The sequence below is a fragment of the Chaetodon trifascialis genome, chromosome 2 (genome assembly GCF_039877785.1).
Source record: "Chaetodon trifascialis isolate fChaTrf1 chromosome 2, fChaTrf1.hap1, whole genome shotgun sequence".
Lineage (NCBI taxonomy): Eukaryota > Metazoa > Chordata > Actinopteri > Chaetodontiformes > Chaetodontidae > Chaetodon > Chaetodon trifascialis.
In genome coordinates, this window is record NC_092057.1 from 31,948,511 (window position 1) to 32,092,689 (window position 144,179).

General features: G+C 41.8%; 4 protein-coding genes and 1 long non-coding RNA gene across 10 annotated transcripts; 2 read left to right on the plus strand and 3 right to left on the minus strand.

Annotated features, from left to right (window-relative positions):
- The first annotated feature begins 26,761 nt into the window (after window positions 1–26,761).
- Window positions 26,762–36,970, plus strand: spcs3 (signal peptidase complex subunit 3). The gene is made up of 5 exons (XM_070987500.1): window positions 26,762–26,996; window positions 29,265–29,338; window positions 29,634–29,710; window positions 30,679–30,794; window positions 35,173–36,970. The coding sequence occupies exons 1-5, from the start codon at window positions 26,854–26,856 to the stop codon at window positions 35,303–35,305; spliced, it is 543 nt and encodes a 180-aa protein (XP_070843601.1). The 5' UTR covers window positions 26,762–26,853; the 3' UTR covers window positions 35,306–36,970.
- Window positions 36,971–39,669: 2,699 nt separating this feature from the next.
- kdm2aa (lysine (K)-specific demethylase 2Aa) lies at window positions 39,670–87,321 on the minus strand. Of its 6 annotated transcripts, none has more exons than XM_070987381.1 (26): window positions 87,181–87,321; window positions 84,071–84,209; window positions 83,697–83,775; window positions 83,451–83,497; window positions 82,659–82,837; window positions 80,380–80,486; window positions 80,103–80,196; window positions 79,743–79,896; window positions 78,295–78,410; window positions 78,082–78,208; window positions 77,752–77,993; window positions 77,535–77,612; window positions 77,075–77,202; window positions 76,707–76,830; window positions 73,701–73,829; window positions 64,424–64,507; window positions 63,805–64,062; window positions 60,255–60,290; window positions 60,014–60,119; window positions 58,090–58,677; window positions 57,777–57,942; window positions 46,963–47,214; window positions 46,621–46,784; window positions 43,796–43,942; window positions 40,954–41,172; window positions 39,670–40,110 (listed from the first exon to the last, which is right to left on the minus strand). In XM_070987381.1, exons 1-26 carry the CDS (start codon window positions 87,184–87,186, stop codon window positions 39,929–39,931), a joined length of 3,951 nt encoding a protein of 1,316 aa, XP_070843482.1. In that variant the 5' UTR covers window positions 87,187–87,321; the 3' UTR covers window positions 39,670–39,928. The 6 variants fall into 6 exon arrangements, with proteins under 6 accessions (XP_070843482.1, XP_070843473.1, XP_070843465.1 ...); XM_070987372.1 differs by having other exon boundaries at window positions 80,082–80,196; window positions 87,181–87,307; XM_070987364.1 differs by lacking the exon at window positions 87,181–87,321 and adding an exon at window positions 86,131–86,780.
- A 2,025-nt stretch (window positions 87,322–89,346) lies between these two features.
- stx3a (syntaxin 3a) lies at window positions 89,347–102,591 on the minus strand. The gene is made up of 10 exons (XM_070987487.1): window positions 102,295–102,591; window positions 101,466–101,540; window positions 101,226–101,325; window positions 101,052–101,126; window positions 100,681–100,751; window positions 99,855–99,963; window positions 97,560–97,633; window positions 94,065–94,199; window positions 89,854–89,964; window positions 89,347–89,578 (listed from the first exon to the last, which is right to left on the minus strand). Exons 1-10 carry the CDS (start codon window positions 102,322–102,324, stop codon window positions 89,501–89,503), a joined length of 858 nt encoding a protein of 285 aa, XP_070843588.1. The 5' UTR covers window positions 102,325–102,591; the 3' UTR covers window positions 89,347–89,500.
- A 27,309-nt stretch (window positions 102,592–129,900) lies between these two features.
- On the minus strand, window positions 129,901–130,352 carry LOC139337973 (uncharacterized). Its single transcript, XR_011602554.1, has 3 exons — window positions 130,318–130,352; window positions 130,130–130,223; window positions 129,901–129,987 (listed from the first exon to the last, which is right to left on the minus strand). It is a non-coding gene; the product is annotated as an uncharacterized lncRNA (long non-coding RNA).
- Window positions 130,353–137,797: 7,445 nt separating this feature from the next.
- Window positions 137,798–139,964, plus strand: LOC139339214 (E3 SUMO-protein ligase ZBED1-like). Its single transcript, XM_070974723.1, has 3 exons — window positions 137,798–138,638; window positions 138,943–139,020; window positions 139,177–139,964. The coding sequence occupies exons 1-3, from the start codon at window positions 137,798–137,800 to the stop codon at window positions 139,962–139,964; spliced, it is 1,707 nt and encodes a 568-aa protein (XP_070830824.1).
- The last annotated feature ends 4,215 nt before the right edge of the window (window positions 139,965–144,179 follow it).

Genomic DNA, 144,179 nt, shown 5'->3' on the forward strand with positions numbered 1-144,179 from the left:
GCATTTAATAAACTGTCTGTATTTGGGGAGTTCGTGAGTGAGGTTACCTTTGTTAAAGTTGCCAAGGACAATAACTAAAGAGTCCGGATTGGTCCGCTCCGCACACAGTATCTGGTCTGCGAGCGCGCGCTATGCGTCCTGCACGTTGGCCTGTGGCGGGATGTAAACGCCGACCAGAATGAATGAGGCGAACTCACGGGGTGAATAAAAGGGCTTACAGTTTATGAGAAAAGATTCCAGGTCAGGAGAACGGTGCTGCTGGATCACTGTCACGTCGTTGCACCAACCACTGTTGATGTAGAAACAGATTCCTCCACCTTTAGTTTTGCTGGAAAGTTCCGAGTCTCTGTCCGCGCGGAAGAGTTGGAAGCCAGCCAGCTGCAGCGCAGAGTCCGGGATTAGTCCGTAGGTCCACGTTTCGATGAAGCACAAAACCGCAGATGAGGAAAAGTCTCTGTTTTTACCCGACAGCAGTTGTAATTCCTCCATTTTGTTGGGCAGTGAACGCACGTTAGAAAGAAATATTCCAGGTAACGCTGTGCGTAGTCCACGCTGGCGGAGACGTACGAGCGCGCCGGCACATTTACCTCTCTTCCGGCGTTTCACTGTGTGAGCAAAGGTGAGCGCACCTTTGACCAGAATGTCCAAAATTTCCACTGCTGGGAGCAGAAAATTAGGAAATAGATCCATTGGTGTTGTAGCCCTGATGTTCATGAGCTCATCTCTGGTGAAAGAGCTCCGGGTACTGTCGCAAAAAACAGAATTAACACACAAAACAAAACAAAACAGCGCGCACCAACACACCGCAGCAGCCGTCCGTGGCGCCATCTTGTGTTTATATGTTGTGTCACTGTTGGTATTATGATGGCTGGCTCATGCAATATTGTTACATGGAATGTTAAAGGTATGAATCATCCTGTTAAGAGGAAGAGGGCCCTTGCACACTTAAAGACTTTAGGTGCTGGGATAGCATTTATTCAAGAAACACACCTTAAGAACTCCAACAGTGCCTGGCTGAGGATGGGTGGGACAGCTTTTTCATTCGACCTTTCAGGGTAAGGCTAGAGGCGTAGCAATATTGATCAACAAATGCATCTCCTTTACACCTTCTACAATTATAGCTGACCGAACGGACAATATATTATAGTTACTGGTAAACTCTATGACTTTAATGTTGCGATGGTGAATATTTACACACCCAACTGTGACGACCCCCATTTCTTTTCTCGCGTTTTCAGTCTGCTCCCTTGTCTGAATTCACACCTACTAATTATGGGCGGGGACTTTAATTTATGTCTAGATCTAAGTCGGCCTCTGATGTACAAACATTTCTTTCAACTTAAGGTATTTCAGATGTCTGGTGGTTTTTACACCCGATGGACAGAGAATATTCCTTTTTTTCACACCCCCACCAAACATATAGCAGAATTGATTATTTCTTCATTGATAATAAATTGATATCTGAGGTTCAGTCAAGTGAGTATCATCCTATAGTGGTTTCAGACCATGCCCCACTTCTTCTCAAACTGAACATGCCTAACTCTAGGGCTCCCAGGTGACTGTGGAGATTTAATTCTCTTCTTTTATCAGATGAAAATTTCTTTCATGTCGGACCAAATTTCTATGTTTCTGGACCTCAATATGACAACAGATGTCTCTATCTCAACAGTTTGGGAAGCCCTTAAGGCATATTTGAGAGGGCAGGTGATATCTTTTATGGCTAAAAAAAAAAGAGACTCTAAGGCGAGGCAGGCAGAACTGGAAAGCCGGATAGCTGATCTGGACAATAGGAATGCGCGAACCCCCTCTGCTGATCTATGCAAAGAACGGTTGAAGCTCACAGCAGAATATGATATGCATACATCTCATCTAGCTTAAAGGTGCCAGAGCTAAGCAAGTAATAGAAGGCTTGACGGCTCAGGATGGTAAGACGGTCACTGACCAGCTTGAAATAAATTATACTTTTCAACATTATTACAAAGATCTCTATAGCTCTGGTGGTCCTCTTAACCCCTCCCTTATCTATGACTTTTTTGGGGATTTGCCTATTCCAACTCTGTCCTCAGGTCAAGCTTCTGCACTGGATGCGCCAATACAGCAGCAAGAGATTATTGCAGCAATTAAATCATTGCAACCCCGGAAGTCACCTGGCCCAGATGGCTTGCCGAGTGAGTTCTACGCTGCATTTTCTCAACAGCTGGCACCCATTCTTGCGCCAGTATGCGCAGACTCTTTTACCAGGGGGTCTCTTCCTGATACATTGAATCAGGCTTGCATAACTCGACTACTCAAAAAGAAAGTTAAGAACCCTCTAAAGTGTTCATCTTACAGGCCAATCTCACTTTTAAATTGCGACTACAAGATTCTGGCCAAAGTATTGGCATGCCGTCTAGAACAGGTTTTGCCTCATATTATATCCCTAGACCAGACAGGTTTTGTAAAGGACAGGCGCTCTTTTTCTGGTATTCAATTCAATTCAATTCAATTCAATTCAATTCAATTCAATTCAATTCAATTTATTTGTATAGCGCCAAATCACAACAGAAGTTGTCTCAGGACACTTTCCATATAGAGCTGGTACAGACCAAGCTCTTTTATCTACAGAGACCCAACAATCCCCCCATGAGCAAGCACTTGGCGACAGTGGCGAGGAAAAGCAATTTAACAGGCAGAAACCTCGGGCGGAACCAGACTCTGGGTGGGCGGCCATCTGCCTCGACCGGTTGGGTGAGAGAGGGAGAGCAAGAGTGACACAGACACAGACAAACAGACAGACAGACAGACAGAGACAGACAGACAGAAATGTAGTCAGAGAGAGAGAGAGAGACAGAGAGACAGACATGCAGTCACAGTAACAGTGACAGTGGATGTAATAACAGCAGTAGCAGTTGCGGTGGATGTCAGGCAGGGCCAAGGCAGGAGATGCAGCTGAAATCCACAATCCAGATTCAGCCACTGTCCATGGGAACCTGCAAGACGACAAAGCACAGAGACTCCGGGGAAGGAGCTAAGTTAGTAACATGCCGTGGTAGGACATGAGAGCGTGCGGATGGAGAGGGACAGAAGGACAGAGGAGCTCGGTGTATCTTTGGATGTCCCCCGACAGTCTAATCCTATAGCAGCATAACTAGGGGCTGGTCCAGGACAAGCCTGAGCCAGCCCTAACTATAAGCTTTATCAAAAAGGAAAGTTTTAAGCCTACTCTTAAATGTAGAGACAGTGTCTGCCTCCCGGACAAAGACTGGAAGATGGTTCCACAGGAGAGGAGCTTGATAGCTAAATGCTCTGACTCCTGTTCTGCTTTTTGAGACTTTAGGAACCATAAGTAGACCTGCATTCTGGGAACGCAGTGTTCGAGTAGGGCAATAAGGTACTATGAGCTCTTTAAGATAGGAAGGTGCCTGGCCATTTATGGCTTTGTAAGTAAGGAGGAGAATTTTAAACTCTATTCTAAACTTTACAGGGAGCCAGTGCAAAGTGGCGAGTATTGGAGAAATATGATCTCGCTTCCTGGTTTTTGTCAGAACACGTGCTGCAGCGTGCTGGAGCAACTGGAGAATATTCAGCAACGAATTTGGGCAGCCTGATAGTAAAGAATTGCAATAATCCAGCCTGGAAGTTACAAATGCATGGACTAGTTTTTCTGCATCATTTTGAGACAAAATATGCCTGATTTTTGCGATATTACATAGGTGAAAAAAGGCAGTCCTTGAAATTTGTTTTACATGGGAGTGAAAGGACATGTCTTGGTCAAAGATGACTCCCAGATTCTTTACAGTGGCGCTGGAGGCCAGCGCAATGCCATCCATAGCTGCTATGTCATCAGAAAGTGACTTTCTAAGATGTTTAGGTCCTACTACTATAACTTCAGTTTTGTCCGAGTTTAGCATCAGAAAATTGCAGGTCATCCAGGTCTTTATGTCATGACGACATGCTTGTAGTCTAGTTAACTGACTGGTTTCTTCCGGTTTCATTGATAAATATAGCTGGGTATCATCTGCATAGCAATGAAAATTTATTGAGTGCTTCCTGATAATCTTACCTAAAGGAAGCATATATAAGGTGAATAGAATTGGTCCAAGCACAGAACCCTGCGGAACTCCATAGCTGACTTTAGTGAGCACAGAGGAGTCGTCATTAACGCGTACAAACTGAGAGCGATCTGACAGGTAGGATTTAAACCAGTTTAGCGCAGTTCCCTTAATGCCAATGAAATGTTCCAGTGTCTGCAATAGGATGCCATGGTCAATGGTGTCAAATGCAGCACTAAGATCCAATAAGACTAGTACAGAGACAAGTCCTTTATCAGATGCAATTAGAAGGTCATTAGTAACTTTAACCAGTGCTGTCTCTGTGCTATGATGCACTCTAAATCCTGACTGGAAATCCTCGAATAAACTATTATTGTTTAGAAAGTCGCACAGCTGATTGGCAACTGCTTTCTCAAGAGTTTTTGAGAGAAAGGGAAGGTTGGATATCGGTCTATAGTTGGCTAAAACCCCTGGATCAAGAGTAGGCTTTTTCAGTAGTGGTTTTATCACAGCTACTTTAAAGGACTGTGGTACGTAGCCTGTTGATAAAGAGAGATTGATCATGTCTAATACTGAAGAGTCAATTAGAGGTAATACTTCTTTAAACAGCTTAGTCGGGATAGGATCTAAAATACAGGTAGATGATTTTGATGATGAAATTATTGAAATTAGTTGGTGAAGGTCAACAGGAGTAAAACAGTCTAAAACTGTGACAGACTGAGTAACAGTTTCTACGATTTCTGCGTTTGAAGACAAAACAGTACCTGTTAACGGCAGGAGTCGATGAATTCTGTCTCTAATAGTTAGAATTTTATCATTAAAGAAGCTCATGAAGTCATTACTGTTCAGAGCTAAAGGAATACATGGTTCAATAGAATTATGGCTCTCAGTCAGCCTGGCTACAGTGCTGAAGAGAAACCTGGGATTGTTCTTATTTTCCTCTATTAGTGCAGAGTAATAGGCTGCCCTGGCACTGCGGAGGGCTTTCCTGTATATTTTAAGACTGTCTTGCCAGGCGGACCGAAATTCTTCCAAATTGGTAGAACGCAATTTCCTTTCTATTTTCCGTGAAGTTTGCTTTAATTTGCGGGTTTGAGGAGTATACCATAGAGCTAACCTCCTCTGTTTAATTTTCTTCTTTTTTAGGGGAGCAACAGAGTCAAGTGTCATATGCAACGATCCTGCAGCACTATCAACCAGGAAGTCAATCTGGGAGGGACTAACGTTAGCATAAGACTCCTCTGTTGTATTGAGACATGGCATTGAATTAAATACTGATGGGATCATATCCTTAAATTTAGCTACAGCACTATCAGACAGGAGTCTGGTATAAGAATTTTTGCCTACTGGCTGGTAGTCTGGTAAAATGAATTCGAAAGTTATTAAATGATGGTCTGATAAAAGAGGATTCTGTGAGGAGACCATTAAGTCTTCGATTTCAATGCCATATGTCAGAACAAGGTCGAGGGTGTGGTTAAAACAGTGAGTCGTTTCATGTACATTCTGGCGGAAGCCAACTGAGTCTAATACTGAGATAAACGCAGTGCTAAGGCTGTCATTATCAACGTCGACATGTACATTAAAGTCACCTACAATAATTACTTTATCTGCTTCAAGAACTAAACTTGATAGAAACTCCGAGAACTCAGCTATAAATTCGGAGTAAGGACCAGGAGAGCGGCATACTACAACAAATAAAAGTGGCTGCACTGTTTTCCATTTCTCATGAGAAAGAGTGAGAACAAGGCTTTCAAATGAGTTATAGTCGAGTTTAGGTTTAGGGTTGATCAAAAGGCTTGAGTCAAAAATGGCTGCAACTCCACCTCCTCTGCCGCTGCCTCAAGGAATGTGGGTATTAATATGGCTCGGAGGAGTAGCTTCATTTAGGCTCACATACTCTTCAGGACACAGCCAGGTTTCAGTCAGACAAAATAAATCAACATTATGGTCTGATATTAACTCATTTACTAGAACAGCTTTAGAGGACAGAGATCTGATGTTAAGGAGTCCACATTTAATTCTCCTATCTTGTTGTACTATTGTAGAGGTTGTTCTAATTTTAATTAGATTCTTATGTTTAACTCCTCTTCTCTGTACTTTTGGTTTACTTAGTTTACGTGGTCGGGGGGCAGACACAGTCTCTATGGAGTGTTGGGTGGGTAACTGCTCTAATGGAGGCGCAGAGAAGCGTGTAGGACTGCAGCTCTGCCTCCTGGTCTCAACTCTGAGTTGTCAGGGGTTAGGTTCATAAATAAAATCGGTCAGATTTCTAGAGATGAGAGCTGCTCCCTCCAAAGTGGGATGGATGCCGTCTCTCCTAATCAGACCAGGTCTTCCCCAGAAAGTCTGCCAATTATCAATGAAGCCCACACCGTTTGCTGGACACCACCTCGACAGCCAGCGATTGAACGATGACATGCGGCTAAACATATCATCACTGGTCAGATTTGGCAGGGGTCCAGAGAAAACTACGGAGTCTGACATCGTTTTAGCATATGTACACACCGATTCCACATTAATTTTAGTGACCTCCGATTGGTGTAACCGGGTGTCATTACCGCCGACGTGAATAACAATCTTACGGTATTTACGCTTATCCTTAGCCAGCAGTTTCAAATTTGATTCGACGTCGCCCGCTCTGGCCCCCGGCAGGCATTTGACTATGGTCGCTGGTGTCGCTAACTTCACATTTCTCAAAATGGAGCTGCCAATAATCAGAGTTGGTTTCTCAGCGGGTGTGTCGCCGAGTGGGGAGAACCTGTTAGAAACATGAAGCGGTTGGTGGTGACCTGTGGGCTTCAGCTTGGGACTATGCTTCCTTCGAACAGTCACCCAGCCTCCCTGGTTTCCCGGCTGCTCGGGAGCTGTCGAGGGACGGCTAGCCGGAGCTGCACTTGGTCGGTCCGCACCGACTACGGGGGCCTGGCTAACTATAGCTAATGGTTTTGTTTCCATGGTGCGGAGCCGAGCTTCCAATTCACTAAGCCTCGCCTCCAACTCACCAAATAAACTACATTTATTACACGTACCAGTATCACTAAAGGAGGCAGAGGAGTAGCTAAACATGTGACACACCAAGCAGGAGAGAGCTGGAGAGGGACAGAGAGAAGCCATCGCTAGCTGCTAGGCTAAGTTGGTATAGCTAGCAGAGCAGACAAGCGCGTAGACAAATAAAATTGACGGTCGCTAAATAAACAGACTTATGGGTGCTTGAGCAGAACTAATGTTACTCTAGAGCGCGGATAAAAGGCTGCTGTAACAAAACACAGAGCAAATTACACTCAGAGGAACAAGAGCGACAAACGCACACTACTCGTAAGGCAGCAACCAGGAACAGGAAGTGAGACGATACGCTTACCTCAGCACCTTAGTCATGTGCAACCACGCCTAGCAATTACTGTTGATGAGATTTACTGGAGCACTACTTACTCGGCACTGCCATCTCCTCATGGTGTTCTGGCTGATTCACTGAGGATCTGCGCGTCAATATTTATGTCTTACTGATTTTTCTTTTTGTGACAGTGGGGAAGGGGGTGTTCAATTGTTTGAGGGGTCGGGGGGTTTGATATGTGAGTTTTTGCTTGTGTTGTTTTTTCTTTTCACCTCTACTTTCTCTCATGGTGTATATTGTTGTGTATATACTTTGTACTGTTTAAAACTCAAATAAACATATTAAACACAAAAAGGACTCCTCTGTCCACACCATCCATGTCTGGACTCCCAGTTAAAGTGGCCATCAGATGTGATGTCTTCGTTGTGGGACAAGTTCAGTCTGTAAAACACAAAAAGTACAAACAGGTCATGCAATGTTTACATTTACTTACATTCTGTAGAATATATCCTGTGTATTTCTGTGTATTTTATTAACTTAACCCTGCTCAGGTTCATATTGCCTGTCGTTTCTGTCACTATTCCGTCACTTTCTGGATATGGTTGCTCCACAGCCAGGCCGACCACTCGCTGCAGATGAGCGGCTTCTGGGGTGAACTGAAGACGATGTCCAGCCATTGTATGAACAGAGTTAAAGTTTAGCAGGACCCTAACCTAACTTTTCTGATCCAAACTCCATTGATAAAATAGCGTTTTCTATGCTCATCATAATGCATCTTAGAGAGTTCCTGGTCACAATGTTCACAGACTCGCCAAGGTCGTCTTCTGCCAACGTCATTGCGTCAGGTGAGGTGTCCAGTAAGATAAGATAAGATATACCTTTATTAGTCCCACAGTGGGGAAATTTCAGTATCATCTGTCAATCTATCAATCTATCTATCTATCAATCATCTATCAATCATATGCGAGGTTGTGCTCTCAGAATTTCTCATGAGACAATTTTTGTTGCATATAAAGAAAAACATGCTGTGATTTTGCTAGGTATTTGATTTTCTAGTTTTGTGCCTGCATATTTTATAAAACATGTAAACTTCTTTAAACTGACCTCATTGAAAATTTAAAAAAAAGTTACTTTGGTGTGTTCCGTTTATTCCTACTTAAAGAATCATCAGTGGACTTACTTTGCTGGAATTTTGCAAGCTAATCACGCAACCATTTTTCATCTGGTGTTGTGGGGGCAAAATGCGAAAAATTGTGACGTGTCCAAGAACTATTGATGCTTTAATTTTCACAATTTGATTTAGCAATTTAAGTGGAAAATGAAAGGCTTTTGAGAGTCAGGACACTTACCCTGTATGTAACCTATAAAATTATTTAAACACACTTTTAAATCCTCATGAAAAAAAAAATCTTTGTCTGTATTCTGTAGGCACAGAACACACACACACACACACACACACACACACACACACACACACACACAATTCTAATTTGCATTTGTATAGCTTGCACCATTTCCATTTGCATTTTAACACCTCACGGCCGCAGGGGCTGAGAACTTCCATGGCAATATACAGTGACGATAATTGATGGAAATGCTCCTTTTCATGCAGTGTTGCAGTCCTCCCATGGCATCCCCACCAAGTCATCTTGGTTGTTCTGCGGGAAGTCTGTCTTAAAGTCTTTTCCAGAGCTCATCAAGTGTGATAGCTGAAATTCTGTTGATAGAAACCGTTGACTGACATCACATCCGCCAAGTGGTCCATTTACTGTCCAACCCAGCACTGTCTTGACAGCATGCGGCCCTCCATCCATGCTCCTAATAAGATCCTGAGGCTCCAAAGCACTAGGAACATTTGTGCCTATCAGAATATCCATATTTGCATCAATTTCTGGTTTTTCTTGTACAAAGAGCTTTGTCCAGCAACTTCCAAATGAGATGTGACAAAGCTGTCAACAACTTTCTCTTGTCCCATGGTGTGCAAAAGAATTCTGGTTTTCCTCCCAGGGAGATCTAGCTTGTCCATCAGACCCACTGTGCAGAAAGATGCAGTACTCCCTGGATCCAAAAAGGCATACCGTTCCACTGCCAATGCCCCTTACTTGATTTGACTCTGACTGGTACGATGGCAAGTTCTCAATCTTGATCACCGTCCCCAGTGAGACCACTAGTTTGCACTTCAACCATACCACTGTGTGCTGGATTTTCTGAAATGCTCCTGTCCTTCTCCATTTCCACTTTATTTTCCTTTTGATGTATGTACAGCATGCTGGGGTGTCGTGAGCCACATATTTTACAAGAAAGACGCTTCCTGCACTCTTTGCTGATGTGCCTAGTACACAAGTAGCCAAAGCAAACTCAGGAAATTCATCTTTTCACTGTGGGCTTTCCTCTCCAATAGAGTACACGACTCCATCCTGTGTCCATAGTTTTTACAGTACAGGTAAGACTTCTCAGATTCATCCCTTTTGTTGTCTAGTTGAGTCCTTCTTTTAAATGTTGTAACATTGTGGCGAAACTGCTCCCCCCCAGCCTTTGCAGGAGGTATGGATTTTGTTCGGCCCCTTTCCTTAATTGCTGCCAGTGTTGGAGCGTCTTGTATCTCTCCAAATACAGGGTCCATTGCAATTTTTACTTGCCGTTCAATGAAGTTTACATTATCAAGAAACATAGCTCTGCGCCCACACCTTTTCCGTCTCAAGCTGCTTTACACCACTTGTTCCTTAGCTTATATGGTAATTTTTTGATCACATTAAGCATGTTTGCTGATATATTCAGATCACATAGATTATTTACATCCTTCATGGCATTACAACATCCACGTAAGAACAAACTGTATGCTTGTAAAGCCTTTGCGTCTTCTGATTTAATTGATGGCCAAGAAGATATTTTATGCATGTAACTCCCATGGATGTGTTGGGAACTCTATGGGCTGTAGTGTTTCTCTGTGGTGTGGCTTCTTTTTAGCACACGTGTCACAGACTGCTTTGCTCTCTCCCTGGACTTTGCGATACCCTGGTGACCTGTGTGCAGGTGGCCCAAAATGTCCTTTTGCAGTGACTTGGGAATGACTATACATGTCCCCTTTAACAGTACACTGTAAACCTGAATAAGTTCAGAAAACTCAAAACTTTTGTGGAAACTGATTACCTCAAAGTTTTTGAGCAAATGATTTAATAATTTTAAGTTTTTAACTACTTAAAATTTTAAAATTATTACACTCAAACATTACTTGTATTTTTTTTTTAGTCTACTGTACTTAAAACATTTGTTTTAATTTTTATATATTTTTAAATTTCACAGTACTTACTTATTCTGATGCAACAGGCACTTAATTGTTCAACATCTTTAAACTCAGAAAATATACTAGTTAGTAACCAAAAAGATAATTTTACATAATTCATAAACTACTGGTTTTTTTTTAAGTTCAGAATACTCAAATAAACTTCTTCACACAAACTAATGTAGAATATTTCAGTGTCTTTATTAAGATGGGGGTTTTTTGTTTTTGTTTTTGATTTTGTTTTTTTCTCCAAACCACTGAGGACACTGCAGCTGAACTGTAAGTATGCCAACAGCATATACATACATTTGTATTGGTAGGCAATGGTAGGTCTTTGCAAACATGTGTGAATATTTATATATACATATTATGGATAAGAACAAGAGCACCAAGAACTGAAGTGCTCAATATCAAAAAGTATGGCATCTTAAAATCTTGGGCCATCCATAGCCATTCAACTTCCAAATGACACTAAAAGATTTGGATTTTTGATTAAACACAATAAGGACACCAAAAAATTAAGACTTCAAGTCCCATTTGTAAAGACAGGCCAACAAATAGACAACCTAAAAATGTGATCAACTAATTAACCTGTTTGGTTGGAGGAAACCTTGCATATCACAAAAAAGAACTGTAAACATACACACATCCATAGTAAAAACCAGGTTTATATGATTATGTTGGTACAAGAACAAGAGCATTGGGAACTTGTGCTCAGTTTAAAGGACTGGCATCTCAAAATGGCATCTAAAATTTCTTTTTACATCTATGACCAGCCTACTTCAAAAACATAATAACTTCAGGAAATAATTTTAAATTAATAACAAAAACCCAAAAAGGAAGTCTAAATATCAAAATAAGCAATTTTAAATAAAAATAAATAAATAACCAAAAAGGAAATCTAAAGATATCAAAATAAGTAATTTTAAATAAAAAAAATAAATAAATAATAAACAAAAAGGCAATCTATAGATATTAAATCTTGCGCACACACACACACACACACACACACACACACACACACACACACACACACACACACACACACACATGCACACCCCCATTCTTCTAAAACAGAAAAACCCTTATGGGAGCACGGTGGCTTGGTGGTAACACTGTTGCCTCACAGCTAGAAGGTCCCCGGTTCAAATCCTGCTGTGGGCGCTGGGTGTGTCCTCCACCTCCACACATTAGGCGTGTCCTCCTTTGGTGCCTGCTGCTTGAGGGAGTTCTGTGTGGAGTTTGCATGTTCTCCCTATGTTCACCTGAGGTATCCTCCATAAAAATACCCCCAAAAATACCCCCACTAAAAACATGCAAGAAGATCACATGTGTACAGTTTCCCCCTCAACTCTGTGTGTAAAAATGTGATGTATAAAGGAATTATTCTTCTTCTTACAAAGAACAATCAAATAAACAACAGAATACAATACAACTGTTCATACAACAATCCAGCTGTTTCTGGACAAATTCACAACTTCTACGTTGTCATTAGCAGGTCATTTAGCAGGTCATTTTTCAGACAGAGCAAGGTTTGAGTGGTGCACCATCACCAACCCCATGAGTTCCTTCTGAATGAAGGTTAATGCTTGACAAGCTTTTTTGGGCAGTTTAGATGCAAAGCATAAACCAAGCCAAACAGTAACACATATGCTTCGGCAAAAATGCCGATGTCTGTCATAACTAACTCATCTTCCACCACAATCGCTGTGCTTGCAGGACTGAAGTGAACTGGAGATGTACTTCTCTCTGTGACCACTGTGAGAACACCAAAAGGAGTGTTACTGATTTCTGGTTCCTTTGATTCCTCCCTCTGGAAAATGCAAATGGAGATTCAAATATGGTTAACTTGAATGAAGGTATTTCACAATCATAATCACAGTCATAGTCATAATGCAAAAGTACACTGGTAAGTATCTAAGAAAACATCTCTACAGCTGCCTACTCACCAATCAAGTATATTGCTAAGTGTTATACAAGAAAATACTACAAAGATAAGTAACCTCCTTCACTACTCCACTACCCCTCTCTCCCTCCAATTTAGGTCAAGCGGCTACTGAGGTCAACTATAAAATTTCCTCTCAGAAAAATGAGAAATCCCCAGGACCACTGCCAGGGATGCCATCTTAACGTGTGTGTCTGTGTCTGGGAGAGACTGAGAGAGACAGAGTGGAGGAGTGTGTATGTGATGGTGAGTGAAAGAAGCCTTAGGGGCATTAATTACATTACCAAGGCACTCCTAAATAGCTTCAAAGGTAAAAGGTGATTACTGATGCTGTCTTTTATATAAATATATCAAGACTTACATCCCAAGTCTTGAAAAACTGTGTGTCCTCCTCCCGCTGGTATAGAGCGCGAAGGGCTAGAGTGCGTTTGATGTTGACATCATGCACATCCTGGATGGATAAACAAAAATACATTAGGAAAAAAAACGGGGCCCTTTGCTGCCAACATGTAATGACTTAAGGTGCTAAATATGTACATTTTACAGGATAACTAATTGACAGTGTAGTTAAAAGTGAAGGACTGCCCCTTGTGTTACAGTTATGACAGTATGTGACCTAAATAATGCTGTCTTTTACAAAAAAGAGGAATAATAGTGGTAGTAAATGCTGACAAACCTGGGAGCAAGCTGTCCTATATGGACAAAGTACATTTTAGCTTTTTTTCAACTTACCTCAATCTCATAATACTGTAGAATGTCTTGCAGTGCTCCTGCCACCCTTCCAGAATGAGACGCTTTTTGTCTGTACAGTGCTATGAGCTGTGGAATGTGCCGATCCAGTTCTGTATAAAACTGCTTTCGTAAATTTACGTTGGTGATCCTGTGGAATTCAGCACAGACCTACAAAATAACAGCGACATAAAAGAAAGTATGTGAAACACTATGACTAAAACACAGGAGGGAAATACCTCACAGGTCAAATTTGAAGACTCCATTACATCAAAAGGGATTTAAAATGAATAGACAGTACAATAAAGATAGTTTAAGACATGCAGAAAACAAACACTTTGAGACTTTTTTTTGTTTTTTTACCTGTGACTGAACCTGAAGGGCTGACCATCTCTCCAGAAAGTCCTTCACCAATGGTTCTCCCTGGACAATTTCATGACGACGAACGGCAAAGGTCATCTGCATTAGTTTTTCGATCGACTATCAGCTCTCTCGACTTCATCTATAATCCGTATTCTCATTTCCTCCAGTCTGGCCTCATTTTGTCCTGTAGGAAAGTCTGATAAGTCAGACAAATATATTGTGACCTCCCTAAAATAATCACTCAACTCTTTTTTTTCCCAGGTTTTTAGGAAACACAAAAAACTACCTTCACCTCTTCTTTGCTGGACACACACATAATCTTTATTAGATCATGTAATGTAGAAGAAATTATATTGTGGCTGAAATAGTGATCGAAAAGACATCTGTGGTTATTTTAACCACAGATTGTGAATCCTTTCCAATCTTTGTTAAATGCTGTGGACTTAGCTATTTTACTGACTAAAAGGACTCATTACAAAGACTTAACAACTGTGCAACATATGTAACTTAGCCTTTATTATAGTAAATGTCATCTCTTACCAAATGACATGACATGGAGATGTCATTTGCCCTCATACTAGTGGTAAGATCACATGATCTGATTAACTGAGGATGTTGGTGATTTTACCAGAGGTGGCCAACATCATGAGGAGATGATTTATGGGGGAAAGAGATTATTTTAGGAAGGTGGCCATGTGCAGTCTACACACAACCAGAAACAATCAGTACAACATTTATTGTTGATGAAAATATTAATACCAACTGATGTTATTGGTTAAGTTAATTGCAAGATCTCGACAGACACCAAATTGTTCTTGGATTCTATTGGGGCAATTTCTACCAGCTGCTGGGTTGGCGTTTTGAGAAAATACAGTTAACCCTAACCAACCTAACCCTAACACAAAATTCCTCCAAAACACATTCCAAACACAAATGTAAACCTATACAAATAGTTCAAGAAAGAAGAAAGTAATAATAAACACTACTGCCAAAACGTTAGATTTAATGAATACATCTTACATTAAAAATGAACATAAACATCACCTCTTTTGCCAGGGATGCCTTGTGCCGGGTACCCACTTAGGTCTAAAGCGAAAGACAATTCATTAGTACGGAGGTCGAAGAAGTGTTCAAAAGTCATTAATTAACTTAGTATCATCTACAACTTGGATAGATTAACTTTAAAATCAGTTTGTCTTGAGAAACGGCCAGCGGGGCAAGTGCCCCTGGAAAAAGAGAGTGAGATGTCCAGGCAAGGCTCCGGCCAGCATCAACAAAAACACAACAGAGACAGTTCAGACGCCGTTCGGAGCTAATTGAAAACAATGGTGAACATACAAACTGGTGTTTCTTGCGGGCGCTCTGAATGTGGTCACTAGCAAACAGTAGCCCCCTCCCCCACCACCACCACCACCACCTTCCTATGACTTTGGGCTTTTCAATCTAATCTTAACATTACTAGCAAAAAGCATTCATAAATAATAATACTGACTGAAAGGAATTATCATCACTATGACTGTTGCTCTCCATTGACGCGACAGGTCCTCACCAAAGACAGGCCGCATGTTATGCTGAATGTGTAAAAAGCACAGACACACTAAAAATGTGATTTCCTTGTGGCATTAATGTAATTAAACATGCAAGTGAGTTTTGAAGAAAAGTTTCTTAACTTCGGAGACCGACGCGTTCCCCTCGCTTCACGCCCGCCATGTTGGTTGGATTTTTCTGGCTTCCTTCGGTCCCTCCAACATAGCGACGCGCTTACATCATTACATTGCATGCCTCCGCACATTCAAAGGTTTTGAGTAAGAGAGATGATCACTCAGATAATTTAAGTAACATTAAATTAAAACTACACTACTCGTTCGGAACACTTAGCAACTTAAAGTTGGGTTGACTTGATAGCCGATTTTGATTGCTGTTCTCACAATACTTTTGAGTTCATAGTACTGTTTGGGTTTACAGTATAGGCCATTTTCAACTGTGAGGTCTCCGGCGTGTTGCTGGTAGGGAAGGCATGGCCCTGGTATTTTGTGTTTGTCCAGCCAGCCATTCCAGCAGTATTGTTCCACTTGTTTTAGTATGTCATCCCTGTCTTGGTGTTCTCGGATTTGTTGTAATCTTTTCTCTGTTGCAAGAAGATTAGTGACAACCTGATGTACGTACATGTCCATTTCTTCTCCTAATGTTTTGTCATGCACTGCCTTTTCTGGTGCTCTGGACAACACATCTGTGGTTGCTATGCATTTGCCAGGCACATGTGAGATGGAGAAAGAGTACTTTGTTAATCTCATTCTCAGTCTCTGTACTCGTGGTGGTAGCTCGTCAAGGTTCTTTGAGCCTGAAAGTGGCACCAAAGGTTTGTAATCTGTCTCGACATGGAACTCAATGCCTATGAGAAAATCTGAGAGCGGCTTGCATGCCCAGGTTATGGCCAGTGCCTCTTTCTCAATCTGAGCGTACCTTTGTTCTGTAGGGCTGAGTGCTCTTGATACAAATGTGACTGGTTTGACTGTGCCATCTTCTTGCTTTTGAAGCATCACTGCTCAGAGTCCAAAGGAAGATGTGTCTGCTGACACTGTTGTCTGTGCTTTTGGGTTGTAGTACCAAGTTTGGTGGCCTGCTCGGTTCTGACTTGATCATGTCAAATGCTTTTTGTTGCGCTTCACCCCAGCACCACATGTTTTTAGCACTCAGCAAGTCCCTCAGTGGCTGTGTTTTCTCTGCGAGGTGAGGAACGTATTTTTCCAAATGATTAACCATCCCCAGGAACCACCTCACGCCACTGACCTCTGTGGGTGCTTTGATGTTGATGTTGGAAAAGTGACTGCTTTCTTTTTTTCTGGGTCACACTGGGTCTCACTTTTCAGCGTCAATCCAGCCTTTTCTAGCCGCTTCAGAACTGTCTCCAGTTGTGTGTCGTGTTGGGCCTGCGTTTCAGGGTACACCAGTATGTCACTCATCTGGCAGACCACACCATCCAGCCCCTCCAAGAGCTGGGACATCCTTTTCTGAAAATGAGATGCCAAGTCAGCATCTATTTAACAGAGTCTGTTAAAACAAAGTCTTCCAAATGGTGTGGTGAATGTGATTAAGAGTGCTGAATCCCTGGACGGATTTGAAGCGGATTTGCCAGAATCCTGAGTTTGCATCAAGTTTTGAGAAGATCTTTGCATCTTCAAGTTGTCCCAGAGTGTGTTCGACTGATGGTAGCATGTGTCCTTCTCGTTTGACAGAGTCATTCTGTTTTTTTAGGTCGACACATACACATACCTCCTCTTCTGTTCACTTTGGAATCGGGACCATCCTGGCACACCAGTCAGTGGGCTGCTCCACTCTCGAAATGACCCCCAGCTCCTCCATGCAAGCTAGTACCTTTTTGACTTTGGGTAACAGGGGTAGTGGGACGCGTCGGAGAGTTGTCAGAGCAAATGGTTTGGCATATTCTTTGAGCTCGATTTTGTATTCCCCCTCCATTTTGCCTAAGCCACTGAACAGTTTTGGGAAACGCTGCTTCACTGCCTCTACTGATGTGAGTGACACTTCCTCCACTCTAGCCACCAACCCGAGAGCTACACTTGCTGGCCGACTGAGTAATCCCTGTATCAGATCTGCTACCACATACACTGCCTGTACAGTCAAGCTATTGGCTGTGCTTAGGTTAGCTGTAAACTTCCCTTTAACTGCGAGAGGTGACATGCCCGCCCCATACAATTTCAGTTTAGTTGGCTGTAGCTGTGGTCTCTGTGCTAGAGTATTGTACACCTTTTCAGGGAGGACAGTTACATCTGCTCCTATGTCAATCTTGAGCACACAGTTGAGGTTGTTTATTTTAACAGTAGTCGCCCATGCATCATTTGACTTATCTGAAGCCACTGAGCCTAAAAATGTGACTTCACTCTCACTGTCATCGTCATTACTTGCAGCCTGGATTTCTCTTACTGCTCCTGACCTGCACCCTTGTGCATAGTGCCCTTTTTTCTTGATTGAACTTGACTTGACTGATTGCAAAATACATCTCTGGCTGGGCAAATGTGTTTGCTGTGATAGGGTGTTTTACCACATCTGTTGATTTTTTGAGTGTCACGAGTAGTGTTTCTCTCTTGGGCTTGTTTCATTGTCTTCACTAGTTTGTTGAATGTTTTAGTGTTTGGGTAACTTTGACACTGTCCACGTTGCAGGGGTTTTCTTGCTTGAAGTTAACTTTCAGAAGATCCTGCTGTTTCTTCACAAGCTTGCTTTGGTGAATTTTCATGACTGCTTTGTCCAGCATAAGCTCAGCATCCATCTGTAATGACCCCAAGAGCCACTTGTCAAGTATCCCTAACACGAGTCTGTCGCTGATCATTTCGCTGTGCAGTGCACCATAGCCACAGTGCTCTGCCAGGGCATACAGTGATGTAATAAAACTGTCTGTAGTCTCTCCTATTTCTTGTTGTCTTTGGTTAAACTTTGCACATTCAAAAATGCCATTTCTTCTCACAACAAAATGTGCCACCAACCTGGCCACCAACGTGTTGTAATCACCCGCCTCCTCAACTGTCAGGTTCAATGAAGTAAGCACATCCTATTCTTCTTCTCCCATTGTATAGATCAACATGTTCACCTGGTTTTCTTCTGGCTGTAGCTCGAGTCCAGAAGCTATCCTGAATCGTTTGAACCATGTTATCTATTTTGGCCACTCTTCTGGCTTTTTGAAGTCAAACTTTGGTGGCAGTAAGATCTGAAATGCCGTTGGGGCTGCTGCGACTGCTGCCATTCTTTTCGCAGTCAAAGCTAACTGGCGCCGCTATCTTGTTAGCTCTGGTTAGGTCGGCATTTACTGCACAGACACACTCTCTCAAGTGCTCTGAGATAGATGCAGTATATATGCTCTGTAGGATGCCACAGCTGTTTCTGGTTGGCACCGCGACGTTAATTGATTAGTTTGCATCCCTGTTTCACCTGTGTACATTTGGTCAGGGTGAGTGGCCGAACGCGCTTGCGATGTGGTCAGATGAGATACTGATCAAAATATATAAATTTAGGTCTGATTGTATGTGCTGACTCAGATAGTTGCATTGAATCGTGGCTGTTGCTAATTATTGATCGCACTGTGCGTACGATGACTGACCAAGCACTGCTGAAAACACCATTAAAACCATGCTGCCGTCTTGTTGACAGTGTGATATATGGCGTCATCAACCACATTTTCAGTGGATAGCCGTTATCACCTAGCAGCCACCCATCCAGAGGGGTGTCCCCCTGAAAGACTGTAGGGATGCCAGAATTTTCCAGGATGAACGAGTCATGTGCCGACCCGGGGAAAATGGCATACACGTTTGTCACCAGGCAATTTGAGTCACAGATCACCAAACATCCTGTGTACATTCAGTCAGGGTGAGTGACCATTACGCGTGCCGAACACGCTTGCGATGTGGTCAGATGAGATACTGATCAAAATATATAAATTTTGGTCTGACTGTATGTGCTGACTCAGATAGTTGCATTGAATCGTGGCTGTTACTAATTGTTACTAATTGCAGTGAAATGCCAGACACTGTGGTAACCTGCCTGTGAGGTATTGGTGACGTGAGCGCACAACTCCTCCAGTTTACGAAAATCCACTTGCCCGGTGGTGCGCCACTGGTGCACAGAGTTGAGCAGATCTGGGGTGGCAAGCTTTCAGCGCACTTTTCAACCGCCGGCATGGACTGAAATGGAATGAAAATCCAAATCCGCCGGCTGATTATGCCGACACCTCCCCCTACTGCAACACCCATCCTGGCGCACCTCTGTACACCTTGGTTTACCAAAATACCAAGTGCACCATGCGCCTGCCTGCACTGCACGAAAATACCACTGCACGGGGTGTACAGCCTGCGCCACGCTGGCGGCGGAATCAAAAATAGAGTCCCATGTTTTGATAGTTGTAAGCACCGGTTATTTCCAATCAATGAGACTGAGACGGCTCCATGTGGAAGTGCTGGCAGCCATTTATTTTTCAGCCATAACATCCACCAAACCACAAGGCAGGGGCGCTCGAGGATAGCGCATGAACTAAACCACTGCCATAACAGATGACACATTAGACTTTGTGCCATATTTAACACTGCCTTGATTTGAAATGAAATACTGTCAAATGGTGCTATTTTATCCTGATCATCCATCCATCCATTTTCTATGCCGCTTATCCCTTTTCGGGGTCTCGGCTGTCAACAGGCGAGAGGCAGGGTACACCCTGGACCGGTCGCCAGCCGATCGCAGGGCACATATACACAACCATTCACACTCACACTCACACTCACACTCACACCTAGGGGCAATTTAAAGTCGCCAATCAACCTAATGAGCATGTTTTTGGTCTGTGGGAGGAAGCCGGAGTGCCCGGAGAGAACCCACGCATGCACGGGAAGAACATGCAAACTTCACACAGAAAGGCCCGACCTGGGAATTGAACCTGCAACCTTCTTGCTGTGAGGCACGCGCACTACCTGCTGCGCCACCGTGCAGCATCCCGATCATCATTTTGATGATTTTGGTGAAATTGAGGCTCTTTTCCTTTTCCCACATCCTCCTGTGTTTCCTTTTTCACATCCTCCTGCTGGGGCCTTCCAGGCAGGTGAGTTTCCAATACAGGTATGTTGGTTATTTTAAACACGGACATAGCGCATGTCCACTTTAGCGCGTCTGCTGATTTCACCACGTCACTCAAACCACACAAGCCTGGTATCATATGAAAGCAGAGAGTCCGGAGGTCCTGGTTGTTTACATAAAGAGGAGGGGTTTCTGGCAATCACTGGGTTGCTGAGACATTGACCAGTCTAACTGCACTGTTAATCTCAGTGCCCCTTGTCATTTACCGTCATGAACTTAAAGCACAGAACAGGTGGACACAAATGCACAACTCGGAGGGGTTCAATGCAAGAGAATTGAAATGCACTGAACTCAAATGCAAGAGGTAATCAGGGGAGATGGGAAACAGGTGGGGAGAACAATCAGGGAGCAGGTGTGACGAGACATGGGAAAAGGCGTGCAGGGAGTGAACCTAAAACAGAAACACAAAGTTAGTGATATCAAAATAAAACACGAAAGACAAGACATGAAATGTGCACAAAACAATACAGAGAGTAGACAGACATGACAATTACACATTGAATGGGCAGAGCACACAGACACACTGCTGAGCAGCACTACTGACCATTCACCTCAGGCTGAGGAAAAGTGGCTAGCTAGAGCACACACATGCAAATGTAAAAAAGGGGTGCTGTTATTGGTTGAAAATGCTGGTATGCAACGTTTCTTATTTCTTTAACCTTATACATGCATGAGTTGTCAAATTTTTTATTTGATTGTATCAGTGCAGATGTGGAAATTGTGCAACAATGTAGTCAGAGCATGACAACAAATGCTGCCAGGAGGTGCCACAGGTCACAGTATCTTTACCTACACTTACAGTATGATTGCAGTGTATGATTGCAGATAACATGCCACTGCAGATACTCACTTTATGTTATGCATAACAGGTTAGAAGACGGCCGCAGCAGCTGGATGAAAGGCCTCCATGCATGATCGACCATCCAGGTTTAGAACCTGTTTGCCTAAATGTGCATACAACACTTCACTACGGGTTCACTACGGTCACTACGGTCCTTTACAGCTATGGGGGACAGAGCAGTGAGTTTCATCCATAATAACCAACTTCACTGTTCATACGCCATAATAAACAAAATAAAGTCAGTCATATTTTTTCTTGAACATATAGCCAAGTTTTTCTTTAGCAAATACTGTATATTACACATTTATTAACATGAAACATTTTACAGATATACAATAAATATTTATTGACCGCAGTAATGAATATTTGTACATGGAAATACAGTACAAGTGAAGGATTCACTGAATCCATATTAGAAAAATCTTCACGCGGGCCTCCAGAGGGATATTGCCTTCGCCGATGGCCTCCAGAGGGATATCACCTTCGCCACTGTTCTCCAGAGGGATATCGACTTCGCTGATGGCCTCCAGAGGGATTTCGCCTTTGCCACTGTTCTCCGGAGGGGTATCGCCTTCACCTTTGCCACAGGCCTCCAGAGGGATATCGCCGCTGTTCTCCGGAGGGGTATCGCCTTCATCTTCGCCACTGGCCTCCAGAGGGATATTGCCTTCGCCGACATCCTCCAGAGGGGTACCACCTTCACTGATGGCCACCAGAGGGGCTTCACCTTCGCCGCCATCCTCTGGATGGGTTCCTCCTTCACCGACGTCCTTTGGAGGGGTACTGCCTTTGCCGATGTCTCCTGGAGGGGTATCGCCTTCGCTGCCGGCCGCTGGAGGGATATCGCCTTTACCTTTGCCGCTAGCCTCCAGAGGGATATCGCCTTCGCTGATGGCCTCCAGAGGGATATCGCCTTCGCTGACAGCCTCCAGAGGGATTTTGTCAACTGTGTTATGGACAAAAGTTGTGTTGTAGAAGACCTGAATGAAGTACTATGCATTTGATAAAACAATTGTTTGCAACCTCTTGGGTCTATTCATCCAGGGTTTTGTTGTTGTTTGTCTAACTGATAACTGCTGCACGGTGTAGCAGCAGGTAGTGCGCGTGCCTCACAGCAAGAAGGTCGCAGGTTCGATTCCCGGGTCGGGCCTTTCTGTGTGAAGTTTGCATGTTCTTCCCGTGCATGCGTGGGTTCTCTCCAGGCACTCTGGCTTCCTCCCACAGACCAAAAACATGCTCATTAGGTTAATTAGTGACTCTAAATTGCCCCTAGGTGTGAGTGTGTGTGTGAATGGTATGTGCCCTGCGATCGGCTGGCGACCGGTCCAGGGTGTACCCCGCCTCTCGTCCGATGACAGCTGAGATAGGCTCCGGCCCCCCCGCGACCCCGAAAGGGATAAGCGGCATAGAAAATGGATGGATGGATGGATGGATGTCTGATGATATTCTGTGGGACATTATCATTAAGAATGACTATTTTTTCAACACAAATCCATATTACACTGAATTTAAAAGTTACTCAACATTATTATGTAAGTCACTCTCTAGAAATGTCCCTCATCATTTATATTACAGTTTAGCCAACATTTAAAATAATTATGGCACAAAAATCACATGTAACACAGTTGACAACAGAATAACACACTTGACAGGAGTAACACAGTTGACGACACATTAGGAAAAGAAGAGAGAAACCTTTCTTTGCAACAAAAACTTTATTTTGATTGATTGATTTTCAATTGAATAGTTTTTTAACATTGCAACATTTTTTAACATTGCCCCCATCCCCTCCCATCAGTCCCTTCTGTCCATTCTTTCTTTGATCAGTCCTTCCTTCCTCCCAATTAGGGTTCTCAAGAAGGAATTTCTTATGCAAGTTTCTCATAGTGTCATTCAGGAACTTTTCTGTTTTGTTGAACTTCCCTCTTGTAATTGTTTGAGATTTCCCAGCAGTTAGGCGACTGTTCTCATCCCTTGTCAAGAAGGGCAGAACTTTATTGCACAGTTTGTAGCACAGGGATTTGTACTTCACCTTGTTGATGATGGAAGACTCACTGTGTTTTTGTTGTTTTCTAGAAATTGCAAGGTTCTCCTGAATTCTTCTCTTGAACTTATATTTTTTCAAAATCTTTCCTGAAACTGCAGTTGCAATTACCTATGTTTTTTGTTTTTGGTCAAGGTGAACTTTGTGCGTATGTTGTCCAGCAGCATGGTGGAAAACTAACGTTTTGTGCACTTCTCTAGGCACAGGCAACCTTCCTAACAAGTGCTGGGTTTTTGATCTGGGTGATTCTGAATCTTGCTGAGTCTTTTTCTGAATTTGTCAGTTTTTCTTTTCTTGTTTGAGTTTTGCTGTCAGATCCTGAATTTCCCTATACAGTTTGGAATCCCTCCTCTTGATTTTCTTCCTTCTAGCACTACGATGTCTGAAATGATACGCCAACAAAGAAATCGTCTTTCACTTGATATCACAAAACCATGTCTCCACCCCTGACTACCCCATTCCCCACCTTCCACCTTCCTTGCCATGAAAGGCCTTATGTCTGTAAAGGCAATGCACATGCTAATGTTAACTTTACACACTACACTACTTTACTCTTTTCATCATGATTGTATGATCAAATCTATTTTCTAAAACTTTTTTGTTAAATAAATTTCTACCTTGACATCTGAGGCTCAACTTCTTCAGGATTCTGTGAGATGGAGTAACCTGGTTCTCTATCACTTTCTTTCTTTCTTTCTTTGGCCTGGCGTTGGGCTCTTCTCCAATGGCATCTCTTGTGTCTCTTCTCCCTCTCATTCAAGTCTTGAACTGTCTTCATCTTCCCGAGTCATCTGTCCTCATGCCACTTTTCTCTGTGTTTCTTTAAATATGCATTCCTTTTCTCAGGAACGGCATCACGCTGAGCCCTGTACTGGTAGTAGTAGATAACCTCATCTCCCTAGCACAGGAATGACCATTTAGTAATAGTATGTAACATTATTGTAACGTTGTCATTGATTTAAAAGAGCACTTCATAGTTTTTCAACCTAAATTGATAGGGCTAAAATTACATATGTCAACAGGGAACTGTCATGTCAAACCACTGAAACATGTCAAAATGATCCATGAAATTAATGTTTTAGGCTATGAAATGGAATATGTCACAGGAATGCTCTTTAATCATGTAGCGAAGTCTAATTAGAGTGTAATGATGTATTCAGTGTATAGATGATATCCCTGTATCATTCAAATCATGGTTTATGTAGTCTAATTGCTATTATGGCCCCCGATTGTGGAACAGCCTGCCGGAGAGCCTCAGGGCTGCAGAGAATGTTGATGTTTTTAAAAAGAGGCTCAAGACCCATCTTTTTAATCAGGCTTTTAACTGACTCATTTAGCTGTTTATAATTTCTTAAGCTGACCTTTATTCTTACATTTTCTAATATTATATATATTTTTTATTTTTTATTGGGTTACCTCAATGTTTTATTTCAGTTGTTTTAGTCATTATTTATGGTCTATTTTATACATTCTATTGTTTTATTCTCAGTTTTAGCTTCTATACCTTTTATCTTATTTTACTGTTCTAGCCCCTCATTTTCCAGTGTTTCCTCCTGGGGGCCTACCACACCGGGATTTGATTCTGGTTCACCGATGGGGGTGCTGTTCTGTGGATTGCCCTGGCCCAGGTAGCTAGAGAGCTTTACACCTTGGTGTGGAGCCTCCTGCCTGCCTGGCTGGGGTGGTCCCTGTGTCAGCGCCCCCGCAGTCATGGACCATGATTCCTCTCGGTGTGCGTGGCCCCCAAATGGTAGCTTCTTCCACACCTCGGTTCTCGGTGCCCAGCCATGTCTCCTCAGCGACAGTTAGTGTATGTATGTGGGTGTGTGTAAGTTTGTGTGTGTGGGTATGTATGTCTGTCCATGTATGTGCATGACTGTATGTAATTGTGTATCTCTGTGTATATTTGGGGGGGGTGGGAGGTTTGGGGTCACACTGCTTTTTAATGTTGTTGTTTTTAACCCCTGTGAGGCACTTTGTATTACTATAAAGTATGAAAAGTGCCATATAAATAAAGTTGATTTGATTTGATTTGAAGTAATTACACCTACAAAGGTGCATTCATCATGTCATTTCTATGTAATAGCAATAGTTTCAATTAATAGTTTCAGGTCAGTTGAGTTATTCCCTTATATGTATCATTCAAATCATACATTTATGTAATTACTACCTTATTACACTTGTATATATTTCATCATGCAATTTATGTGTAATAACAATTTAATCAAGTTAATGTGTTTAAACCAACTATGCTCAATAAGCATGAACTATGAAAATAAACCCTGCCAAAATTGTCAACCGTGTCATTCCCTGTGTTACACTTGATGGGTAACAGTTGACATGTAACACAGTTGACATTTTCCTCCATTTTTGGCCTTTGTGCTAGCTACAGACGTTGAAGATGTCACCACATGACTATTATCAACTCATATTTCTTTGTGCTTTCTTTACATTTTTGTCATTAAAACATCTTACGTAAGTAGACAAGAAAATGTTGATAACACAGTTGACAAACAATTAATCCACTCCATGTGTAGACAATCATTTTGATGAAATATTAACGAGGAGGAGTTGAAACTTACCACACTGTCTTCAAGGTTCCTGCCAAAAAGTATGTGCCCTCCAGCAATGTGAGTCATGTGACTTTGGAGCAAACCATTGGGGGTTATAGTGGGTAACACAGTTGACAATGATTTCTTGGACACACATAAAGTGAATAATTTCATGTACATTAATGTTTTAAATAGATTTAACAGCTCTATCATGTATTAATGATTACTGAACAATTTGATTTTTGAACAATTAATGCTGAAATAATATATAAAAACATGTATTCTATTGTTAAGTTTTAAGAGCAAACTTGACATTTAAGAAATTGGACGGCACAAAACTGCAAATTCCAATATATAATTTGCTTTTTTTTTTTTTTTTTTTTTTTTCAAATTATGTAAACTGTTAACTTTTTGCATTAAATAAAACAGAAATATCATCCAATATAAAATTGGTCATTGTTTGAAATAATGACCAATAACATTTGGTAAAATTGACAGATACAGTCCATGGACTTGAAATGCACCCCTAATTATAGAATCACGCGACCGCTTGGATGTACGTCATACTGCATTGTGCGAATAAGAAGTTGCATCAAGTTAACGGTGATACACACAAAAACGGAAGTACATCAATTTTGTCTTTCCCAGAGTAAAAAAACAAAACAAAACAAAACAAAACACTGCAATGAGTTAAATCTTTTTCATTACAGTAGACTCTTTCGCAAGCTGCTTGTCCAAAATCGGTAATTAATTATTTCGTTGCACATTGTTGGTCAGCTTGTTGAAAACGTTATAAAGGGTCGAAACGATCCCCTCTTGGGGTACTTGAATGTAGCCAACTAAAGTCAAATTTTTAAAAGTGTATCTTCATTTACCAAACCATTCCTTACATCCCTTCATCCTTACCAGATTTATTTCGATGACAAAAAATGACGGTATTTAGAAATGCATTTGAAAGGCATGAACAGGAAGTACGTGTTGATTACATGAACTGTACTTCCTTTTTCTTGCTAGCAAACTCATACTTCCTTTGCAGTACATCTGGTCTTGAATGACTGTTGTTCTAATCATTCCTCTAGTCGTAGCTCCTACTTAAAGATGAACACGGTTCTTTCAAGAGCTAACTCTTTGTTCGCCTTCTCTCTGAGCGTTATGGCCGCCTTAACTTTTGGCTGTTTCATCACGACAGCGTTCAAAGACAGAAGAGTTCCCGTGGACATCCACGTCGCTAAAGTCATGCTGTAAGACTCATCGTCGTTCAACAGCTGTTAGCTTGAAGTGCTTTCACAGTGCCCTGTTATTCTGTACGATATTGTAGCTATGCAACATTTATTACCGATGCTTTAACGCCCTTAATGTTAATGAGCATTTCAAAGACTACTGGTCGGTGCTAAGTCATGAGCCTTCTGGTGGTATTTGGCCAGACTTCGCAGTTTGATATTTACTGTGCTTGAAACTCTCGTGCATGCACTTGGAAATATATACATGTCAGTTTTAGCAGGTTGTATCAGCCTTATACTGTAAATATAGTCCGAAATAAGACAAGCAGGAAGTGCCTGTAGAGTGAGGAACACCGTTGAAGTCTCCATTGAACATCTCGCACCTGCTAATAAATAAGTGACGTACATACAAGCACAGATAAAGAAATCCAGCAAATATGGAAAATTGTCAGGTACTGAGAGTTTTAACCGAATACAAAGTAACATGCTTATTCTTGTTACTTACTTTTTGATGACACATCTCTTAGGTCAGTGTATTGTTCCGTCTACACAGTATTGCATTTAGGCAAACTTGTATGACAGCTTGTGTGTAGACATGTGAAAAATAATAAAAACAAAACTAGCTACATTAACCTTAAGTGTATTTAGTCAAATTATGTCGGCATTTATATTAAGCATGTTTTAATAACACTTGAAAATCTTGTGCAATGCTAAAGCCATGGCATAGAAACAGATCAGGGAACAGGTAGTGTAAAACAAGCATTTTTTTTTTTTTCAAAGCAATTTTTTCAGACAGATTAGATTCTTTCTTCTTAAGTAAATGCATGTAACAATAAAAAAAATCTTAACCTAAAATGAAATTCATGTTAACAGTTGAACTGAGTGTCTGTAAATAAGTGTGTTAACTTAATAGCTGTGACCGGTCCAGGGTGTACCCCGCCTCTCGCCCGTCGACGGCTGGGATAGGCTCCAGCACCCCCCGCAACCCCGAAAGGGATACGCGGTATAGAAAATGGATGGATGGAACTTAATAGCTGTATGTAGACATTTAGTACTTCATTGACTCACAGGCTATGACTGAATTTCAATAAACCATCCTCTGACAAAATGTAATCACAAAATCGAGGTGAAGTTGGCATGAAGTTGGATTTTTGCCGGACATTCACTCCTGGTTGCGTTCTAGCTTCCATGTCATGTGACCTAATGACTCCAAACCAACCCAGGACTGTTTCACTACTCTGGACAAATAAGACTCACCACATTTTAAAGTCCCTTAATTTACAATGGGACAATTTCAGTTTCCTTTTTTGGCCTTTTCCAATGCTGTTTTGTCCATTTGCGCACACTGGGCGCAAATCATATAAAAATTCAGCAAATCCTATATGATGACTAGATGGCTGTGTAATCAGCTCTCATAGTCATCACATAGGATTTGTTGAATTTTTATATGATTTGATGCATTCATATATTTTTTTTCATTGTTTTTGTCAAACACCAAGTTGTATACATAATTGTGTCAGGTGTCTTATTATTAGCCATATCCAAGTGCACTTGTGTCTACATCAGAGATCACATTATAAATGTATTTTCACTATAGTTGTAAGGCTGCACACATAGCACAAGTGTGCTCGTCAAAGACTGAACAAGATCTTTTTTTTGTATTTATTTACCAAACATTGTAATTCAGGTATATTCTGCTTGACTGATTTAAAAACGTATACACCTGATGCCTCTGGGGTTTGGAGAGCCAGCTCTCTCCTCACTCCTCATGTCAAGTTTTCGACATTTCAGATTTGCCAATTTTTCCATAAAATTTTTCCATATTTACATAAGACGGGCACTAAAATACACCGTGATGGGGTGTGTCGCATTTCTCCAGTGTAGTAATAATATCCAATATGTATTTTGAGTCATTAAGTCACATGACGTGGAAGCTATTGAAAAAAACTACGACATGGAGTGAATATCCATCGAATATCCCAATTCATGCCAACTTCACCTCATTAATCAAAATCAAATCAAAAAATCAAAATTAATCAAAGCTGCTATTTATGGTAGCACCAGTCAGAACTAATGTCATAAACATCAATTTCTTTAGTTCTGACATATCCCAAATCCCTCACCCTTAATCACATGGGTAGCTTCCAAAGGAGACCCCTCTTTACATTCACAGACATCCTGCTGTTTTTTAAGAAAAGCTTTAGGTTGGAAGCAGGTTTTGCCTGAAATCACTCTCTGTCCCCGTCATTACTCTTCCTTCATCCTTCCTTTTCCCTCCCTGTTTAACAGGAAGAATGTTGATGACTTCACAGGACCTAGAGAGCGCAGCGATCTGGGTTTCATCACCTTTGACCTCTCAGCTGATATCCTTTAGAATACTGCTGTTTAAAATGGCATGCACTGTACTGCACAGTACATCTAAGTAGAACAAAGAAGTCTTATTTTAGTTTCAGTTCTTTCTACAGAAGCCTCTGAGAAATAGACCTGTCTCCATGTTCTACAATAGCAGTTTGTTTCCTGAGTTTCTGCTCTGTTGTGTCAGTGTGTTGCCATACTTCCTGTGTGATGAGAGACAGTGGTGAGAAAGGAGTGAACTCAACCAGCTCTGGTTCTGCAGGGTAAATGTGTGTTCTCTTGTTGTTCCTCAACTTTTCCTACATTTGCAGCCAATTTTTGACTGGAACGTGAAACAGCTGTTTCTCTATCTGTCAGCCGAGTATGCCACAAAGAGCAATGTAAGTCATAGTCCTCACACACACACACACACACACACACACACACACACACACACACACACACACACACACACACACACACACACACACACTAAGGTTAGACTGACAGACAGGCACATTATTGGCCTTTCATTAAGAAGTGTAATTATGAGCAGATCAGGTTTGTCTGCCTGTGTTTGGTTATATAGCATGTTCACTTGAGCTTTATAAATGACATTCTGTAAAAATGATCCTTTAATTCCGAGATCTCAGAGTATTCCTTCACTTTTCACCACCATTACCTCGTGCTGTAGAGAGTGAGATGTAGAGAACGTTAAAGTAATGTTGCAAGTTTTCCAAAGCTAGCTGAGCAGAGTCTGCAATACAATACAATATTGTAACATCTGTGTATGTGCATGTCAGTCAGTTAAAAATGAAATGTTATTATTTATGTAAATTGTAAAATGAACTGGACCTAAAACTGAAACATGGAAACATGCACAAGCACTTGCATTAAAACAAATAGCTCGTAAAATATGTAAAAGCAAAGAATGATCACAATGTCAGAGGCCTTGTAGAGATCTAAAAAATGTCAAATTCTACCTTTCTGAAGCTTATAATGTTCATGGTTGGTTATAACTATGTGTTTATTGGACTGTCTTATATTGAAATGTGTTTCTAATATTCTTCTCCACTCATGTTTGTGAATGGGGTGGCAAAACATTATCAGCACTTGTTGATACCTCTCTGACAGAGTTGATCAAAACTGACCTTTACTGTCTTTGTGAAAATAGAATTTATGGCTGAGTGAGCTGTTGTACTGCATTGCATTCGATTTGATAGGTGTACTAAACAAAGTGGCCACTGAGTGTAAATGTCAAAATATGTAATATAATATGGAATTGATCAATGGATATTGTCACCGACAAACTGTGTGTGTGTGTGTGTGTGTGTGTGTGTGTGTGTGTGTGTGTGTGTGTGTGTGTCAGTCCCTAAACCAGGTGGTGCTGTGGGATAAGATTGTCCTTCGAGGTGAAAACACCAAACTGAACCTCAGAGACATGAAGTCCAAATACTTCTTCTTTGATGATGGGAATGGGCTCAGGTTAGACATGCATGAACACAGGCAAATACACCCACACACATTGTACAGCTTTCAATGTATATTTCATGGCTATCTGCCTATTGCCTATTGATATTTCTTAGAGAAATTTGACCTGACAGTGTCAAGAGTCACCCAAGTCTTATTGGTTTAATCTTTTGGCACCATGAATGAAAAGTACAAAATTTTGTTGTACTTGTTCTTAACATCTCAATTTTCTGCTAATTTTCTTATTATAGAGAAATATTGTTCCATTTAGTTCACTAAATTAGTTACTATTACTTAATTATAGTTGCTAATGACCTTTCAGATTTTACACAACCTATCATTAGTGTATGAAATGATACGTAAGGATTCAACGACCCAGCAGTTTACAAAAAATGAGCACCACCACAACCAGTTACAACATGAATATACTATTTGCATGTTCTTAGCTATAATAATCTGACAATATTATACATACACACACACACACACACACACACACACACACACACACACACACACACACACACATACACATATGTGTGTATATATGTGGCTGTGGCTCCTGGCTGTGTATATATATACATAAACACACATGCATACATATATATATATATATATATATATATATATATATATATATATATATATATATATATATATATATATATATATATATATATATGTGTGTGTGTGTGTGTGTGTGTGTGTGTGTGTGTGTGTGTGTGTGTGTGTGTGTGTGTATATATGTATATATATATGTATATATATGTATATATGTGTGTGTGTGTGTGTGTGTGTGTGTGTGTGTGTGTCATATGATGGTTACTGATGACACCATCATCAATAAGATTTTGGGTGACTCATCATCCGTCATCAGTAACCAGAGGAGCCTGTTCAGTGGAAGATTGCTCCTTCCCAGGTGCAGGACGAACAGACTGAAACACTCTTGCCCCTCATGCCATCAGACTGTACAAGTCCTCACTCTGGTTGAGGAGTTAACATGGGACAGGGGGTGGGAAGGGAAGGAGCAATTGTGACACTGTGCAATAACTAAACTGAAAGTGTACAATATTCCATAACAACATAAATTGGCTGTGCATTAATCTTACCGGTCTACTAAAGTTCACTTCATCATTGTATATATTGTTTAGCACATATTTTTCTCTATTTTTATTGTATTTTATTACCTTTTTACCTGCATCACTTTGAGCTGCTGGAACTCCAATTTCCCTGAGGGGTCCTCCCAAAGGGATCAATAAAATTCAATCGAATCGAATCGAATCGAATCGAATCGAATCTAATCTAATCTAATCTAATCTAATCTAATCTAATCTAATACATGTATAACCCTCCATAAATTGTCCTCAAATCAAGTAGCAATCCTGAGGGATTCCATTCACGTCTAAATCATTTGGATAACAGTATTCCAGGTTTTAGTGTTATCTTGCAACTGAACTAGGAGAGTGTCCCATCATGGAATTGCATTCTTACACTGTAACATTTGAAACAGAGTGGCCATCACATAACTGAGGGTTAGACCAATGAATCAGACTGGTAGTTTATCAGGTTGTTATGAAGTGCACTCCTGATCAAAATTTTAAGACCAGTTGAAAAATTGCAAGAATTTACATTTTGCACTGTTGGATCTTAAGAAGGTTCTAAGTAGAGCTTCAAAATGCAAAAAGAAGAAATGGAAGTGAGACAAAAAAATTTGAGTAAGCAATTTATTGCAAACAAGTATTAAACTGAAACAGGCTGTTCATTAGCTGATCAGAAGTTTAACACCATATCTCAAAAACCCCCAGAACCCCCTAAAATAGAATTAAAATGTTCAAAAAAGGATTCAGTAATGAGTAGCTGTGCCATTGTTGTTAATCACCTCAAAAATTTGTTTCGGCATGCTTGATGCTAGTGTTTGCAGGAGGCTCCTGTGTCAGTTCTGTCTAAAGCTGATATAGGAGCCTGAACACGTGACAAAATGAAAACAAGGTATTCTCACATATATGGTCTGCATTTCTTAATAAAACTGCAATGTTTGTACAAAATATGACAATCTGGTGTTTTTTAAAGAGAGCATTTTCAGTGATTTACCTCAAGGACCAAATGACTAAATACCAGAACAGAGTTCAGGTGTCTGATGATGTTTGAAAGACTGCTACAGAAGCAAATTTGAAATTGAAGTAAGTAAATATTCTTTGTGGTCCTAAAGGCAATAACAGTACTCCTGAATTGGGACGTTTCTCCACCATGGCAATTGATTTGGGGAGATCTCACAGTCAACGCCAGTGAATGAATGATTTAAACTCTTTATCATTGGAAAAATCACCAACGTTGTCTCTCTTCCCACTGTAAAAATTGTGCCAATCCCATATTGGAATGCACAAAAATCATAATTTTGAAATTTCCTCAGTCATTATGTAGACTTAAGACTACCAAATGTGAAGAACTAATCCAGCAATTGAGTATTGTCATTACTTAGCAGCATAACATTGGTGGACTGACAGGAGACAGATAAAAAAACAAAGGGCAAAACAAAGCATCGGTGGCTGACATATCCTAGTATGGGTCAGACAAAAGATGAATAAAAAAGCCCCTCATGCATTGACCGTGAGACTTCAGCAACTGGCACTTATCACATGCTCTCATGACACAAGTCCATTGTCTCATGCAGTGAACAATACATTTATACTGATAAAGGCACAAAAAGAGGACAATGCCCTGCTGGCACCAGTATCCCTCCCTCTCCTTTCACTATGCGCTCGCAGGCAGGAGTGACAGTTGAGTCACTATTGTTATAGGATGGGGACACACTTTATTGCGATTCCCAATAATAGTTTATTATTGTGACTGTATGCCTCTGCAAAAACATGAATGTAATTGAGAAATTTCCCGACATACCCTGGTTAGGTTTGGTCTCCCGATGTAAGCTATGATGTCTAGAGATTAGCAAGTGTGCTGATCAACCATACTTATTCATCATTGACCATGATTACTAATTTGAAATTATTATGACCTGACCCCTGCAGTGGGTAGTGTCAAATAGTGCCTACTCATACAATCACCAACTTCACCGATATTTGATCTCACTCCAAACTAAATTTACTCATTGTCACTTCTGGCTGTCCAGTGCAGAGAGGGAGAGGCTGCTGCCAGAGGAGCTGCTGACTCCTTCAGTTGATAGCCTACTTTTCACATGCTCACACACCACATCCATTTTCTCACACAGTGAAAAACGAATTTATAAATAATTACAAATTTTAAATAAAGACACGGACAGCGCACAGACTGTCTGAACTGTCTGAGTGAACAGCCTTCTTGTCTTCTGAAGTGTAGTTATCAACTTAGCAGCGCAAGTGCAACAGCGTGGCTGGAACACCAGACTCCGCCCAGTTGAAGTGGGATGCAGAGGGTTTGTGGCATCATCTACGACTAGACTTCTGAGGGAACTCGGATGTCACAGTCAGGCTTTCTGGAAGACAATCAGAGCGCTCCCAGAGGTGGCTGAGAGGAGCAGCCGGTGGATCTGACTCAAGTATAATGACCTAGACTGGGCCCAAAAAATGTCGGCATAAACCACGGGACATCAAAACAACCTACCATGTACAGCAGGGGTTGGAAGAGCATCTATATAAGAACTCCTGTCAACCTCTCAGCGACAGGTTGAACTTCGGTGTGATTGAGCATGGACACATGCTGAGGCCTGATCAGCCTGCAGCAGGCCACCTTGAGGAGGATGTATAGTGATGAAAGGCCGAAATGAAACAGTGATCACGAAGATGTGCCCCATGCTTGTTAGTCTGGAGAGCCCCATCTGTTGATCTGTTGTTGTCCACCATTCCTAATAACTCCTGTGTAAGTGCTCACCTATTGGCATAATAGGACAGTTAACACCTCATCCTGTGTATTTCTGATTCATTGTGGATTTTCCATTTTTTGAGTCAATTTTTTGAGAAATTGTACAGTAATAGGCTAATTAGTCCTTGATTTTTAAAGCAATTTTAATGTCCAGCCCCCGCACTTCTGTTTAATTAAAATCTGCTACCCGAGTACCCCGTCTACACCTTCAAGGTTAATTTATTTGCCATTTTACAACACAGCACTACACAACGAAATACAAGTTTATTTATGCTACATATGGAAAATGCACTCTTAGCTCAGCCCAAGCTGAGTGAAAGTGGATAACAATACTAAAACATCATCAGTCATTTTCTCAGACAGAAAGCTCATCCAGACACACAACACATTATACCACTGTGTACACAGGCTTCTTACTCAGGAGTCAACCTCCTTGTGACATGTAAAATGAACTTCAAGAGCAAGATTGGCAACATCCAGCTTGTGAACATCATTATAAATTCTGAAGTGCTAACTGTCATGTCTGCCTCCTTTGCAGGGCTAATAAGAACATCACTCTGACATTGTCATGGAATGTTGTTCCCAACGCTGGAATCCTGCCTCTAGTGGCTGGAAGTGGACACGTCAGCCTCCCTTTTCCAGATACATATGAGACCACCAAGAGCTACTAGACAGACAGAAACATGTCGGTTCCAGCACATACCATACTGATGAAACAAGATGAGCACAGGCGCAAAGGGATGACTCAAACACTTTGCACTTGTGTTACTTCATAGATGTAAAAGAATTTTTGGTTTGTAATAAAAGTTGAGACCAGAACATGTGTCTTTAAGAATTTTTGAAATAACATCAATAAAGCAGTTGACAGAGAAAGGGTAAGTTCACACAAATCACAAATTTTTTTTTCTTATTGTGACATATATGTCACATTAGGTTTTCCGTGACAATTTTAAGGTTAAAGGCCTGATGTGACATATATGTCACAACGATATTTATCTGATTTGTTTTATATCAGTTTGTTCGAGAAACGTGTTCACAACAGTTAAAATGTAATAAAGGACATGTTATGTAAGCATTAGAATTCTTAAATGGCTTGATGCCGTGGTCGATGCCGCGCAAGGACGTAGTGGAGGACTGTACTGATTTCGGAGGGACGACTTTTGAGGTAAGCGTTGCACATTTAAGTGTGATTATTAATTGTCAATGAACAGTAACTACAACAATAACTAGGCTATAGGCTATAAGCAGCAACTGTAACGTTAGTCAGCAGCTTCTCTCCACACGCGACACGCAGTGTGTGTGCGTGTTGCTATGGTAACGCTCGTGGGGTGCTACTTGCTAACTGTTTAATCATGCTGCTTTTAGACATGTTAGCTAACTTTATCAACTCTGCATCGATTTTCAGAATGAGGGAGTTTGAAGAGAAAGACGCACATAGTCAAAGAGCTGGATTCAGGTTGTAAGAGCAGTTGGAGATGGTCATGGATGATATTAGACACATCAATTGAGGTGAAGCAGGTTAAGCACACTTTCCCGTTGTCAGACTTTTTTTTTAGAAAAGTTGACAAAAAGGGATGTGCTAGGTGTATACTATGCACCAAAGAAATAAATTACTCAAGGTGGTGTCTTCATTCAATCTAATGGAAGACATCATCAACCCTAAAAGTTCAAACGTGAACATTACCACATTCAATGCCATCCAGACAACAAAGTACTACATGAAGGCTAGGGGAATGACAGCAACTGCAATGTTCAGGAGAGAAGATGAAAAGTTTGCTGTTGTAGACAGACAACTGTGCCAGAACATGAGGGCTGCTGGAGGGAAAGACAAAGCACAGAGAGCAGAGAGGCTGATGGAGAAGAGAAGGAGACAGGTGTAGTGGACACTGAACCTACAGTACACGTGTACACACACACTCACACAATCAGTACAACATGTACTCAGTACACAAATACCACAAACAGTGATCGCTATTATTAATTTATTATACCTTATTTTTTGTTACTTGATGTTATGTTGCTACCTTGTTCTTGGACAAGACTATGATTGTATAGCCTAATCATATTAATAAAGTCATTTGGATTTCAGGTGGAGTATGGCTGCAGGAGCTGCTCAGTGAGTGCCAAAAGTGCCGAAAGGACGGCACAAGAACTGGAGAAAGTAGCACGCCAGAGGCATGCAGCAAAACAAAGGAACGCTGCAAGGCGCAATGCTCTAGAGGTCTTGCAAAAAAAATCAAAAATGAAGCGCTAATCAGTTCTCATTGGAAAATGATAAACCTCTGTAATTGTAAATAGTTTTTTGTTAGTTATTAAACACGAATTTGGTTATTGCTTAATCTCTCTGTCTCTTATTGATCTGATGAGCCTCTTATATGTTTTCTGGTTTAACATGTTTTTATTATACCATGCAAGTAAAAGAGCGATCCACCAATTACTAGTACACTTTACACACAATATTGCACATTTGAAGACTTGGATAACAATTTACCTGTTAATCTTTGTCACCTTATGAGTAACCCACTGAAGGTATTTGTTGTCAGACGCAGTGCTACGCTTGCCACCCGCCGCGGCCAACTCTCTTTTTTCAGCTTTCCCTGTTTGCATCCCTGTAACACTGTCGCCGGTTCGAACCCCGCTGTGGGCGCTGGTGGCGTGTCCTCCACCTTGCCCTCTGCTCTGTGTGGAGTTTGCATGTTCTCCCCATGTTCACCCGGGGTGTCCTCCTTGATTAACCCAAAAACAAAAAAACACACACAAAAAAAACATGTAAGAAGATCACCATCTTGACTAATGGTGACGAAAAAGGGTCCCCCCGGGCGCCGGTGTCGGCTGGCAGCAGGCAGCCCACCGCTCCTGGTCTGCTGCGGAGGAACGATGGACCAAGATGGAGAAAATAATTTCATGAAGCATGGCGTGTGTGTGCAGTGCTCAATAAAGTAAATCTTAATCTTAATTTTAGCAACAAAAAACAAGGTTTTTAAATCTAGCTAGTTCGGTCACATACGCTAACCTGGCACACAGACATCTTGGAAATGTTGTTATGGGAACACAAAATTACATGACCTGTCACATGACCAATCAGGATGTTCAGTATGTGAACTTTCCAGGACATTTAAAGGATTTGTGACACCTGTGTCACTGTGGGTTCTTTTGGGTTAATAATATATCAAAAATAATAATGTTGAATGTTGACTTTGAAACCGCTGGATGAATCTCCCCCAGTCCGATTAGGGATTGGCATTTTCACTGGTGTAGGGGTCTGCTGAATTAACACTATCAGAGTGAATGAGTTTCTGTATGTACATGACTGGCTGTCCTTCACTGTGTCATTGTGACAACCCACTCCTACAGATTTTATGCTCGACAGCAGCTGGAGGACATGTCTGAGGTGGTGCACATATTGTAAATCCATCCATCCATTGTCTATACCCGCCCATCCCTTTCAGGGTTGCGGGGGGGCTGACGGCCTATTCTACTGTCAACGGGTGAGAGGCAGGGTACACCCTGTACCGGTCGCCAGTCGATCGCAGGGCAACATACAAGACAGACAACCATTCACACTCACGCTCACACCTAAGAACAATTAATTTCAATTTCAATTTTATTTGTATAGTGCCAAATCACAACAGAAGTTGTCTCAGGACACTTTCCATATAGAGCTGGTACAGACAAAGCTCTTTTATCTACAGAGAACCAACAATTCCCCCATGAGCAAGCACTTGGCGACAGTGGCGAGGAAAAACTTCCTTTTAACAGGCAGAAACAGACTCTGGGTGGGCGGCCATCTGCCTCGACCGGTTGGGTGAGAGAGGGAGAGTGAGACAGACACAGACAGACAGAAAGAGAGAGAGCGACACAGACAGAAATGCAGTCAGAGAGAGAGAGAGAGAGAGACAGAGAGACAGAGACAGAGATGTAGTCACAGTAACAATGACAGTAATAACAGCAGTAGCAGTTGCAGTGGATGTCAGGCAGGGCCAAGGCAGGAGATGCAGCTGCAATCCACAATCCAGATTCAGCTCAGCTCAGATGAGTCACCAATTAACCTAATGAGCATGTTTTTTGGTTTGTGGGAGGAAGCCAGAGTGCTCGGAGAGAACCCATGCATGCACGGGAAGAACATGCAAGCTTCACACAGAGGGGCCCCCGCCCGACCCAGGGATCGAACCAGCGACCTTCTTGCTGTGAGGCACGCGCACTACCTGCTGCTACACCGTGCCGCCCCATAGTGTAAATCGCTTTGCAAAAATGTTATGATCACCAGCCATGCCACTGATGTGGAAAATCTCCTGGTTATGAAAAATTCAAGTGTCCTGCCACAGATGTGACATGACATACATGTGAGAAAAAAGGACACTGCAGTAAAATGTGAAATCGCTGAAGTAGAGCATGTATTAGAAACACAGGAACTCTAATGGCACATCCTTGGTTCCTTGTCACAGCCGATGCAGGTACAGACCACAGTCAGTTTTAAGATAGACACAGGTGCTGAGGTTAGTTGTTCCATCTCACACTACCACAGAGAAGGCGGCCCCACAGTATATCATACTTCATAGGTGTGTATGTGGTAGACATAATGCTTTATTTGCTGTACAATTACTATGAATTGAAAGTTCAGCAAATCACATTTTGACACCTCTGGAAAAAAAAGTGTATGAGTAAAACATTGAGGGAATCTGAACTTGAAACAGAGAATACCACATTAACACTTGCTGTTTCCAAGATTTCCCATATCTTCACTTAAAAGCAGTGCTCCATCCCGGTGCTTTCACATTTAACCAATTAATATTATGTACATACTAGCAATGGAAAGAGAATGTGAATCTTTGAGAAGTCACAAAAATCTTTAGAGACAATGTGAATTAAGAGTTTTTAAAGAAATATTCAGACATTTTGTGAGAAAAGCTTGTTGAGAGGATCGAGTTGATAAATATGAATGTTGAATTTTGAATATTTAGCCTGCTTAACACAAAGACTAGAAGGGGAAAACGTTAGCCTAGCCCCATCAACAGTGAAAAAATACAACTTCCCACAAATCCTAAGAGGTCTTTATTCACATGTTGAAACTGAAGACAATGATATTTTAGGAGCTCTGGAGTGGTTTCCTCTGGGTTCTAAAGTACAGCCAGTTTGGTTTAGTGTTTCTAACAGGACTAACTCCAGGTTTGGTGTTCCTCATGTTGTGAAGGGCAAGATAGACAAAACATTGAGCATATTAAAAAAAATAAATCTGACAAAGCATTTATTCTTCCCCCTTGCAGCTGCAACTGTGCGTTGTAACAAGATGTTTGTTAGTCTATGCGCTGGATGAGCTTCTCCTCCATCATACAGTAGAGGGCGACGTGGGACAAGTCAGAAATGAAGGCGTCACAGGCTCGTCTACTGATGCTCTTACATCCTCTGAGATCCAGCAGAGTCAGACACGAGAGACGCTTCAGGTAGGACAGACAGCCATCTGTCAGCTCACTACAACCTGGACATGCAGACAGAGACAGATGCAGATGCAGATATCAGGAACCGCTGTCATCCTAAATGAAACTTTGCTGTTGTGTGGTTTGTCTGTGCTCAACCAGATGGTTTATGAGGTAAAAAAAGCATGATTCTGCAACCCCACCATAAAACAGTGAGTAGAGTGAGTATGTATGAACTTCCTACAAATCAAAACAGAGCAATTGGTTTTATCTGAAGCAGATCGCTCACTCACATCAATTTCAGGAGTTGCATTCTCCCAGTTTATCTTTTGTTCATTTTAGATAGACTGGACAACCACAGCATGTGCAACTCCAGAACTGTGTGTCAGACACTGTGGTGAGCAGTACTGGGTATAATAACTACTAACAATGAAAGTCGCTGTGTGGACTGAGTACTGCGACATGTTCCTAAAAATCCATGCTTCAGTCTGGATGTGTTTTTCCACAGTTTAATAGAGAAAAAAAAAAAAAAAACTACAACTAAACATGCCACCATACTTATGAACAGGCAAGTAATGTGAAACTAAAAAAAGCAAGCACAATTAATAAACAATATAAATACACATTCAGGGCTCCTACACTGGGCCTCCAGATTGTCCTGTCATCTTATCTATTTACTGTGTGCACTGCTGACTTCAGGTATGACACAGTGACCTGCCACCTACAGAAGTTATCTAATCTATTTAATCTATTTTTTTTTTTTTTTTTTGCTCTTTTAAGGATTGCATGCTTCTTTCTAAGTGTATGTTAAGCAACTTCTACTGCAACAAAGCTGTTTTCCTGCAGGGATCAATAAGGATTTTCTGAATCTGAAGTGAGAGCATGACTATGCTCAAAACACCAACCTGCCAGTGTGAGTTCAGTAAGGTTGTTGCGGGTGTGAGTCCCTGCTGTTGCCAGCAGGGCAATGGATGAGTCTGTTATGTCTTTGCAGTGAGCCAGGTCCAGCCTCTCGAGCTGGGGCAGGTGGCGCTGCAGCAGTCTCAGTGTGGACTCATTAATGTCCAGACCAGACAGACGTAGCGTCACCATGTTTCTCAGTCTGCTGCGAGATGAGTCTGAGCCTAGAGAGACAGATAGAAGAAAAGGTCACATGAGCTAGAAAGGTCAATATGGAGATTACAGGCATGATTTTAGCGAAGTTTTCCTTTTATTCCCTTTAAAGACAGAGCTGTCTATGTCATGATGGGCCGAAAGTTTCCTCAAAGGAGACTTGTTGGACAGTGACATTGGATGTTGAGGAGCCTTCTGTCATCATGCTTTCTGCATGTATTAGTGCCTTATTTATCATGGCAATGATCCATACAATAACCACCTGCAGTTAAATGCCATAGTGCCATGAATAAAATGAAGGTATTATTTAATGTGTATTCTTAATTTCTGAATTTCTTTACTATTTTATAATATACTATTTTACTTGCAAAAATAGTTGCTAACATGAATATTTGCCTCTTTAATCTATATATACCATATTTTCTGGACTGTAAGTCGCTCCGGAGTATAAGTTGCATCAGTCAAAAAATGTGTCATGAAGAGGAACTGAAGAGGCTCTCAAGTCTCATGCATTGGGTGTGAGACACATGCATTTCAACCCGTTAACACACTCACACGCCACACCTTGTATTTGTAAATACTAATAATTAAAATTAATAAGAAATTATAAATATTAAATTAAATCAATAATAAATTACCGGGATAGCGCCCACCAAGTTGCGCCACTATTTCTTATAACAGTGGAACAGGTAGAGGATTTAGTGATGTGTCGGTCACAAATTTATGTGTCATTTATTAGATCAGAGCCGCCGCCATCGCCAAAATCTCACTCTAAACTCAGTTCAAAACTTGAGAGCCCTGGGAAAGCACTGGACTATAAGTCTTATTTATTTAGAATTTTATTTCACAAAAAAACACAAACAGACATTCAACAGACACATCTGGCTGAATAGGTGTCTGGTATGTTAACGTAAAACATTAACAGATAATTAGCTATACAATAGCATAAACATAACATACCCTGGAGGCTGAATACGCTCAATTAACAAGCCAGCGAGTCCAACAAGCAAGTTCACCAAGCTACCAATCACATTCCACGTCACTGAATCCATTGAAATCTTCATCCTTGGTGTCAGTCCTGAACAACTCCACCAACTCTGGAGGAAGATGAAGCGCTGTCTCCTCTTGGCGAGGCTGTCGTCAGACTCAGCATCAGTTCCAGTTATTCTGGCCTTTCTGAATCCCGACAGGATGGTTTCGGTTGTCACTGAAGTCCATGCTTTGTCGATCCACCCAAGGACTTGCTGGAAAGTTGCATGGCGCATCTTACCCGTTGCCGTGAAGCTGTGCTCTCCATCCACCATCCACAGGCGACGCAAGGCTGCCATAAAGCTCCGGTTCAGAGTGATGTTGAGTGGCTGGAGAACTTTGGTTAAGCCTCCAGGGATAATGGCAGTTATGGAGTTGCAAACTTTTATTCTATTTTTGAATTGTGGCGTTATGTGTGCTCGCATAATGTCCATCACAAGCAGGGCTTTGCCTGTTTTAAAGAAGCCATCAGGACGTAAGCCAAAGGTTCATCATTTCTTGATTCATCCACCCTTTCTCATTCACGGCCACGACAACTTTGGAGGGGAGGGATTCGTGTTTTGGCAAGGTTTTCCGTTTGAAAATGACCATCGGTGGCAGTCATTTAAATTCATCTCCTTGGCAAGTGCCCACCGTTGACAGGCCTCCTGGCAGCACGTTGTTCAAGCACCCATCTGTGGACTTGTTTCTCCAGCTCTGGCCATCGTGCTTTAAGCCCACGATTAGCTTTCTTTGTTTTTTTCTTTGCAGTAAGAGAAACCTCTGCTTTTCGCCAGTACCTCATAAGTTTCTCACTCACTCCAAACTTTCGTTCTGCTGCACGATTACTGTTTTTGGCTGCATATTTTACTACCTGCAGTTTGTAACATGCAGTATAAGATGTTCTTTTTTGGGGGCATTTTGTTTGTGTTCAGTCTTTCTCAGTTGTCTTTACTTTCAGGTAATTTGTGGTGCAGAGTGGTACAGGTGCAGCATATAGTTGTCACAAGCCTAGAGTGCCCTCATGCAGCTGTAGATGGTAATCCGTATACTGTGACCTCACCTGACTATAAGTCGCAGGACCAGCCAAACTATGAAAAAAAAGTGGGACTAGTCTGGGAAGTACGGTACACATAATCAGCATCTTGTAATGATCCACAAATAAATTAATTGTAAATTGTTTGGTGACATGACTGTCTAATGTAACCATATCATGTCAATCATTAATCTTTATTCTACAAGCTGGCATTTATACCATGATCAAAATAACATTTTTTCCTGTGTGATCACACGTCAGGTGGTTGAAAAACAAAAATGTGAATAAAAGCATTTTGTGTGATTTCAGGTAGGTTTATATGGATGTGCCTTCACCAAGTAGACTGACCAAAATACACCAATGATTGCCACGTGTCAGACACACTGACTCTTGGCACCAGAATGGCAGTACATCACTGGAGTGGCATCACCGTACCCTCTATAATACCATTCCCCACACTGTGGCATATGACAAACCACTAAGAAATGAAATAACCTCAGCCAGGAAATTAACACTTCACTGACACAAAAAGACAGCCCCACATATACAGTCACTGAGCTTTGTTTCTGCTCATTTCTGCTGTGACTAACCAGGCGGGCTGATGATCTCTTTAATCTGGGCATCTTTAATGCCTTCACACCAGCGCAGATCCAACAGCCGCAGGTAGGGCAGAGTGGGAGAGATCAGTGCTGACAGACAGGACCAGGACAGACCAGTCACCCTCAACTCCCTCAGACCTGGAGACATACACAGTGAAACAGAACAGAGAGAGGAGGTGTAATGAGACAGGAGGGGATTTGTGTGTGTGTGTGTTAGGGTGCCACCTTTCAGAAATGAAAATAAGGGACGCCCACCACAGATCCTCGGGGCCATGACCACCACAGGCCCGACTCCCGTGGGGTGGGGCGTCCGCAGCAGTGGTATGCTTTATTTTGTCCCACTCTTTTAGTAAAGGGGTGATCAATAAAGCAATTAGTCATACTTAAAGCTCAAAATGCTTTATTACCAATGAACACATTCTTTACTGTGCAACATTGTTGCATATAAAGTGCTGTTAATTAGCCTACATAAAGCCATAATTACATGCATCCCTATTTAACATACAATAAGGAAAATATATAACCATATGCACACAAGTTAGTAATTGCACAATCAATTAACCTAGTTAATGAGATACTGTATGATCTACCACATGGCAGTAGCACTAGCACCTAAAGGAGATCTGTTTGTGTGGAGTGTGCAACAATAAACTTTTAAAATATAAACGAAATAAACTGAGAACTTAATGTAACTTTTAAAGTGCATAACTGTTCTCGCTGTAGGGACTGTCTTTTGATATTTTTGACAGCACTAATGCAGTCAAAAATATCGCGTTAATGCAAATAAATTTTAACGGTGTCATTTTTTTTATTGCGAGTTTAACGCTCTTTGTGACCTAGTGAACTTGTAGTTTTTTATAAGCTGTGGCCACTGCTAGTAACGTTACGAAAACTACAGGATTCGATTGTAAACCGGAAACAAAAATAGGCATGCCCCACGCACATGTTTGGTCTAGTCTGCTCGCTAGCTGTAAAAGAGTAAGCGATCGGTTTGTGTGGATGTCAAGCGAAACAAGATTCTGAATGGAAAGTTTAGTTTAAAAAAAGTTGCCAGATGGGTCGACTGACAACACCAAAGTTATCTGTGTGTACTGTTGGTGTGAACGGAATTATCACTGCAGCACATCCAGTCTGAATTACCACTTGATGGCCAAACAGGCGGTGAATGAGAATTCTCCGCTGCCTCCTTGTCAAAACCAGGCGACAATGGATGGCTTTCGGCAGAGGCATATGGATACCGCAACAAGCTTACTGCAGCCATAGCCAAGTAATGTTCATTCTTTCTGGAGAGAAATAAGACGCTGATAAGCCTCTGGTGAATAAACAGAAGAGCGGTATAGTCTGACTGCTTGTATGTTCAAAGGAAACTTAAGAAATGAAAATTTAAGCCATGGTTTAACTGCACTAGGGCCTGAGTCCTAGTTTACAATGATATGCACTTTGATTTGTAACTTTTCTTGTATCACCCTGATTTGATCCCTTAGAAAAGGTTGTTGAAGTGGCTTTTTTGTAACCGAGTATTTATTTTTTTGTCTGACAGTGACAGTTTGACAGTGTTAATTTGTGTGAGATTTGATTCATTCAAATGTGAATGACTGCTCGAAGTGAGAATGTTAGTGTGAAATATAACACTACATGTTGTTGTTTTCAATAAAAAACATTTGCACAAAGCAAGCCTATCCACTTTTCCATGTTGATTGAGAGTATTAAAATGATAACTCAAGGGACATTTAGATAAAAATGTGCCATTAATTTGCAATTATTCTTGAGTTAACTATGACATTCATGAGATTAACTGCGATTAAATATTTTAATCGATTGACAGCACTAGTAGATATATTTAAAAAATAAACGTTTTCTTTTAACAATATTCATTTATTTATTTATTAACTGTTAATCCATTAGTATGATTTGTTCTTTAAATGGCAATTTATATTGGCTAATACTACTGTATATTAAATAAATGATCATTCATTCGACTTTAAAAACTCAACATCCTAAACAATCAATCAAACCACAATAGTCTACTAAAATAGGCTATGCCCATGCACTGACATATTCTGGCAAAAGCACAACCAGATAGGAAATTGAATCAATCATGACATAATGTCCCATACTGTATCAGTCTCAGGAGATGATTGTGGTATGAAGAACTGTGACACTGACGCTTGGGTCTTCTGCGTTCTTACGTGCCTGCAGTGTTGCTCTCCTGATGCATGCTGTCTGATGTCAGACAGCCCACCGTGTGTCACTGAAAACACTTGCAGACATATTTTACAATTTGCCTTGTAATCATCTCCACTTATGCTGTCCAGCCAAGGATATACCTCTTCCCACTCACGTCTGTACTTTTGCAAGCGTTTTTGCTTTTGAGGACGTGGTGGAGTATCGGGTGTAGTGGGCATTTTTAAAAGGCGCAGGTGTTGTGAGCAGCGCCGGTATGTGGTGTCTGTCTCAAGGCAACCGTGACAGCAACACACGCAGGCAGCGAGGCACAGACACATGACCGGAGTGGTGGTGGTGGTGGTGGTGGGGGGGGGCTGCGTAGATCCCGCCATGACAATTTTGCTGGCCTTAGTATTTCCTGTGTTTTATGTTGTTCATTTTTGTTAGATTTAGTGTTGATGTGTGTGTGACAGACGTGTATTGGACATTTATGAAAATACGGAACAAATCAGGTCCTGTATTCAATATGGGACGCAACATTTAATTGTCAATTAAAGAACGATTCTGTATTTTACGGGACGGGTGGCAACCCTAGTGTGTGTGTGTGTGTGTGTGCGTGTGTGTGTGTGTGTGTGTGTGAATGTTTGTACCTGGGAGCCTGGTAAGCAGACAGTTGAGTTGTCTCTTGGCCAGGAGGGTCCAGGACAGGTCCAGAGAGGCTGGCTGACGTTTGATGATGCCTGCCAGGGCCTGGTTAGTGAGTGGGCTGCATCGACTCACGTCCACGTGGCTCCACAAACGCTTGTCACAGCTCCTGCACAGGACAGTGATATATAATAAGCTGTGTCAGAGCTCTGTTTCTTGTTCACAAAAAAACCCCCCAAAAAACAAAAACAACAACAACAACAAAACCAAGGTCAACTCAAAGACTTAAACACATTCTTTAGGTTGAGGAGTGTTTTATTTGTAGTAAAAAAAAGAATGTGGCTTACCACTTGTACCAGGCCTTACAGACAGTCATGCAGGCCAGCAGCTCAGCTCTGTTCAGGTATCTGAACACAGACACCCAAACCTCCTTCTCCCCTCCTCTCTCATTGCCCACATCCTTAAAGGATGGCAGAGACAGCAGGGATGGAGGAGACAGCGAGGAGGGTGCAGCAGGAGTGACAGCTTCCTCCTCCTCTGAAGAAGACACAGAGCCATCTCTATTGCCTTTGCTGCCATGGCTACCCCGCAGACGTGGCCTATGAGATGTGGTGTTTAAGTTAATGATGTCACATGCCATCGATGTCGCATAAGACACTCATATTTGGATAAATTATTAGTCAACTGTCAAAAGGCATTAGCAAAACATACAGGTGAATCTCAATAAACCAATATTTTTTCAGTCACTTCAGAAAGTCAAAACTGTATAGATTTTAGACTCATTACATGTAAACTAAAATATTTCAAGCATTTGTTGGTTTTAATTTTGATAATTATGGCCTACAGCTCAGAAAGAAATAGAAAAAACATATATCAAAATATTAGAATATTCTATTTCAAGTTTGAGTAAATCACTATTTCTGCAGTATAAATACCCTGAATCTCTCAGTCAGGTTCAGTACACATTACAGCAATCACGGTGAAGACTGCTGACTTGACAGTCATTCACTGACTGAACTTTGTACAAGTTGTCGTTTGTTAGCTGATTTAGGTTAGTGTTCTACAGTAGTCAAGCCTAGATGAGACAAATGGACACTTGATCAGTCTAGTCTCAGTCAGGTATGTGCCGGCGATCTATGGTGTCAGAAGCTCTGGCAAGAACTGACATTTTTGTGCAGTTTTAACACACCTTTTTAAACAGCACTTTCAGTTCCTGGTTGTTTTATACTGTACATGTACAAAGCGTACAAAAAACTACATCTATCTGCTGGTCAGGCATGTCACAAGTGGATTTTGCTGCAAGAAAAACCCCTGCCTGTTTTTAGCAGTTAGAGTGCAAGCTAGCTTCAGCCACCCCCAACATCACCAACTGGGAGGACATCACAGCTAACCAATGTGCTTACCGGAGGTTGACTGGCCTCAGCTGTTTCTCTTTTCCAAGTGACCACCACCAGACCCTAATGATGCAGTGGATAAAGGATCTGACTGCTATTTCGAGCTGTCTTTGTGGTAACTACACTGGGTAATTTTGATGAGGCAATAAGATATTTTCCAGCCGAGTTTGTGGCAACTAAAGGGGTTGATACAATGGATTAAATGCGCTGACACTTCTTTGCGCCTGCCAAAGAGCACTGAGTGGAGCGGGTGACCGGCCCAAGACAGCGGTCCCGTGGCCCGTCAGTGCCGATAGGCAGTAGCGGTCGATGCGGCTTCTACTCTTTATATCTTTATGGTCTGGTCCTACAGGACCGGTCCATCCTTCAGGTCGAGTCCCCCTAGTGGCCTGGTGCACTTCCGTTTTGTGGAGTGAATTTGCAGCATTTGTTTCTTGCAGTTGTTTTGGGGTTGTGTGTGTTTTGATATTTGCAGCATTTTTCTTTCGCATTTGTTTTGTGTGTTTGTAAGTTTTTGCTTCTGCTTTGTTTCTGTGATTGTTTCATTTCTGCATTTTTCTCTTGCAGCGTTTTTCTGTTGCATTTGTTTTATGTGTTTGTGTGTTTTTGGCTTTGCATCATTCCTGCGTTTGCAGCATTTTGCCGTTTGCGGCACGTTTTCCCTTGTCGGCCACCGTAGGTTGACCCACACACTCTTGAATTTGACAGGGTGGCTAATGTTAGTGGTGTTTTACTTGCCAGGTAAAATTAAACAAACCTGGCTTGTAGATTGTGAGAGACTGACTGAGCTTGAAAAAAAGACTGAAATGCTGCATCAAATATGTGAGAACGCACAATTCATTGACTCTGTACCAGCTACCATACAAGGCGCCGATAGACAGACTTTTACGCACAGGATTACATCAACTGTAGAGAATCCCATTACAGATTTTGCTGACACACTGTCCTGGATGTGTCCTGATGCGACTGAATCAGCTGTTGAAGGTCCCAAACCAGCCTTGGTAAATGATGCTTCTTACAGGCACAGCACTGGGACTAGACCAAAAGCATCAACTTCAGCCAAGACTTGTTCTGAAGTCATCCACCGTGAAGGCAAATCCAGTAAGAAATCAAATAAGAGAGCACCAACCGTCACTCCACCACCCAAACTCTCCTCGCAAAACAAGTATGACCACTGTCTCTGAATGATGGAAGGTATCATAATACTAACTATGTTGAACCTAGTAAAACCAATCCCTACACTTGCATTAAGGGTGACGAAAACCCAAGACAAAAAAACAAGAACCCCTACTAGGCCAAGGGCCAGAACAAAATACTGTTAACCCCTCAACTGATAAGCCAGACACCATTCTGATTGGAGACTCCATAACCCAGCATGTAAGAATGGCAAAGACTGAAAATCTAACTATAATACATCTGTCAGGGAGCTAACAGAGCTGCTGCCAGTTATCTTCTCTACACATCCAACGTAGATGGTAATGCACTAACCAACTATAGGCCGGTAGGTCACACTCAGTCCAGAGAGCAAATGGCTAAAAAAAACCATAACCTTTTGCTATACAGAAGTTTTGCGGCCACCAATGGAGGCTAAAAACACGACTGAAACATCTATTCAGTATTACTTGGCTGACACAGGAAAAAAGCTAGATAGAACATGTGCTTGCCCAGACTTCATGCACTATAACTGTGTGACCCAAAAGGTGAAGTTCAATCAGCATTTATGAATCTGTTAATGGAGTCACCTAGACCCAAAACTTTGGGTTTCCAATGCCCCTCTACACAGACAGTTTGGATGGGAGCTGTTGATTTGTAATGACCACGCTTGCCGTGTTAGCAATACTAGCACTGCAGGAGGAGGTGGCTTCATGGTCAGACAGTGATGTAGAAAAAGAGGTGTCAATGACTAGATTTGTCGTAGGGTTCAATAGTACACATTGTTATTGGGGATGCTATTTGGGGACGGTTGCCAATGGGAGAGTTATCTGGAGTTGGAGAAGCTGGTACAGCGGCACCTTTTGGATGATGCTGTAATTTGTTCAGTCTTGAGAGCGCAAAGTGGGGAAACTGGGTCGTCATTGACCTCAGCCAGAGGGGTACAAGTGGTTGAAGACCTGGAAAGAGCTTTCTTCTCTATTGGATCAATTCTGGAAGCAAACACCACACCATCTATAAAAAAGCTGAAGATGAAAAGAGAATGGCTTCTACAACAAAGTAATGATCCTGAACACACCTCAATAGGACAGACCTGAGAAGACAAATGCACGCGAGACACCCCAAGGATCTCACATAAGTTGAAGCCTTTTGCAAGGAAGAATGGTTGAAAATCCCCCAAGCAAGAAGTGAAAGACTCTTAGTTGGCTACAAAAAAATATTTACAAGCTATGAAACTTGCCAAAGGGGGTGTTACTAAGTACTGACAATGGAGGGTACTTCTGGCCCTCTCCAGAGAGAGAGAGGCCACATTTTCCTTGATTTTGCTGTAAATTCAGGTCAGTAAAGGTCAGAGTACAGTGGCCAGTTCAGTGTTTTTGCATTGTCCAGGAGCCTTATTTCTGATTTTTTTTTTTTTTTTTTTAAATCAAACTAAATATCCAGATGTAAGGCCAAATTCTGTGGTACACTTGAAGTTGGGAATTATTTAGTGGGATAAGGTCAAAAGGATATCATCAGTATATATAAAATTTTATGTTGTTTTGTAAATCATTACTTCCTGAATATTTGGGTTTCGTTTGATTGCCACTGCTAAAGGCTCTATAGCCAGACTGAACAGGATACGAGACACTGGCTTCCTTCAGCATGCTTCTTGTTCATTTAAAGGGAGCAGACAAGAGACCATTTATTAGAACCAAGGCCGTAGGTACTTTATACATGAGTTTAATCCACACCAGTGGTAGTACCTTATTGCCCTACTCGAACACTGCGTTCCCAGAATGCAGGTCTACTTATGGTTCCTAAAGTCTCAAAAAGCAGAACAGGAGTCAGAGCATTTAGCTATCAAGCTCCTCTCCTGTGGAACCATCTTCCAGTCTTTGTCCGGGAGGCAGATACTGTCTCTACATTTAAGAGTAGGCTTAAAACTTTCCTTTTTGATAAAGCTTATAGTTAGGGCTGGCTCAGGCTTGTCTTGGACCAGCCCATAGTTATGCTGCTATAGGATTAGACTGTCGGGGGACATCCAAAGATACACCGAGCTCCTCTGTCCTTCTGTCCCTCTCCATCCGCATGCTTTCATGTCCTACCACGGCGTGTTACTAACTTAACTCCTTCCCCGGAGTCTCTGTGCTTTGTCGTCTTGCAGGTTCCCATGGACAGTGGCTGAATCTGGATTGTGGATTTCAGCTGCATCTCCTGCCTTGGCCCTGCCTGACATCCACTGCAACTGCTACTGCTGTTATTACATCCACAGTCACTGTTACTGTGACTGCATGTCTGTCTCTCTGTCTCTGTCTCTCTCTCTCTGACTGTATTTCTGTCTGTCTATCTGTCTGTCTGTCTCACTCTCCCTCTCTTGCTCTTCCTCTCTCACCCAACCGGTCGAGGCAGATGGCCGCCCACCCAGAGTCTGGTTCTGCTCGAGGTTTCTGCCTGTTAAAAGGAAGTTTTTCCTCGCCACTGTCGCCAAGTGCTTGCTCATGGGGGAATTGTTGGTTTCTTTGTAGATAAAAGAGCTTGGTCTGTACCAGCTCTATATGGAAAGTGTCCTGAGACAACTTCTGTTGTGATTTGGCGCTATACAAATTGAATTGAATTGAATTGAATTGAATTGAATTGAATTGAATTGAATTGAATTGAATTGAATTGAATTGAACTGAACCAGAAATCCATCCACCCATCCATTTTCTATGCCGCTTATCCCTTTCGGGGTCGCGGGGGGGCCGGAGCCTGTCTCGGCTGTCAACGGGGTACACCCTGGACCGGTCGCCAGTCAATCACAGGGCAACATATACAGACATACAACCATTCATACTCACACTCACACCTAGGGGCAATTTTACAGTCACCAATTAACCTAATGAGCATGTTTTTGGTCTGTGGGAGGAAGCCGGAGTGCCCGGAGAGAACCCACGCATGCATGGGAAGAACATGCAAACTTCACACAGAAAGGCCTGACCCGGGAATCGAACCGTCGACCTTCTTGCTGTGAGGCACGCGCACTACCTGCTGCGCCACCGTGCAGCCCCCACACCAGAATTTTTGATTCAAATCCAAATCTCCTCATTACTTCAAACATATATTCCCATTCAATTCTATCAAAGGCCTTTTTCGGCATTGAGAATAATACTGAATAGACATCCTCTGAAAAGGGTTTCGACCCTTAATGAAAGTCTGGTCTGCATACACAAAGGAACATCAAAACCTGAGAGAGCCAGTATCTTAGCTAATATTCTAGTATCCACTCCAAGAACACCTCTCTTTTTTTGGGTCAGCTCTGTACTATATTAAAAAAATAAATCAGTTTGATCCATCAGAAAATGTAAGAAGTCATAAGCAGTGTTGTACTCATTCTCTTCATTGGGTCTAAGAGGTTGAAGGGTCATGACTAGGGCAAGGGTATGAAAGGGCAATATAGCTTATATCTACACGTTCAGCTAAATGAGAAGGACTAGATCTAGAAACAAAAATAAAATCAAATGTGTGATGTTGACAGAGGAGAATGGGAGTTAAATACATATTGCCTTAAAAGTCGGTTACAATATCTCCATATGCCCAAAAGATCAAGCTCCTTATTGACATTTAATGGAGCCTTGACATCTTTAAATTGACTTGTCACAGTGGGAAGTCTGTCCATCACTAAGCATAATGTACAGGAAAAGTAACCACCTATTATAAAATTAGTGCAGTCCATATCACCTAGCTGACCAGGTAAGGATACGTATAAGGCCGTTCAAAATCCTGCTGTATACATTTAAGGCCATCCACAACCTCGCCCCCCCATATCTATGTGACCTCATCTCTATTGCCACCCCCTCTCGCTCCCTCAGATCTTCCTCCTCTCTCCACCTCTCTGTGCCCTCCGCCTGTCTCAGCACCATGGGGAGCAGAGCTTTCAGTTGCTCTGCTCCCCAACTTTGGAATTCACTGACACATGACATCAGAAACACCGATTCTCTACCCATCTTCAAATCCAGACTCAAAACTCATCTGTTCCAGACTGCTTTCTGTCTTTAATTTCACTTCTCCTTTTAGCTTGTTTTTAACTTGATATGTTTTTAATTATTGTGCTCTTATTTATTCTGTGTATTTTGCTTGTGTTTTTACCCACTCTTTAAAGTGTCCTTGAGTGTTTTGAAAGGCGCTTCTAAATAAAATGTATTATTATTATTATTATTATTATTATTATTATTATTATTATTATTATTATCTTGAGTATTAGGTGAATAGATATTTCCTCACAAAGTATTTTCACCATGTAGGAGCCTTTTAACTAGGATATATCTTCCTTCAGTGTCTTTACATCTCTAAAACAAAATAAAATCTAACCTTGCCCTGTTGTACTTTATCTTTGTAAAAAGTGCAGCTATAGGGGATCAAAAACAAATGGATATATACTTGCTTTACTGGATTAAATAAGGACAATCCCAGGTTTATCCAACACTGTAGGCAGACTGACAGAGAGCCATAATTCTGTTGAGCCATGTATTCCTTCAACTCTGAACAGTAATGACTTCATGAGCTTCTTTAATGATACAATTCTTACTATTAGAGACAGAATTCATCACCTCCTGAGTCAAAAGGTACTGATTTATCTTCAAACACAGAAACCATAGAAATTGTTATTAAACCTGGCTTAGTTTTACACTGTTTTTCACCTGTCGACCTTCACCAACTAATTTCAATAATTTCATCATCAAAATCCATCCATCCATCCATTTTCTATGCCGCTAATCCCTTTCGGGGTCGCGGGGGGGCCGGAGCCTATCTTGGCTGTCAATGGGCGGGAGGCGGGGTACACCCTGGACCGGTCGCCAGCCGATCACAGAGCACAAGCACACAACCATTCACACTGACACTCACACCTAGGGGCAATTTAGAGTCACCAATGAACATGAATGAATGAACATCAATGAACATGCACTAATGAGCATGTTTTTGGTCTGTGGGAGGAAGCCGGAGTACCCGGGGAGAACCCACGCATGCACGGGAAGAACATGCAAGCTTCACACAGAAAGGCCCGACCCGATAATCGAACCGGCGACCTTCTTGCTGTGGGGCACGCGCACTACCTGCTGCGCCACCGTGCCCATCATCAAAATCATCAACCTGTATTCTACACCCTATCCCAACTAAGCTGCTTAAAGAAGTTTTACCCTTAATTGGCTCTTCCTTTAAAGTAGCTGTAATAACTACAGGAACTGCACTAAGCTTGTTTAATCATACCTTTCAGATTGCTCTCAGTTTGTACACATTAATGATGACTGTGTTCACTAAAGTCAGCTACAGAGTTCTGTGCTTGTGTGCTTTGCTGTCTCGCAGTGGCTTGCCATTTCTTAATGGCAAAATGGCGCTGTGGATGACCACCTGGGTGCTACGCTCTCTGGTATTTGCACATACAATACACAGTTGGGAGGAAATGTTAAACATCGGTAAATCTACTGGTCAGACTTTTTCTCCACTTTTCATGAAACTGGGAAGCTTTTCTGAACTTTTTGGAGGAGCAGCAGCTCTGCATGGGATTTATAAGAGACACAGACGAGGAAAGCGAGCCGTGTGCTTGTTAAGGTGAGAGGGCAGGGATTTCGTACAGCACTCCCGTCTTTACATCTGGCCAATGTATGTGCTCTGACAAATAAGATGGACGAGCTCCTAAACACAACACACAAAACTTTTGCAGATCTGCGGCCATGTGCTTTATTGAAGCTGGGCTCAGTGAGCATACACCAGACATTGTGTTGCATCCATTCGTTGCATTGCATTCCATTCATTCTGCAGAGTCCCTTGCAATCTTTAGAAAAAGACTAAAGACCAAGCTCTTTACTGAACACCTTGTTCTCCTAAAAAAACACAACAAAACAAAACAAAAAAAACCTCTATCGACTCTACACACTTTTTGCACTACCTCATAGCATTGTCTTGTAGCACCTATGTCCAGTTGGACCAGAAAGTTGCATTAGGGTACTTATTCTTGTTGTTCTCTCCCGTCCAGAGCCTTTCTTGTGTTGTATGAAAAATCTCATATGTACGTCGCTTTGGATAAAAGCATCTGCCAAATGACAAAACTGAAATTGCATCTCCCTGGTGTTCACCTTTTCTGATTGAACCGTGTAACAGAGCTTTCGGGGAAAACCATGGGAGCCAGAATGAAGGTTCATATACGGATGCCTCAGTGTTGAATAAATCATGCAGCCCTCACCTATGGACCATATTGATAAACTGTACACCCTTTTATTCATCACAAGTGTTCTCATTTGTTCTGGTTGGTGTGTACACCCTACCTCAGGCCTGCCTTAGTGCGGCGTTACAACACCTGGTTGACCAGATTCTCAGGCATGAACTGCCAAAAATACAGACAGTACATTAAATGTCCCACAAGGCACAGTAATTGGCTTCAGTTCTGCATTTAACAAGACCATCCCAGAAATCCTCCACTCAAAACTCATCCAGCTCATTGTGCCAGCCTCCCCTCCACCTGTCAGTGGATAACAAGCTTCCTGACTGACAGGAAGCTGCAGGTGAGGTCACGTCCAGCAACCGGACCATCAGCACTGTGTGCTCTCTCCCCTGTTCTTCTTCCTTTACATCAATGACTGCATCCTGGGAGAGCAGTCTGTTAAAGTCCTGAAGTTTACAGGTGACTCAATGGTCATCGACATCATCTGAGACGGTAATGGGTTTGAGATGGGAGGTCGAACGGCTGGCCCTCTGGTGCAGTCAGAACAACCTAAAGCTGAACACACTCAAAACTGTTGAGAAGAAAGTGGACTTCAGGAGAAGCCCCTCAACACTGCCCCCGTCAGAATCCACTAGAATATTGTTTCCACTGTGGAAACCTTCACGTTTCTGGGATCCACCATCTCCCAGGACCAGACCTAGACATCAAACATAGCCTAAATCTTCAAGAAGGCACAACTGAGGATGTACTTCCTGCTTCAGCTTAGCACGATCAACCTAGCTCAACAGCTGCTGATCTAGTTCTACACATGAATAATCCAGTGTCTTCTGTGCATACTCATCATCATCTGGGTTGGGTCTGCCACCAAACAGGACAAGAACAGACTGCAACAAACTATAAGGACTGCTGAGAAAATCAGTGGTGCCAACCTGCCTTCTATTCAGGCGAAAAAGTTGTCTAGTCACAGGAAAGGTATAATATACACCCCAGGTGGCTTTTCACAGGTAGGAAAGATGTTAAGTGAAGTTTAGATCAATTTCTATGTCTGGTTGGCACATCACATGAACCCGTCATTTGCATTCTGCCAGGTTCATATTATGTAACAAATCAAAAATATCAGACATCTGAGGAGAGAGTGCAAGAGCACAGACACAACACTTTTAAGTGTGTGTTTATTAATCTGAAAGAATTAAACCCAACCAAGCTCAGTGCATGGTTGTTACACGCAAAAGAGGGGGAGCCTGAACTTTTCATGCCAGGGGCCACATAGGTAAAACGGTACATAGTTCTTGGCTACGCCTTTTCATTTAAGAGACTACCATAATGGGTTTGTTCTAAGCACCACTGGTTGCAGGTCCACACTCTGTAAAAACGTCATTTTACTTCCATGTCTGGAATCTCCTACATTTATTGTCCATTTTCAATTTTTTTGGTACTGTCATCATGTCTACTGTGCTACACTTGTCCAATCCAAATATGATATATCAGCTTGTATTTAATTTTTAAATGGTAAATGGACTGCATTTATATAGCACCTTTCTAGTTTACCAATCACTCAGCTTTATAACACCGCCACATTCACACCATGAGCTCAAACATACTGTATCTTGGCCTACCTGTACTGCAGTTTCTTGTTATTTATTAGGTGACATACTGTATACATCATGATACATCTGTACTAAGATTAACCAGTGAATTGCTTCTATTTTTTGTACTCTAAATTGGAGTAACACTGACATATTTATTCAAGCTCCCCATGTATCAAAAACATATCAACAGGGATAATAAAGACACAGAACTGGACATACTGAACCTGCCATTTCTGTGGAATGATACATCCCAAATAATATTTTTTCATTTTAATTTTCATGTTATGCAGCAGTCTGGCAATTACTATCATCTAGATCAGTGTTTCTCAACTGGTGGGTCACAACCCAGACCCGTTCTCAGTGGGTCACAGGCCTTTGCCTGGGCAAAAAAAAAAATGTTAAGACAATGTAGTGGAGTGTTGCTTTCATGTCAGGGTTTATCATTAAGGGGCGATGTTGAGTCCCGAAGCCAGACCAGTTGAGAACCTCTGGTCTAGAGCAGGGATTCTCAACTGCTGGGACCCATTTTCAGTGGGTTGAAATTAATCATGAGCTTTTATTTTGAAAAGGATTTTTATGCAGCGGAGTGCTGTCTTTTATCCTCAATTTGGGTCATGGCTTTTCATTAAGGGGTGATGGTGGGTCTTGGGTTGTTCTTTGGCTGCTTTGGTGTCAAAGTGAATATGCATGGCACTTACAGTCATGTTTTGTCTAAATAATCCATGGTGTCTCAAACTGCTCTAGGCTAAATTTTAAATAAAAATTTTATATCATGAGTAGTAATAGTAGTAGGTGACAGTAGTAGTAGTTGTGGACTAAACTGAATTTGATCTTTTGTTTAGCTCTACCTGCCAGGTCCTCTCGGGGTTACATTGTCAGCAGTTGTATCAGCGCTTCTGAGTCGTGAAGGTTTGGACAGAGCTGTCTTCCTCTGGATGAAACCCTGTTGACCACCAGCACCCACTGCAGCTGTCCTCGGACCCATAGCTGCTTCTAGCTTTGGAACTATGGAGCCTAAGCAGTGATAACATGTTTGTTGAAGTTAAACTCATTCATTTTTACTTTACAGTACAGTTATGTCAGCATATACTATACTTTAAGTTATTTTTATATTTAGATTTAAATTTATTACACTGTAAGGACTGGGATTTGAAGTCTTACCAGACTGTCTCTTGGCCTTCTGGGGGCGCTGAAGAGTGACAGTCAGATAGGAACCACTCAGCAGGTCATCATTCAGATCAGACACCAGGAGGACAGGGGGTTCTGGGTCTGAATCCCACCGCCCTTCCTCCTCCACTTCCTCCTCCTCCTCTTCATCTTCGAGTGTGTCCATCTCCTCTTCTTCAGGGTCAAACTCCTGCCCCTCACTGTCCTCATCTTCATCTTCATCAGTCCTGTGCCTCCTCTTACGCCGACAATGTCGTCGTTCTTTGCCTCTGTCTTCACTGTACTCCTCCTCCTCTTCTTCATCATCATCGTCGTCATCTGACTCCTCGGACTCATCTCCTCTTCGCTGCATCCTGGAACCTCCCCGCAGCCTTACCCCTCGTACCCTCCGTCCACTGTCCCTCATGCCCATCCCTCGCTTTAGCTTGAGGACAGAGGACGAGCCAGGAGTCATGAGCCCTCCTCTGCTTCCTCTGTGGGCCGAGCCTCCTCTAATTAGGCCTCTCCTGTTGGCACCAAATCCCCTTCTAGAAGAGTGTCCCCCTCCTCGGACATGGAGCACCATCTTTCTTCTCTGAGAGGCTGAGGAGATGGGTGGATGGGACAGACGATAAGGTCAGAATTAAGTGATCACAGCTTGATATCTGTATGTCAAACTTCTTTTTTTGAACAAAACATTCTTTTCTGATATGATTAATCAGTAACAAAATGAATATCAATAGGAGGCAGTGAGCAGTGAAAAGGTGCTTCAGGTTCACCTTTTATCTAGGGCTGGGCGATATGGCTGAAAACTGTATCACGATATAAGTGTTTTATATCGGTCGATATCAATAATTATTGATATTTTTTATGGCCTATTTAAAATAAGGACCAGGAGAAAAATACATAAAATTTGAACATTTTTATTTTAAACTATTATAATATATAATATATTATAATCCCCTCAGCTATCAAGGCAGAAAGGAAAGGAAATGTCAACATAACCAAGGAAAACACTCAAATAATAAATGTAAATTAAAGTGTAAAAATGTAAACAGAGAGAAACCCGAGAACTTTTTTTCTGCAGGTTTAGCGCAGGAAGTTTACACGCTGATTCACCTTCTAGTGAATAAATAGTTTTCAAATATTCGCAGTGTTTTGTAAACATGAGGAAACTGACGTAGACTTGACATCTGTAACATACAAAAAACAAACATGATAGACAGTACAATAAGATTGATTGAACTATAAAACCAGCCTAGACGTATGTACCTATGTTGCTCGGTTACCAGAGAGTGAGTGCCTTTGTTCATGCAACCAACCTTGCTTCGCAACTTCTGGTTTCTTCCGACGAAGGAAAAAAAAATTATTGAATGTTTTATCAAATGCATTTTTTATTGATTAAGATTAAGATTAAGATTAGTACTTTATTAATCACTGCACACACATGCTACAGGGAGGAGGAGACTGTACACACGCCATGCTTTATGTGAAATTATTTTTTCCGCGTTTGACCCATCCTCGGTCCGTCGTTCCTCCGCGGCAGACCAGGAGCGGTGGGCTGCCAGCTGCCAGCTGCCAGCCGATGCCGATGCCGGTGCCCGCGCCCGGGGACCCATCCTTCTTCGTCACCGTTGGTCAGGCGGTGATCTTCTTGCATGTTTTTAGGGGGGGTTATCTAAGGAGGAAACCCCGGGTGAACACGGGGAGAACATGCAAACTCCACACAGAAAGGCCCCCTTTTTCCTCAAGCAGCAGGCACTGAAGACAGTGTGGAGGACATGCCACCAGCACCCACAGCGGGATTCGAACCGGGGACCTTCTAGCTGTGAGGTGACAGTGTTACCACTTGTGCGACCGTGCTACCCAAATTACATGTCTATCGCGAGACATATCGTTATCGTTTTATCGCCCAGCCCTATTTTTATCACAAACAAACCTTCATCATCATCTTCACTGGCAGAGTCATCTCCATCACGGCTGTGTCTCTGTCGTCGGAAAATCTTAGCCATACGAGCATCAAGCAGGGAGGAAGATTTCCGCTTCTGGACATGCAAGGAGAGATGGAGGGAAGGACAGACACACAAAAGGAAGTTGTTAAAGACATTAAATGAATTAACAAAATTAACCAATTTAATTGACCTTAATTTAAAGCAAGAGTCCCCACAATAGATACTCACCACCGGAAGGCCTTCACCTTTGTCTCCTTTAGACTGCTAGAGGAAGAAAAAAAAAAAAAAAAAAAAAAATCAGAGCTCATGTTCTGACACTTTTGACTTGCACTAATAAAGTTTTTGAATGATGATAGTAGCTTTTGGACCAAAGCCATTATGTTGTGCTGATGTTCAGTATCTAATGCTGATTTCCAAACCCACAATAAACCAAAGGGAAAAAAGGTGGTTTGCCACAATCATGGAACACTATACACAGCTGAAAACCAGAGCAAAACACTTTTGATTGTGGCTAAATAAATCAGTGGCTCTCACACACACTTTTTACCCATCATTAATGATAAGGGAAGCAACTGTCATATTTTAAGTAACTTTGTCATCGGAATAAAAAGGGACCCTGAAACAAAAATAACTTTTTAGAGGGCAGTTTAGAAAAGTTGCACAGCTTGAGCATATAACAGAGCTACAGTGAAATAATGAGGAGAATATTCCAATAATTCCTGTTACTGATATTTCAACATGTTGTGTGGGACTAGTGCTGTCAAAAATATCGCGTTATTAAGGCAAATCAATTTTAACAGCGTCATTTTTTTTAATCGCACGATTAACGTTCTTTGTGACCTAGTGAACTTGTAGTTTTTTATAAGCTGTGGCCACTGCTAGTAACGTTACAAAAACTAAAGGATCCGATTGTAAACTGAAAACAAAACAACAGACATGCCCCACGCATGTTTTGGTCTTGCCTGCTTGCTAGCTGTGAAAGTGTAGGCGGATGTCAAGCACGAAATGCTGAAATGGATGCGAACAAGATTCTGAATAGAAAGTTTAGTTTCAAAAAGTTGCCAGATGGGTCGACTGACAAGACCAAAGTTTGGACAGAGGCATATGGATACCGCAACTAAAAACAAGCTTACTGCAGCCATAGCCAAATAATGTTCATTCTTTCTGGAGAGAAATAAGAGGCTGGGTTGATTAGCCTCTGGTGAATAAATAGAGGAGCAGTATAGTCTGACTGCTTGTATGTTCAGAGGAAACTTAAGAAAGGAAAGTTTAAACCATGGTTTAACTGCACTATAGGCTGAATCCTAGTTTACAATGATGTGCACTTTGTAACTTTATCTTGTATCACCCTGTTTTGATCCCTTAGAAATGGTTGTTGAAGGGGCTTTTTTGTAACCAAATATTTATTTTTTTGTCATCTGTTTATTGACAGTGTTAAAATGTGTGAAGTTTGATTCATTCAAATGTGAATGACTGCTCAAAGTGAGAATGTTTTCAATAAAAAAAAACATTTGCACAAAGCAAGCCTATCCACTTGTTGATAACAGTATTAAAATGATAATCAATGGGACATTTAGAATAAATAAAAATGTGCGATTAATTTGCGATTAGTCACGAGTTAACTATGACATTTATGTGATTAATCGCTATTAAATATTTTAATCGATTGACAGCCTATGTGGGACACAAAAATGGTGTGTCTTCAACATGTGAAACAAGCAATAGTGATGAGGTCAGTATTCAATTTGGGGGAATTTTTACTGAGGGACATTGCTTTGGTCAGAGGAAAGTCTCTAATGTCCATACTAAATATTTAGGACTCACTTCAGCTCAACAGTTGTGACCGAGGACCAGAAATCCTTCCAGAACTTTTTCTATTCTGCATTGGGAACAGCAGGTAAACAGAATGCAGGGCATGTGTTATACTGTGGCCACATGGCCAATGATGTGGATGCCCCAAGGTGTGGTCGTAATGCCCCTTCTACCACACAGCCAGTTTGGCATGCCCTGTCTTGAACTGGCCATTGTGCCCTTGGTAGAAAGTTGTGGATTTCCCCATTCAAAACTACATGTACAGCTACATACTTGACACTTATCTGTATACGGCACTCAGTAATATTCAATTTCCAGTGATATTAATAGGCATGTATCCTCTGTTAAAATCCAAAATCACACAGTACAACTCACTCTCAATAAGTCCATGGTTGATGATACATGGTGATTTAACAGTGATACGAGTGTGTTTATTTCAGATTGTATCTGATAAATTAACTAGTTCATATTTTAGTGAGAAATCTTAATTTTTGAAACAGTTCTCTCATTCCCACCATTACCTGCTACTAAAACAGAGGCTTGTTGGCAGTAGGAGACAAAATCTGTAAAGTTTGTACAGAAAGAGTTTTTTTTAATGGATTATATTGATGCTGAACTGAAAAGAATGACTGACATCTCATCTTGTCTTTCTAGATTAATGCTTTTCTGTGGATGCGAAAAACAAAAGTTAATATAGTTTCATTTGTTGAAGGGAGTTTGGTGCGGCACAGGGAGCTTCTGTTTACTTCAAATATGTATTTTCTTTTAACGTTTTGTCAACCCCACACTAACTGCTAAAGTATGATGAGGTGTTCAGACATTCATTGACTGCAGTTAGTTGTGGGTTTGATTAATGGTTTACAGTCTGATAATGTGTGTTTATATTGATGACTGATGGTGGATGATCAAGCAAAGTATCAGCTAACTGTACTCAGTTTCTAACGGCAGTACGCAGTCACTGGTTGTCATTTGTGCGTGTTTCTAAAACTACTACTACTATGTTATGACTCCAGTACAATATCTTCTTTTCCTGTTAGCTGCTGTGTGTTCACCGCGTATCTAACAAGAAGAGATTAGTCATCTCGCCTTGAGAAGTTTCTCAGTGTGCTAATGTTCAATGTGTTAAAAGTCATTTATGATCTCAGACTCAAATGCTAATAGTTCCATGGGTGCTGAAACTTGTTCTGATTAATCTTGATTGTTCTTAACCCCTTCATAAACTTTATTTTACTATTAAAATATAATGAACCATTTGTGAAATGACCAAAACAAACAAACAAACAGCATTTTGTGGCAAAGTCAAACATTCAGGGTACAGTCTAAATAAGCTCTATACTGTTTTCCAACACACTAACTCCTGATTGTTGATTGGCTAGAAAGTGAGTGAGACAGCCAGTTACTGCAATGATGGAAAAAAAACAAACAAACAAACAAACAAACAAAAAAAAAACATTGAACAGGAGGGACAAACAGTGCCATGAAGGCAGTTCATCCAGGGATTCAAGTTGAAATTTAAGTGAAGAGGATCACTGAACAACAATAGCTTCTCTTCCATCCTTTTTGACAACAAAAGAGAGACTTGTGTCCAGTAGTACTGCCAAATACAGGTGACGCATTTTCAAAAAGATACGGAAATCTTATTTAATGCAACCAGAAAAAAAAAATTCCCCTTAAGATCGGCCATGAGAAAAACCATTTAGAAAGTACAAAGAAGGGAAAACTGGACAGAAACCAAGCAGAGTTGAAGGGAGTTCCAAAATGAAGTCTGAGAGAGGAGGCGCTACTCTTGTATCTATGAAAACAGAATTTTAAATTTGAAAATCACGGTTTCACAAACAAGACTATTTTAATAGTAAAATTTACATCAAGAGTTGTGCCTGTTCTCTTAAAAAAGAGGGAAAGGTAAAAAGAGCTGGGTGCACGCGACAGACGGATGGATGTACGCAGAATAGGCGGCACCTCTCACCAGTCTCGAGCTGGTTGGCTGAGAAGGCAGAGGGGCCGCCACCAACAGAAGTGATGCTGAGGAGGAAGAGCAGCAAGGAAGAGGAGGAGGAGGAGGAGGAGGGAAGAAACCACAGCGGACCACCTCCCCATCCTGCTGGGAGCCCACAGGACCCCCTATGGTAGCAGAGGGCATGGGGCCCAGCCTGAGGACCAGGGGGCCGTGGGGACGGATGTGCTGTTGGTGGCCGACAGCCAACGATTCATCGCTGCCTGATGACTGACGAGGTTAAATTAAATTCAAAGAAAACAGAAAATAAAGCAACCAAAAAACAAAACATACAAAAAAATATGAAAACAGACAGGAGACACACAATACCCATTAACTTTGACACTGCAACCAAGTGTGTGTGAACGCCAGCTTAAAAGACTGAGTTCAACAGAGAGCGCAAGTGTTTGCAAAGAGACAAAGAAGTGTGTATACACCAGTGTATGCAATATATGTATTGTACATACAAGAAGAAGAAAACACTGAGACGTGTGTGTGTGTGTGTGTGTGTGTGTGTGTGTGTGTGTGTGTGTGTGTGTGTGTGTGTGTGCGCGCGTGCGTGCATGTGCGTGTGTATTAAAACATTATGTACCTCTGGGTCAGTGATTCCTTGGACACACTTTGGACACTCCCAACAACTGGGCAGGTCTTTATTTACCAGTCCTTCACCCTGAACCTGCAGAGTCAGTTGCAGACAAATTATTAGAAAAGGGACAGATGAAGCAGAGGAAGAAGAGCAGAGAGGAAACAAAAAGAGCAAAATGAAAATAAAATCAATTACATGTCATTGATACAGCACCAAATCATAACAGAAGTCATTTCAGGACACATTCTATCTTTATCTGGGGGGGGGGGATCCAGCACCTGGACTATCAGCACTTGAGCCCCCAGGAATGTGTTCTCTCCCCCCTGCTCTTCTCCCTCTATAACTGCACTTCAGGAGACCAGTCTGTTTAACTCCTGACATTTGCAGACAACACAATGGTCATCAAAGTCATCTGATGACGAGTCTGCATACAGATGGAAGGTGGAACAGCGGGTCCTCGGGAGCAGTCGGAACAACTTGGAGCTGAACAGGCTCAAACAGCTAAACAGCACTATTGGTGTGACAACACTGTCAATTTTATCAGTCAGACAAAATAGGAAAGGAGAGATTGTAGCCATTTGTACACAGTTAATGTGTAATGACATTGACCAGGGTGAATAGACATCATTTTAATATCTTGCTCTTGAGCTGAAAGCAGAATTATCAGTGCTCATTAGCTATGTTTACATGCGCAAATTTCTCCAATCTGATCTAAACCTTGGTTGATCGGAAATTCCAAATCCACTGTTTACATGGACACTAAATAAAATTATCCGATCATGACGTGCGTATACATGCACTGAGCGTTTAATCAGAATAAATAATTTGGGCATGCGTGGAGTTGTCTAATTTTGCAGAAATAGTAGTAGAAGAAAACAAACGCAGCGTTGTCTGCACGTCCTTGGTTCGTTCACTCTTTGTGCCCCTCACATTTTATTTTCCTCCCCTCTGGCTCAGTGTCTGTTAATGTAGTTTTTTTTTTTTCTTTCTTTTTTTTTTTTTAATATGGACCTTCATCGTGTGTTTAAATGCATACTTTGGCTTTTGCTGTTCACGGTAGTTAAGCCACAGGCTCAGCAGTACATTGTTGTCATTGTTGTACAGTAATATATTTATATACCATGGTCTGGGTGAATACTCAATTCTGATTGGCTGCAGGGTGTCCGTTAAAAAGTGTTATAGGACACCTATAAAAAAAAAGTTCCGGTCAAATAGCCTGATTGTTCTAAATTATTGCACTGGCTCAAACGTTAGTTGGTAACCATGGCAACAGAAACTCAGAGCCCTCCAGAGCACGGCTGTGGGTCGACTCTCAGACGCCGGGCTGGATACTCGCTTCCGTTCACGCCTCCGCGTCGTCCATTCATTTCTGATAATGGACACCTCGTCGGGCATTATCCCTTACATATAGTATAGTAATGTAGTACAGTACATTTTGATTTGGTCAATGTTTCGGTGAATTCCGGCTTCCTGCAGCTTTTCGTGAACTTGTTTGTACAACTCGGTGTTTCTAGCCTTTTGACGTTCAACAATCCTGAGATCTCTTAAAGTTTCCAGCAAGAAAGTTGTGTCAGCAACAGACCAGTTTTGCTGCTTGCCGAAAAACGACCGGCGGCCGCAAAGGCGGAAACGCTTCACGCTGACGTGCACACATCTGCAGTGGAGATAATTTTACTCCAACCAGGAAGACAGGATCCGAATGGGTGTGTACATGGGCACCGTTCGGAATAATGATCGGCATAAACCACCTCTCTCTTTCGGAATGAAATTTCTTTCCGAATGGACCATATCGGATCAGAATCTTCCGATTGACATGTTTACATGGAGCATTTTTAATCTGATTGGGCCTTTATTCCGATTATTTGTGTCCATGTAAACATAGCTATTGTTACATTGTGTCGACCACCAAGATATTCTTCTGTGTTTATGCAGGAATTCTTACAGCTTATCACATCTGGTATCACTAGATATGACAGATTAATCCTGAATGGAGACCTGAATATTCATATTAAAAAAAAAGACTCCAAAGCCACGGAAGATGTGAACTTACTGGACAGCATTGAACTTACAAAACATGTAAAAGCCACTCATCATTCAGTATTACAATGACCTATTTATGAGTATCACTGCATGTTTTTTGATGCCAAACTAATCTTAACAAAGACTGAAAGGGGGTTTATGGTTAAAAGAGTTTCCTTGATGGCAAGGCTGAAGAAAAGTCCCGTAATATTATTAGATCATTTGAGTCACACAGCCATGACTGCTCTGTAAATGACATGGTTGAACATTTCAACAACACCATGCTATCTGCTTGAAATGCTGCTGGTCCAGTAAAGGTTAAAAAGAGGTCGACTGTTGTTCAATGGTTTTCCATCTATTTTCCATCTTATGCATTCTATTTATTGTATCTTATTTTTACTATTGTTTTCAATGGGTTTATCTTATTTTACATTAATTTTCTATCCCTATTTTTATGTTAAATCTATATCCTTTTATGAGAAACACTTGGTGCATGGGGTTTCTTTGTTGTAAAGCACTTTACACTTCCTGCTATACATTACATGCACAATTATTAGGCAACTTGTATTCCTGAGGATTTATTTTATTTTTAAACAAATACAGTTCTCTCAGTCAATTCCAAATGTTAATAAAACTTAAACCTGAGTATTTATCAAAGGAAAAGTGAGATTTGGCTTTCTCAGGAGAATATCTATGTGTGCACAATTATTATGTAACTAAATGAAAAACTAAAATTTTCTATTCTCACTTGTTTATTTTCATTTATTAGAATAAGAAGAACAAATAAACAACTCGAAATTTACAAATAAACACTTGTGACATTTCAATTATTCAGTGACCAATATAGCCACCCTTCTTTTCAATAAATGCCATGAGCCTTCCATCCATGGAATCTGTTAGTTTCTTGATCTATTAATAGATAGATAGATAGATAGATAGATAGATAGATAGATAGATAGATAGATAGATAGATAGATAGATAGATAGATAGATAGATAGATAATCAACTTTTTGTGCATTAGCAACCAGAGCCTCCCAAATGCTGTTCAAAGAGGTGTATTGTCTTCCCTCACTGTAAATCTGACGTTCAAGAAGGGCCCACAAGTTCTCAGTAGGGTTTAGGTCAGGTGAGGAAGGGGGCCATGTCATTACTCTGTCATCTTTAAGTATTTGGATGCACGTGACGGAGCACTGTCCTGCATAAAAATCATGGCCTTCTTGAATGATGTAGACTTTTTCCTGTACCCACTGCTTGACAAAAGTATCTTCTAAAAACTGGCAGCAAGTTTGGGAGTTTTTTTAAGATTTTAAGTCCATCTTTAACCTGAAAAGTTCCAGCTACAGTGGCTTGCAAAAGTATTCACCCCCTTGACATTTTTCATGTTTTGTTGCCTCACAACCTGAAATTAAAATGGATTGTTTGAGGGTTTGCATCATTTCATTTACAGAACATGCCTAAAACTTTGAAGATATGATATTGATAAGTGCGCATGTGCCAACCGCGCGTGCAGCCTGTAGCAGTCGCTCCTTATATTTTAAATCTCAATTTGCACATCCAATTGTATTGTGGTACATTTTATATTGCTTACATTCATGGAGTGGATATACATTCATTGAGTGGATATTTCTGTATATTTGTATATTTCTTATTTACATATATCCTTAGTATTAATATTCTGTTTCTTTTATATTGCCTTTATATATATATTCCCGTACGTCGCCCGGATTGGCGTCACCGGGGCCCCGCCCTGGAGCCAGGCCTGGGGTTGGGGCTCGCAGGCGAGCGCCTGGTGGCCGGGTCTTTGCCCACGGGACCCGGCCGGGCACAGCCCGAAGGAGCGACGTGGGCCCGCCTTCCCGTAGGCCCACCACCCGCAGGAAGGATCAGAAGGGGCCGGTGCTATGTGGAATGGGTAGCAGTCGTGGGCGGGGGCCCCGACGACCCAAATCCTGGACAACGACTCTGGCTATGGGGACATGGAATGTCACCTCACTGTGGGGGAAAGAGCCTGAGCTAGTGCGGGAGGTTGAGCGGTACCGGCTAGAGATAGTCGGGCTCACCTCCACGCACAGTCTGGGCTCGGGAACCCAACTCCTTGAGAGAGGCTGGACTCTCTTCTACTCTGGAGTTGCCCGCGGTGAGAGGCGGCGAGCTGGTGTGGGCTTGCTTATAGCCCCCCAGCTCAGCCGCCATGTGTTGGAGTTCTCCCCGCTGAGCGAGAGGGTCGCTTCCCTGCGCCTTCGGGTTGGGGATAGGTCTCTCACTATTGTTTCAGCCTACGGACCGAACAGTAGCGTAGAGTACCCGGCCTTCTTGGAGTCCCTGGGAGGGGTACTGGAAAGTGCTCCAACCGGGGACTCCATTGTTCTGCTGGGAGACTTCAATGCTCACGTGGGCAGCAACAGTGACACCTGGAGGGGAGTGATTGGGAGGAACGGCCTCCCCGATCTGAACCCGAGTGGTGTTCTGTTATTGGATTTCTGTGCTAGTCACAGTTTGTCCATAACGAACACCATGTTCAAGCATAAGGGTGTCCATCAGTGCACTTGGCACCAGGACACCCTAGGCCGGAGGTCAATGATCGACTTTGTAGTCGTATCATCTGACCTTGGGCGGTATGTCTTGGACACTCGGGTAAAGAGAGGGGCTGAGCTGTCAACTGATCACCACCTGGTGGTGAGTTGGATTCGCTGGCAGGGGAAGAAGCGGGACAGACTTGGCAGACCCAAACGTACCGTGAGGGTCTGTTGGGAACGTCTGGCGGAACCCGCTGTCAGGGAAGTTTTCAACTCCCACCTCCGGGAGAGCTTCAACCAGATCCCGAGGGAGGTTGGAGACATTGAGTCCGAATGGACCATGTTCTCCACTTCCATTGTTGATGCAGCCGTCCATAGCTGTGGCCGTAAAGTCGGTGGTGCCTGTCGTGGCGGCAACCCCCGAACCCGGTGGTGGACACCGGAAGTAAGGGATGCCGTCAAGCTGAAGAAGGAGTCCTATCGGGCCTGGTTGGCTCATAGGACTCCTGAGGCAGCTGATGGGTACCGGCAGACCAAGCGTGCGGCAGCTCGGGCGGTTGTAGAAGCAAAAACTCGGGTCTGGGAGGAGTTCGGGGAGGCCATGGAGGAGGACTACCGGTTGGCCTCGAGGAAATTCTGGCAAACCGTTCGGCGCCTCAGGAGGGGGAAGCAGCTTTCTGTCAACACTGTTTACAGTGGAGGTGGGGAGCTGTTGACCTCGACTGGGGATATTGTCGGGCGGTGGAAGGAATACTTCGAGGATCTCCTCAATCCCTCTGTCATGTCTTCCGTAGAGGAAGCAGAGACTGGGGACTTGGAGGTCGATTCATTCATCACCGGGGCTGAAGTCACTGAGGCAGTTCGCAAGCTCCTCGGTGGCAAAGCGCCGGGGGTGGATGAGATCCGCCCTGAGTACCTCAAGTCTCTGGATGTTGTAGGACTGTCTTGGTTGACACGCCTCTGCAGCATCGCGTGGCAGACGGGGACAGTGCCTCTGGACTGGCAGACTGGGGTGGTGGTCCCTCTTTTTAAAAAGGGGGACCGGAGGGTGTGTTCCAACTATCGGGGGATCACACTCCTCAGCCTCCCTGGTAAAGTCTATTCCAGGGTACTGGAGAGGAGAATCCGGCCGATAGTCGAACCCCGGATTCAAGAGGAACAATGCGGTTTTCGTCCTGGCCGTGGAACACTGGACCAGCTCTATACCCTCCACAGGGTGCTTGAGGGTTCATGGGAGTTTGCCCAAACAGTCCACATGTGCTTCGTGGACTTGGAGAAGGCATTCGACCGTGTCCCTCGCGTCATTCTGTGGGAGGTGCTCCAGGAGTATGGGGTTGGAGGCCCTCTGTTGAGGGCTGTACAGTCCCTGTACAACCGGAGCAGGAGCTTGGTCCGCATTGCCGGCAGTAAGTCGGACCTGTTCCCAGTGCATGTTGGACTCCGGCAGGGCTGCCCTATGTCACCGGTTCTGTTCATCATTTTTATGGACAGGATTTCTAGGCGCAGCCAGGGGCCGGAGGGGGTTCGGTTCGGGGGCCGGCAGATTTCGTCTCTGCTCTTCGCGGATGATGTTGTCTTGTTGGCTTCCTCGAGCCAGGACCTTCAGGATGCGCTGGGGCGGTTCGCAGCCGAGTGTGAAGCAGCTGGGATGAGAGTTAGCACCTCCAAGTCCGAGGCCATGGTTCTCGACCGGAAAAAGGTGGCTTGCTCCCTTCAGGTTGGAGGAGAGTTCCTGCCTCAAGTGGAGGAGTTTAAGTATCTTGGGATCCTGTTCACGAGTGAGGGAAGGATGGAACGTGAGATTGACAGGCGGATCGGTGCAGCGGCTGCAGTAATGCGGTCGCTGTATCGGTCTGTCGTGGTAAAGAAGGAGCTGAGCCGAAAGGCGAAGCTCTCGATTTACCGGTCAATCTACGTTCCTACCCTCACCTATGGTCATGAACTTTGGGTCATGACCGAAAGAACGAGGTCCCGGATACAAGCGGCTGAAATGAGTTTCCTCCGCAGGGTGGCGGAGCGCTCCCTTAGAGATAGGGTGAGGAGCTCTGTCACCCGGGAGGAGCTCAGAGTAGAGTCGCTGCTCCTCCGCATCGAGAGGAGTCAGCTGAGGTGGCTCGGGCATCTCTATCGGATGCCCCCTGGACGCCTCCCTAGGGAGGTGTTCCAGGCATGTCCCACCGGGAGGAGGCCCCGGGGAAGACCCAGGACACGCTGGGGTGACTACGTCACTCGGCTGGCCTGGGAACGCCTCGGGATCCCCCCGGAAGAGTTGGAGGAAGTGTCCGGGGAGAGGGAAGTCTGGGCGTCCCTGCTCAGACTGCTCCCCCCGCAACCCGGCCCCGGATAAGCGGAAGATGATGGATGGATGGATGGATGGATGGATATATATTCCTTCTCGTCCTTCTTTCTAATTTTTATTCTAATCTATAATTCTGTTTTGCATGGAGCACTGCTAAAAACTATTTCCCCTCAGGGATAAATAAAGTAATTCTGATTCTGATTTTTATTTTTTTTTAAATTGTGAAGCAAACGACAAATAGGACAAAATAACAGAAAACTTCAGCATGCATAACTATTTCTATTTCTGACTTCTGAAGGTAATTGGTTGCAGCAGAACTTTTCTGCATATGCCAATATATATATATATATATATATATTCAGATAAAAAAAAACAAAAAACATTTAAACTGCAGGTTGTAATGAAACAAAATAGGTAAAAAGCCAAGGGGGTGAATACTTTTGCAAGGCACTGTAGCTCATCCTTTATGATAGCAACCCATGGTGGCACGGTGGAACGGCGGAACACTGTCGCCTCTCAGCTAGAAGGTCCCGGTCCGATTCCCGCTGTGGGCGCTGGTGGCGTGTCCTCCACCATGCCTTCGGCACCTGCTGCTCCAGGAAAAAGGGCCTTTCTGTGTGGAGTTTGCATGTTCACCTGGGGTATCCTCCATAAAAATACCCCCACTGAAAACATGCAAGAAGATCACCACCTGACCAATGGTGACGCCAGAGGAACTCGTCACCGGGTGCCGGTCAGCTGGCAGCCCACTGCTCCTGGTCTGCCGTAGAGGAAGGACTGACCGAGGATGGGTTCAGAGCAGAGAAATAATTTCAGATATGCATGACATGTGCAGTTTCCCCTCCTATCTCTGCATGTTGTGTAAAAAATTGTGACTGATAAAGGATTTCTTCTTCATACCAGTGCGCCACCTTGCTGGTGTCTGACTCAAAGTGGAGCTGTGCCCATTAGTGATCCAGCCACGGGCCCATCCATCTGGTCTGTCAAGAGTCACTCTCATTTCATCGGTCTATCTGTCTTCAGATATCCCTTGGCCCAGTCTTGATGTTTTTGTGTCCTGTTCATTGGAGGTGGTGGTATTTCAGTCTTCCTTACCTGGGCCATGTCTTTGAGTACCAAACAACTTGTACCTGACACTCCAGGTAGGTTGCATTTCTGGAATATGGCAGCACCGGAGATTAATGGGTTCCTGGTAGCATCATGTTTAATTCTTCTCAAGTCTTTAGCAGTTAATTTGTGTCTTTTTTTCTCCACACGTTTCTTGCGACCCTGTTGACTATTTGCAACACAACGTTTCATTGTTCGGTGATCACACCTCAATACCTTAGCTTCTTCAAAGTGCTGCATCCATCTGAAAGGCATTCTACAATTTTTGACTTTTGAGAATCTGTTAAATCTCTTTTATGGGCCATTATGTCTGAGCCTACGTTTACACGTAGCAGGGTATTTTGGAAAACAAATATTTTAGCCCCCCCCATTTTGAAAAATAACATCGTGCACATAACATTGTTTTCAAAAACGTTGTCATTTACCTGAACCCGGATAAATACGTCGTCGAGCGCATCATAACTATGCCAAACCTATGGCGCCGAGTGGGTTGCTCACATGATGTTAAGTATTCAGTCACATGTTGTGATGTTTTGGAACCTAAAACGCTGTTTAACCCTGTTTACATGCCAACACATAACCAGCGTTTTCAGAAATCTCCACTTTGGCCAGAGTTTTTGAAAATGATCATTTACCATGAAAAAAAAACTGTTTGCGTGTAAACGAGAGGCCAAACTGCATGAAAACATATGCATTTTCCCTAAGTGTAAACATAGCCTGAGGTAAAGAAGCTGCCTAATAATTATGCATACCTTGATATAGGGTGTTGATCACTTTAGGCCACACCCTCCCTCATTACACAAATACACATCACCTGATAATGTTTAAATCCAATTAGCATTCAAATTTATATAGCTTGGAGTTGGAAAATATGCATGAAAATGACGATAAGGTCAAGATACTCCCCTAATAATTGTGCACGCAGTGTACAAACAAAGTGTATGACAGTGAGAGCACATGATGACATGGACATGTAAAAAAAAACAGTGCAGTTGAAACTGTAAAAATATAATCTCTAATGGAAGTAATTGGATGTTTTGCTGTTAGAGGGCTACACTTTCTTCTGTAATCGTTTAAGTCAGAGGATTGTGCTTCTTACAGCAAGTGCGGTGGTGGATGCCAGTTTGTGTTGTGAAAATATGGGTGTATTACATAAACACTACCATTTTTGTTCCATTGTGGGAATTTTTCAGGGCACAAATGAAATGACTGACAGAAAATACAGTGCACTGCACAGTTAACAGCGACTAATTTCAGACGTAGTGCAAGTGTGTGTGTGTGTGTGTGTGTGTGTGTGTGTGTGTGTGTGTGTGTGTGTGTGTGTGTGTGTATGTGTATTACCGTGAGGCAGGCAGGATGGACTATCTGTGCACAGTTTGAACACTCCATCAGAGTGAGGGAGGAGTCTCCAGTTTCCTCCTGATTGGGCTCCTTGCAGATCTCACACACTGCAGACAGAGGAAGGCCTGGCTGGAGGGGACAGAGGAGAAGTTTCAAAACAGACATCTAATATACAGCACTGTGCAAACATTTTAGGCAGGTGTGAAAAAATGTTGTAAACAAAGAATGCTTTCAAAAATCTAAATAATAACTGTTTATTTTTTTCAATTTACACCATGCAAAATAAGCAAACAAAAGAAAAATCTAAATCAAATCAATATTTGGTGTTGCTACCCTTTGTCTTCAAACCAGCATCAATTCTTATGGGTACACTTGCACAAAGTCAGGGATTTTGTAGGATTAAAGTCAGGCGTATGATCAACCAATTATACCAAACAGGTGCCAATGATAATCAATTTCACATGTAGGCTGAAACACAGTCATTAACTGAAACAGAAACAGCTGTGTAGGAGGCTTAAACCTGGGTGAGGAACAGCCAAACTCTGCTGCCAAGGTGAGGTTATGGAAGACAGTTTTGTGTCACAGGTCAAACACCATGGCAAGACTGAGCACAGCAACAAGACACAAGGTACTTATACTGCATCTCTCCCAGACAAAGATTTCAAGGTTTTCAAGATGTGATGCTCAAGCTCTTTTGAAGAAGCACAAAGAAACAGGCAACGCTGAGGATCGTAGATGCAGTGGTTGGCCAAGGAAACTTAGTGTAGCAGATGAAAAACACATCAAGCTTATTTCCCTTCGAATTCGGAAGATGTCCAGCAGTGCCATCAGCTCAGAACTGGCAGAAACCAGTGGGACCCAGGTACACCTATCTATTGTCCGGAGAAGTCAGGCCAGAAGTGGTCTTCATGGAAGAGTCGCAGCCAAAAAGCCATACCTCCAACATGGAAATAAGGACAAGTGACTCAACTATGCATGAAAGCCTAGAAACTGTGGTGCAGGAAACTGGCAACAGGTGCTCTGGACTGATGAGTCAAAATTTTAAATGTTTGGCCATAGCAGAAGGCAATATGCTCACTGAAGGGCTGGAGAGCGGTACAATAATGAGTGTCTGCTGGCAACAGTGGAGGTTCCTTTAAAGTTTGGGGCTGCATATCTGCAAATGGAGTCGGAGATTTGATCAGGATCAATGGTGTCCTCAATGCTGAGATATATAGGCAGATACTTATCCATCATGCAACACCATCATGGAGGCGTATAACTGGCCCCGAATTTATTCTGCAGCTGGACAACAACCCCAAACATACAATCAACATTAAGAACTATCTTCAGCGTGAAGAAGAACAAGAAATCCTGGAAGTGATCATATGACCCCCACAGAGCTCTGATCTCAACATCAATGAGTCTGGAACCATACTGCCATCTAGAAGTTCGTAGCGGTTGGGTTGAATATGCTTGACGTGAGACAGTTATTAATAAGTAACCATAATAGCGATAATCATTTTGGCAAATACAGTCTGCCTTTCTTTATTTCTTTGTTAGATTGTGTTAGTTATACCCTGAGTCATCATATATATTAGGATGAGTATTAGCAATTGTTATCATGAGTATTGTTGAGTGTTGTCATCTACTCATAAGAATTGTCATGAAACGCATGTTGTGAACATTGTTGAAATGCCATTGAAAATTGATCATTCAAAATATATCTGATTGACCATAGTGAGAAGCAGATGACCCCCTCGTATGAATCATTAGTTAATTCTCTCTCTATGAGGTGAAATCATGTCACGCGCCTGCGAACCATCCCACATGCCTGACGGCCTATTGATTAGACACGCCCTGGAGTGATTATAATGTCTGCAGCGTGCAGTGGACACTCATTCTAGTTCTGTTAGTCTTAGTTCTGTTCTGTTTTTGCGTTCGTCTTGTCTTTTCTTTTAGTCAGTTCAGTTTTATTCTAGTTTTTCGCCTCGTTACGTTGCTTTCTCAGTCTTTTTGTTGCTGCTCATAGTCACGCCGAGTAGCTTGATTTCGTTCTTCAGAAACCTCTTTGTGAAACTTTATTTATTTATTTTTTTTTTTGGAGACATTTTTGACCAACCATGGAAGAGACCCTCAACCTTATTGTTAATCTAAAGTCTTGCCACACGATCGCCAACTCAACCGAAGACCTGCAGTCAGCTCTGCTGGTTCGGGTTAAATAACCATCAGAAGCTGCTCCTCGTCTGTAACCAACACCGGAGGCTTTCCAACTGCTGAGACATCCCTGTCCAACATCGGCTCTGAATCTTGGTTTGCTTGGTTCTTCCACTCTTCCATCGGAGCCGCAAACGACAGCCTGGAGCCCCTTTGTGTCAGTTCAGAGCAGACATCCCCAGGAGCGTCGCTGACAAAGTAGGCATGCTTAAGCAGGTTTGAATAAGAGTTGGTCCATGAGGTTATGATACTGTCAGTTTTTTTAAATTCTCTCAACCATTCATACAAAAAAATTTTACTTCACATTCGCATCCTCATTTGTCCCTTAAAACTACTTCTCACTATCGCCAAACTCATTCTGCCATTGTTTTGCCATAAGTTTCTCTATGCAGTTGTTGTGTCACGTCATATCATCCATATCCTCTGTCAAATATTCATGATACATTATTCATTATCCATAATTGTGTTTAATAAATAAGACTTTTCATTCAAGTTGTGGTCAGACGGTGTCCTTTTGAGCTGAATATAAATGATCCCTGTACCTAGAGTTTACGCTTCAGATTATCAGACTGGTCAATTGTTGGTTCATTCATTAGCATTACATCAGCATTACAAGAATTAATAAATAATATTCTTCTTAGCTGAGGAAGGTTGGTGCCCCTGGTATTTTATCAACAAACGCAACATTAAATTAGAGGTTTAATAAGCTGATTCCCCTAGAAAAGCATTCTAGTTTACAGCATTTTTTCACACCTGTCTAAAACTTTTGCACAGTACTGTGTATCAAAAAAATTCTTAAGGGTTACTTACAGAGAGACACTGTCGTAACACACAGGTCTGCTTGAGCTTCCCTGGTCCTCCAAACTTCTTCATGTCTCTGCAGAAGTTACAGTCTCCACACTCTGGTCTCATACAAGCTTCACAGCGTTTACACCTGCAGAAATAAACAAACAAACAAACAAAAACATTACCAACTCATACACCTTTGCCAATTGGCTGAATTAATAAAAAATGTCATGTAATTGGTGTTGGCTCTAAACAACTGGTATTTTCTGCTTTAAATTAAGATAGACCTGATACAAACATGACTGAAAATCAAAGTGACTAAAACAACATTTAAGCTTATCCTTTAAATGACAAAATTTGTTTCTTTCTCACACACAGACACACTTTGTTACCTGACCCTGCGCCGTCTCAGCACAGACATTGAGGAAGCCGGTTTCTGTGGTCGTGGGATGATAGGAGTAGAGGCCAGTTTAGGACGGGGAGGAGGTGGTGGAAGAGGTGGAGGCTGGTACCATGAAGGCTATGTAGTGGAACAGGAAAACAAGAAATAAATTGGGTCCAAATATGTCATATATTGGATAAATGATGGAACTTGGCTGCAAGCAAAAAAATTACATTTTCACACCAATATTTGGTGTGAAATATACTTTTACCATATGGTATTTGCTGTTAATACAGTACAGAACGTTCTTCATGGGTATTTCTTTTGCCATCAAAAGGAAACATTCAGTCATTCAGGTCATGGATTTCTTAGGGAAAGACAAGGCAAGTCCAACTGCCTTTGGCTTAGTACTTCAGGATACACCATATTATTACCAATGTGCTATGTGTCTCAAAATGAAAATTTCTTACTCTCTTTGGCCATTTAATGATGGGCTTTCCTGTGTAGGACAGTTTGGGATTGTCATTGGCATGTTCCTTCAGTAATGCCTGTGGGACAGCAGAGATAAAAGTGGCGAGAGGGAAAGCAGGGGAAAGGACAAACGCTGTTAACGGGACAGCATTAAATATCAAAATGATAGCACACGCACACACAAACGCACACACACAGACACAGAAACACACACACCTTGATGTGTGTAATGAGTGCCGGGGCATTGTGTATGCCTGCTGGGACACACTTCTTGTTGGAAGGCAGAGCCTCCAGTTTGCCTAGCAGGTTCCACAATCCTTCCAGTTCAAGGGGAGTCAGATGAACTTTAACTGCAGGCTTGTCAAACTGCTGCTCTGAAGCCTCTTCATCACTGCCACCACCCTGCTCCTCCTTCACCTGCTCACTGGCTGGATCTGAGCTGGATGGCTTATTCAGACCTGACGGAGGAAATGAGTTGCACACAAAATCTACACCATAATGAAATAGATATCTCCATATACCTAGCCCCTAGGTTTGTGTTCATACCAATTCCAAGCGAGTGCTTCTGAAACTCTGGTGTGAGGTAGGAGGTCTTGGTCAGGCTGAAGACATAGCGCTCCAACACGTACCAGCACATCTCATAATAGAAGGGGTAACGAAACTTCACTGGCACCTGGAGTGGAGTTGAAAAAGGTACTTACCCATTACAAAATCTATCATTGCCTTTCATTTACAGCTTATAAGTGTGTTTGTACCTACCCGCGTTCTATCTTCTATATTACAGATGTTAAGTTGCATTGGGATGTTGAAGCTGTGTAGGAAGTTTCCTCCAAAAACCATAGAGTCTACAGGGGTGTAGACCGCATGAATCCAACCTGAGGATAACACACACGTGAATATTGTATTTCTATCACATCACTGAGGTCCTTCAGCAAATACTGAGATTAAGGCTGGGCGATAAAAACGATAGCGATATGTCTCGCAATAGACACGACATCAATATCAATAAAAAATGCGTTCGATAAAACATTCGATAATTTTTTTTTCTTCATCGGAAGAAAAAGTTGCGAAGCGAGGTTGGTTGCATGGACAAAGGCACTCGCTCTCAGGTAACCGAGCAATGTAGGGAGTAAATGCTAATCAGTGAGAGAGACACACTAACACACCAATCATGTAACATTATCAAGTTCGGTTGCGCCATCTTGTTGTCTTGTGTTTGTTGCTCCGCGAGGAGTGAGATGAGAAATAGAAAGTGAGTGCTGCAGCGAGCGAAGAAATTGTCAATAAAACAGGGAAAGTCAGCTCGCCAGTATGGCAGTTTTTTTTATTTTATAAGTCGGACTGTAGTCAGACCAATGTGGTCTGTAACTTATGCAAGACTGTCGTCCCCAGCAAGACCGGTAACACCACAAACATATTTAACCACCTTAGCCGCGCTCACTCATTGGACCGCAGCCGCATTCACCAACGTCCGCCAACTGCAGCACCACTGCACAAGCAGCTGACTACCATGCAGAGGCATCTGCTTAGGTGCCTGATGACAAATCATCTAAAAGGCACGAAGACATAACAGAGGCAGCGGCATATCATACAGCTAAAGACATGCTTCCGCTGAGCACTGTGGAGAAGCCAGGTTACAAACATCTCTTAAACATGCTTATTTTTTTTTCTTTTTTAAACATACTTGTAATAAAAAATATAATTGAATAGTTTATGTATGTTTAGAGTAAGAAGAGTGACTGAAGTTGTTCATAGGTCTAGGCTGGTTTTATAGTTCGGTCAAGTCTACCTCAGTTTCTGCTATGTTTCCAAAACACTGCACATATCTGAAAACATTTTATTCAGCAGAAGGTGAATCAGCTTATGAACTTCCTGCACTAAACCTGCAGAAAAAACGTTCTCTCTGTTTACATTTTTACACTTTTTTTTTTTTTTTACATTTATTATTCGAGTGTTTTCCATGGTTGTGTTGACAATTCCTTTCCTTTCTGCCTTGATAGCTGAGGGGATTATAATCAGAGGAAGGTTCAATTTAAAATAAAAATGTTTAAATTGAATGTATTTTTCTCCCGGACCTTATTTTAAATAGGTCATAAAAAATATCAATAATTATCGATATCAACCAATATAAAACACTTATATCGCAATAGAGTTTTCTGCCATACCGCCCAGCCCTAACTGAGAGTGAGTGAGAGTTAAATGGATACCTGAGGGTATGATGAAGGTGCAGCCCTGCTTCAGTTCAATCCTCTGGCAGTCAGATGCTCGATCTCCAAGGAAAACATCTCCCTGTTTCCCCGACAACACCCAGTTCTCATACAGCTCCAGGTTTTGAGGTGTGGGAGGGATCAGCCAGAACACCTGGAAACACACAACTGCAATTCAAACACACACTCTGCTCTCTGATTACAGAGTAAAATAGAAATCATTTAAGATGCCCCCTCAGATTCTGGACAGCGCATGTTTAAATCATTTATTTTTAAATTATAAATTCTAAGTTCTGCAACACCTAAGAACAACATTCAGGTGTTTACTTCAAAATCTACCTGAATGCCATCTGTCCCCACCTTGCTTCCTCTCAGTATGTGGTACCATACTGAGGTTCCTCCAAAGTCAATATGAAAGTCTGTATAGCAGCCCTCGACACTCATCAGACAGTATCTGCAGTGTCACATGAACATAAGGAACATTTACATTCAACTGTCAAGTCAAGTAAATCCATGTTGGGTTTTTTTCCCCAGATTAAAATCGTTAGATGTAAATAAATATATTGAATTCAACAATTTATTCAGACACATCTTATGGACAGATTTGACTCCAGAGAACTGAACATCTGCGACATACTTCTGTACTTTGGGGTACTGCATGTCATTGATGGAGTTGGTTGAGTCTCTCTGTCTCTCTTTCAGGTGACGAGGCCACATGTTGTCCACCCAGTCTATTAGATCTACCTACAAACCAATACAAGACGGTAGAAAAGAAAAGAAAAGAAAAGAAAAGAAAAGAAAAGAAAAGAAAAGAAAAGAAAAGAAAAGAAAAGAAAGACGGAAAGACACTTGCTATTTCTCTGAGCCAACAGACAACATTCAATTACACTTTCAGTTCAAAGGTTTTCATATCAAACTACCATTTTGAGGCATGAACAGTAATAATACTGTACTGTAGCTAGGGATGCACCGATCCGATATTGGTATCGGTATTAGGGCTGCCACATACGATTATTTTGATAGTCAACTAGTCACCAATTATTTTTGCAACTAGTCGGATCATACGTAAGTTGAAGCTTATCGCACCAGCATGCAGCTGCTCTTATATAACCATCATTACCTTCCAGCTTGAAGTGTTTAAGGTATGTGCTCACTAAAAATAAAGACAATTAAGATGTTAGTTCATTCAACTTTTAATGAACTTTGTAGCAACAAACAATTCTTAAAATGTAGCATAAAGTGCAGCTGAGAAAAATAAGTACAAGGCACTGGCCTAAAGAACACAAAAATAAGTCCTTCATTTGTCTCTGGCATGAAACATAGCTACATTTAGTGGTAGGTAGTTATCACGGTAATCTGGGTTGAACTGCTTGATCATCTCTTTGTAACCTTGATCATCAACCATGGACTCATGGTCTTATGTCCGTCACCAACATGTTCAAGCTTGCTTCGGTCAGGACATGTGCTTGCCGAGATGTGCATGTTACTGGCTTGGTAACAAAGTCGCCCATTAAAGAGGAACATGTTTTTTTAGCACTGTAAAATAGCGTTAGAAAACATTATCGTTACCACATTTCCTATTCAAGCATGATATCACCGTTGTAACGTTACAGCAAACACATATGTGTGGTAAGGCTAATGAAATCGTCGTCGTTAGTGTTAACATTCACAGCTATCAGTATAAGTAAGTAGCTCAATGCTTACGTTAATGTTAGCTATTAACTAGCCAATTAACTTAACGTGACGACTGTCCCTCTTCATCATCAGAAGTTGGACCAGCCACAACGATGTGCTTCCTTTTCAGATGCTTGTGCATCGCCGTCGTACTGCCATGGGAGGCAAGTTCTGCCTTGCAGATTTTGCATTGCACATGCTTGTCTTTTGTTTTGTGAATGCTCCCAAACTTTAGAGCTCCGTTGCTGGGTAGCCATGACACTGGTCTGGCATAACTTCCAGTGACATCCTGGCTGACGCCGATTACCATTACTGTGCATGTGCGTCAAGGACAGACAGGCAGACAAGGCAGCGGAGGGTACAGCGGCAGTTTTGAGAGAAAAACAAAGCTTCAAGAAAATAAACAACGCGTTGACTACTAAATTAGTCGTGACTTGTCGACTAATCGTGGCAGCCTTAATCTTAATCGGTCCTGATATTCAAGAAAATTCTAGATCGGGTATCAGTGACATAGGGCCCAATCTATTCAGTCTAATGCTATGCTATAGGCGCTGTGAGGGCCATCATGCGCAAGAAACACGCAGTGCTGAAGCACATATGATGTGGACTGCAGTGTTTTCAAAATGAAGCGAGCGAAAAGATAAGCTATCTGGAACTTTTTCAAGCTACCTCAGCCTACAAACTCGACGGCTACTTGCAATACCTGCGCATGAGGGGTGGTGATAAAACGTCACGTTATAACAACCACAAAGCTCTCAAGCCTCACGCATTGGGCGTGAGACACACGCATTTACACACACACACACACACACACACACACACACACACACACACACACACACACACACACACACACACACACACACACACACACACACACACACACACACACACACACACACACACACACACACACACACACACACACACGGTCTGAGATCAGACCTCCATCCACATTTAAAATTTAGGAAAGAAATGTCAGATTGGATTCACAAAAGAATGATCCCAGTCTTTTCCACACATTGAGAAATACCATTTGTCAGGTAATTCAGCGTTGTTTTTCTATAGCGATATCGGATCAGTATCGGCCGGTTACTAAACCTCAGATATCAGTATCGGTGGTGAAAAAAGCGATTGGTGCATCTCTAGCTGTAGCTACTAAAATGCTTCCATTTGCATGGGGCCTGTATAAAAGGTATGATAAAGATAAACATGAGATCTTCATGAAGTGTGTGTACATACTGTGGCAGGTCTCCTGACCAGGTTCTCCAGTTTTGTGTGGCTGAACTCCAGGCTGATGACATTATAGAGCTTCTCTCTCTGAGACGGAGGGGTCTCATAGTAACGTGTCCACTGGGCCATGGACATCTCTGTCCCCTTCTGAGTGCTCACGTCCATCACATCTATCATACGTCTGCTTCCTAAGATGGGTTTGTGTGGCAATGCTTATTCAGTGCAAGCCAAATAAATCTGGTCAAAACAGCAGCTCACAGGACACAGTTCATAGTCAAGATCATTGTTGTCCATGTAGAAATGTAATGTAATTCATAAACAAACACTGTACATAAGGAGGACATTAAATCAAAAACACTGTTTGAAGCCCCCCCTAAATTAAAAAGGTGGCCATGGGCCATGGGTCCAGAACAAATACGGTAATTAAGCAATTGATTGACAGTAAATTGCTCAAAGACAATACTGATGTTCAATTTATGATTAGTAATTTATAAAGTAAAAACATAAAACATTTGCTGGCTCCAGATTTTTGAATGTGAAGATGTACTTACTCATATCATTGGTTTTGGATTTATTGACTGTCACACAAAGTAAGTAATTTTAATGATTTTTAATATTCTATAGACAAAATTATTCATCAAATTCATTTAAAACATTCATTTAAATTTTTAATGATGAATGGCTTAATATCTCATTTAAGAACATTTTGACAGGACAGATATTTGCCACTAGTACTAAACCCGAGGCTTGTAGTGGCATCTAATTGATTAAAGGAAGAAAACGTAATGTCTAAAGTCTTACCAACAAACATCTTGACGTCATTAACACTGAAGTCAGGATCGGGCATCCTAGAGAACAAGAGGTGACAACATATTACAAGTCAATTTTGTTTGGTTTATACATCAAATAATGCAATTGTTTTTTGTTTTTTTCAAAGAAGAAGAAACAGCAAGCGAGTTACAGAAGACTTGATGAAAAAACATTCAAGTAATAAGATAGATGTAATGCAGATGAGAAGAAGAGGAGGAAAATAAAAATAATGTCTACTTGATCCCCAGTCCATCAGGCTTCTCAAAGACAATTGGGTCCCTCAGGCCACCTCTCTGGATGAACTCATAGGTAAAGTCTAAGAAATACAAAAAATGCAGACAACAAAATGTGACCATTTCATTTACGGTTTTCTATTCATTGTTGGCTCTTTCATTTTTCAAGATTCGTGATGGCACAACTTCTGTCAAGGTGGACTGTCATGGTGTCAGCCATGGGGACAAAAAAAGCAGCAATGTCCAACGGTATTAATGCCTACTGTATTTGTCAGACATCTGTTTGTTTTCAACTCTGCCACAGCTTTATTAACAAAAACTCCTGTCCAATGTTAAAATTTGCCTTTTCTAACCTGACAACTGGCTGTGCTTGCCTACCTTTTCCTTCCATGCGAATGACCCGGTCAGAGCTGAACCTCTGACTGTTGACTTTCTCCTCCAGGTCAAACATCCTCCTTCCATCAATCTCTTCATCTGAGATGCCGTCATCATGGTAACGTCGACGGGTACCAGCCCGCTAGTTAGGGGTAGGAAAGACGGATGGTCAGATATATCAGGCATGGTAAAGATCAGTGACAGAGAAAGTACAAATGGTAAAAGGCTGAAACAATCGGACCAATACTTGAAAACAGCACTTGTTTATAAATATTCATTGTATATTAAATAACAACAAGCCTCTGTGGAGACAAAACTGGAACACAAAAATGGACAGAAAGCATGCATCATATACAACTGTTGTCACAAGCTGAATTACTTTTTTTGCATTATAAAATGTGCTTCCCTTCAAGCAGACAAAATGTCAACAGTGCTTTCAAACAATGGCACTAACTGATGGAGAGAGAACACTGCTTCAGTGGGGGCCTCAGGTCATGACAGATGACACAGGGATAATCCTAGGCTGAAGGCCCCAACCCCCTGTGCTCCATAATCTCCTTGCTATAATCTTATATTAGCACAGTGTTACACTGGGGTCTTATATTTCAATGCCAGCTCATCAGTTTGGTCATGACACATTAAGATGTCAGGTAAATGGTAAATGGACTCTATTTGTATAGTGCTTCTTACTGCAAGTCTGAAGACCACTCAAAGTGCTTGTACAACTGAAGTCTGCATTCACCCGTTCACACACACTCATACAATAGCTAAGCCACCGACACATTCACACACCAACAGCACAGCATCGGGGGTATTGGGGTTCAGTATCTTGCCTAAGGATACTTCGGCATATGGACACTGCCTATGGAATCAGATTTGTGTCAAAAAAATCAGACAAAATTTCAATAGTTTACTCAACTAAAACTATTGGTCTTTTACTTTTGTCATGTCCTCTGTTTCTTTCTCACTGCTCAGACTTTTGCTCTCACCGTCAAAAGTTTTACTTTTGAGAGGACATGTTTTTTGCTTCACTGAGTTTTATTCTCTCTCAAATTTTTATTTTTGTTTGATACTGAAGAAGTTTTGTTTGATTATTTTGACACAAATCTGATTCCATACACTGCCGAGGCTAGGAATCGAACCATCGACCTTCTGAAAGGTGGACGAGCACTCTACCTCCTGAGGCACAGCCGCCCTGAGGTCAGGTCTCACCCATACAAGTTTCGAACTATAAAGATTGAATATAAAGATTTAATAATGTCTAACACTAAAAGCATGTTAAGGAACGAATATAAAAACTTCATGGCCAGTCTGCAAACTGTACTTGAATCCAACACAAAAGCCTGTTTTAGCACTGCAAAACTTGTAGAAATCCTTAAATTTAAGACATTTTTAATATCATAAAGAAAGAGTTTCATTTCACAAGTGTTAAATTCAATGTTTGCTACAGGTCCGACTGTGCTGTTTGAATTTCCACAAAAAAGGATTGGACAACCACCTGCAGCAGAATCCAATGTCACAACAATTACACTTTTAGTTTAGATGTGGAGACTGTCTCCTAACAGCTGCCATCACACCAGACCTTCCCTGGTCTTCTGCACCCTAACTTCCTCAGAAGCGAACAGGTTTCACTGAATCAGAATCACCATTATTGGCCACATACAAGGAACTTGGACACCATGAATCATATCTTCTTCTTAATTTCTCATTCGCTCTCTTTAAAAAAAAAAACAACAACAAACGTGATATGCAAACATAAAGACACTTTTGCAGTATGTCCAACTAGGTAATCACTGAAATGCATGTAAATTAACAAATAATAATAATAATAATAATAATAATAATAATAATAATAATAATAATAATAAATCACAGCTTCGAGTGTGAGTTTTAACACCGGGCCTTGTCATTGTTTCCATATCTTTCCATGGATAACAGAAAATACTCAAGTAAATACATAGAATAGCCATTTCAGGCAGATGACATTATCTTGGGTGGTGAATTAACCACAGAAAGCAGAATTTATCTCGAAGTAAATGTTGGCAATCTCACTTTAAACTTACCAGCCTTTTGCTGTATCTTGGCTTGGAATCATCCATGATCACTGAAAAACCAAGCGTTGTCCAGCCAAATGCAGGTATTGAACGACGTGAAGTATTAACAGAGACTCATCAGAAAACCAGCCTCAGCTGTACCGTACAGCACCGCCACTCGGCTCCATTGGTTAATAAACGAGCAGCCGAAAGGCGTGTGTCGCAACGGTATCGTTACTTAGCAGTTAGCGTAGCACAAGTTACAGAAAGACAAGTTAAGAACTTATGAGTCTCTTGGCAAGGTAACTGAGCTGACAATAAGCGGGTTTGGTGAACCACCCGTGTCTGGGAAGCTTAATGCTTATATTAAGAGGCAAATTACAATAACTTACTACACTGAATGGCAGTGAAAATTTACTAAAAATATATGAGCATCATAAAATCAAGCGTGTTTGAATAACGTTACTCGAGCTTTGTTCCTTGCCTTCACCATTCCAAGTCGTGTCCAGCTAATGTAGGTTTTTTGGAAGACGTCCTGCTTAAACCGATAAAACACAACAATACTTAAAGTCTTATAAAAATAACAACAATCAGATATTTCTAATACACTGCAAGAGAAGGGCGTGGATGGTTGTTGCTGTTATTACTAGTATGGTGTAAAGTTAATACGGTTTCCGAACAGCCGCCATTTTCCATCCCATCACGATACATCCCCCCCATATCACGCCCACAAACGTACATTGGACCAATTACAGACATGCCGGCGAGGCATTTATTTGACTGCACTCGTGTAATTCGCCTAAACAAATTTGTAAGCTGTTGATTTGACAAGAATAACCAATAGACATGCAGCACAGCTGACAAACCACCAATAACAGAACAATTCGAAAACGACCTTATAGCTGATTGGCTAATATATCCAACTAATGTTAATTAGTGGATAAACACACGATCAACCAAGAGAAGTGGCCAATCACACGACAATACAACGCACTAACCAGCTACCGATTATCCCATATAACTAATAATCATTCCGATAACCCGAATTGGCTAACAAATAATGCGCTCTACAATGCTTACCCCCATATTTACTCAGGCCCGTCCACTTACAAACGCCTTCAGTAATCCACGATGTGGGACGTCCTCTGCGTCCTGTGCTTTCACTCCCGAAAGATAGCATCAGAGGGACACGTTTTGTAGCCTTCACCTCAACGAGGAAGTGCTTGCAGGTCCATAAATGGAAGTGAACTGTAGGCAAACCCTTGGTCGATTGGCTGGAAAATGTTGCAAGGCTATTGTGATTGGTGGCAGTGACTTGTCTTTCATACACGTACTGCTAGAATACGGCGAGCGAGAGTAACAAAAAAAAAAAAAAAAAAAAAAAAAAAAACCTGTAACGCGAACTAGGAATGAAACAAAACAGAAATAAGAACAACAAAAAACAAATTAAATAACAATTGTATTTTATTTTCAACAACAGATGACAAAACTACAAAAGACATCGTTTTTACAATAAAATATTATTCTTACACATTGCTACAAAGTCACCTAATGTAAGCAGGAAAGGAAGGAAACACCAAATCACGCTACTTTTAATCGAAGGGTCACACTAATAATAAAGGTGAAAAGAATGGTTCCGTTATTAAGCCTTAGCCATGCTTAATCTCCAACCTGCCCCCTTGAATCCACACTTCAACACAACACTTCATTTTTAAAATGTATTTTTAGTAAAAGAATGGGCCACTAAGAAAATGTTAATTTAGTTGTAACATTTAACTAATAAGGTTATTATTAATAAGATTTTTTATTTTATTTTATTATTTTTTTTAAGTCTACATTTAGACTTCTGGAAACCTGTCTGAAAAAGTGGGGTTCTCTAGATGTCATGTCATGCAGGTAATCTTGCATTTAAAAACACTTAAAATGAACAACCCTGTCTAGTTACCTAGATGTCACCTTTTCTTGTTCAGGCGTACATTTTATCCATTTAATTAAGTAGTCTAGTACTATAAGTAGTAGTTGCTCATTTTGGTATCAATTTGTTGTTTTTTTGTTTTGTTTTGTTTTGTTTTGTTTTGTTTTGTTTTGTTTTGTTTTTTCAATGCTTTTGGATGAGTATGAGGACACACTATGAATCATAGCAGGAGCTTCTCCGCAACATGATATGAATTGGACCATTTGATGCAGTCGATAGCATACTGTAATTATTGGCACAGTAGTATGGTTTCCACATCAAAACAAAAATAATAGACAAATGTACAAAAGAATAAAAACAGCTGTCTCAGATAGGAGTCTAGGCTAGCCTACTGACTTGCATCATGATGATGGGCATTTGTCTGATCTGATGACAGATTTTACCTGCCAGTGCTCTTCATTTTTAAATCATTTTCATTATTTTGTTTTGTTTTGTTTTCAATTCATTCTTACTTATCAATGTCTATTAGGTATTTGAATCATCTCAAATAGGAGTTCATGGGGAATTAAAAATATTTTGAAGTGTGGGAAGGGACACTGAGATTCACAGGGGGATCTACAAATGAACAAATGTAAATGTTTCACATGTAAAAAGTGGATATTACAAGCAAACAAGAAAGCCTGCTAGGGCATGCTAGCTGCCAGATTAATATATTTGTGGTGGCCATTCATGGCCCCTAGATAATGAATCAATCATACCCCTTGACCTAACATGGTCAACTTTTCCACTCTGCAGAGTTAGCCAATCTAAAATCAACACTCCAGAAAAGCCCTACACATTAACACCATCATGAGCCAACAAATACTACACCTATTACCATTCAAATTTATACAAATAATGCAACAGTATTTAACCTTAGGTCAGAGCCAAAAAAGAAAGAAAATGGGACTCAGTGGACAAATCATAGAAAGGACTGCTAATTGTGAATTGAATATGTAGAGCACCTCTCATTTACTAAGCCTATAATGTTCAGGTTATTGTTGGAACTATAAGTCTGTTGGGTAGCTATGGTCATCTGGTAATTTTGTGGTCCTGACTTTCCATGAGTGATGACACTGTCCATGAAATCTGATGTCAGTCAGTATGAGGCTGCTTGATTCAAATTGAAATGACTTGGAGTCTGATTTCTTCTCAGATCTTTCAGGACAGAAGCTACATTGGGATTTAGTTTGAATCATCCAGACACTGCACTGGAACTGAATGTAACCGAGTCGCCCCGAGAAGGTTAAGAAAGTTATCATAACATGTTCAGAAAAAACTGAGAATGCATGCAAACATTTGCAGTCTTTATTTCTACTTTCAATGAATTGAAATGACAGTAAACTGAACATAGGCTCTATTTTGGGACCATCAGACAGCAGCTCTGCTCTCTTCCTCATCCTTTACCATGTGGATTCAGCTGGTGGGTAGCCTCATTCAGCTTTTCTATTTAATGAAGCTGTAGACAAATGAGCCAAGGACGACTGCCAAGATCACACAGCAGCAGAAGATCATCATTTGTTTCTGGAAAACAGGAGAACATCATGTTACATTTACCTTCCCCCACAACTTTGGAGTTAAATTATCCTCAGCTTGATTGTGGCTGTCATTGTTATGTTTGGCCAAATGAAAGACAAATAACTCCAGAGCATTATTCAGTGAATCCAGTTGTGTTAGGTATGAAAAAAGCAATCAGAGGAGACAAAGAGTACAAAAAACATTATCAGTTATGGAACTGTCATGGCTTCAGAAATGTTTTAATGGGTTATTACATCAGTGCTGAAACAGTCTCAACTCACCCTGCGCGCCTCCTGCTGGAATTTAGCTGCCTTTTTTGTATCAGCTACTGCCCTCTCCACAAAACCCACTGACTGGTCCATGTTGCTCTCAATTCTGTCAATCATACCACCCTAGAGGAGAGCAGGACAAGACAGAATGTTTGTAACATTGACCTATGAAGTTCAGTGACAAGGAACCGCTCCAACTCCTTTGTTTTCTCTTTTGTTTTAACTTCCTGTCTTCACAGGGAGTGGGAATTTGTCATGTTGTGTGGGTGAACATATTCTGATTGTGACCACTTTACCTGCATTTTATCAAACACCTGAGCAGTTTAAGAATCCAATGTACAAAGTGAAGGACTCAAAGAGTTGTAAGAAAATGAGAGACTTTCTTCTCCAGCAGACACTAATTATTATTAGATTAGATTAGATTAGATCTGGGATTGGCTGCTCAATTTACTGTTCTAATAGGGACTGGTCAGAATGTATTGGTGTTTTATTATGCGTAGTAATAATAATATGATATCATGATGAAGGTTGGCCATGTGTGGCCATTAAAAACGTGTGTTAGTACAATATGTCTTCATCTAAAACACAGTCACAGTGGAGATTCATTTGGATAGTTACATTATTACACAGTCCAGTTTCCCATGACATTTGCTTATTATTGTGTAACAAGCTGGTTATTCCAAATGATATTATCAATACAGAATATATATTACACCCTTGGATGATAAGTTTTATTTTAATTCATGCTTATAGTATGATACATCTGATTATCTGCACTAAGATGAAGAAAATTGTGGCACATCCACTCATTTATTTGATGAATACAATCACTCAGTGAAAGTAAAGGACTGTAATCATGTGATGACACAGAAATATAAAGTTGTGTATCATCTGCGTAAGTATGATAAGAAATATTATGATGCTCCATAATCTGAGCTAGGGGCAACATGTAGATATTTAAAAGAAATGGTCCGAGAATGGACCCCTGTGGCACCCCACACATCATCTTTTTTCGTTCAGACACATGCTCACCAATTGACACAAAGTAGTCTCTATCTTGTAAATATGATTTGAACCAGTGTAGTACAGTCCCAGTAAGTCCCACCCACTTTTCCAATCTGTCAAGAAGTATGTCATGATCAACTGTATACAATGAAAAACATTTTTTAAAGTTGTTATCATTAATATAAGGCTTTTTGATTACCTCTGTTCCACTTTTGTTAAGAATAGCAGGTGTTGCCATTTTAAATGACACACTGTAATGATCAGAAAGAGCAACATCCGTCACCACAACCTAAGAGATAGTAAGCCCTTTGGAGATAACCAAATCTAATATATGCCCTTTGTTATGTGTTGAATGTGTTACGTGCTGAGATAGGCCAAAATGATCTTGAATGTTTAGAAGTTCTTTAGCACATCCATCTTTAAGATTATCAACATGAATGTTGAAGTCACCCACTAACACAACACAGTCAAAATCAATACAAACAACCGACAGTAATTTGGCAAACTCATCAGAAAACTTCGCATTGTATTTTGGGGGTTTGTAGATGGTTACGAATACTGAATGACTGGGAGACTTTGATTGAATGGCAACATATTCAAAAGATTCAAACTGACTGTAAGAGACTCTCTTGCATTGAATGCTATCATTAAACAAAATGGCAACTCCGCCTCCTCTCTTATGCATTCTTACTTCGCTTATGAAACTGAAATTCGGAGGGGGTGACTCATTGAGAACTGCTGTGCCGTTATCTTGTCCTCACCAAGTTTCAGTTAAAAACATAAAATCAAGAATCAATCAAGAATTTGGCGGGACAGGATCCCAGATGGGTGAAGAGTAAGCCTGATACCGGCACTGACAAGTTTGTGCATTTGGTCAGTAAACTCCAGCAAGGGGGAGGAGGGTGATGGGATACCCAGTGAAGATGATGAGCTAGATGGAGTTTGGGCAGTTGGAGATGGTGACCTAGGTGAAGTTTTAGTGGTTGGAGATGGTGACCTAGGTGGAGTTTTAGTGGTTGGAGTCGGTGAATCCTCACGAGCAGTGGCCCCTGGTGGAGGACATGAGGCATCCCCTTTTTTGCTCTGCCATCCCTCATGGTTAGAGCATACAGGCGGGGGGAGAGTCGGTTCTCCTTCATGTTTTGGTGTTTGCTGCTTTTGTTTGGATTCCTCTTGTCTCTTGTCCTTGGGAGTGGGAACAGTGTGATGCAGGAAGAAAGATAGGTTGGAGGCAAAAAGTTTTACTCCTGACTTGTTTATGGAAAGTCCGTCTCCTTTGAAAAAATGTCTGCAGTCCCAGAAAAAGTAAAAATTGTCAATAAAATGCACTGAGTGGACATCATATGCAGTCGAAAGCCATCTGTTTACTGCCAACAAGCTGCTGAATCTCTCTCCTCCTCCTCTGACTGGTGGTAAGGGCCCAGTGAAGAAGGCTTCAGCATTCAGAGAGCTCAATGCATTTAGCAGTTTACCTAAATCTCGTTTGAGCGCTTCAGATTGTCGTTTTGCAATATCATTTGCCCCTGTGTGCAGTTCAAGGTATTTCAGAGTTGGAACTTCTGCAACAATACTGAGGATTTTGTCGGTCATGTTGGAGACTGTATCATCAGGAAAGCACAGCACTTTTGTGTTTCTGCTGTACATTCTTCCCACATCTTTAATAGCAGAATCACCAACAACCAGAGTCTCAGGACCAGTCAGTAGCTTTCCTTGTAGCTTTCTATCTTCTGACTTCCTGTCAGGCCTTACCCTTCTCTGTGAGTCCGAGAAGTTATCCAGGTTTTCAGTTGGAGATCCAGGGTCCTGCAGTAGTGGAGCAAACCGATTTTGTAACTGCACACTCGCTGGTTTGAGAGCTTTGTTGCTCATCTTCCCTTTAGCTTTTATCCACGGCTGTGTCTTACTCTGCACAGGTGTTGAGGAGGATGATAACGCAGGCCAGCCTGTCGCATCACAGATCTCTGGGCGCTGGGTTCCACCTGTTGGATGTCTTTCCATATCAGCTGATTTACTCTTGGGCTTTGCCCTGAGAGCATTCCAGGGAGGACTGATACTGGCAGATTTATTACCCAGTACACAGCCCTTTAGTTTCGTAGGAGCTGTATCAGAGCTAATTAGCTGGATGTTAGCATTCTCCAGTCCGCTGTTTTGAGTCAGCGGCGAAGTGCTGTCATGTCCGTTCACTTCTGCGTTTATTTCCAGACGCTGAACTTTGGTTTCCAGCACTGCAACCTGCTGCAGAAGTTTGTAGAGGTCATCTGTGGAGAAAGGAGGCATCTTGGTGCTAATTAGCTTTAGCTGCCAGGAGGCTTTTTCTGTTGGTAGGCAGAAGCAGGCTTTTTCTGTCAGTAGGCCAGAGCAGAGTGTATCATGAAATATCAGAGGTCGCAAGGGTCATCCACAACTTTTAAATATTTGTCCATAAAATACGTCTTTAGATGTCCATTCAGCCAAAAAATAAAACTTTCAAGTTTAAGGAAAATTAAAATAAATACAAAAAATAAGATGGGAAATCACGAGCCCAGACAGAAACCAGCTACCAGAGGAGGAAGAGCAGAACAAACTAGTTTCACCACAGAGACATCAAGCTGTTGCTACAACACACAGTAAACTAACACTTGTTGTAGGTAACATAGCTCCAAAGATCTTTTTAATCTGATATCTGCAGTGGGTGTGGCCGTGTCAGGTAACATGATCTAAAAAAATGTGGACTTGTGTTTCCAACTTTGAGAAATGTATAGCAACGTGTGTGAAACAATCAAGACAGAGACTTTGATGTTCAACTGAAAATGATGGCTACATAAGCTGTATATTTTTCCTGAAAACATCAAACACCACAACTTGTATTACACTAAAATATTTAGTTGAGGATAAACAATGCTTCCCAAACCTCTTTCATTTCTTAAATTTTCAACATTAATAGTACTTCATTAAATTCATTCACAAATTCATGTAAGTAAGTAATTGCTGCAAAAAATTGGATGATAGATTTTACTTTAAGAAAAACATATCCATCTCTTTATCTCAAATTTGGAAAGCCCATATGGCTATAAGAATGCTGTAAAACAATGTACCAAATATTGTATAATGCTAATACAGCCTGATAATGCACAGTGTTATTATATTGAGAGTTGTCTTGAAATATTGTTCAGGTGCTTTTGTAGTTTCAGTACTGTACATTTTAATCTCCAATGTGTGTGACTGTTGTTTGTGGGTACCTGATTCTCAACCAACATGGCGATATCAACAAACATGTCATGGAGCTCTTTGATGCTGCTTTCCAGTCTCATGATGTCTTTGTGACGGGCTTCAATCTCATTCAGTGCCTGCTGGTTGATCTTAGAGTCCATGATCTGGGGAGGGACAGGATGTGTGGTGAATAGAAGGACAGAAACAAAATGAGGTCAGTGGAAGAATGAGAATATGTTAAAATGAGTAAAGGATCACAAAAGTTCAATCCTGATTCCAAAAAAGTTGGGACATTGTGTAAAATTTGAATAAAAACAGACTTGAACTGAACTGTGTTTGCTGACAAAAGTTTTACTCATGTAGTAACATCCTTTTCACAATCATGTATTTTTTGTGAGAGTAGGGAACCTTGCCTCATCCTCGGTTCTACTTGACTGAGCCTGTCAAGCACAACAGCTTTCCCTTTTGGTGCTCCTCTCCCAGCTTGTTTGAAATATGTTGCTTGCATCAAATTCAGAAAAAACATATATTTACAAAAATCAGTGAGGTTGATGAGGTCCATATATTGTCCGCACTGTTTTCAGCTGAGTATATGTCAAAAAGGATTAGAAAATTACAGTATCACATTCCATTTTATTTAGATTTTATACAGTGTCCCAATTTTTTGGGAATTGTGGTTGTATGAAAATAGGCAGAAATTAAGTGTCTCACTACTTCCCATAGGAGCAACATGATAAGATTACTCACATACTCAAACATCTGATGAAATATTTGTGAAAATTCAACTGGTAGACTATAAGTCGCTCCGGAGTATAAGTCGCATTAGTCAAAAAATCTGTCATGAAGAGTAAAGCCCAGGGCTCTCAAGTTTCACGCTTTGGGCGTGAGACACACGCATTTCAACCTGTTAACACGCTCACACGCCACACTTTGAATTTGTAAATACTAATAACAGAAATTAATAATAAATTATAAATATTAAATTAAATTAATAATAAATTACCAGGATAGCGCCCACCATGTTGCGCCACTATTTTTTTTTTATAACAGTGGAACAGGTAGAAGATTTAGTGTTGTGTCGGTTGCGAATTTATGTGTCTGTCTTATGTGTTTATTAGATCAGCCCCCCTCCGGAGGAAGATGACGCGCCGTCAGACTCAGCATCAGTTCCAGTTATTTTCATCCTTTCTGAATCCGGACAGGATGGTTTCAGTTATCACTGAAGTCCATGCTTTGTCGATCCACCCAAGGACTTGCTGGAAAGTTGCATGGCGCATCCTCCCCATTGCTGTGAAGCTGTGCTCTCCATCCACCATCCAGTGGCTGGAGAACTTTGGTTAAGCCTCCAGGGATAATGGCAGTTATGGAGTTGCAAGCTTTTATTCTATTTTTGAATTGTGGCGTTATGTGTGCTCACATACTGTCCATCACAGGCTTTTCGTGTTTTAAAGAATCCATTAGGACGCTGAGTGTAGCACTTTGTAAGCCAAAGGCTCATCATTTCTTGATTCATCCACCCTTTCTCATTATCAGCCACGACAACTTTGGAGGGGAGGGATTTGTGTTTTAGCATGGTTTTCCATTTGAAAATGACCATCGGTGGCAGTCATTTAAATTCATCTCCTTGGCAAGTGCCTGGGTGTGGAGACGTAACTGCACCGTTGACAGGCCTCTCCCGGCAGCACGTTGTTCAAGCACCAATCTGTGGACTCGTTTCTCCAGCTCCGGCCATCATGCTTTAAGCCCGCGATTAGCTTTCTTTGTTTTTTTCTTTGCAGTAAGAGAAACCTCTGCTTTTCGCCAGTACCTCATAAGTTTCTCACTCACTCCAAACTTTCGTTCTGCTGCACGATTACTGTTTTTGGCTGCATATTTTACTACCTGCAGTTTGTAACCTGCAATATAAGATGTTCTTTTTTGGGGCATTTTTTTTGTGTTCAGTCTTTCTCAGTTGTCTTTTCTTTCAGGTAATTTGTGGTGTAGAGTGGTACAGGTACAGCCTATAGTTGTCACAAGCCTAGAGTGCCCTCATGCAGCTGTAGATGGTAATCCGTAAACTGTGACCTCACCTGACTATAAGTCGCAGGACCAGCCAAACTACAGTATGAAAAAAAGTGCAACTTATAGTCCGGAAAATACAGTACCACAAAGTAGAATCTACCTGTGTAACTATAGATGGGTATCCACCTGTTTTTATGCAGATTTTCAGATTGCACATAAACAGACCTGCATGCAAATGCAAAACATTGGAAAAAGTCTCGAAATTTTGCAAAAAAAATGTAAATATTATTTATATATGGAAAAACAGCAAAACACAGCAGTGCAACGGAAACAAACACACAAAAAAATCATGACACACATGAAGCATGTGACTCAAATATCCACTGAAGCCTCTACTCAACGGGAGAAATTTTCCCCTGACTACCAAATTTGTCCTCTGTGGAGGACATTTGTAAACCTGAATATCTCCCATCCACTGCATACTACTGAATTAACTCTTTTTGCTATCTACAGAGAACATTTAGGGCTTTTCAATGATACCAGATGTGAAGGGGTGGGGCTTTGGTACCTTTAAGGAAAATGATGTCCATCAGTGCAAGCGTATTTTATGGGAAGAGGAAAAGTAAGTGCCTAATACTAACAAATTTTGGTTTGAAGTGTTGTTGGCATATTTTAGACTGTTAACAGTATCTAAACAACACATTAAAACATCATCTGAATTATTTTTAACTGTATTTTAGCATAGTATTTAAGTGTCCTAAAAAAATATCCTAAATTAAAATATCCTTACCAGGTTGGAGTTTTTTTTTTGTTTTTTTTTTGTTGTTGTTTTTTCTGGTAGAGAGGAGGATATGTCTATCCATCCATTATCTATACCGCCTATCCCTTTCGGGGTTGCGGGGGGCTGGAGCCTATCCCAGCTACAATGGGCGAGAGGCGGGGTACACCCTGAACCGGTCGCCAGCCGATTGCAGGGCAACATGTAAGGACAAACAACCATTTACACTCACATTCACACCTACGGACAATTTAGAGTCATCAATTAACCTAATGAGCATGTTTTTGGTCTGTGGGAGGAAGCCGGAGTACCTGGAGAGAACCCACACATGCACGGGAAGAACATGCAAACTTCACACAGAAAGGCCCCGCCTGACCCGCGGATCGAACCGGCAACCTTCTTGCTGTGAGGCACGCGCACTACCTGCTGCGCCACCGTGCAGCCCCCGGAGGATATGTCAACATAAGAAAATATCAGATCTGTATGGAGTGATGAGGTGACTGTAACCTTCCTCACATTCATGAAACAAACATACATAAATGTCTTAAAAATTGTGATAAATATTCATTGCACTTGTCTCCGTCTTCAAATGTCTCGTCAGTCCAAAAGCTGAGCATACTCAGTTTACTGTCATCTAAGACAAGTCAAAGAAAAAACATTTGAGAAGCTGAAGAATTTTCTGTTGATTGTGTTAACCCTCTGTGCATGTATGTACATATCCAGATAAACACACTGTCAGTCTTACTCCGGCAGTGAAGACAGCTGAGTTGCCTCCCTCCAGCATCTCTTCTAGCTCCTCGTCAGTCGTTGCTTTCCCCGCTGTGATGAACAAAAAGAACAGTTATAGTTTTTCCAATAAATATTTGTTAACAGCTGAGGGGCCTGAGGTGGTGACAGACAGACAGACAGACAGACAGACAGACAGACAGACAGACAGACAGACAGACAGACAGACAGACAGACAGACAGACAGACAGACAAAGAATGACGTATCAAAGTAACTGCCAATGCCCTGACTTATCAAGTGAAAGTAAAGCCAATATGCTTTTTATGAAGGCACCCTATTGAGCTTTTGGTGACCATTAGTAATGTTGAGCATGCACACCACATGCACAAGGATAATACATATTTCTGCCATATCTGGATGTCTTACAGTTTATTTGTAAACCTCATGTTTTAATGTGTTTTGTAACATCTCACACTCATGAACAGTTGAGAACATCTCAGGAACTGTCACTTATACAAGCAAAATGAAAGATGATTGCTGTAATCACACTCTGATAATATACAGTATATAGTTGCTGTGTTCCTGATAGTGCTCTTGTACACTGACTGACAGACACCTTTAGTGTCAGTAACAAACATAATCTATGTCCTTCCAATAGACTGTGAAAGGTCTAGCATACCTACAGTATCAGCATGCATATTGCTGCCAGTAGTACATTAAATAATCTGGTTATAATAGCCATATCTCATTTGTGGTATTACAAAACATCAGCCTCACTTGAGTTTCTCCATGATTCATCAAAACTATGTTTAGCTCTTGAAAAGTGACATTTAGACCTGACTATAACAGGTCAGTCTTTAATTATGTATTATAACACGTTAAAAGTGGTTAAATACCTTGCTCTAAACTATGAACTTTGTGGCTGTCATTGTCATGTTCAAAGCAATATATAAAACTCAACAAGCTTACAATATTACAACAAGCTGCAATGGTGATAAGAGGCATATGGTAAAAGATATCATATAACTTGTTTATTATTATTATTATTATTGTTATTATTATTATTGTCATTCCTTCCTGCAGCCGTCAGACTGTACAACAGGAACTGCTCAAAGTAATCAGTGCAATAATATGTATAATAATCTGTGCAATAACCTGTGAAACAGTCTGTGCAACAACCTTTGTAATAATCTGTGCAATAATCTGTGCAAAAACCTGTGCAATAATCTGTGCAATAACCTGTGCAATAATCTGTGCAATACTACCGCTACATAACAGTCTGTAAATACTATTCACAGTTCTTTAGGCTGATGTTTTTTCTTTCTATCCCACCTTTTTGTATATACTTGTTGTGTTTAACTTGCATGCACTTGTTGTTTTCTACCACTCTATCCACTTTATTGGTGCTGCTGTAAAAATTGGAATTTCCCCTCGAATAAAGGAATATTAAATTGAATTGAACTGAATTATGACATAATGCCATTATGCTTGACAACTTCAAAAATTAAATGTGCCATATAGAAACGTAGTTGGAAGATCACTCAGAAGACCAAGCCATGTTTGAAGGAGTAATAACACCGTCTGTGACACTGTGTGATGGTGGCATGAAGAAAGTTCTAAAATCTGAACGTGTTCATGTAATGTGAAAAGTGATTGATGAACAGCTCTTAACAACATGCCCAAAGTGATTAAAGCATCAAATCAATATGAAAAATGTGTCCGTATCAAGACTTAACCAAAGTGGCTTGCTTGGTGCACACGGCCATGAAGGTGATGGGAAAAAGTGACTTTGCAGTCCATCTATGAACAAACCGTTCTTAGGCAAGCCCAGAGGATAGTGACTGAGCCATCTCATGTTCTTCACTTAGAATATGAGCTCCTACCCTCGGGCAGATGATATCAGTCCCCAGCAGCAAACTCAACCGCTTTAAGAATTCATTTGTTCCAACCTCCATCAAATTCCTGAATAATGCTGCTTGAGGCAGATGATTGTGCAATAACTTTTATACTGCTTTTATTATGATGATCTTTTAGCATGTTTTATCTATTGGTGTATGTATGTGTTGTGTGTAATGTTATGGGATATGTGCAATACTGTTGTGTAATTGTTGTCGAGATGGTATGCCTGGTGATGTACTGTTTGTTGTCATTGTGGCTATCAAAGCATTTATGGCACAGCTGCTGAGTCCAAGACAAATTTCCCTAAGTGGGATAATAAAGTATATTGTATTGTATTGTATTGTATTGTATTGTATTGTATTGTATTGTACTTGTCCTCCATTTATCTGATTGTAACAATCAATTGTAACTCACTGATTTCCAGCTGTCGGGCAATTCGTCCTTTGCTCTTATCTCTGAAGTCCACTTGAGCCTCGTTGTATTTTGTCATCACCTCTACAAACTTCTTGGCCAGGATAGCATGCTGGGGAAGGTGGAAATGCAGATACCCTTTAAATGGTATTATTATTACTATTATTATTTTCAAACATTTATTTAAACAGGGAAGTTTCACTGAGAGGAGTTCTCTCTTTGCAGTAAGATCCTGATCAAATTCTCAAAGAAACAAACATTCACACCTCGAAGCCGCCCAGTATAACCACAGTTTCATCTGCTGGCCAGCTGCATTTCTTCATAGAATTCAAAAAGTGAGTAAATGTTAATGACAATCACACACAGAGTTTCCTGTGATTGTCATGTAAATAAGACAATGAAACAACCTCAATCGAAAAAATCTTACTTTTGTGTAATTCACACACTAAATTACCAGTTTAGCTTAAGTCTTCAGCGCAAAAAAAAAATGCACTGATCTGTGTGACATCAGTCAGGCTCTTACAGAGATTAAGACTCATTTTAAATTCCTTAAAATACTTCCTAAAATTATTTTTTAGTTTCTTAAGTTTACATATAACAACAGAGAACATTTAAAGTAAGTACTCAAGCAGAGCTTTTAGAGCTTCATTAGGTCAGCTGTCCAGAGTGGATGAAAATGTAGTCTAATACAGGGGTTCCCAAACTTTTCCATGCCATGGCCCCCCAAACAGCATTAGCTTCTGGCTGGGGGAACCCACCGACATTCTACATATAGTAGAATTTGGGTTACAACTTAATTAACTGTAACTGTTGTTTATCATTGTCTGACCTGTGATTTGCGTATCCTGAGGTCAGCTGAGGCTCTCTCATCTGTGTTTGACTCAAGATGGCGCTCAATACCTGATGCATATACATACATGCACATGCACACGCACACGCGAACACACACATGCACCCAAACACACACATAGAGAGAGAGAGAGAATGGACAGGGAAGAACAAACAACAAATACTGTGATTCTGTTTGAAAATGATTAGCATTCACACACCCAAAACACAATCATTTTTTTTCCCACTTAATGCTTGAAATACTTGAAAACTTTCCCACCCATTCATTGTTTGAACAATGGTCTACCAAATGTAAAAATAAAACAAACAAAAAGTGAACCTGAAAATAGAGTGAAAATAACAAACACTGACTCTTAAGTTTGTTTCTTGCATTGTTGGCCGACTTCTTGATATCATTGGTGAGAGCTTCAACATCATCTTGTGTTTCTGAGGGAGAGTGAGTGCAGATTATGGCAGCAAGAAGTGATGGAAAGGAACAGCCTTAAAAACATTGAATGTGTGTGTGTTTGTGTCAGAGACACTTACTCTGGTCCGATGTGGGGGCTGACAAGATGGTGGAGTAGAGTTTTTTGATTTCTGTGACACTCTCATCAATCTTGTCAATGCTGGTACGGATATCTTCAATCTGAAAGACACACAAGCGTATGTGCACACACATGTGCACACATGCACACACATCACTTAAGTGAGAAATCTTGTTTCTTCTTTCTTTTTTTTTTTTTTTAAGAGATGTGAGTAATATACAGGCAGACCCAAACAGAATACCTGTGCAAAGAAGTCATCCATAAAAGCCTCATTCTCCATGGGAACCTCAACGTCATCGCCTCCAGCATCACTCTTCTGTTAAACACACAATCAATTGAAAATGGCCTCAATGCTGAACTTGACCATGAAATTTAAAAGGCTCTACCTCAAAACACACACTCAAAAACGATGGATAACGCAGCACCGAGAAACATGTTTTTTTTTTTTTTTTTTAATCTTCTAAACTTGCTTCCAAGTTTAGAAGATTATGTAGCTCTGGGTTAAGGTAAGACATGGTTACTTCTTCATAATGGTTTCCTGTTTTTTCACCGAATTTCCAGTCCCAGGTGAAAGGACACAGTCCGTTATTTCAGAGAGCTACACATCTTTACAGAGTTGTGTGTGCATTGCGCAGCAGCGTGCATGCCACTGTCACGTGAGAACAACATCAAGGCATAGCTCGCATGGGCTGCTACCTTCAGGCTGCACGCCTGAAACTACACAATGAATGAATCTGATTTAGTTACATAATCTGACATAATATGACAAGCTTTTATTGAAAAAATATGGATGCCATAGGCTTTCAGACTAAAAGCCGATCTATTTTACAATGCAGGCTGTGGGCTACTGTCGGTGTCAAATTTATTCCTCCATATATTTCAAATATTTGGCTATAATTTTTAATGAGAAATTTCATATGTTGTTGAAATATGCTATTGCCTAGTGATATTAATGGCATAAATATAGAGTGGACTTGTCTTTAACAGCAATTTTGCCTCTACATATATGAGTACAGACTTATATAGCCTACATTTTGGCCTGTGCTAGCAAATAACAAGATTCTGTCTACCTCCTTCAGCTGCGCCAGTCGGTCCTTCATCTTGAGAAGCTGTCGATAGATAGATAGATAGATAGATAGATAGATAGATAGATAGATAGATAGATAGATAGATAGATAGATAGATAGATAGATAGATAAAAGGCAGCAATCCCCCTCGTGTTTACTTTACAACAGCTACTAAAATAGCGTCCAAATTAGCCCAGTGGAAATGATTAGCATCGTTCCTTCATTAATCCAGTAGATTTGATCGTGAGTGAGCTGTCAGAGCCAGAGGACGAGCCGCAGACATCAAGGTGAGTCAGTATAATTAATAATAGCACTACATGAATAGAGAATCTTCAATGTTTGGACGCTTCTCTCTGAGACGATATTTGTGGTCAACCTAACTTGAGGTCCCATTAAGCCTCTATCCTCTAAGAACGGATTAGGAGAGTAAGTTCTAGGACGATAAACCTCTCTCCCCCTCACCCCTCCCACGTCCAGTGTAAAACCCAGGATGTAGCCTTCAGATTGTAATCTGCCAAATGCTAATAGCAACTGGCAAAGGGTAACCGAAAATATTATTTTATGTCTTATTACTTTGCCTACTGTATTTGTATTTGAATTTGAATGGGGATTGTATTGTATAAAAAATGTGTTATTTATGTGCAGTGTAACAGCATGTCAATCAAAAGAGACAAGTGAATGAGGTAAAGATAAGTGTTTATTATGATGTGACATTATGATATGTGATAATTCAGTCTTATCAGAAAGTCTTTGCCGGAGATTTTGTCATCAAAGGGTGTCTGCCCTGAGAAGCAGCAAGATAAGCCCCTCATGAACTCCGGACAATGGTAGTGGTGGTACCACCTGATGACTGTGGAGAGTGATGAGGCTGATGAAATGATGAAGCTGGTGAATTTGTGAAGGCTGGGCAGTGATCTGGGGGTCAAGGGGCGCATTTAACGGCAGCATAGGCAACCAAGGCAGAGAGAGACAATCATAGTTAAAAAGACAGCAGCAAGATGATAGGATCATTATGAAGGTGTGTCCCTGTGCTATTGGATAAATATATTCTGATACTCTGTGTTAGAGTTTTTTTCAATAGCTTCCACATCATGTGACTTAATGACTCAAAATACATATTGGATATTATTACTATTCTGGACAAATACGACACACCCCATCACGGTGTATTTTAGAGCCTGTCATATATAATATTTTATTTTATGGAAAAATTGGCAAATTTGAAATGCCAAAACTGACATGAGAAGAGAGAGGAGAGAGCTGGCTTTCCAAACCCCAGAGGCATCAGGTATATATGTTTTTAAATCAGTCAAGCAGAATATACCTAAATTACAATATTTTGTAAGTAAATAAAAAAATATTTCTCTTGTTTCAGTCTTTGATGAGCTGATTCCACGCCCAGTGTGTGCAAAAGGACAAGACAGCATTGGAAAAGGCCAAAGAGGAAACTGGAATTGTCCCATTTGTAAATAAAGTGACTTTAAACTGAGGTGTGTCTTATTTGTCCAGAGTAGTGAAACAGTCCTGGGTTGGTTTGAAGTTACTAGGTCACATGACATGGAAGCTATTGAAAAAAATGCTGTTTTTTTCCTTAAAATATTAATATAGAATAAGACAGACAATAAAATACACCATGATGGAGTGGGTCTTATTTGTCCAGTGCAGCAATATCTGAGTATTAATATTTTGAGTCATTAAGTCACATGGCATGGAAGCTATTGAAAAAAGAATGCGACCCATAGCGAATATCGGTCGAATATCTAACTTCATGCCAACTTCACCTCGGTTGATAACCAAATTGACATCCCCAGACAATGACAACAACAAAAAAAAAATTATGAGTGAGCATATGTGCTCAGGTCCCTGGGCAAGAAGATGGATGAGCTGAGGCTGGAGTTTTCTTCCAGGACTGTCACCCAGGATGCATGTGTGGCAACTATCGTAGAAACCTGGCTTCACCCGGGAATAACAGACAACCACCACCAGAAAGTGATACACACCTCACAGAGGAGCTTAACCACTTTTTTGCTCACTTTGAAATGACAGAGAATGAAACTGACTCAACAACACCCCTACTGGATGCTGGTCACCCTCCTCTGACATTGCAGACACATGAGCTGAGGAGGATCTTTAGCTCTGTGAAAGTAAAGAAAGTAGGGGCCCAGACAGAATAGGGAATAGGGAATCAGGGAAAGTGATCAGAGACTGCACCCAGCAGATTGCAGAGTTATTCACAGACATTTTAAATCTGTCACTGTCCCAGGCCACCACACCCACCTGCCTCAAGTCTGCTGTAATCATCCCAGTGCCCAAACAGAGTAACATCACACGTTTAAATGATTACAGACCAGTAGCACTCACTCCCATTATCACCAAATGTTTTGAAAAATTGGTTTTAAAACATCCAGTCTCCCTGCCACCTCGACCAGCATCAATATGCCTACAGAGAACACCGATCCACAGTGGACGCTATTGCCACTACCCTCCACACAGCACTCACACCTGGACATGAATGGGACATATGTGAAATTGCTTTTTATCGACTATAGCTCAGCTTTTAATATCATCATCCCTAGCAGGCTGGTCGACAACCTGCTTGGCCTGGGTTTAAAGACTTTCTTTCCAACCGCTCACAGACAGTAAAATCTGGTACACAGCTCTCTCCCAGTCTTACCATTAGCACTGGGGCGCGCAGGGTTGTGTCCTCAGTCCAATGCTGTATTCACTCTACACCACTATTTCCACACACCCAACTAACACAATAATCAAATTTAACGACGACAGTGGTGGGACTGATTTCAAACAACAATGAAACCCACTACCATGAGGATATAGGCCAGCTGACAGACTGGTGCATGGACAACAACCTCACACTCAACATCAAAAAGACAAAAGAACTCATCATCAACTTCAGGAGACACCATGAGGACTACACTCCTCTTGTCATCAGGGAAGAGGAGGTGGAGAGGGTTTGCTGCTTCAAGTTCCTGGGGACTTAGATTAATGAAGATCTCACATGGACTGACAACACCTCGGCCCTTGTCAAAAAGGCCAAGTAGGGAACCAAAAACTTAACACTTCCACCCCGAATGGGAGGAGGACTTTTTTTTCACAATGTCATATTTGGAGTGCGTTTGTCTAATCTGCCAATTTACCATTGTTATTCTGAAGAAGGGAAAAATGGAGCGGCACTTTCAAACTGTTCATAAAAACTATGACCCCAAGAAGAACAGTTACAAGGTGCTGTGAAGTCATGGCTGAGGATTTGACACAGCAGCTGTGGAAGGACATTGTGGTTCTCATTGCAGCTGGACGAGTCTGCAGACGTAAGTGATACAGCCCAGTTGTGCATTTTTATTCGGATGGTGTTTACAAATGACTGCAAAAGAGAAAGTGTTAACAATACTGCCCATGAAAGAACACATTCAGCTCCCAGTGTGCAAATTGGTGTCAATCACCATGGACGGTGCGCCCACAATGGTTGGCCGCTTGAATGGATTTATTGCCAAGTACAGGGAGGACAATACTTACAATACTCGACTTCCTTAATTACATTGCATAATACACCAACAAGCATATGTGTGAAAATGCTAAACATGAAGGAGATAATGGACATGGCAATGAAGATTACCTGTTCTATTTGAGCTAGATCTCTTCATAGAAGGCTGTTCCATGCGCATCTAGAGAAGGCAGGCTGCAACCACTCTGAGTTGTTGCTACACACTGACATGAGATGGCTTAGTAGGTGGAAATTCCTGCAGAGATTTTGAGAGCTCTGTCTGGAGATAAAGGAGTTTCTCCTTGTCACTAAACATGCAGAATACAACCAACTACACAACGATCAGTGGCTACTAGACTTGATATTTTTAACTGATCCAACCAACATGTTGAATGAGCTTGATTTAGAGCTACAAGAAATTTACAAAACCATGGTCGATATAATCAGCTCAGTTAAAGCTGTAGTATGTCACTTGTGTAAAAGTATTTTTTTGTCATATTTGCTAAAACTGCCCCTATACCCAGGCAGCAGTACATGAAACATGTAATCTGTGAAAAAAACTGGCTCCATTGGGTCCAGATGGGTTTTTGAACACATTTTCCAACATTAAGGTTGATTCACTCACTCAAAAATTTCAACAGTGTTTCACCTGAACTCATCACGAGTGGAGGGTGAGATTTTAACACTACAAGCTGACATTCAGCTGAAGTCTAGGGCTCAGGGACAGTTCTGGAATTCACTCACAGAGGAAAACTACCCAAGCATGACAGCATTATTCAGCTATTTGTGTGAGTCAGCCTTTTCCCAGATAAAGATTATTAAATCCAAACACCATTATGATGATCATCATCATTTGGAAGTCTGCTTGCGGCTGGCTACCAGCAGCTACTGTCTGGACTATGTGTGGTAGGACGGCACAGCCGGTCTCCACTCATGTTGTTTGTGGGTACTTTGGATCAGCAGGAATAACTGTAGGCTCGCTCTTTTACTCCCCCGCCCATTGGATGCCACTAGACTAGGAGCAATTAGCCATTACACCTTGATTACAGGGTGGTGTTGTGCCAAGCTGTATCTGGGGAAAGGCCATGCATCTGTGTGTCCTCCCAGTGGCGGCGGCGCCAGGATTCATTTTCATAGTACGCACAGACCCCCCCCCCCCACCACCACAACCACGACCACCACCATCAGATGTGCGGCCCCCCAGTCCCTGAGCAGCTCCACTCCCAGTAGTACTGTAACTGTCACCCGGTTCAGCACCCTGGACAGCTGCCAGAGCATGAACTGGATGTGGGAACTTGATGCATTTGAACCTGGTAGGTCAGAAAATTTTGTTTTTGATTAGCCTACCTGTTAATTCAAAAGAATTCAAAATCACTTAGTGACAGATGACGTAAATGATCATTGGCCTTTATTTTAGGCTTCAATTAATTGGCTTAAAAAAATAAGTGGACTAATTTTAAAAAAAAAACTTTAAATATTTGATTTGACCAATTTGACCAATCAGCTGTCTGAAGAGTGAGATCAGTTAATTGAATGAGTCAAGTCTGGTGTGCTGCTGCTGTCTGAAGAGTGAGATCAGTTGATTGAATGAGTCAAGTCTGGTGTTCTGCTGCTTGGTTGGAAAGAAGACCTGCAGCCACAGCGGCCCTTTGTGGAACAGGTTGCCCACCCCTGGCGTACAGGATTCCGGCTGGCAGCGCCACTGCGTCCTCCTACCTTTTGCTGGAGCCTGAGTTTTGCGTCGGCAGCGCTGTTTGCCGTGGCTGTGTTGGATCCACGTGGCTGTCTTGAGACGCCCGTTGCTGAACTCCCTCCGTTCATTTGGTCAGGTATGTTCCGAGGCTACTGCAGCATCTTTGGGTCGTATTAGTGCCATTTCTGATGCGCTTTTCTGCTTTCTAGCAGTCGGCCGTATTCTCACCGGAGGTTGGGAGCTGGGAGTGTGTGTAGCACCAGGGCCGGGGTGGGACTCATTTTCAGCCCCATGCCTCAAACCGGCCCACTTTAGATCACGGCCTATTATTATTAAACTCATTATAACCTTACATTTTAAGTCTACAATAGCACACTGTTATGTAGAGCCTTGTAATTCAGTGTATTTTTCTAAAATATTTCCAGTTTAGTGCAAGTATGGGTTGCTTCACAATGTAGATTTATGTCAACATGAGTGCACAACCTCAACATTATTCTTTACAACACATCCTTTTCAACTATATCTGAATCTATATTCTGTTCAAATAAGTGTTCGTTTGGGCATAGAAAGTGGTTATATTGGAACTAGTGCTGTCAGGCGATTAAAAAAATTAATCTAATTAATTACAGGATTTGTAATTAATTAATCAATCTAATCAATCGCATTTTAATCTCATATCTGCTAAAGGTCCCCAAATAAAGAATTTGAATTCTAGGACATTACAAAATTGTAGTGCATGACTTATCAATTGAATACACCAAGAAGAGAAGATTTGATATCCACATTTTTATTGGTGAAGTGTGCTTCATAAATGAAATTCAAAAGAAAAAAGGTCAAGCACATCAGCAAACCAATTAGGCCAGGTGCATTATTCAAAAATGCAATAAAACGGTAGCTGGAAATTAGAGTCAGATGATGCTCTATCTGAAACGCCTCTTTTAGGCCCTCGTCTTCCACGATTGAAATCGGCCTGCAATCAGCAGCAACCCACTTTGCGATTGAGTTTGTCAGTTTTTCTGTTGTGGCTTTGCTCATTCGTTTTCCTAACTCAGCAAGTGTGGGTTGGCGGAGTGAGCTCACGGTAGCACTAGCGGCACTAGCAGCAACTACATGTTTAGCGTTTAAATGATTCAGGCTTTGTAATTCAGGCTGGAGCTGCTACGGTGATAGGAAAATTCTGTTTTTACACAAGGTACAAATCACTGCGTTCTTGTTAATAGTCCCGTCTTTGTTCTTTTTATAAATAAACTTGCCGTTCAAAGGTCCAAGTAGGCTTGCCTCGCTCTCCGCTGTCGCATCCATGTCTGTTGTCACCCTGCTTTTGACTAGTGGCGCAGGTAAGATGCGACCTGCGACTGCAGCCTATATGGGTCACTCAAAGGGCCAAATTTCAAATGCTTGCGCATTGACTTGCCACTCATGATTAATTGCGTTAATTTTTATAGCGCGTTAATTTGCAGCGTAATTAATTAATCTAATTAACGCGTTAAACTGACAGCCCTAATTGGAACTAATGCTTGCTTGTTCACACACCCTGTTACAACAGCTCACCTGTTCCTTCCATACTGACAGGAGCAATCCCCTCATCACTACTGGCTCCTGGCTCTGCTTCTGGCACTAAATCACATTTTAAAAATGGTCATAATTCTCAGTACAAATCTCCCCTTTTTACAAAGCCTTCTGATCAATTCAGGTCAGTTTCATTAATGTAGTGCTGAATCATCTAGCATCTCAGGGCACTTTACATATAGAGCAGGTCTACACCAGGGGCAGCTGGCCCATTGTGGGCAATAGTGCACCGCCCTCCTTAAGCCACATGGGAAAAAAAGAGAAAAAAGAGTTTATTTTGCCGGTCTAAGTCTTAATGTTATTGTCCAATCAACAGCCTGAATATTGCTGCGACATTCAGCAGCTTGAATATCACTTTCCAACCAGAAGTCCCGTCCCCTTGGGGCGATTTCAGTCAGGTTGAAAATCACCCCAGGTGCTCTCATAGTCTTACATGTTGACATTCTTTTTTTCAATTTTTGGACCCTACAATTCATTTCTATGGGCTCTGGAAGCGCTTGCCCCAACGTGATTTCGTCATATGCACTGATGCGTGCTCAGACGATACACGCAAGACTACATGATCAACATGGCTAGCAACTGTAACATTGGCCTTGCTTTCCATGGAGAGAAAACTTGTCAGGAACATGCCTGATTTCAGTGAGAGGGTAATTGATCACTGCCCTGCGATTGGCTGGCAACTGGTTCAGGGTGTACCCCACCTCTCGCCCGTTGACAGCTGGGATAGGCTCCAGCCCCCGGCAACCCCAAAAAGGGATAGTCGGGTATAGACAATGGATGGAGGGTAATTGATCACTGTGCCTGCTTGAAAGAGAGGTGAGCAAAATTTCAGTACAAGTGATGAGTGAGTGTGTTATTAAATGGTGAGTTGAATTGTAAATAGTTGTATTGATTGCATATTGCCAGCCAAATACTGTATATACTGAATATGTTCTGGAAAGAATTGATAAATTACAGTTTTGATGATAGCATAATTTGATTTGATTTGATTATTGCTATGGCATCCATGGTGCCTATAAATTGTAGACTGTGCTAAACAGTGATTTCATGGGCAAACTAGTAGATGACTTAGTAGAATGTATCTGTTGATGCCACGGTGGAAGTGTTTTATTGTGGAACCTAATTTACTGTATTTGAGACATTTAACTTGATATAGCCTTACAGAAATACTGTACAGTATGTACAATTCATGTCTGGTGTTGCCATCTTTTGGTTGAACAGGAAAACCAAATTACACAATACGATGTAACACTGTAAAGTTAGCTATCTGACTTTTATTTATTATTATTTTGCTCATTGAACGGGTCATCTCAGCCATCATCGCAACAGTTGCCCCCCCTGAGAAATTTGTCAGGAGCCCCCACTGGTCTACACTGTACTCTTCATTCTATTAATTGTAATAATATTCACTTAACGAGCAATCCTACCTGCCCACTCTGCACTTGTGGGCTCATGGCTGGTGCTTGGTGCTGGATCTTGATTCCGACTCCCGTGAACTTTGTTTCTGGATCAGAACTCTCCAAGGTCGTCTCCATGGCTACGGCTGTGTCTTCGTCATCAGTCATCAGACGGAAGAGACAATGGGTTGGGACTGAGCGGAGATGAAATACACGAGCTTACACATACATACACACGAAGACACATATAACACGCTCACCCCCTCAAACTCAACGCCTTCGTGGCTCCCTCCCCCCTCCTTCCTTTGTCACAATGTAGCATGGAGGGTTGCTGCGAAGTCCCCAAATGTGGCTACGTGCACGTCCCCCCAGTGTCTGTGCTGCAACACCTACCCCCCCCCCAACACCCTCACCCGCTCCCACATGTGCAAGTCTTTGAGTTTTGTTGTACTGTCTTATTATGTTGCTTGTGTGCTGAGGTGTTTTTTTCCTAATCCCACACTGTGCCCCCCCCCCCCCCCCCCCGTTCTCCTTTTTTTCTCATCTAAGTAAATGGGACGCTGCTCGTGAAAGACTGTGCAGACCCACAGGTCTCCCGCTCCTGTACTCCCCATGTTATGTGTCATTTTTTATATTTCTTGGACGGGATGTAACTGAAATGAAATTTCCCCTCCGGGGGACTGATAAAGGCATTCTGATTCATTGGACAGGAGCTGTTGGGCCAGTGTGGCAAGTGGCTGACTGATCCCCTGTGGTGGTGGTCCCTTCACTCCTTGTACAGTAGTGCACTTGGGTTTCTGTCAATGGTGTGTGTTTTTTTCTTCTCACGTGTGGTGAGCAGTGCCAGGACCATTCCCTTTCACCCTCAGCTAGTCATCTCCGCCTGGTGTGCCCTCAGCCCTGTGCCTTTTTAAAGTGTTGTTAATAAACTTCCGTTTTTGTACTCTATCTTGTAATCAAGTCAGTCTCTGGTGTCAGTCGTACCTGTGTGACCTTTTGTCAGCATTAGAATGGGGGGTCAACTTGATTTCCTGGCGGTGAAATTCCCCTAGGTGGCGTTGTCAGACACTTATTAACTAACAAAAGTAAAATCTAACCCTCTTAACTGTGTTGTCTTGCTTAAACTTATAATAAGCAAACGAGGCGTGATAGCTGGTCTTTAGATATTTACTTAACAGCTTTGCACAAACACAGTCCAGTGCAACATGTATGGCTACGTACAACTCCCAACCAGCAGGGCTCCTGCGCGTGCTCCTCACTACTGTGGCATGCTGGGTAATGGAGTTCTTATCTTACAAAACTCATAACATCACATCTTTCTGCCTATAAAGAAATAATGTTTACCCCTTAAAACAAAGCCATGCTAAACTTTGTATTTCCCTATAAGCACTGTAACTTTACTTGTAGACAGCTTTTCTATTTAAACACATTTTTTTCCAATAGAAAACTAAAGTGCAAACTCTCTAAGCATCAGAACACAAACTTAGAATCATGACATCATTTTTTCCTTCTACATCAACATTTTTTTTTTACATCAACATTTTTTTCAATCTGTAGATGACCTTAAAGGTCCATGTTGCTCCTTTGTGCAGCAACTTGCAATACTAAAGAGTCTTTAACAACTCTCGATCAGCCTCTGAGGTGGCTGAACATGTCGTTTTTGTTGTTCAGCAACTGGTGATCTCGACAGTTTGGAAAGTTTCACAGCAGCTGGTGATGCAGACGCTGCTGTCTGACCACAGTCAGTGTTTTGTCAGACCCACTGTTGGTTAGCATTGTGGATTCAGCCGTGTCCTGCTGAACTATATCCTGGACTGTAGTGTCCTTTGTAGTCGGCTGTAGTTGAAGATCCGTGCGATTCCTCCTCAGAGACAATCCATTCTCCAGCTGGATCCTGTAGCAGCATGGAGCAACTTCCTCCTCCACCTGTCCCTCTTGTCTCCATGTGCCTGTAGAGATGTCCCTGAGACGCACCACTTCTCTAGGCTTCAGCTTAGGCAGGTCTTTTGCCGTTCGATCATATCAATGTTTTTGTTTCGCTTTGTGTTCCTGCTTTGTTATTCTGACTTTGTGTGCATTTTGGGGCGTCAGCAAGTCCTCATATACTGGCAGGTTGGAGCGAATGCACCTACCCATCAGCATTTGGGCTGGTGATAGTCCGTTCTGTATAGGCGCACTCCGGTAGATCGGTAAGCTTTTCTGAAAGTCATCTCTGTCCAGTCATCTCTTTCATCATGTTTTTTACTGTTTTCACAGAGCTTTCTGCCAAGCTGTTGGACTTTGGGTAGGTTGGACTCGACGTAGAGTGTTTAAACCCCCATTCTTTGGCAAAGGCAATAAACTGGCAGCTAGAAAACTGGGGCCCATTGCCTGAAAACAGTTCACATGGGATGCCATGTCTAGCGAAGACAGTCTTGAGGTAGCTGATGACTGCGATGTTGATTACAGCGCTTCAACTTCGGGATAGTTTGAAAAGTAGTCGGTGACCACTATGTAACTCTTTCCATCACAGCCAGATAAGTCAGTTCCAACCTTGTAGTAAGGTCCGTGGGAATCGGATGAGTCATCAGCAGCTCAGCTTGTTGTTTTGGCCTGTGGGTGCGGCAAAGTTCACATGATGCTGTTGTCTGGCTGATATCTTGATTGATTCTCGGCCAGTACATTAATTCCCTCACCCTGCGTTTACACTTGACTTGTCCAAGGTGGCCTTCGTGTATCTTTTGAAGCATTTGTTTATGTAGTGAGAATGGAATGACATATTTGGTCCCCTTCAACACTGCCATCCACCACTGTGAGCTTTGCCCTGCAATTCCAGTAGTCTTGTATTTTTACAGGGCAGTCCTTCTTGTTTTCAGGCCAACCTGTCTGTACTGTGCCCTTGAGTTCTTTCATTGTTTCGTCTGCATTAGTCTCTCTCCATATTTGTTCTGTTCTGTCCGCAGTTACTGGTAGAGACGTCACAATCATGTCCACATATGCCTGTATTTCTGCACTTTTCTCACTGTCGGCACGTTCCTCCTTATCCACTGCTCTAGACAAGGTGTCGGCGGTGTACATGTAATTTCCTTGTGTGTATGCATTAAGGGAACTGCGCTAAGCTGGTTTAAATCCTACTTGTCAGATCGCTCTCAGTTTGTACGCGTTAATGACGACTCCTCTGTGCTCACTAAAGTCAGCTATGGAGTTCCGCAGGGTTCTGTGCTTGGACCAATTCTATTCACCTTATATATGCTTCCTTTAGGTAAGATTATCAGGAAGCACTCAATAAATTTTCATTGCTATGCAGATGATACCCAGCTATATTTATCAATGAAACCGGAAGAAACCAGTCAGTTAACTAGACTACAAGCATGTCTTCATGACATAAAGACCTGGATGACCTGCAATTTTCTGATGCTAAACTCGGACAAAACTGAAGTTATAGTAGTAGGCCCTAAACATCTTAGAAAGTCACTTTCTGATGACATAGCAGCTATGGATGGCATTGCGCTGGCCTCCAGCACCACTGTAAAGAATCTGGGAGTTATCTTTGACCAAGACCTGTCCTTTCACTCCCATGTAAAACAAATTTCAAGGACTGCCTTTTTTCACCTACGTAATATCGCAAAAATCAGGCATATTTTGTCTCAAAATGATGCAGAAAAACTAGTCCATGCATTCGTAACTTCCAGGCTGGATTATTGCAATTCTTTACTATCAGGCTGCCCAAATTCGTTGCTGAATATTCTCCAGTTGCTCCAGAACGCTGCAGCACGTGTTCTGACAAAAACCAGGAAGCGAGATCGTATTTCTCCAATACTCGCCACTTTGCACTGGCTCCCTGTAAAGTTTAGAATAGAGTTTAAAATTCTCCTCCTTGCTTACAAAGCCATAAATGGCCAGGCACCTTCTTATCTTAAAGAGCTCATAGTACCTTATTGCCCTACTCGAACACTGCGTTCCCAGAATGCAGGTCTACTTATGGTTCCTAAAGTCTCAAAAAGCAGAACAGGAGTCAGAGCATTTAGCTATCAAGCTCCTCTCCTGTGGAACCATCTTCCAGTCTTTGTCCGGGAGGCAGACACTGTCTCTACATTTAAGAGTAGGCTTAAAACTTTCCTTTTTGATAAAGCTTATAGTTAGGGCTGGCTAATAGTTATGCTGCTATAGGATTAGACTGTCGGGGGACATCCAAAGATACACCGAGCTCCTCCGTCCTTCTGTCCCTCTCCATCCGCACGCTCTCATGTCCTACCACGGCATGTTACTAACTTAGCTCCTTCCCCGGAGTCTCTGTGCTTTGTCGTCTTGCAGGTTCCCATGGACAGTGGCTGAATCTGGATTGTGGATTTCAGCTGCATCTCCTGCCTTGGCCCTGCCTGACATCCACTGCAACTGCTACTGCTGTTATTACATCCACTGTCACTGCTACTGTGACTGCATGTCTGTCTCTCTCTCTCTCTCTCTCTCTCTCTCTCTCTCTCTCTCTCTCTCTCTCTGACTGCTTTTCTGTCTGTCTGTCTGTCTGTCTGTCTGTCTGTCTGTCTGTCTGTCTGTCTGTCTGTCTGTCTCACTCTCCCTCTCTTGCTCTTCCTCTCTCACCCAACCGGTCGAGGCAGATGGCCGCCCACCCAGAGTCTGGTTCTGCTCGAGGTTTCTGCCTGTTAAAAGGAAGTTTTTCCTCGCCACTGTCGCCAAGTGCTTGCTCATGGGGGAATTGTTGGTTTCTTTATAGATAAAAGAGCTTGGTCTGTACCAGCTCTATATGGAAAGTGTCCTGAGACAACTTCTGTTGTGATTTGGCGCTATACAAATAAAATTGAATTGAATTGAATTATACCATGTGCACGTCCTATTTTTGCAGCCTGATTAGCATACAGGACAGTCATTCAAAGGTTTGGACATGATGGACACCAAAGTTTTATGGTTGGTTTCTACTTCAAAAGTTTGACCATAGATGTATTGATGGAAACGCTCACATGCATGTATGCTCGCTAACAGGTCCTTTACAATTTGAGCATACCTGGACTCGGCACTTGTCAAGGCTCTGGATGCATAGGCAACAGGTAGCCACTGCTCGTTGTGTTGCTGCAGCAGCACCACTCCCAGGCCGTACTGTGACACATCTGCTGAGATCCTGGTACTCTTCTCTGGGTTGTAGAACTTAAACACAGGCTCTTGTGTCAGAGTCTCTCTCAGTTTCAGAAAGCATTGTTCCTGCTCATGGGACCAGATCCATTCGTTCTTTTGATCGAGAAGACTCCTGAGAGGTGCTGACTGTGTTGACAGCTGTGGGACAAACTTGGCGAGATAGGTGACCATCCCCAGGAACCGTCCGACCTCATCTTTGTTGTTTGGTCTTTCCATGTTGTTGATTGCTGACGTTTTTCTTGGGTCTGGTTTCACCCCCCCTTCACTGACAACATCTCCCACAAAGGTAAGTGTTCTCACTCCAAACTCACATTTGTCTTTGTTAAGTTTCAGATTCACTTCTCTTATCTTGTTGAGCACTTGTCTCAGTCTTTTGTCGTGTTCTTCTTGAGTAGACCCCCAGACTATGATGTCATCCATCATTGTCTCTACTCCTGGTATGTGTTCAAAAATCATATGAATAGTCTTATGGTAGACTTCAGGCGCTGACAAGATACCGTATGGCAGACGAAGAAACCTGTACCTGCCCTCAAGCGTATTGAATGTGCACAGCCTCGAACTCTCCTCGTCCAGCAAACTGTGACATGATTTCTTCTCTGGTTGGTAACTTAAAATGTTCTCTTTTGATTGCTTTGTTTAAGTCCCTTGGGTCCAAGCAAGTTCTCAGAGCACCTGTTATCTTTTGCACAATAACCAGTGAGCTGACCCATTCAGTTGGCTCATCTATTTTCTTGATGACCTCTAGTTTTTCCATGCGTGCTAGTTCATCTTTCAGTTTTTTCCGCAGTGCAAAAGGAACTTTCCTGCAGGGATGCACAACAGGAGGCACACTTTTATCCACACGTATTTTGTGTTTTCCAGGTAGACATCCAAGTCCTTCAAAACAGTCCTTATACTCCTCTGTGAGTGAGTCTTGATCATTTGCAGTATCTTGTGATGTCACTACAAACACTCTTTTGACCAGAATGAGCTTTTCACATGCACTGAGTCACTGAAGATTGGTTGTACACTCATATCCACGATCAGTAGCTGTGCTCTTATCTGCCAACCTTTATGTTTGAAGGTTGCGATGCATCCGCCTTTAACAGGAACGCGTTCTCCAGTGTATCCCGTCACTTTTGTTTTTACAGGATGAATTTTGCTCTTCACAGTCAGTCTTTTGTAGTCTTCAAAAGATAGCAGGTTTGCATGGGCACCTGTATCTAACTTGAATCGCATTATGGTCTCATTCACTTCAATTGGCACGATCCATTCCTCTTTTTCAGTTGTACAAGCCTGCACCACATCAACAATGAACTCCTCTTCATCCTCATCTTCCTCATCAACTGTGTGAACTTTCTGTTTTGAAGCTTTTTTTGCAACATTTGGCATAGTGATTGCTCTTTCCACAGTTGTTACAGGATTTTCCAAATGCAGGACATGACATGTTCTTTGTGTAATGCATGCACTGTTGTTTCATCTCTCCGAAGCTCTTTTACTTGTGCTCAAGTGGTTTCTGCTGCTCTACATATACTGACACACTTGTCTAGTGTAAGTCCAGTCTCTCTGAGCAGTCTTTCCCTGAATGCATTCTCCACTGTGCCACAAACGATCCTATCTCTCACTAGTGAGTCTCTCAGAGTGCCAAATTCACATGTTTTGCTTAGTGTGTGAAGCTCTGCTAAGTACTGATCAAAAGGTACTCCTTGCTTTTTGTCATGGGTGAAAAACTTTTACCTCTCAAAGGTCACATTCTGACCAGGCACAAAGTACTCTTCAAACTTTGTCATTAGCTCTGCCAAAGTCAAATTAGCTTCATCCAGCTGGAATCTATTATATATGTCCAAAGCATCTTCTCCTGTGACATGCAAAAGGATGAGCTTTCAGTTTGTCATCATCACCCCCTGCTCTGCTTGCTGCTAGATATATATTAAATTTTTGCTTGAAACGCTTCCAGTTATCAGCAATATTACCAGTCAGTTGCATTGAAGTGGGCGGACTTAGCTTATCCATGACTGTACGTTGGGGTACCGGGACTTCCACAGCCCTCTCCTGTTGCTGGTTGTCCTCCAATTCGGGCACAAGATCCTCTTCTACTTGTTCGATCTGTCCCTCGTCCCCTGCTTCAGTTCCACTGCCGCCTGTAACCATCACACGCCATAGCAAACTCTGTTGGCATGTTGCTTTTGTAGCACGTTTCACTCATGCGAGCAGAGACTTTCTTGGGTTTTTTTTTTCCCCCGTGGCTCCCCCGTGACAAATCTTCCATCCAGAACTGCTCACGGCCACTTCTGACACCATGTGATGTCTTGCTTAAACTTATAATAAGTAAACGAGGCGTAATAGCTGGTCTTTAGATATTTACTTAACAGCTTTGCACAAACACAGTCCAGAGCAAGATGCATGGCTACGTACAACTCCCAACCGGCGGGGCTCCTGCGCATGCTCCTCACTACTGTGGCATGCTGGGTAATGGAGTTCTTATCTTACAAAACTCACAACACTACAGTAACATTGCCACATATGCAACTCTGGCTGATTCTGTCTAGTGCAAGTCATCAGAGTAAGATAATGACCAAAAATTTAAGGAACTGTATTGTACCATATGGGTTGATGCATTTATGCAAGGTACACCAACATATATTGTATATATAGAGTATGCTCAGTATATACACTATCATTCAATGGTTTGGGGTTGCTTGGAATGTTCCTATTTTTGAAAGAAAAGCACTGTTTTGTCAATGGAGATAACATTAAATTAATCAGAAATACAGTCTAGACATTGTTAATGTAATAAATGACTATTCCAGCTACAAACGGTTGATTTTTAATGGAATGTCTACATAAGTGCACAGGGGCTCATTTCCAGCAACCATCACTTCTGTGTTCTAATGGTACATTGCGTTAGCTAATCGTGTTAAAAGGCTGATGATTAGAAAACCCTTGTGCAATTATGTTAGCACAGCTGCAAACAGTTGCACTGATTAGAGAAGCTATAAAACTGGCCTTTTTTGTGCAATTGTGGGTTCGATTATACTCTCAAAATGGCCAGAAAAAGAGAACTTTCTTCTCAGACTCAACAGTCTATTCTTATTCTGAGGAATGAAGGCTATTCCATACAAGAAATTGCCAAGAAAATGAAGATTTCCTACAATTGTGTGTACTACTCCCTTCAGAGAACAGCACAATTCGACAATTCGACAAACCAGAATAGAAAGAGAAGTGGGAGGACCTGGTGCGCAATGAAGCAAGAGGACAAGTAGATTAGAGTCTCTAGTTTGAGAAATAGACGCCTCACAGGTCCTCAACTGGCAGCTTCATCAAATGGTACCCGCTAAATGCCAGTCTCAACGTCCACAGTGAAGAGGCCCCGGGATGCTGGCCTTCTAGGCAGGGTGGCAAAGAAAAAGTCACATCTGAGACTGGCCAATGAAAGGAAAAGATTAAGATGGGCAAACGAACACAGACATTGGACAGAGGAGGATTGGAAAAAAGTGTTATGGACAGACAAATCTTAGTTTGAGGTGTTTGGATCACACAAAAGAACATTTGTGAGACGCAGAACAAGTGAAAAGATGCTGGAGGAGTGCCTGACGCCACCTGTCAAACATGGTGGAGGTCATGTGATGGTCTGGGGCTACTTTGGTGCTGGAAAAGTGAGAGATTTATACAAGGTAAAAGGAATTTTGAATAAGGAAGGCTATCACTCCATTTTGCAATGCCATGCCATACCCTGTGGACAGCACTTAATTGGAGCCAATGTCCTCCTACAATACGACAATGACCCAAAGCACACTCCAATGCAAGAACTATTAAATAGTTCTTGCATTGGAGGTATGCTTTAGGGAAGAAGCAGTCAGCTGGTATTCTGTCTGTAATTGAGTGGCCAGCACAGTCACCAGATCGCAACCCTATTGAGCTGTTGTGGAAGCAGCTTGACCGTATGGTACGTAAGAAGTGCCCATTAAGTCAGTCCAACTTGTTGGAGGCACTTCAGGAAGCGTGGGGTGAAATTTCTTCAGATTACCTCAACAAATTGACAGCTAGAATGCCAAAGGTGTGCAAGGCTGTATTTGCTGCAAATGGAGAATTCTTTGACAGAAGCAAAGTTTGAAGGATAATAATTATTTAATTATTTCAAATAAAAATCATTATTTCTCACCTCGTCAATGTCTTGACTATATTTTCTATTAATTTTGCTACCCATTTGATGAATAAAAGTTCGAGTTTTAATGGAAAACATGAAATTATCTGGGTGACCCCAAACTTTTGAACGGTAGTGCATATATAAATAAATATATGTTTATGTTGTTTACATTTGTAAAGTGTAGATAGATCATTTTGACTTGGTCAAGTAGCTCTCAAGCCGAAAAAGTGTGGACACACCTGCCATACCATTTCATCTTTTCTTAGGGAGACTGCAGGAATCTAACCAGGTGAATATAGTTGAAACTCAGTATTGCTTAATTATGGTTGGCTGTAATAGAACATAACTTTAGAGCATTGGAAAACTATTGTGTTCCAACTGCAGCACTTAATTTCAATTCCATTTTAACCACAGATGAAACTGTCATTGAACACACTGAAAATGAGACATTATTTTTTTGCATCTCTTTGTGCACAGAGCTAGCATCTTTTTGTTTGGTTTGGTTTTTACAGTTTTGTACACCTTCCAGCATAAGGGTGTAGGTTAGGTTTCAACACTGAGAAAAACATAACCAAATTATATTTGGCTATATCATTTTTAAGTGACAAGGCTTTCTTGGAGTTTTTTTTCTTCCTTTGGTTTTCACTTACATTTTATATTGAATTTTATTAATTGTATGAATTAATCTGGGGCTATCTAACATTTTAGATTAGTAAAGGAGTTTTTCTAAACACACAAAAAAATAAATCTAATCATCATAATATGCCTGCATTCCAGTGTCTACTATCCAAGAGCAAATCGAGCCATCTACAGATTTAACAGGGTGCTGAAAGAGTGCTACAAGAATTCATTGACCACTGAAAGCAGTAACACAGTTCTGACAGAACTGCCATGCTACATCACATGCTACAACAGAAGCTACTCCATTTGAGCTGCTGAGTGATAGGAAAATGAGCACAAAGCTGAACGTTCTTCCTGTCTCTCACAAGCATGTCGAAATGAGTACAGAGACAGAAAGACTGAGGCAAAAGGATCCACATTCCAAATGAATGACACTGTACATGCGGAGACCTTAAATGTACATAAGGGATTATTCAGATTCACAGAACCTCTGACAGTCATTAAGAAAGGGGGACCAAGTACTTATCGACTCAGCGACAGTCAGAAATAGTATGCATCAAAACTTTTACACCTCCCTGCGCCAATAAGGACACGTGACTGTGCTTGATGGGCTCAAATGCCGAGAATGTGCAACATAATAACTATGCTGGTTTTGTAAGGTATAGGCAAAAGAGACGGGGCCCATGGACTGAGCATACTGGCCTAACTTAAAAGTTCTGATACTGTTCTATGAAAAAAATCTAGTATCATCTAACATTACACTATTGTTACGTTTGGCTCAGGCTTCATCACACACCTGTCAACATTGAGATTTGAAAATAAACTCCTGACTACCAGTAGGTCAAATTTGTCCTCTGTGGACTCTTTTTTCTCTCAGACCGATGTTTTTATGTAAGTATGGATACTTGTTCCTCAGGAACCCATGAAATTAAGTGTGGGGTCCCCTAAGGCTCAATTTTAGGTCCAATTGTTTTTAATCTTTACTTGCTTCCTCTTGGAGACGTCATCAGGAGACACAGCATCAGTTTTATCGAGTCATAGATGGCAGGGAATTTCCTACAGCTCAACCAGGACAAAACAGAGGTTTTAGTAATAGGTCCTGAAGGCCAGACTGAAAAACTTTTACCAAAATTACAGGAATTTAAACCAACACAATCTGTAAAAAACCTGGGCGTGATTTTTGACTCTGAGCTGACTTTTATCCCTCATATCAAAAATATAACAAAAATAGGCTTTTATCATCTCAAGAACATAGCCAGAGTCTGTCCGTTTCTCTCTCAGGTCAGCACAGAGGTGCTAATGCCTGCTTTTATTTCCTGTCGTTGACTGTAATGCCCTGCTCTCTGGTCTTCCCAAAAAGAGTACTGCATACCTCCAATTACTGCAAAACTCAGCTACACGCGTGCTGACGAAGACCAGAGGGCGGGCCCACATTATGCCAGTTTTACAGTCGCTGCATTGGCTCCCCGTCCGCTTCAGGATCGATTTTAAGGTTCTTTTACTAGTTTTTAAACGTCTTAATGGCCTTGCGCCCTCTTATTATCTGACCTGCTTTTACTGTATCAACCCTCATCGACCCTGAGGTCCTCCGGCACCAGCCTTTTATCCATACCAAAAGCCAGAACAAAAACCCACGGTGAGGCGGCATTTAGCCATTATGTCCCTCACCTGTGGAACAGCCTCCCGGAGAGCCTCAGGTCTTCAGAGACCGTTGATATTTTTAAGAGAAGGTTAAAGACACACCTTTTTAATCAGGCTTTTTAAGTGACCGTTAAATTCCTCTTATGTTTTATCATTTGTTGATGCCTTTTAGTTTGTTATGAACTTCTCTTCTTTTAACTGTTTAATTTATTTTTCCACTCCAGTGTTTCCTCAGGGGGGTCATCCACAGCTGTGCACAGCAAAAACTCTACAGAGTTAAACTAACATTTTCAAAATAGTTAATTATTTAACACTATGTCAGTGTTCCTTCTTTAACTCCCAAAACTGAGTTACTTTAACACTGAGTGATTTATCATTAGGGCTACATTGTGATGCAGCAGGTAGTGCGTGCCTCACAGTGAGAAGGTTGCCGGTTTGATCCCTGGGCAGGGCCTTTCTGTGTGAAGTTTGCTCTCCGGGTACTCCGGCTTCCTCCCACAGACCCAAAACATGCTCATTAGGTTAATTGGTGACTCTAAAATTGCCCCCAGGTGTGAGTGCGAGTGTGAATGTTTGTGTGTATGTATATGTTGCCCTGTGATCGGCTCGCAACCGGTCCAGGGTGTACCCTGCCTCTCACCCGTTGACAGCTGCGATAGGCTCCAGCCCCCCCGCAACCCCGAAAGGGATAGGTGGTATAGAAAATGGATGGATGGATGATTTATCATTAACACCATGTCAGAGTTCCTTTTTAACTCACCAAACTGGGTTAAATTAACACGTCACAGTTTGAAAAATAACACTACTTTTACTTTTTTTTTATATAGGTCATTTTAATCCCTTAATATTTAATAGGCCTATAGACTATAGACTATAACTTAATAATAATAATAATAATAATAATTTCAAGAAAAACAATATATTTTCAAAAACATTTATTGTTATTCTTTTTCCCCCAGGCAGTGAATTAAAACATAATAAATGAAGATATAATGTACAAACTTTCAGCTGCACTACCATATGAGCTTTGAATATCAAATGGTTTGTGACGTTTGAGTTCAGTTATTTTTATGACACACCGTTCTTCAGTCTGTACTACTTTGAACGCATGGTGATGTTCATCAAAGTTTTCTGTAAAGAGTTTGTGTGTCAATAAAAAATGTCATCTTCAACCAGAAGTACATCAAGTATTTGACAAAAGACTGGTATGTCTTCCTCCATTGTGCTGCTAACAACAAGTCCAGCTTTGTACTCTACACCATCAATTTTAACCCAACTTGTTGAGAAAACATCTTTTGACAATAACATTTCAAGCATTTCACTGTTGACCACATTTTCATCTCTTAAAGAAAATGATTTAATTGGCCCATATTCCTTCTGTTTAAGAGAGAACATTTCCCAGTGATAAGCAATGGTCATCTGATGCCTTTTAGGTAGTGATTTGGTTATGTTTTTTAAATTTTTGAAATAATCTTTAAACAACTTGTGCTTAGCCTCGAACCTCATACTCCACACATATACAATAACCCATAATGACAAAGTGAAAAAGGTTTTTTTAGAAGTTTTTGCAAATTTATTGAAAATAAAAAACTGAAATATTGCATGCACAAAGGGTGTGAATACTTATGTACATACGATGTATGGGGTATGGTGTGTAGATTGAGAAGACAAAAAAGGATTAATCCATTCAATCCATTTTGGAAAAAGGCTGCAACATAACAAAATGTGGGGAAAGTGAAGGGGTGTTTCTGAATGCACTGTACATCTTGCTTTTGCTGGTCTGCAAGATATTTGAGCATGCATGACAAACTTTTAATCAATACTATCAAGCTTTCGGCCTCATTTGCTAGCTAAACACCCCAAACACTATAGATGGACTCCACTAGCTTTGCACTTTTCTCATTATTCTAATTTCTTCATAGATTAACAGGTAACAATTTGACTTCTGATATTATGAACTCTCTCAGAAAACCATCCATCCATCCATTATCCATACCGCCTATCCCTTTCTGGGTTGCGGGGGGCTGGAGCCTATCCCAGCTACAATGGGCGGGAGGCGGGGTACACCCTGAACTGGTCGCCAGCCGATTGCAGGGCCACATGCAAGGACAAACAAACATTCACACTCACACCACCGTCATCAATTAACCTAATGAGCATGTTTTTGGTCTGTGGGAGGAAGCCTGAGTACCCGGAGAGAACCCACGCATGCACGGGAAGAACATGCAAACTTCACACAGAAAGGCCCCGCCTGACCCGGGGATCGAACCGGCAACCTTCTTTCTGTGAGGCACGCGCACTACCTGCTGCACCACCGTGCAGCCCCGTGGTCAATAATCAAATTCTTCAAATATACAGTTATTCCCATAGTGAGAGAAGGGGAAAAAACTATGTTCGTTATTTGAAGTAACAACAATAACAAATTCCAGTGTCTGTTCCCTGCAGGAGTAATGTCACCAAACAAAAGCGGGATGTTTTTCACGAGATAGAGTGTCTGAACAGAGTTCAATCCAGTGCTATTGCCGGCACTATCCAATACGATTTTAGTGGGGCGTTTTTTTCATTCTAAAAATCCATAGTCAAAACTATAAATCCTAGGAAGCAAGTTCTGTTCTGATATGAAGTGTTGTGTGAGATACTCAAAAAGCAACTTGACCTCATACTGAACCACACCTTCAAGAAGGTCGTGCATTATATCAAATGAGTAGTTATTGCAAACATGGAAATACTGCAATGAATTAAGTGCAGAATTTCTTTTCAAGCCATACAGCGACCTCAATTTTGGATTTTCCTGAAGAGACTGGCAATGTTTGTCAAACATATCTTTCCCATGAAGAATCACTTTAGGATCATCCTCACTGTACACCATTTGACAATCATTTTTCTCAATCAAACAAAGGTGACAGAAATGACGGCTACTGAATGACTCATTAAAACCAAGAATTGAAGGCATCCCTAGGTTATCTCCAGTGATCTGTGGGATTGTACCATATACCTGGTCATTAGAAAATGGAAGACTTAGCCCTTGGCTTTCCAGTTGTTTCACATCATTTATCAGTGGTTCCAGTATAACATCAAAATCATACTTTTGCAGATCTGGTGTGTGGAAAAGTGATACTAAATGAATGTTCATCAAAATCGAATTAAATTTTGGAGGCAAGTTTCTTACAATGAAATAAATACAGCCAATTTTATAAATTCCACGTTTTGAGTCAAGAGGATTGGCCGTTTCAAAATCATCATAGTATAGCTGAATTTGAAATGTATGCCTTTTGACTGAAAACAAGGAGTGAGTTTTAAAGTAACTTCCATCACAAAAGTCATAATAAGCATCAGGCCCTGAACTGCACTCTCTCTGCAGGAAAACACAAATATCTGGATTTCTACACATGAACTTCAAAGATTCCAAAATAGGTACATACAGTGCTGTGAAAAAGTATTTGCCCCCTACTGTATTTCTACTGTTTTCGCTTTATTGTCACACTTAAAGTTTTAGACCATTGAAGAAACTTTAAGAAAAAGACACTGAGAGTGAACATAAATAGCAGCTTTTAAATGATAATTCAATTTATTGTAACGGGGATACCAGGATCCAAATGCAACACCGACAGAACGGAGAAGCACATGAGTCCCACAGGTACTGTTGTCCAGAGGGGGCAAGGAGAAACTCGTAGTCGGGGTCACAGAACAGGGGTCTTTACAAGGAAACAGGAGAGCAGACGAGGTCAAAAACAGGCTGGGTCTAAACCGAGTAATCTGTCCGAAAGAATACGCTGGATAGTCTCGCATAAGGGCTAAGAACAATCTGGCGAAGAGTGAATGTGAGTGAGCCACTTAAGTATGGCACAGATGGAGATTGGTCTCAGGTGTGCACTGGCTGAACAGGTGTGCAGATGAGAGAGAGAGAGAGAGAGAGAGAGAGAGAGAGAGAGAGAGAGAGAGAGAGAGAGAAAGAGAGAGAGAGAGAGAGAGGCAGCAGAAAAAGGAGCTGGCTGATGTGACATTTATTGAAAGTGAAAAATAATTCAAAACCAAAATCACCAATGTGAAAATGTAATTGCCCCCTTAACTTAATAACTGGTTGTGCCACCCTTTGCTGCAACAACTGCAATCAAGCATTTGCGATAACTTGCAATGAGTCTTTCACATCGCTCTGGAGGAATTTTGGCCCACTCTTCTTTGCAGCACTGTTTTAATTCAGCCACATTGGATGGTTTTCCAGCATGAACAGCCCGCTTAAGGTTATGCCACAGCATATCGATCGGATTCAGGTCCGGACTTTGACAAGGCCACTCCAAAACCTTAATTTTGTTTCTTTTGAGCCATTCAGAGGTGGACTTGCTGGTGTGCTTCGGATCATTGTCCTGCTGCATAACCCAAGTGCGCTTGAGCTTAAGGTCACGAACTGATGGCCGAACATTCTCCTTCAAGATTTTTTGGTAGAGAGATGAATTCATGGTTCCTTCAACCACAGCAAGTCGTCCAGCCCCTGAAGCAGCAAAGCAGCCCCAGACCATCACACTACCACCACCATGTTTGACCGTTGGTATAATGTTCTTTTTATCAAATGCTTTGTTAGTTTTGCGCCAGATGTAACGAGACACACACCTTCCAAAAAGGAAGGTGGGTTCACTGGAGTCCCAAAGCCTTAAAAATGGCTTTGTAACCCTTTCCAGACTGATGGATGTCTATTACTTTCTTTCTCAGCTGTTCTTGGATTTCCTTAGATTGTGGCATGATATTTGGCCTTTTGAGATCTTTCAGCATACTCCATATTGTCAGACAGGTTCTATTTAAGTGGTTTCTTCATTGTACAAGTCTGGAAGTAATCAGGCCTTGGTGTGGCCAGTGAAATTGAACTCAGCTTTCCAAAAGATGTTGCTAATCACAGTTAATTCATGATTTGACAAGGGGGGCAATTACTTTTTCACATAGGGCCAGGCTGATTTGGATAACCTTTTTCCTTTAATAATTGAAACCATCATATAAAAACTGCATTTTGTGTTTACTAAGGTTATCTTTGATTTACATTAGAATTTGTTTGATGATCTGGAACATTTTAGAGTGCCAAATGTGCAAAAAACAAGAAAATCTGTAAGGGGGCAAACACTTTTTCACAGCACTGTATATAAAAGTATCCTTCACAGGTACTTGATCATAAGTACCAGACTTCTGATTTCGTCTGGAGTCATATATCACTCCAAGTGTTATTTCTCTAGGCTCTACGACTCCCCAGTTTAGGTTGAAATATTTATTTCGTTTCCATTCTGTATTCAGATCAGTGAAAGGGTTTTCAAATTTTTCAAAACATTCATTTATTACAGATATGCTGGGGTCAGTTGTGGGTAAAGCAGTAATAATGGCTTGCTTTGCCTCTGAGCGAAGCTCACTTGTTAATTCCTCCAAATCTCCTACAAGCGAGGAGACTAAACTGTTAGAAATGCCACTACCCTGCAGTTTGGCCACGATGGATGCACACATTTCTTTGGATAAATTCCTTGTAAGTCCTAAATCACTGCTCTCTGGAACACCGGAAGAACTAGACACCGGAAGAACACTGGAAGAACTTTGAGGAAGATTTGAGGAATTAAACTGGTCCTCCAAAGCAGGTGAAACTGTATCACTAGAGGAACAAGCAATGGCTGAGGTTTGATCAATTTGGTCAACATTGCTGTGAACACTATTGAGGTGCTTCCTAAAGCCTGCAAAAGTTTGGAACTGAAGCCTGCAGCTTGGCTGACAACAAAACAATTTAAACTTAGGTCCAGGATAATAACTGTGTTCACCTCTTAAATGTGAAATCAACTGCTGACTGCTGGGATAAGCTTTCTTGCACATAAAACATGTCAGCATTTTTGATGCCTTTTAGGGATAGCCTTGCCTTTTACTCAGGTTGTGAGAAGCATTTCCTGGTTAAGGAGTTTGGCTCTCAGGTCCCGAACTCTTGGTGACTTCTTCATTTTTCCCATATCAATATTGTAGACTGTTGTCTGCAGAAATGTGTAAAAATTCACCATACAAGTGCACCATCATAAGACACATTGAACACAAAATGAGCTTTAAAAGCTCATCAAATGCCCCAAGGGAGCAGTTGGCCTGGCAGGGGATGAGATGCTTGTCCATGGTGACATAGAAGCTGTCGATTTTCCTCTTCTGGCGCCCAACGGCCAGGAGGTATGGTTGCTGGCTCTGCTGATTCCAGAGATGCTCATCCAAACTGCAACAAGACTGGGGTTGACACAAAGACACTGAGCATTAGACACAGGAGCAAGTCAGAGAAAATACTGATACAGAAGTGAGTATTCAAATTAGTACTGGGCCGTTAACAGCGGTAAAGTGCTGTTAAGGCAAGACTCCTCTGACACACCTGATTCAAATGATCAGCTCGTCATCAAGCTCTGCAGTGGCCTGATAAGGAGCCACTCATTTGAATCAGATGTGTTGGAGGAGGGAAACATCTAAAACATGCAGGACACGGGGCCCTTAGGACCAGGGTTGAGAAACACTGCACTATACATTCCACAGCACACACTCTGCTGTACTTTTCTCCGACCTAAATGAATGAATAGAAATAAACCATTTCCTTTTTTGCAGTAAAAGTAAATGGGAGGACCGATGGAAGGTGATTGAGTGAGTCCCATGGATCTATTATATCCATGGTGTGTCCTCTCTTCTCCATCTTGTTTGATCGACGCAGTCGCGTACACTGTGGTGTAAACTGTTAAAGCGAGTGATACAGCACAATGCAGTTCAATCAATGTCATGTTACCAGAGGCTGTTCATGCCCCCTCTGCTGTTCATTCCAGGTAGTTCAGGAAAGAGCTTTGTCAACGTGGAGACAGAACCTGTGTAAGATTGCCTAACTTTATTTGTGTTTAACAAAATAAAAAATTAAACCAAACCAAGTAAATCTTTTTGAACATTATTTTTCATTACCAAATATTATAGTAGAACAGCTTTCTCAAGCAGTTTGTGATGCATTTTCATTATTTAGATAGCACACACATTTTTTTGAATGTCTTCAGCAAAATTAAAATCTAGCGTTTTAATCTAGATTAACTACAGGATTGAAGTGAGATTAATCTAGATTAAAAAAATAATCTATGACCTCTATACCACCTATGTAAGCTTGACTGAGTGTAACAGTTGAAAAGTTGAAATGCGCTGCAATACGCAGTGAACCAAAAGCTATAGAAAACTGATGAAGCAATGCTAACATAGGTGAATCAATTGGTCTTTATTAATAGAGTCATGAGACTATTGAACTGTAACTGCTTACGGCAGATTATATTGAACAAAACTCACTTGTTGCCTCATCAAGATCACTACTCTCTGCTGCCTGCACCATTTGACGCAACTCTGGTGTTGAGGTGAGCTGCTTGGCCTCTTTGATGATGCTATACCTGAAGATCAGATCCCATTTCTGAAGCAGCCTGTTGGATACTGTACCTCATCGTCAAACAGGAGAGTGAAGTCTTGATTCACCTATAAGAAAGAAAATATACTACTGCCACATTCAGCACAAGATTTCAACTAATTCTAAACATGTCACTGAATACTCACCAATCCTTTTGTATCCAGGAATCTTGGGAAGATAGACAGGATATCAAGACTTTTGTCTGGGTCATTGATAAGCTTCTGACGATGCCGAAAGGCATCTCTCATCTTCTGGAAGATCAAGGAAGTGTCTGTTGTATGGTTAAGCAAAGAGATGGCTTCCTGGCAAGCATCCCCATCAAGCTCCATCTCAACATTAACGGACCTTTGAGATTTTGGGCCCCCTGAAGAAAAGCACACAACACACAAAAATAAAGCATAGGTGCTGAGCAAACAGGTAAATGAAAGCAGAATAGTATATAATGAATTACACTTCATGAAGGACACTTGATTTCTTACCTCCTCCTGGAGAAAAGCCAGTGGGGCTATTTGGAGGTGCAGATCCTCGTCGAATCTTTCGCTGGATCGTTTTCAGGCGCCAAGAAATGTATCCAGTGCTGCTTGCAGCATCGTAGAAGTGTTCCTAAAATGAAAATACATTCAAAATGAATTCGTTATCATTCTGAGAAATCTCAGAATTTAAATGTCAACGTAACACACACAAAACCCAAAAATGCTAAACATGAAAATTATGAAAACAAAGAGTACAATCATAATGACTGTACATAGCCTTTCTTGGAGTATGGGTCTTTGAGGGATGGGAACACTGTCGCTATCCCTAGAGCATACTCTTCTCTGACAGCTTTGGTGGGGAGGTGCCTGAAAAGAGATATTAAATTAACACTCTACGCTTATGTAATGGTCAAACAGTTATTTCTATTAAGAAGAGTATACACAAATAGAACATACATACCTGTGTTTATCAATCATGTGAGCCACTATTATATTGACCATTTTTCTTCTGGTAGCATCTGATAGAGTTTGTGTTGTGTGATATTCCTGGAGAACCTCTTCACCACCTGGTTCCAAGTACACCTTTGAGGAACAGCTTTTCTAGATATTAAGAATGACAAATGTTGAAGTAAAAAAACAAAACAAAAAACTATGACAACTTAGCTTTGTCACAACCTTTTTAGCAGATGCTGCATCACCAGTACCCTCAACTCTTGATTTCTTCCTGGGAACCTCATCTAGGATTACAGATAATACACTTACACTTGAACTAAAGCTCGAGTCAGACCACTGAGATGCAGACGACAAGGAGCAATCGGAAAATTCTAAAAGGAAAAAAAAAAAAAACTTTATTCTGTAGGGTGTTGGAAAAAAATCATTCTGAATGAAGCAACACTGAGCAGGACATTTCCTTAAAAAAGTTGTTAAGAAGCATATTGTTGCATTGCAAAAGTGAATTACGAAGTCCAGATTTGTTACTCTGTATACTGTAAGATTTGTGTGACAAAATACAGGTTACACCATTTGACATTGGGTTACATCACATCACTGCCCCTTTACATTTCTCACTGTCACTTGAGAAAACTGTTATAACCACACTGCCTTGGCTGATAAGGTCACTGAAAATGTCTTCATCAACTTCCGTCCCTGTTGCATCTTTGTACACTACTTTTGCATCAAGTGGCAGGCAAAATCTCTCAATGACTTTTTACTCAAGAGTAAGTAAAATATAAACAAACCTTTTTCATGGAACCGCATAAACTCAAACCGCCCATCAACCTCATCCACCTTCACATACTTCTGCTGTTGGCAGTATCGAACCTGGACCAGCATTTTGCTGAGATATGCAAAAATAATAACAAAAAAGGGCAAAGTGGTAAGTATTTGATACTTAAAGCAATTCAAGCATAAATGATTAAAGCTCTGACATAAACATGGTAATTAGCATCGACCACGCCATACACTGTAGCAGGTGAATTCTACAATACAATGCTATTACATTTAACAGTAACGTTACCAAACAAACCAGTGGCTGCCCATGCTCCGAAGTCCAAAATACACATAATCCCCACTGCGATGTGCAAGTTAAGTCATCCTATAGCTCCATTTCACTAAAGTAACGTTCAATAGCAAAATAGTTGCACACTCAAAAGGATGCAAGTGCCTAGCAAGCATCACTCACGTCTAGACCCAAGCAAAAACACTACAATGTTAATATTAGCGTTGAAGGCTAAATTGAATTTTGGACACATCTCCCCCCTACGTTAAAAACTCATTACACCGCACCGATGGAACACCATGAACTTCATATTAGCTCCTTAAAGAGAAACTATGCAGGATTTTCCCGTGGCTGTGCTGCATTTTTACCTTAATTAAACAGCTTCAGTAATTGTGCTTGTTACATACATGACTTGGAATGTGTTAACGAGGGAGAATGGAGGCTCTCTCTCCTCCACTTGGCACCTGTCTTCGTGCACTCATCTCTGCGCACCGCAACACAGACGCACTCGGTAACCTGTAATCTTTCGTTTATGACGGTTAAGACTAACGTTATATAAACATAAATGTCGTGTCACTGCAATGTTATCCAGGGCTCCATGGATAGCTTTTTTCGCCATCTTAAAAACAAATGCACATGGCCTTGAGGAGGGTTAGCTGTTTAGTACCAGCGACAACAAAGCTTAGTGGAGTAGCCTATATATTCTCCATAGATATTTAATTTTATACACTACGTTTCATTTAATATTATCGTATCCAGAAGTTTGATTTCTACTTACTGTCTGCGTAAAACTCTCCATGCAACACATCCATCAGCAGTGGTGAAACGGGTGAAACCAGCAGAAGCACATGGCGTGGCAGAGCGAACTATTAATTGACCCACGGGTTTACCTGGGCTGAAGCCCAGGGGCCTACCAAAAAACAAACAAACAAACAAACAAAAAAAACCTCTCTTCAGCATTAATTTACTTGGGCTTGAATAGCTCTGTTAAATAACTCCAACACTGAACACTATTTGAATCAGAATGTGTTAAAATGACATTTTGAGCGTGGAAATGAACTCTAACATGTTTAACCCTGAAATTTCAACACTCCAGTTTTTGCTGTGTGTCTGGTCTGCTGCGGGGGTGCTGTCCTCGGGTCCCTTCGGCCCAGCTGGTGGGGGGCTCCCTACCTCGGTGTGGGGGTCCGCCAGTCTGGGGTGGCCAGCGCCCCCTGTGCTCACAGTCCATGATGACTCCTCTCAGTGTGGACGGCCCCAAAGGTGGCATTATCCTCAATCCTCAATCCTCAGTGTCCTGCCATGTCTCGTTACTCTTCCTACCATTTGTGGTGAGAGTGTCTGTGTGTTTCAATTTAATTCAATTCAATATTCCTTTATTCGTCCCTCGTGGGGAAATTCTGAATTTGTGTGTGTGTGTATGCATGTATTTCGGGGTGTGTGTTAGTACATACGTAGGGTGAGAGGGATGGGTTTTTAATGTTGTTCTGTTTTTATTTATATTGTTTTTAAACATTGTAAAGCACTTTGTGTTGCATTTCATTATGTATTTTTCATACATGCTGCTATATAAATAAAGTTTGATGGATTGATTGATTGACATTTGTAAACCTGAATATCTCCCACCCACTGCATACTACTGAATTAACTACTTTTGCTATCTACAGAGAATATTTAGGGCTTTTCAATGATACTAAATGTGAAGGAGTGGGGCTTTGGTACCATTCTCTTTCTCATTAAGGAAAATGGTGTCCATCAGTGTAAGTGCATTTTATGGGAAGAGGACAAGTAAATGAACAAATTTTGGCTTGAAATGTTGTTAGACTGTCTTAACAGTTTTTTTTTTTTAATTTTTTTTTATTTTGCTCCCCAAAAAGTTGTTTTCAGTATTCTAATTACCTTGCAAAGATTGGGGAAGTGTTTTTTTTTTTTATTTTTTTTTTTTTTAAATTGTGTTTGGACAATATTTTTTTTCCCCAGGTAGTCAGGAGGATAAGGGCAATTTTCTTTCCCACACTTAGACAAGGGGACATGTCATGAATCCTAAAATCTTACTACTACATTAAGTAAGTGACTACACCTAGGTGGTCAGAACGAGATACCAGATGCTGTGAACTGCATTACATAAATGAAAATGTAAAAGGGCATATTCCTCTCCTCCTTCTCCATCTTCTTCTGTAGATGGAGCCTTTTGTGCCTTGTCAATTGATGTTCCAGCTAACGTTCTGCATACTGCCACCTGTTGTACTGGAAGGGAACGTAGCAAACACATCAAATAGATGGGTATGCATCCCATCTATTTACTTATTTATTTTAAAGAAAGGTTAAAAATACAGGAGAGTTACAGGAAGGTGTTTAATGGGAGGACAGAATTACAGGAAAAAAGGGAGTTGACAGGTCGGCATCATGCTTTTCCAACCATATTGCACTGTACCTTACCTGTACCTACTGTACTTTAAAACCTAACCTGAACTCCTCCACTTACCATTGGACTTTTTTTTATAGTTACAGCTACTGATACAGGTATTTACTTGCTAAAATTCATAATGCACAACAACATTTTAAGCACCCCTTATTAGCTTTTGTGTGTGTGTGTGTGTGTGTGTGTGTGTGTGTGTGTGTGTGTGTGTGTGTGTGTGTGTGTTTTGCAACACTTTTAAAAGGTTTAACTACTGTGAAAGCCATGTGCTCGTTAAGTGTTAAGTCTACGCGTTCTATCACATCTTTTATTGTTTCCGATGTGATTTACCTGAGTGACTTACATGACATTTCCTACAGTATCATGAAGGCAGCACGTCTTGGCCGCTCCTCCACCCATCTCCGCTGTATGAGAGGGTTGTTGTATGCTGCAGTATGTCACTGACATAGTAGCCTGTAATTGTGTTTAGACCACCGAATAGACGGACAATCCACACTTCAGGGTAAGTAAAATAGAGTAAAGACTACCGTCAGCTTCTCCGTTTGAAAACGGGGATGCTACGGGTTTGCAACCCGCTTAATTCGACAGACACATTTTGTTCCTAAACGTCCATAAAAAAAGAGGTTGGACTACATGATCCAAAGCATTCATTGCATACGTTGAACTGCATCGAAAACAAAGTGAATAACCAGATATTTTTCACATGTGAAGATGGTGTTTCTTAAGGTTTCTGTGTAGTCCTAATGTCTGCTAGTAAACTGAGCAGAGACGCTTGGTTCCGTCCTGTATTATCTGTCTGCAGTTGTTATCTGTCCTCAGGGACTGCTACTCTGCTTTTTTTATTTTGTACACTCAACGCGAGCTTCCTAAAAACCTCTAAACCTTCTGGAGTGTTTGTCAAATAGGGGTTTAGCTATTATTAGAGGCACATAATGGCTTTTTCCTTCTCCCATGCAGCGCGCGCTCGGTCGGAGGACTTACTTTTAAAGAATGGTCAGATTCAACAGACACGACTGACCGGTTTTTTCATTAATCGGTTCACGCGGCCACACCTCAACGAGCTATTATTCGTCACAGTAAGCTCATCAGCAATATACACCTTTCCAAAGATCCGCTTGAGAGGCCTATTGCAGATACATCTAGACTAAACTAAATGTGGTGAATACTACATAGCTGAATGTTTAAGTCATGTATAACGGAGAGTTCAACGGGAAGGGGACACCGCACGCCAGACTGGAGCCTGTGAGGCTTTCAAGTGCTGTTGGAAATATTAGAGGTGAGGGGGGACCCTCCTAACACGGGGACTGAAAAAGAAAGACACGTCTATCTATCTATCTATCTATCTATCTATCTATCTATCTATCTATCTATCTATCTATCTATCTATCTATCTATCTATCTATCTATCTATCTATCTATCTATCTATCCACACACACACACACACACACACACACACACACACACACACACACACACACACACACACACACACACACACACACACATATATTATGGGTGTTATTCAAGGTTCTGCTAAATTAAGACCCAGCACTCTGAGAATAGAAAGGCAGCTGAAATGTGCAGACGGTGCAGACTATGCAGACTGGCTGAAAAGAGGTGTCTTTGTGATGACAGATAACTCATTAGTTAAAGAGGTTACTTTTAAGTAATGGTTTGCAGTGAGGAAATAGCTGTTTGGACAGGTGCACACACTTTTCTGACTCTGAATTCAATCTTGCACATCCTGGTCTGTCTGAAAATGTCCCTCCTGTCTTAATCATCAAACCTCAACACTTTTTGTTACCAAAATGTGTCCTCATAACAGACTAACAAAAACTGCCAATACCGAGAGCTGGCATTCTTCTGCCCTCAGCTAAGAGCTTTAGCCTATGCAGCGAGCTAAACATATGGCTTCAGTAACCACTGGTGAAGCATTCTTCAGTTTACTGATCCATTTTACTTTGTAAAACTGCAAGAAAGAAATGCAATACACAACGTTCAGTTTCCATGTAAAAACATACATTCACACTTATTTCTGCGGGTAGAATACCCAACCGGAGGTCTTAACATTAGCAATACATAGTATTTTGACTAGCAACCACAATGCTAAATGATAAAATCAGCTTTACTAAGAGAAAGGCGTACCGCCTTCAATAAGAGGAAACGCAAAATGAAAGCGCCAGTAAACATTCCTAATTAAGCACATTTGATTTAACTTACAGATTATGCCTTGACAAGCGCAAAAATCAAGGAAGTAGACAGACTCGACCCAGGAGCGACATGTTTTTGTACTCTGCTGCACTTTTATCTCTCGCTTAAGGCACTTCCTGCTTGCGACATACGCCACCAGATGGCAGTGCAAGGTTAAAAACAAACACAAAATCACTAGAGTCACTTAAAGGCGCAGTAACCAGATTAGCTGTAGACTGAAAGCTTGAATCTGTTAGAAAATAAACCTCCAGACAAGGAATAAAATAACAACACAAAACTGAGGGACAGAATACTCCCTGTCTGACATCAGCAGGATGTCACACTAACCCACACCCACTGTTTTCAAAGGATATGAGGAGTCTTTCAGGTGTGGTTCCTCGGAACCAGCAGGATGACTTCACTGATAGGTCTCAAGTACAGTCTCTGTTCGCTGTTGTGAGTTATCTGTACCTGGATCTTCCTTACCCTTTCATCCTGGCTAGGAAAGGTCTTTGCAACAACAGCAAGAGGCCAGTCGTTCCTGTGCTCTTGCCCATCTTTTAGCAGGATGACATCTCCCACTTGTAGGTTGGGTTTAGGTGTTCTCCATTTGCGACGAGGTTGTAGTCCACTGAGGAATTCCTTCTTCCATCGTCCCCAGAAGACATTGGCCAGATACTGTACACGTCTCCATTGCGCTTTGAACAGGTCGCGGTCACCAAAGTGGCCTGGGATGACTGGGGGCGTGGCTGCCTTTTGTGTGAGCAGCATGGCAGGAGTGAGAATCTCAGGATGCTCCGGGTCAGTGGAAACTGCTGTAAGCGGCCTTGCATTAACAATAGCAGTCTCTTCCGACATGAACGTCACCAACACTTCATGTGTGAGCTTGGCCTTTCCGTGCTGCAGCAGCATCGCATCTAGAATCCGCCGACTGACGCCGATCATGTGCTTCCATGATCCAGCCATGTTGGAGGCGTGTGGGGGATTAAAATGCCACTCACAGCCACTGTTTCCAAGGTAGGTGTTGATTTTGTCATTGTGACAGCCCTTCTTGTCAATGTGAAGTTCTCTGCAAGCACTCACAAAATTTGTGCCACAGTCTGATCTGAGCAGCTTGGTAGCGCCTCTGATAGCGAAGAAACGTCGCAGTGCATTAATGAATGACGAAGTGTCCATTGACTCTATTACTTCAATGTGGATGGCGCGAGTACTCATGCAGCTGATTACTGCCCATCTCTTAGCTTCTGCCTGACCTGCACGTGTTTTCCTGACTGTGACGGGCCAAGGGCCAAAAACATCCAGGCCGACACATGTAAAAGGAGGGTCTGTGCACATTCTGTCTTCTGGCAGGTCTGACATGATCTGTTCTTGTTGTTTGCCTCTCAATCTGCGACATATAACACAGTTAAAGACGACACTGCTGACGGCTCTTTTCCCGCCCACTATCCAGTAACCCGCAGCTCTGATAGCACCTTCAGTGAAGTGTCTGCCCTGGTGGCGTACTTGTGAATGAAAGTGTCTGATTATGAGCAGAGTGACATGGTGTTTACTGGGGAGGAGTATGGGGTGTGTTTCGTCTGCTGTGAGTGGACCCTTTGTCAGCCGACCTCCAACTCGGAGGTAAGACTGGGTGGTAAATCGAGATTTGCGATTTCTCGAGAAGTTTTATGAAATCGAGAAATATTTTGGCATATCGAATATCTCGAGATAATGCTCTAAACGTAAAAGATTTCGCCTCTCTGCTTTTTCCCCCCTTCACTGCTGTGGAGCTGTCCTCCCCTCCCCCTCCCCCTGCGTGTAGGCGGCATGTGTGTGTTGTTAACTCATTCAACATGGCGGCGCCCACAGAAGATGGCACGACAGAATTCGTAGCAAAGAAAAGGACAAACGGCTCCATTATATGGCGATACTTCGGGTTTAAACAGTCAGATGAGGAGCAGAAAGATGCATTTTGCAGAGAATGCAAGAAATTGGTGCCATCCAATTCATCGAGCACCACGAACCTCTTCAAGCATTTGCAGTACCACCACAAACTCTTATACCAAGAGTGTGCAAGGCTGCGGCTAGCGGGCACACCCACCACCACTTCTAAGAAGACACAACAGACAACACTCCAAACATCGTTACCTTGGTGTCTACCCTATGAAAAAACAAGTGCAAGGTGGGTCAGCATTACGGAGTCCATTGCCTTTCATATAGCAAAAGACATGACGCCCACAGCGATCGTTGAGCAACCGGGCTTCATACGGATGCTAAAAACGCTTGACCCCAGATACAATCTCCCTAGCCATCACTTTTTTGCGAGACAGGAACTTCCCCGAATGTACACAAGAGAGAGAGTGCGCCTTGCTGCTGATCTGGCAACAGTCGGCCACTATGCCCTAACTACAGACATGTGGAGCAGCAGGACGTGTGAGCCGTACATGTGTGTAACAATTCATTACATCGTCGAGTGGGAGATTAAAAGTGCCTGCCTTCAGACAACCTATTTCCCACAAGACCACACCGGAGAAAACATTGCGGAGGCCTTCGGTGACGTGACGACGACATGGATGTTGAATCCAAATCCCGTGGCCATAACCACCGACAACGGATCCAACATTGTCAGTGCCGTGCAGACCAAGCAGTGGCTGAGGATGCAGTGTTTTGGGCACAGGCTGCATTTGGCGATCGGTGAGTTTTAATTCTTTCTCTCTCTCTCTCTCTGAAATATTTGGGTGGGTCGTGAAGGTGGCGTTGCTTCTGAAGCACATTTGCGTTTTGATGTTTGTTATAAATTACTGTAGTATTTCTAAAAAAAACTCCCCAAAAAACCGATGCAGAATAATGTGCCATGTTAAATCAAAGAAACACCATACACACATACACACATATAAAATGTACTACAGTCACAAAACACGAAAATTCATGAATTGAGGATCTATTAATCTATATTTAAAAACAATCAATTTAATGTGTGCTTTTTCTGTGTTTACAGGACATGGTATGCAAAACTCCAAGATCACACGGGCCATTAACGTTTGCAAGAAAAACGTGGCCGCATTTTCCTACAGCTGTAAACGGAGGAGGGAGCTGGCCGAAACACAGGTTCAAATGAATTTGCCAGCCCACCAGCTCATCACAGAGTCACCAACACGGTGGGGTTCTCGTCTCCAAATGGTGGAATGAGTGCTTGAGCAAGAGAGGGCACTCGCCAAAGTCCTCTCTGCAGATAAAAAAACAAGGCCAATAGTCCTGACCTGGCAAGACATCGAAGTCCTGGAGGCGATCCAGAGAGCGCTGAAGCCCCTCCAGGAGTTTACTGACGCGTTATCTGGGGAGGGGTACGTCACCCTGTCTTACGTGCGACCCGTGCTGCATCTCTTCAACAGCAAGCTACTTGCGCCCCAGGAAGGTGACGGTGAGCTGGCGAACACCATCCGCCACACCATCCTCACTTACCTGAATGAAAAATACTCCGAGCCCTCCACCTCTGATTTACTGGACATTGCGTCCTTTGTCGACCCCTGGTTTCGGGGGACATATGTCTGCAATGAGAAGCTGGCTGCAGTGAAGGAGAGGGTCATCTTTGAAGCAGAGGAGTTGCTTGCTGGTGCAGCTCCGAACCAAGCCAGGCCACAGTCTGCTGCGGTGCCAAACCAAGCCAGGCCACAGTCTGTTGGAGAACAGAGTGCCATGGCAGATCCGGCGGCCCCTGTTCCAAAGAAGAGGAAGACCCTGGCCAGCTTCTTCGAGCAAAATATAACCCCCTCCACTGCCTATGCACCTCGTGAGGCCATTCAGAATGAGCTCTCAAGCTATATGCAGTCAGTGTGCTTGGATAGTAAGGCAGACCCTCTACAATGGTGGCAGGACCATGAGGCTGCCTATCCAGCATTGAGCAACCTCGCACGCAAGTACCTATGCGTGCCTGCCACTAGCAGTCCTTCAGAAAGGATTTTCTCATGCAGTGGAAATATTGTTACATGTCAAAGGGCATCACTTAAGCTGACACAGTAGACCGATTGGTGTTCCTGGCTCAAAATCTTAAGATGTAAATATGTTACACAGGTACAGTTTTTGTTTTGAAATCTGAAGTTTGAATTTTGTTTTGTTTTTTTTTTAAGGAAAAGGAAGGCAATATACTGTATATTATTTATTTTTTAAAGTCAATTCATTAATTAGGAAATAAGGGTTTTTTTGTCTCATCTTTTTTTTTTTTTTTTAATCTGCGGACTATATAACTGTCTTCCCTCAGATTTATGTTGTTATTAGTACCTATCTACCTCTAGGCACTTGGCTACAAAATGAGGGATTTTTTTTTGTCTTATCTTATTTTTATATTTACAATTGAAATAAAATAATACTTGCTTTCATGTTCATGTTTCATAAAAATGGTTTTATAATGTTAAAAATGGTGCACAAGCACTTTGTTTCTAGTACCTGACTACCTCTTAGGCAGTTGGCTGCCTACCTGTTTGCACTTCAATAAAAAAAAAACCTTGCTGAATTTAATTTGACGCGTTTTTTTTATGGGGGGGGTGTTTCCCTTGCATAGATATCGAGATATATATCGTATATCGAGATATAGCAGAAACATATCGAGATAATATTTTTTCTCAATATCGCCCAGCCCTACTCGGAGGACCCTGCTAGTGTCCATGACTGGATTCAGTTTGCTAAGTGGGCTTTGCTTGGGGACAGACTCACCACGTTCCACGTGCCTGATGTCATCTGCATACACCTCACTTTGCACTGCACGAATGATGATGGCTTTGGCCCGCTGGAGCTGTTCTTCAGTGATGTTCTTGTCACACTTATGCCATCCATGGCATCTGCTCTCAGTGGCAGCCTCGAAACATGTGACGATGTGGAGCATCGATCTCCACTTGAAATGAGAACTGATCTGTGGACAAATCCCAGCCCAGTCCGAGGCTGTGTTGCAAGGGCGGGGCATGCTGTTCGTGCTCAAATCCCTGCAGACCTGTGGCGAGATCCTCACTGGACGATATCTTGTGAAGACGGATGTTGGACTGAGCCAGCATTTTTTGTGCTCTGATGAGGACGTCGATTGCCTCGTCCTCCGTGGCGAATGACTTTAGCCCGTTGTCTACATAAAAATGATGCTCAATGAATTTCCTCACATCACTGCCGTACTCATCCTCTCCCTCCACAGCGGTTCTCTTGAGTCTGAGTCAGCGACTGAGGGAGATGGACAGTTTCCAAACACGTGCACTGTCATTCGAAACTCTTCCACTTCTCCATCCAGGTCGTGATCTCGGAACCAGAGAAAGCGCAGGTAATCACGATGGTCCTCACTGACCATAAAGTTGTGAAACATCTGCTCCACATCAGCCATCACAGCGTATGGTTCACCTCTGAACCGGAGAAGCACACCTACAAGACTGTTGTTAAGGTCTGGGCCTTTAAGCAACACTTGATTAAGAGACACATTTCCACACTGAGCACTTGAATCGAATACAATTCTGATTTTACTCGGCTTCTGTGGGTGGTAAATGCCAAAGCTTGGGAGATACCAACATTCTTGGTGGGGTTTAAGAGGAGGGGCCTTTTCTGCGTGTCCTTTGCTGAATGTCTTTTTCATAAACTCCATGAAATGCTCTTTCATTTCTGGCTTTCTCTTTAGTGTCTTGCGTAGAGACATGAGGTGGGTGAGTGCCTGCTCTCTATTGTTAGGCAAGCGGAGTCTGGGATGACGAAAAGGGAGGGGAGCCACTCAGTTATTTGCCTCATCTTTAACAAACCCATGGTGCATAACATTCAGGAACGACTCTTCTTCTGCAGAGAGTGCTAGTATGTTGTCCTCTGCTGTTTGTTTAAAGATGTGTTTGCTCAGCTCATCTTTGGGTTGCATGCTCTCAAAAAGGGGATTGTCTTCTGTGAACTTTACCTTCGTGTAGATTCTGTTTTCACAGGGAGAGAGGAAACTGGTGCGGCCGTTATCAAGTATGTTTGTTTTGTAGGAGTTCACTGTGGGTCTGTGGGCTCCTGAGAGGCAGACATCTCCAATAATTAACAATTCTCCAATAACATGACTTTCCCTGTAGTCCTTGTCCACATACCTCAGTGCAGCTGGATGTGGTCAGTGTGGGGCTTGGGGTATCTGGCTCCCCACCATGGGCCAATGGTAGGGTGTCAGGGCCTGTATCTGTCCATGGGGGTGGCCCAGCGTGCATGGCGGAAGTGTGTGAATCACTGTTGCACTCCACACAGCGAATAACAGCTTTACAGTTTTTAGCCCTGTGTTCTGTTGACGAGAGACACTTGTAGCAGATTGACAGCTCCTTAAGCAAACTTCTCCTCTCATCCAGTGTCTTCATTCTGAATCCTCTACATTTGGCGAGAGAATGTGGTTTCTTGTGTACTGCACACTGTTTATTGGAGTCAAGAGGGGGAGCTTTAGGTTCATTGTTAGCTGCACCGACCTGTGTTTTGTTCGTTGTGAGGGGAGCTTTGAACCGTGTTTGTCTCACTAGTGTCCTTTCTGCTTTCATGTATGCGGGGCCACAGTTTTGCAGGATGAAGCTGGGGTCTGTTCTCATTTCAGCATGGTTGTTGACAAACTGGGCGAAATAGGAGAATGGTGGGTAGTGAGCTTTGTGACCTTTTTTATATCTTGACCCTTCTTTGACCCACGCCTCCTGCAGGCCACCAGGGAGCTTTTCCACAATTGGGTTTATTCCTCTTGAAGTGTCGAGAAAGCTGAGGCCTGGTAGATACCCTCCATCTTTTGCCGCCTCAAGCTCTTGGAGGAGGTCTGCAAGCTCTTGTAGGAGGTGACTGTCTTTATGGCCAACTTTGGGAAAGCTTTCCAAGCGACCGCACAGCGAAGCCTCAATGGCTTCTGGTGAGCCATAATTTCTGTCGAGTCTTTGCCATAAACGTTCAAGACCTACTTCGGGGTTGCTGACGTGGACGGCTCTAATCCTCAGAGCATGCTGGAGGGACTCACCGCTCAGCCATTTGGTAAGTAGATCAAGCTCTTCGCAGTATTTCAAGTTCAAATCTCCAGTGGCGTTGTGAAACATAGATTTCCACGCTACATAGGTCTCTGGCCTGTTATCAAACACTGTGAGTCCTTCAGGACTTCAGCATGGAGACACCCTTCAGGGTGTCTCCGTGCTTAGACATGTCTGCTCCTGTCAGGAGGTCTCTACGTGAGAGGAGCACAGCTAGGTCTGATACATCAGTTTGTTGGCACAAAGATGGAGATGGGACATTACATGCTCCAATGTAGCTGGGGGAATGGAATGGCGGTGGCTTGGGTTGTCTGATAAGTTGATAGCTGGGGGTGTACTCACATGCATGTGTCATAGCTGTTGGCCCGCTTGGCTCGACGTTGATGGTGTTGTTTATGTCCCATCTTTGTTCTTTATCAGGCTTTGTCTCATCCTCCATATTGGCCTTATTATGAAAGTGAGTGTTTACATATTCTTGAGTGCCGCTCGCAGCCATGGCTGTTGTAGCTGGAACCTCTGGTGACTCTTCCAACTCCATTTGGTCCAAAACTGCAGCCTTGAGGACCCTTGCTGCTGCGAGTGCTGCTTTAGCCTCTCCCTCTTGCTTCAGGGCGATCATAGTAGCTACCAGCCGAGTCTTTTCCATCTCGATGCGCGCCCTTTCGACATCCATGTCTATTTGGCGCTTGGCGTACTCTGCCCTGGTGCTGGCGGCTTCAGCGTCGGCTCGTGCTTTTGCTGCAGCAAGGCTGGCTGACGACTGGCGTGATGAAGCTGAGCTGCACTTTGATCTGACTTCTAGCTGGGAGAGCGGTGGTGTGTCTCCGTGCTTAGACATGTCTGCTTTCACTGGCGTGGAGAGTCTCAGGACCCTGACAATGCACTTGATGTGTAGATAATCTTTTCACTCTTCTGCCCTCAGCTAAGAGCTTTAGCCTATGCACCGAGCTAAACATATGGCTTCAGTAACCACTCGTGAAGCATTCTTCAGTTTACTGATCCATTTTACTTTGTAAAACTGCAAGAAAGTAACGCAATACACAACGTTCAGTTTCCATGTAAAAACATACCTTCACACTTATTTCTGCGGGTAGAATACCCAACCGGAGGTCTTAACATTAGCAATTCATAGTATTTTGACTAGCAACCACAATGCTAAATGATAAAATCAGCTTTACTAAGAGAAAGGCGTACCGCCTTCAATAACAGGAAACGCAAAATGAAAGCGCCAGTAAACATTCCTAATTAAACACAT

What these genes read in the sequence shown, in the direction of transcription:
- spcs3 (XM_070987500.1), top strand. Translation starts at nt 26,854, where the DNA reads ATGAACACGGTTCTTTCAAGAGCTAACTCTTTGTTCGCCTTCTCTCTG. An exon ending in CACGTCGCTAAAGTCATGCT is followed by an intron (nt 26,997 to 29,264) that starts GTAAGACTCATC and finishes CCTGTTTAACAG; the next exon opens with GAAGAATGTTGATGACTTCA. An exon ending in CACCTTTGACCTCTCAGCTG is followed by an intron (nt 29,339 to 29,633) that starts ATATCCTTTAGA and finishes AACTTTTCCTAC; the next exon opens with ATTTGCAGCCAATTTTTGAC.
- LOC139339214 (XM_070974723.1), top strand. Translation starts at nt 137,798, where the DNA reads ATGGCGGCGCCCACAGAAGATGGCACGACAGAATTCGTAGCAAAGAAA. An exon ending in CAGGCTGCATTTGGCGATCG is followed by an intron (nt 138,639 to 138,942) that starts GTGAGTTTTAAT and finishes CTGTGTTTACAG; the next exon opens with GACATGGTATGCAAAACTCC. An exon ending in GGCCGCATTTTCCTACAGCT is followed by an intron (nt 139,021 to 139,176) that starts GTAAACGGAGGA and finishes TCCTCTCTGCAG; the next exon opens with ATAAAAAAACAAGGCCAATA.
- kdm2aa (XM_070987355.1), bottom strand. Translation starts at nt 86,166, where the DNA reads ATGGATGATTCCAAGCCAAGATACAGCAAAAGGCTG. An exon ending in CATTCGCATGGAAGGAAAAG is followed by an intron (nt 83,776 to 84,070) that starts GTAGGCAAGCAC and finishes TGTATTTCTTAG; the next exon opens with ACTTTACCTATGAGTTCATC. An exon ending in TGGGGACAGATGGCATTCAG is followed by an intron (nt 79,897 to 80,081) that starts GTAGATTTTGAA and finishes GTGTGTTTCCAG; the next exon opens with GTGTTCTGGCTGATCCCTCC.
- stx3a (XM_070987487.1), bottom strand. Translation starts at nt 102,324, where the DNA reads ATGAAGGACCGACTGGCGCAGCTGAAGGAG. An exon ending in AGCCCCCACATCGGACCAGA is followed by an intron (nt 101,127 to 101,225) that starts GTAAGTGTCTCT and finishes ACTCTCCCTCAG; the next exon opens with AAACACAAGATGATGTTGAA. An exon ending in CAGCTGTCTTCACTGCCGGA is followed by an intron (nt 94,200 to 97,559) that starts GTAAGACTGACA and finishes GTCCCTCCCCAG; the next exon opens with ATCATGGACTCTAAGATCAA.